The sequence below is a fragment of the Atractosteus spatula genome, chromosome 2, assembly GCF_055471065.1.
Source record: "Atractosteus spatula isolate fAtrSpa1 chromosome 2, fAtrSpa1.hap1, whole genome shotgun sequence".
NCBI classification, from domain to species: Eukaryota; Metazoa; Chordata; class Actinopteri; order Semionotiformes; family Lepisosteidae; genus Atractosteus; species Atractosteus spatula.
The window spans coordinates 56,044,518-56,188,696 of record NC_142707.1 but is presented as its reverse complement, the minus strand read 5'-3'; the positions used below and the strand labels follow the sequence as shown (position 1 = coordinate 56,188,696).

The following is a 144,179-nucleotide window of genomic DNA, read 5'->3' as shown; positions in this document are numbered from 1 at the left end:
TTGATGTGCTCTTGGGTTCACCTCATCCTTATTGGTCTCCACCTCCCTTTTCACTTTTGTGTGACAGGGGAGGGAATGGCTTCATAACACCTGCTGATCAGGTAACACAGAAAACCTGTAGGGCAGGACTACTATAGATGAGGGGAAAGGCCTTTAATTCAGTCTAACAAATCTTTGCATTACTTTTAAATATGAACAAGTAGAGGTTAATTCCACACTGAAGGGCCAAAAGGGCCAAAAACACAATAATTTTTGGCTGTTAGGCCTACTTTGAGTATAAGTGCAAGAGAGAGGATTCTGGGATATGAAGCAAGACAAACAAAAAAAAAAGAGTAGGTAAAAATGGACATGGCAACTAAACAAAAAAGAGTCCAAATGAATGGAAATCTACAGCAATCTACAGAGTTCCGGGAGTAGAATGAAAAGCAGAAATCTGAGTGAAAACATTTTAAAAGAAATTAGCCTGCTGTTGAGAACTGGTGGAAGGTACAGTATGACCCATCATAAGGATAGTATTGTCATGCCTGTGTTTGACTGACTATGAGCAATCACAATAGACTCACTGCTAACAATGCCAATCCTCTCAATCAATCAGTAACCATGACACTATGGAAGGCAATCGTTGCCACCTGTCAGATTCTAATATCCTCCATTATTTAAGACCCATCTTTGCATCCTCCACTGCTTAGTTTTAGTTCCTGGTTACTAGTCTTAGTATTTCTCTTACCTTTTGTGTCTTGCTTGTGTTTGTTTTCAAAGAGATTTCCTGGATAACCCCTGAACTGTGCCTTGTGATTATTTCTGATTTTGACCCTGGTTTGCTGTTTCCGACTGCTTCTGTGTTTTCCTGTGGTATTACACTCTGAGTATTCTGGTTACTGACCACAGCCTGGGTATGATTTTTGGATTGGGTTTTTGCCTGTAGCTTGTTTACTGAACCTGCACCTGAATCCAGACTCCCACCTCAGACCATTTTCACTGTTACTGTGGGTACAGTGCTATCACAAATAATACTACTTCTTATGTATTTGTGGAACAAAAAACCTGGAAACCCTGCAAAAGGACAGATACAGGAATTTCAGAAATCACCAGGAGGTAAAAGGGGGTTTGAGGAGATCTTTGATCCTTATTACTCTAATGCTATCCCAGAAATGGCTAGTTTTTTAATGCAATCATTTACACTTACATAAAATGTACTAGTTAATTGGAGCTTTCAAACCTGAGCTGGAGAATGTGAAGTGTTTGAAGGCACTGTGGTCATTGAGACCCCTTAGGATAGCACTTGTTCTCCTCTAAAATGAAAAACACCTTCTACAAGTCTCTGTTTATGAGTTTTATTAAAGATAGACATAACATAACAGCAGGTCAGATTTAAATATCAGATTTGAAATATAAATTGCTCCCAGCACACAGAGATGATCCATGTTTATTAGAAATATGGAGGCTGATACTGTGCATCCAATAGAAGTCATCTTTTCCCAATTAGCTTGTTGTGGAGGCAATAATTAGCATTCTAGGAAAAATAAATTATTATTTTTTCACTTTGCTCTTCTAAAAAAAACCAAACATAAAATCCACAGTACAGAAGATCAAACCAAAGGTATGTTGTTTTTCAAATACTGAATTTATTTTATTTATTTTTCCTATCACTTTACTGACAGGATTTCTCGTTATCACCAGAAACAAAAGGTTTAGGTTTCTAATCATTACAGATGTTTTCAGATGAAATATGTTATATATACCTCGGTTAAAAAGTTTCTCTTTGTGGATGGGGACCCATTTGGCAGTCCCTGAGAAGGCATGGATAAAAATCCCTTCTCTAACAAGATTCTCCTCTACAATGAAAATCAAATCTGTCCTGCACTCTGGCCACCCTCTGACCACCCCACTTTCTGCACCTCGAAAAGTGCCCCCTGAGGTTTGTACAGTATTAATGACGGTCCTGACATATTAAAACAAGAACCTTGCAAAACTGTGGCATTGTCCAGTAATCCCACAAAACTCCAAAGGCAGCTGCATAAAGATTAGCCTAGATGCACAAAAACAAGTAACCAAATATTTTGTGTTCATGCCTTGTCTGTTTTGTGCTTATATATATGCACACATATTACTGTACAAAACTATATTATTACAGTATCAAAGCTTTTGATATAGCAGGGTTTTCATTCATCTAAGATATCCTGGATTTATGTAGAGCAAAAATGCAAAACTGAGTCTACCTTCAATCTGAGAATTGTCAGTGCAGCTAAGGTTTTTTGCACTGGCATCTCTACTGTCAATAAAGCTTAGTGTACCAGTACGAGAAGGTGCTGATACTATGATGAATGATTCAGTCTTACCTGGAAACTGAAACCCACAATTGTGTAGATAGATGTATCAGTATTAATGGGGTAAAACTGTTTTAGTTCAGTAATGTTGGAAGCAAGCATGACAAATGACAGTATAAATGTGAAAGCCTTATACATGCTTAATTACAGTATAGAGGGCAAACAAATCTCAGGCGATGTCATGAAACACAGCAGTAACTCCTTTCAACTTTGAACATTACCCTTAATGACTAATTCTTTTTTAGAAACAATCTCATACCGTCAGAATGAGAACAATAATATATCAGTATGTCTTTTGACTTCCTGGTTATGTTAGATTGCCTTCTATGACTGATAATGTTAATGTCTACATTTTTATACTTCATCTACCTTAGTAATAGGATTGGACATTACATTAGTCAGTGTAGCATTCACAGCTGTGTTTCCAAACAAATTGTCTTTCATCATGTACATCGAGTTCAAAGCAGAATCCATCAATGAATAAACCACTCTATCATGTTCTTTCTTGCCATCTGAGACGGTAGCATGGCAGCTGCAAGAATGTTGTCTGAGTGGAAACCATGGCTTCTTATCCTCTCAATTGTATCCACTGAGTGGCCTTCTGGAGTTGATCATGATGCTACAGTATATGGGTGCACGGGGCAGATCCTCTGCAGTGCACAGTCGCTAGAGGGAAGGGAGAATGAAGTGGCCGACCAAGGGACAAAGGAAAATTTTGTGAACTTGTGATTTTGAATGTTTTGCAAAGTGTCTCAGGGAGATTTGAGGTGTAACCTCTCAGAGTAAAACTTACTCTTACAGATTGTTTTGAAGCAGGCAACATATTAGCAGAAAGACTTTAGGAAGAAGTCTAGTCTATGTTAAAAGATCTCGTTAGGACACACCCAGTGGGCTATCACAGATTGTAGGTCCTTTCTTGAAACGCTTAGTTACAGTATGTGTAGTTATACTACAGTATGTGTGTACAGTATACTGTATTTCACGAGGAATGACAACGCCCCAAAATCAAAGCGTGGCGAACTATTGTGGAGTGAATATTTGGCTTAACCCGCTTGGCTGAGGGCCGACCTCCTGGCCATAGGACGAGGAGGCCAGGACCCCCTGCAAGGCAACCAAGGGGCAGCTGCAGAGGTGGAGTTGGGGTGGAGGTGGGATGCAAAAGTCGCACGCGAGGGAGAGGCAGATAACGCATTTGGTATTTATAGTGTTCGGTGGAGGAAGGACGAAGGAAGTGATTGCTAATCGCTGACAGCTGGGGATGATTGAGTGTGGTTGTTGTCATCCCTCCCGAACTTTAGTTAAATAAACTCCATATAAAAGGTAAAAGATGCTTTATATATCACTGTTTTACTTGTAAGTGATTTGGACCCAAACCTGGTACATACTGCAACATCATGTCCTTGAAACCTTTGAATCCTCTGGTGGCAGGAAGTAGATTTTCACTGTCTGTGCTGAGATGCTGCATGATGTGCCAGACACAAACACAAACTTTGAACATAAAATATGTTGATCCTTTAGGAGGTAGGGAAGTGAATATAAAACAACAGAAGACACTTTTTTTATACACAAAGGGTTGTGCAAGTCTGAAACGAGCTGACCAGTCATATTGTCAACGCTTCTTTCAAGACACAGGTGGATGAGATCCTCAACTCCCTCAGCAGCTATCAGCCAAATGAGCTAGATGGGCTGAATGTCTTCCTCTCATTTGCAACATTTCATATGATCTTATAAAAAGAGGCAGGGTGGCAATGCTTTTAATGGCCACACATAAATAAAATATGAGGACTGCCCACTGAAAGTGATGGTGCACACTGGCTGGACAAACAGGAAGTCTGCCTCTATAAAATGTAGAGTTCAGCTTGGTATAAACTTCTGCACAAACTAAGAGCTCTTAAACATAATCAGGAGGGTTTTAGAAATCGCAGGAAGCCAGCAGAGATCAGACCAAATAGGAATATTAGGCCTTAGTGTTTCTGTTAAAAGAGATGGAATGAATTGAAGCTCACCTGTGGTGGCTTGTCTTTTCTGGGACTCCAGCCAGCAGTATATTGCAATAATCCAGTCTGGGCATAGGAAACGTGTTCTGCATAAAGTTCTATTGAGATACAAGTGACTCCCGGCTAAGTTCCAAAAAATGATCTTCCTAAATACTGGAATAGATCTAACAAAGAGGTGAAACTGAATCTATGAGGTTGTTCAATAAATAAGGTCAAACAAGCACAGCAATATATTCTTTATAGATTAATTGCCATGGCAGTATATTAATTTGGACAAATGCTGCAAATATAACCTCTATAACACTATTAAGGCCATGGTATTCATCACTTTCCCGTCTCTAAGTTTGTTCAGGCTTGTGTCTGCTGTGATACTAATGCTACAAATCCAGCTAGTAAAAATCTGTGTCTAGGTCATAGAGTCAAGGCTTTATTACCTGCTGAGCTTCATTTTTTGACTGATAATTATCCGTGGACAGGAGCTTCTTTAAGGCACTAGAAAAATGGAAATCACTGGGAGCCAAGTCAGGGCTGTGAGGTAGATTTCCATTCTGTAACACCATAAGCACTCATTTGTGAAACTGGCAGAATGAGACCTGGTGCAATCAAAGAGCAAAATAACATTTACAAGACAATATGGCAACATCTTTCAATCAAGTCAGAAAGTCTGACTAATAGCAAAGCTTCAACTCTGTCCGATCACTCCCGACTGCATCACACATGCCCTCATTGAAAACAACAAATACTGGTTCCTGCTCCTGGAAGAGCCTTCTTTCGCCTTGCAAAAACTTAAGTGATAAAAAAAATACATTATCTGAAGAACATTAGTTATGACAGACATTAGTTATGACTTATCACCATCAGAATTCAAGCTAACAAAGGACATACAGAAAAATGGGGAGACCCCAGGCCTGGATAGCATACACACTTAACAGCTTTCTTCTGCTGGCCCACTACTCATCAACTCACTCAGAAGTTTCATGTCATACTGCTTAGACACAGCAAGATGCCCCACCTTTGGAAACAAGCCAGTGTTGTCGCAATTCTCAAACCTCGCAAACCTGATTAATCTTCCCAAGTGTTACCACCAGTACATCTGCCTATTCTCATTATGTTTTAAAATGTCTCAGTAACTCACACTGCACATAACTGAGCCACTGCTGGAGCTACAGTACTGTAGCTCTTGCTGTTAAACGAGCAGGCTTTAGGAAGCACTGCACATTGGTGGTGGTGGAGGGGAGTCCCTATTTGTATTTTAAAGCATAGATTTACAGTATGCACAGATACAAGAAAGGAACATCGTGTAGGCAGGAGAGAAACCGTTATTCTCACCATGGATTACAACGAGAGTTTGTGCAAATTGTGACGAGAAAGCTGCCTTTCCTGCTCGCTAGTCGCTGTAAGCAACTGAGAAACATGGTCTCCTTAACAATTTTAATTAATATGAGTTTATTTTAGTTGGTTGGCAGGTTGCTCTTTTTTTGCGAGCATCTAAAATATGCCACCTTGTGTGTTTAGGTTTCATGAAAATATATACTATTAATATAGTAGCAAAATTTGCTTGGTCTAAAGCATGCTTACAATGTAATATTGCTTCTTTCACGTTATCAGAGGTTCTGTTTCCTCATTCTGAGTCACAGACATTGTGCACACATGCATTAAAACTTTGTCTCTTGGGTCTCCTGTTGTGATCCCAGGAGGCCGTTGTGTCTGCAGAATCTCATTCTGACTTGGCTCTTAACAACCATCAGCTCATTAGTGGCTTAATTGGACAGCTTCACAGGTGCTGGAGCTTTGAGGATGCTTAGGAAACCTGCAGACAGACTGCCACCTCAGGACCAAGATTTGACAGCCCTGCTTAAGAAGGTATGAGTTTTTTTCCATGATGGTTTTAATCATACTTACAAAGACTTAATGAATTGTATAATCAAGGCAAGCAATTATGACTTCGATGAATGTAAAATAACTTTCTGTCTCATGTAGATAAAGTGCTTATTTATTCTTAAAGAACTTAATTCATTTAAGGTTAATCTATCTTTTATTTCTTAGGAACCAATGACTGAATTAATGAGAAATGTTAGAAATTAATGATAACATGGCATTTTATTGAGATATAAATTATTTCCCTTCTACTTAATTAAGACCCTTGCTCCTTTTCTTTAGAGCCAATCAAAAAACCAACAAAGCACTTGCAGAAATATATAAAAAACAGTAACTCTAGAGTGTCAGTTCATCTTGACTACTGAGGATCGTCTCTAATAGACTTAGCAGTGCATTATGTCAAATTCCTCATGCTTCAGTAAACTGAGGTGTTTATCTTTTATCCCAACCCCCAGTATTTCTGACCAATCACAAGCATGCATGGCTGAATTCAGCTTATACTTGTCTCATGACTGGAAGACCCCAGAAAAACTGATAGGCACCCCAAAAGTTAATCTCCCCTGAATACAGCTGCTGTGATGCATCAGCTGACATTTTCAGACCAGTGAAATCTAAGATGAAATTCTACTGATTTTTTTGTGGAAATTTAATGCTGTTCCACAACAATTAAATTAAATGCTCAAAATAAGGATGTGCATGTAACCTTTTCTTCAATCCCACACAGAAGTATTTTTCTAAAGCTGTTCTATTTTTGACCACAGGAGCTGAAAACAATTTATATGGCATTAAAATAAAAAGAAATTAATAAAGGCAGAAATTTGACACAGATGTTTTTCTTCGAAAACATCAATTATATTTCTGTTGCCAGGGATCTTTTTACTGTGTCATGTACTGAACTGAAAGCTTAATTCGTTTTCTATTAAGAATCTTGTAGGGAATGGTTTCTTAATACACATTCAATCTAACATATTAAAATATATTGAAAAAAGAAAAATGCTCTTAATCTTTAAAATGTATATATTTTCCTGTATTTAACCACTGATTTCGTTTTCAAATCATATCGCTGGTGGAAGTAATTGAACACTTGTGTAAAACTGAAAGCTCTGCTCCCCATACTTTTGTTGATAATTAAATCTGCTTAGCAATAATCTTTATTCCAAATTGCAGGGGCTTATATTGTTTAACTGGAGATATGTCAGAGAAGAAAGACGTTTCTTACCCTTGTATTTATTGTGAATTCTTTGAGTACTCTACTCCAGGCTAATGTATCATAATTTAAATGAAAGGCATAATAAAGATCAAAACTTTAAATTAAAATGATTAAAATGTTTGTTCTTCTTATCCTGTTTTGAAACTGTATTAAACTTCCAGCTACTGTGCAAAGAACAGGTGTGTGCAAGATTTTCATTGTTATTTTAACATTTTAATTGTTTCCATTTCCGGCCTTTAAATGATTCTTAATTAAATTAAAAGACAGTAGAAGCAGAAGTAGTAGCTACTCAATCCATACAATCCATAAAATCTTCTCTCTCTCTGCACATACATTAGCACTTCAGGCTCTTTTGTGTTGAACCAATAAAGAATATTCTTTAAAGAAGCTAGAGTATAAACTTCAGCAACACACCTTAAAGTGTTGGGTAACTTATTAACTCACCATCCATAGTGCAAAAAATGCCTCCTGTTCTCAGTTCCTAGATTCAATAACTGTACTGTCCAGACTTTCTGGTTTCTCAAAATGCCTGCGAGTGACACTCTAACAGAACTAGTCACTCATGGAAACAGCTGTGGATCGCTTACCATAGAGAGAGATTATCTCAAATTCCATCAAATTTTATTGGTCACTGAAAGGTAGGCTTGTAGGCACATGTTCTTCATTATTTTGCATAAATACACATTTACTGTAGAACTATATGATAAGTTAGTCTTGTAGATAATCTGCACGTGCTGTAGACTGCACTAGTTAGATGTGGCATGTAAGGCGACCCATCAACAACTACTAAAACAAAAATAAAATCATCTGCAATTGTTGTTGTAGTGTATTACTACTAACTACCAAGGTGCAAGTAACTTAGAGATTAGCATCTGAGTTCATTTGGATTGAAGATTAACGGACTTTGTGCCTGATTATTGGAAAAAAAATCCCCATTATGATTGCTTTAGATTTTCTTAAAAGATTTATAAAATATTCTTTTTATATGATATAATATAATAGGATTATACATAATTTCAGAGGACGTTTTTCAGAGGAAATATATTTTTCTTGTGATTAGTTTGATGTGTATCTCCTACTGCTTTCACCAGCATGCAGAATTTGTGTGTTCATCTCTTCAAGAGTTCCCTGGGGGAGCGTGCCCCTGCATCGCTATAGGGGTTGAGAGGTGTGTTCTCACAGTCATTTCTTTCCATTTCCACTTCCGCATACAGATATCTTCCAGTTTGATTCTAATTACTGTTCCCTTAGCCTTAGACAAAGACGTCTCTTACTATGTCTATGATGGGTTGAGTTTTGTTTTCACCTTTTAGTGAATTTCTTTTCTTCCTTTGTAAGCAGCCTGGTGAAATATTAATTTAATTTCCACTTTCCATCATCTAGGAGTTTCTCATTATTACCCAAACACATTTCACTTCATCCTTTAATGTTCCTTTGTTGTTGTAACACTGGAAAATATTTTAGCCCCCACTGCAATATTCCTCTCAATCTATCTCTTAGCCATGTTATTATCCTTTTTTTTTTTACCTGTGCTTCTGATTCATTTTGTTTCTTTAACTGGATCCTGCGATTTTTTAAACATTTCACACAGAGCTTTTTGGTTATTTATTAAACCATTTGGGCCACTGCTTTCCAGCCTTTGATTTACTTAGCCTTGGGATAAGTCTGTTCTGTTCTTCAAGCTGAACCTCTTCAGACTGTCGCCATCCATTCTCTTCTGATTCCACATCGCTCCGGTCCCTTTCCACGTCTCTTTAAAACGGAGTGAAAGCACAGCCACACAAAACCCTGTTAATGGTAGGACACTGCCTACTGCATGGCGTGGCCCTGCAAGAGTTCAGTTCTGCTGCTTCTCAACTCAAAATTTGCCAACTGATTTCATAGGCTTTTGATGCTGCATTCCGGCTCTATGAGCATCATACATAGTGGGAGCGGATTAGTTAAGCAGCAATCGTTTGATGAATCCCTTGCTGAGTATTTGATTTCTAGCTGTTCGTTTCCTGACCTCTCAGAACCGGCAGAGTGCACCTGTGGTAACCTAATGCGGACTCAGCAGCCTCCAGCAGCATCAATCAAAGGGATTCTGGGGGGTCTGGGATGGGGAGCTTTGTATGAGGGGAATAGGAACTGATAGGCAATTTCAATGCATAGAGCTACTTAGAATGACCTTAGAATGACCTGTGAGGAAAGTGCAAGATGGCAAAATGTGTCTCAGAGCAGGGCTTAAAAAACCTCTGAAATTAGATCACCGAAGACAGTCTGACATTTAACGGGCTGTGGCTGAAGTAGGGAAGCAACATAACTGGATTTGACAGCGGTGGATACGTTATGGAGATAGCTGTGTCTTTCACTGCAAAGCAATCACGAAACCATAATTAGAAAACGGACAATAATTTGTTTTTAACTGAGTAGCAATTAATGAAAAGCAAAGTCTTTCTTTCTTGCCTGGCCATGTTCTGTTATTGTTACGATTACAATTGTCTCCCAGCAGATACACAGTCATATGTCGGAAAGAGTGGGAAAGAGACAAACCTTAAATATCTAAAATGTAGGTAAGAGGATACGTAGAATTTAAAGTGAACCATTTTAGAATTAAAATCATTACTGATCATTACATAGTACATACATATTACTATCCACTGAAAATGAAGGAGTGAGATCCAGACAGATAGCCTAAGAAATACAGCTTTAGTAGGATTTCAGGTAAACAAGAAAATTGTACCTATTTTGTAGTATTCTGTAGCTATTGTACTGTGGTTTTGTAAAATAGTACTTGCTCTAATTGAAGCTTGCTTGGGGATTGAAAGTTAATTAAACTGCCTCTACAATACCTGCAGTAAATAAAGCTGAAGGTTTTCCATATTCTCGTGTTTGACATTTATCTTTCCATTATGAAACAATAAAGACATATTGTTAAATTATAAATTAATTTTGATTAATTTTTAAATCCAATTTTTCCACTTTCACTTGTAATTTAAAGATATCTTATTTCCAGCTTCTTTCATTCCTTTGTGTTGCTTATTAGATTTTTTCAATTAGAACTAAATGAAAAATCATCTTCTCTTAATGTATCATCAGTTTATAGTCGGTTTCCTCACAGATTAACAGTATCCTTGTCACTGTCTGAAACATGAGCATCTCTGGTGCCTGAATTCAGCCATCACAGAGACACTTGCTTGAACCTGAAAGATAAAACGTCTACAGCAGAATAGCACAGTCTCAAATAATAGCTCTTCTGAGACCAACTGAAATCAACAAGCACTTAGTCTGACAAAATAATGTCTGCTTATAGTTGCTGTGCAGCAATATATCAGCTGCTGAAAATAATACATTCTAGAAGGTAAATCTTGTAGGGAAATTTCAACACTGCCTAAATATTAAAGTATCTGCGATTCTAATAAATGAAAAATAAAAATAGAATTGAGACTTATTTGTGTTATAAACCCACAAAATTTGGAATCACCAATTGTGTGTTGTTTACTTCTTGACTTGCAGCTACCCCTCAACTGTACACAGAGGAAAATGAGGAAGTGCTGGCAGACTCCCCCAACTCGCCTACCTTTGAGACACTGTTCATATAACCTGTGGCTGGCAAAACAATCCTGTACTGGAGGTTCAGCACTGGTTGAGGTGCATCCTTCAGCAACACCACCGCAAACCTACAGGTTTACAGTTGGCTACACCGTGTATGAGAGATCCTAAGGCAACTAACCCCACCCCAGCCTCTGCTGAAATATGCCAACAACAGTACATTATGCTTTAGAAATGTATTTTCATCCATTCGTTTTCTAAACGGTTTATCCAATATAGGGTCACAGAGCTGATCCCGGCAAAAATTGAGTAACAAGGATACATCCTCGACAGGATGCCAGTCCATTGGAGGGTACACACAGACATAAACGCGCATATACTTAGAACAGGGACAGTTTTTTTCAGCAGCCAATTAACCTAACGGTATTTCTTAGGACTCAGGGAGGAAATACTGTAGGAATTTCCAGAGAAAACGCACATTCTACTCAGTTATCTGATTGGTGAAGAAAGATTTTGGGTAACACATATTTTCATGAAGGAAAACAGACTTACCTAGGGCATGGGTTGTATTTGCACAGATGTAACAGCCTTTATGACTGGGGAGGATTTGTCAATAAGGAGAAAGGTCAAAATTCTGACATTCAGATCAACCTTTGCATCCTCCACTTTAAAGCTCTTGTCACCAAAACAATTGCACCAGAGCTAGCACCTGTATATGAACAAGATGTTAAAATCACAAATCAGGTAAAGTCACAGCATTGAAAATGCATTTGTTCCAAATGATCATTGCAGGGGAAGATTCTCTTCCATTTTCATGAGCTGCAGAAAGAACTGACCGCATTTTCAACAATGCATAAACTGCACAGCATTAAGATCTGATAATTAATGGTGTGCCAAGCTTGCATAGCTTGCAGATTTTTCAGCCTCCTTAATGAGCAGAATAGTAAATTGCCAGGGAAGAACAAGACAATTCTGACCTCAAGATTTCATGTCCAAATTGGGTCTTTGCCAAGAGACAATGGCAGAGGGCTCATTTGAGATGTTTCCAAATTTTAGCCTTACTGTATATCAAAAAGTTGGAATACTACTTACCCACTGCTATGGAAGGTGGAAGACTAAGGAAAGTAATGGAAGGCTAAAACTACTTGATCAACGTAGTTCACTTTCTTTTGATTTATCACAAAAGTCGATATTAAAATAAAAAGAGCCATATGCACAGTTACAGATGAATCACTTCATGAAGCAGACCTTTTGGTGAGGTGTCTTTGGACATGCTTTGGCTGAGCTCAATACAGTACTTGATTAGCTGTAGATCCCTGACCAGTCTTTTGCTGTAATCTTGCCATTTCTGAAAACACCTCTGCGAGCTGACATTTTCAACACTGGTAAATGTAAAAAACAACAGGAGGGAATGCTTGTCAGTAAAGTGGAATTTAAAGGTGGTCATCTCCTCAATTCCTCCCTGGACCAAAGATTTCTGTTCACAACAGGATACCCAGGATTGAGTTGCTATTTACTCTGCATTCTGTTTTGCTCTGATCCATTGAATTTCAGTGATGTACAGGTTCATTTATTAGAAAAGGCTGAGTTTTCTGGGTTTGGCAACTGTGTCTGTGCTTGCTGCTGAAGGCTATGTTTTCTGTGGTGCATTTGAAATATTAATGGATTTGATACCAGTTGAACTTATTGTATGCCCTATATAATCTCTAGTAAGACCATAACCATGGAAAGTGTGATGTTTAAAGGGGGGCTGCAGTCCCCATTTCTTAGACCAGTTATTCAATCTTGGTAATTCATTGACAGTATAGAAACATTTACATTTACAAGGTGATGTAACGTGTCACTTTCTGCTCACTAGTCACAGTAATGACTAATAATAATTCCTTACATTTATATATTTCTAGATACTCCACTGAAAGAGCTTTACACTCTATAATGGAGACTGCCCTCCACCACCAATGTGTAGCCCCCACCTGGATGATGTGAAGACAGCCAAGGTGTGCCAGTATGCTCATCACACACCAGCTATCAGTGGGGAGGAGATCAGAGTGATGAAGCCAGTTTAGAGATGGGGGTTATTATGAGTGCATGACTGGTTAAAGTCAGGAAGGAAATTTGGCCAGGACACCAGGGTAAAACCCCTACACTTTTGAGATACACCCTGGGATTTTTAATGACCACAGAGAGTAATAACCTTGATTTTATGTCTCATTCAAAGGATATCAACTTTTTGGGTATAGTGATGGGTACAGTGTGCCCATCACTATACTTGGGCATTAGGACCCACACAGATCGCTGGGTGAGCACCCCCTATTGGCCCCACTAACACCACTTTCATCAGCAACCTTAGCTTTCCCAGGAGGTCTCCCAACCAGGTACTGGCCAGGCTCACACCTGTTGAGCTTCAGTGGGTTGTCAGCTGTGAATAGCAGGGTGACATGGCTGCTAGCTGACTAATGTAAAGTGATGTATGAACAAATTAAGTACAGATTGTGCAGAAGACATTTCACTGTAGAAAGTTTCTGAAGTGATCTGCACGCAGAGTTAACAAGTAAGTAGTATTTGTCGGCAAAACCAAGTCGAGAGCAATATTATAGTGGATTATATTGTTTTCACAAGCCTGCTTGTTTACAATGTAATAGGGCCGCTTTGCCTCACCGGAAGTTTTGTTGCCTTGTTCTGAATTAAAAATTTAGTGTATTTTGAGATGTAAATTGGAGGTTTTAAAGTTACTGTGTACAATTTAATTTTATTGTGGTTTGAAATGCACTCATCAATGTTGATTCTTTCTACACCCAAAATTATTAAAATAGCACTGCAGTTCCCCTTTAAAAGCAATCCATTCAGTCGAGAAAAGAGGAAGTGTTATTCAAGTGTCTCATCGATGTGTGCCATATTACTGAAAAGGCTGAGAATACTGTCTGCATTACCAAGAAGGATGACATCACTTACATGCTCTGTGCCACAAAGCCCTGTGACAGTATGCGGTGTGTTACAAACTAAAAAGGACAGGGTGAGTCCTCGGACTACAAGAAAACCCAGCATGGTAGTTCTCTTATTTTTTCTATTCATAGAAAAATAGGAACAAATAGAGAGAAAGCCAAACTCTTCAATGTGGTTCATTCAGCTTTTCTTGTACTTTCCTTTGTCTTTCTTGCCGGCGGTCACTCTGCGCAGCCATCAACGAATTTGCTGTTTTTTAAAGCTGGTTTCTCTGGCTAGTCTCGCTCACAGAGCCTTGGTGTGCAGCTCCACTCCGGGCTCTTCCACTGTCCCACACCTACTAAACGAGACCTCCAGTTTATAGAGAGCCACAGCTGCTGTCTATCATAGTATTAATGAATAGCAGCTGTGGTCTCTCAGACAAACGTTTAGCTGAGGGCCTGTCACGTAGTGGCTGTAGGTTTCACATTTTGAAAAAAATGATAACAATTACTTAGTGTGTTTGTGCATTTTGACACACACTTTTGAAGGATGGCAAGTAAGTGTGCTGTTCTAACATTTGGTTTACGTCGATTTGAAAGACAGTCAGAGGGACTGTTATCTGAGGAAGGACTATAGGAGTGCTAAGGCAGTGCCAGTGTTGTATCACAGCACAGAATACAAGGGGTGTGCAGGAGAAGTGGCAGACAGACATCAGGCATGTATAAAAAATGATTTACAAACACCTCTTATGTACATCCGTGTTTGATAATGATAAATTTGCAACCCAATTTGTGTATACATGACCAAAAGACTATACAAGTCGAATATACAATGTTTCAGTTAAAATATCAGAATAATTCCGTATAAATCTGAACCTGTGTCGAAACAATATAGAAAAGAAAAAAAAACATGCAGCTGGCTCAGACACTTCATTGTTTACGAATTACACACAGAAACAAGCTTAGCTCAATGTTGTTTTAACAGGGATAGTGCAATTGTTCTACAGAAACTGTTTCAACTTAACATATCCCAGTATCTCCATGATTGGCGCATTTTATATTAACTTGGACAGAGGCAGTACAATCATCTGCCTTTGTAGAATCTGTAGGCACAAGCCACTCTTCAAGGCCAGGAGCAAAGAGTGAACCAGGGGCTCAGTACTGTACGGCCTGTATTGATGCTATCCGACATCACAAAAATACCAGATTCATGAATCAGAGGCTTGAAAATCTAACAGGTGGTTTTAAAGGAAAAGAAGAATAAAGGGTCATATTTCATTCTGAGATAATAAATAGTCTGTTCATATTTTATTTATATTCCGACATGTGGAATTATAACAAATACTGTACAATAGAAAATCATGAGGAAAGATAGGTCCTAATCTCACACACTTCTGCTCGTTTGTGTATAGAAGTCTTGCACCCTGGACTTCCTGTAGCACGTCTCTCTTGTATGGTGCAGATCTCGATTTGTGTAAGACGTGATTCACACTCAGTGCTGCCAAGTCCTGACCTTCATCACTTTCTTCCATGTCCTGAGTCACTCTGTGAGACCATGTATCTTTGTGAGACTGAATTATGCTGTGTAGTCAGTTTCTAAGACAAATAGTATTCATTTGAAAATTGTCTTTTTGTAAAAATGAAGTCTATTTTTTCAGAGATACACATAACATGGAACTGTGAACATACTGAACATGAAGAGAAACCTCACTATAAACCTCATTATGAAATCATTTATAACAGCAACAAATTCACAAGGTTATTGTCATGAATTCTCACAATGAAATCGTGTTAGTAATAGGTGCACTGACGTGTTTTAGAACAAGCATGACAGAGGTGCATTCGTATCTTGAAAAACATTTGCCATCAACAGGTTTAAACCTAATTTTTATTTACTAATACACAGTGCAAAATGTAATCAAATTTCTGAAATAAGGCTCTCCTATTTTCCCCATAAGTACTGTCCCCTCTCCCTGACACCTCCAAAAACATTTCCACTAATATGTCTCGCTAAAAAACCTTGAATAAAACAAACTAAATCAACAAGCAGACAATGCTGGTTAGTTTAATTAATAACAACAGGGGTCTACCATGACAGTCACAAACTAGAAGCATGTGAGACCTATGTGGGAAGCAATACAAGCTGTGCTATACATCTGTGATGCAAGCTTTGCACCAGGTTGTTGTCTTGCGAAATTCTGTCCTATTCCTCTTGTCTTGAACAGGAGAGCAAATGCATGTTCGTTCCTCTCTTAGCCCCAGATATCAAAAGTCATTCTGATTCATTCAACATATGTTCAAGAGGGTCAAGTGTGGTGACTAGGGCATTCTCTTCTGGCAAGGAAGGCACCATTGCATGAGCAGTACGAGGATGTGTGTTGTCCTGCTGTAAATGCTGTCACATCAGAACGAAACACAGGAAGGGAAACAAGTTAGGCTGCAGGTTTTGATACCTATGTACACTGTACACTGTATTTGATATCAATACAGTGATAAGATAAGATCACTTTATTAGCCATATACAATTTCTTGCATTAGGAATTTGTCTTTTCACATACCCCAACTTGCTCTCCATGAGACACACCGACAGGAAAGCTTGGGGTCAGAGTGCAGGGTGAGCCATTGTACAGCACCCCTGAAGCAGTTGGGGTTAAGGGCCTTTCTCAGGGCCCCAACAGAGTAGGATTCCTCTGCGAACCACGGGATTTGAACTGGCAACCTTCCAGCCACAGGCACCAATCCTTAGCCACTGAGCCACCGCTCCGCCCTCTGATGTGCAGTCATGTTGTCATCAATCACTGCAGGCAAGCTCTGTAGTGAATACACACTCCTGTCCAGACACATTTGCACATCCCCATCGATTAGCCTGTTGTACACAAGAATTAGCATATTGTTCATCTATTAGAGTGGTCTACACAAAACATTCACCGCTAAGAGGACTTGACTCCACCCAGGTGACAAACTTCTGTCTAAAACATTCTGATATCAAAAATGCAATTTTCTGTTGATGAGTGGGATTTTGACCAGGCTTGACATTTAACCAGTTAAATCACTTCATCACCTGTGCCCAATCAATTCTGTCACTAATGAGCTGCGTATGCACCAGTACAGTCTTGAACGATCTATTAATCAAAATAAAGTCAAAAACATTTAATCTCCACCCAAAATGTTTTTTTTTTCTTAAATCAAAAAAGGAATAAAATAAAGCGATAATATTATTTTGATGCTTATTTTAACATTCATGTTTCCACCTTTCTTGGGGATGACAAAAAGACATTGCATGTTCATGTTATGTTATTCTCTGCTCAAAAAAAATAATAATAAAGGCGTGTTTTCAAAATACAGAAAAGGAATACAGGGCCTACAAATTCCTAAGGCATCTAATGTCCCAGCAATGTTTATTTCTAATTCAGGTTCTTATAGTTGGAATCTTCATACAATGTAGATGAGAAAAACTACTGGATCTGAAATGAACACTAAACACAACATTATAGATCTCACATTTTATAGAAAAAATATATTGCGTGAATCTCAGCTCCTCATATTCCTAGTCACCCCGCCTCCAAAAACATATGACAAATTGCCATAACCTAAGACTGTGCAAATTACTCAACTCTTGCCTTAGTTGATATACGTGGTAGATATATTTATTGATTGAATCCTGTATTTGCTGCTCCAGTCACAAACATTTACATCCAATTGTTCAGGCTCAGGCTCTTGCACTTCTTCGTATACGATCTTGATCAGCAGAAGGCTGTGAAGATTATAATGATTCCCAGAAATTCATAGTGCACGGCCTTATCTGCATACAAATATCAAGGTCAAGTCATTCTGAGACCTACAGCTTTCATTTCCATCTCTCTTGCATGCTTCCAGGAAGCACTGTGAATGGCAAACAATAATGAGGAGTGGTTTCTGTTACCTTGATGAATTGACTGAAGCTTGAACGTCATCCAAAGGTTTCTAATCTTTCTTCTTATGAACTTTAAAAGGAGAGTGAATACAATTCAATTTTTTGTTATTTTGTGATTGACACAGATATTGTTTCTCCCCCTGTGCTGATATGCACCAGAGAGATTAGATAGAGGATTGTCCTCTGACACTTCAGCACATTTAATCTGCTCAGGTGTGTGACTCATTCTACAAATTCTATTTGTGCCTCAAATTTGACAAAATCCAATTTCCTATTAAGCTAGCAGACCATCTATACAGCACACTGATTGTTATCTGCTGTGAAATTTGGAAGCAGAGTTCATACATTCTCTTACTCTCTAAGTTTTTATACATGTCCATCTTGAATTATTGTAAAAATGATCCCTTTAGAACAGTAAATATAGCTCTACAAAAATGCCATCTAGTAAACAAAATACTCTAAATCACACAAAGAGACCTTAATAGAATATTTTGCTGAATTCACTCTACCTGGTAGTCAAAATTCTACCAGTACAATGATGTACTGTAAGAACGGTCATTTAGACAAAAGTATTTGTTGTATTCCCACACCTCTGGTGTGGTTAATCTCCAGTCCAATTAGCCTAGGGTGCCCTTATTTTCTTAAGGGCATCGTTAAAGTGGAAGAACAGGTCTAAATCCAGAACGTGAAGGGTATGTTTTTCTGTCCTCATCCTCATTTGTTTAGGAGTATTGAGGTGTGCACCTTGGAAGGCAGTTCTACCACAGAGAAAAGTGCTGCATGTGGAAGTTAGCTTTCCTAACCATGAGGCAGGAGACAGAGCTGTCATGGAAGATGCATTATCCTGCTGTACATCATCTAGCTCCTCAGCATCTAGAGTGCCCTGCATGAATATTGGTAGCACATTCATAAAATGAAGACATACAGTACACCCACACTTGCCTGAGGTAAAATGTTGGCAGGCAAGTTATGAAGACAATGTGGCATAATGAAGGCTGTTACAGGCACATTTTACACCTTCTAAGTGAGCAGCTACAATGCCATTAAACCTTAGGATTGTGTATAGACTCATGTAAGCTCTCCTGTTGCTCAAATTAATGTACAGGAAGGTGATCATCGTGTTGTGTGTGTTTTTCTTTTCATTTTCTCAAACGAAACAGTACAATTTAGTGAAGCTGTACCTCTAAATACAAAATGAATCATTAGTCTAAACAGACCTCGCTCTTCTGGTTACTAATGTATCCCAATCATTTTCTCAAGAGGACACTAGATGGCATTGTGGAATGTCAAAGGTCTATAATTCCCCTGTAAGTAATCCCATCAATGTACATTAACAACGGACGAATTTCTGAGATACTCCTATGGGAAATGTTCTGTGTCGACAGCAAGACTACTCCATTAGCCATTTCTGCTTATGTTATTACAACGAGTGACTGTTTCTTAAGGGAGCACAACAGATCGTTAAAACATACTGGCAACATAAATTACACAGTTCAACTGCATTAGTGAATATGAAAAAAAGCTGCATTAATACATCATAAAACCACCATGTATTTATGAATACATCATAAAACCAAGTCAAAAGTGCATCTTGAAATAATATTCTTTGTCATTTCTGTTCAACCTGCTAAGGATAAAGGTTAGTTTCCAGCCATATCTTTTGACACGCTCCATATAGCAGCTCAAAGGCTCACCAGATACATTTGAAACACAGCTGCTCTTTATTTGGTTTTTGATGATAACCCTTGGAATCTAATTCATTAGTAGTTTATTTGACTACACCACCTCTGCAAGTGAATTTTTTTCATGTTTTTACAGTGTGATAAGGTTTCAAGTTTCCATGATCTTTTTGCATATCAACTTAATGTTTTTTTTTACAGAATATTTACATGGAAATCGCAACAGGCATGAAAAAAAGAAAAAAAGAATATTGCAACTTGCACTGTAAGGGGTCTGGAGTCAAGTTAAAGAAAAAAATAGTACAGCATAATTTATAATTTATAGGTAAAACACTGAAATGGGTGCATGGATCACTACAGTGGCTATCAAAAATATTCACCCGCTTGGACCTTTTCAGATTTTATTATCTTAATCTTAATCTTATAAGATCTTAATCTTATATTTATTTTTATATGTTACAGTATGCAATCATAATGTATTTAATCGGGATATTTTTTTGCCATTTATCGACACAAAACACTCTATAATGTAAAAGAGAAAACAAAATTCTACAGAAACTCCTAAATTAATTAAAAATGTAAAACATAAAATAACTAGTAAAGTAGGTAGTTGCATCAGCATGCGTAGGCTGTGAAGGAACAAGTAAAGGTTTATTCCCTGCTGAAAAGAGAAGAAAAGAAACAACTCTTCACCCGAAGAAGGCTCCACAGCCAAAACGTTGTTTCTTTTCTTCTCTTTTCAGCATGAAATAAACCTTTACTTCTTCCTTTACATAAAATAACTAGTTGCATAAGTCTTTACTCCCTTTGCTATAAGCTAAACAGGCTCTAGTGCAGGCAGTTGTTGTTAGAAGTCACGTTATTATTCGACTGGAGTCCACCTTTGTGCAGTTAAGATGTTTTATATGAGTTTAAGTCAAATACACCTACTGTACCTCTGTGTGTTGGTACTGTAAGTACAGCTCCAAACAAAAACTACATCATGAAGACTAAGGAACATCAAAGAAAATCCAGGAAGGGGTTATTGAAAAGCATCAGTCAGAGGAAGGGTATAAGAAAATTTCCAAGGCAATGATTATCTTCCAAAGCACAGTAAAGTCCATTATAAAGAAATGGAAAAAAGTGGCACAACTGTGAATCTGTGGTGAACAGGGTGTCCTCAAAAACTGGGTATCCAGGTGAGATGAGCCCACCAAGAGCCTGTGACAACTCTAAAAGACTTACAGTCTTCCACTGCTGAGATGAGAGAAACTGTTGCGAATGTCAACAACTGCCCTGGTGCTTCACAAATCTGGGCTTCATGGGTGAGTGGACCAACGAAAGACATTGTTGAAAAATGTCACATCAAATTTCGACCACAGTTTGACAGAAGGCATATGGCAGACTCTAAGACCAAGCGGAAGAGGACTATATGGTCTGATGAGATCAAAATGGAATTTTTGGGCTTTAGCACTAAGCTCTAGCTATCTTTGTTGCAAATGTAACACTGTACATCATCCTAAAAACACTACCCCCACAGTGAAGCAGGGTGTGGCAGCAAAGGACAGAGAAAGGAAAACTTGCTTCAGACTACAAGCGACATGGGACTTGGGAAAAGATTAATCTTCCAACGGGACAATAACATAAAACATACAGCCAAAGCCACACTGTAGAGGTTAAAAAAATCAATGTTCTGGAGTGGCCCCTACGAAGCCCAGACCTCAGTCCAATCTGTGATCTGTGGCAAAAGCTGAATATTGTTTACCAACAGTCCCCATCCAACTTGAGGGAGCTTGCGGAATTTTGCAAGAACATTTGGCAAAAATTGCACTGTCCAGATGTGCAAAACTGGATAAGAGACTTATCCAAGAAGACTCATGGCTGTAATTTCTGCCAAAGGTTGACTCAAGAGGGGTGAATACTTATGCAATCGATTATTTTCTGTTTTATATTCATAATTTAGGAGGATGTATTAAATAACTACACTTTTCTTTGCAAATGCAAAGAAAATTAGACATACCATTTGGGGGAAGATAATTATTTGAACAGGAAAAAACTCAATATATTCCTATATTATCTGAGGTGTTTTAAATACCTAAAAACTAAATGTCACACACAAAGGAAGTGAAATTTTCTGTTAATAAGCCTTCAATTCACTAATTGTAGCTGAAAGGATATGGTTCATATTAATATTACATTTTTTTACTGACAATGGTTTCACAAGTTATGGAGTTAATTGAAGTTGACTGTAAATCCCATTAAGATAACTGCTTAATTGATTAAAGACTGCATTAATGCTCTGTAAGACTAGTGAACTGCAGAGCCATTATGGAAGAGGAAGTGCTCCAGTAACTGTCCATGTTAAGGGATTCTTCATTTTTTCTATCACTTATCATTGCTTATTCAAGAGCAAGGCATTATTTATAAATAAAAATAATATTGTGTCTCTTCTGATAATACAAAGAAATGGAGGACTTCTTTTTAACCTACTCGTTTCATTAACCAGAGTAATTGCATCAAGAAATGAAAGGCTTGGTCCCTCATTTATTTAGTCTAGACTGGTAATGCATGGTCAGAAATTTGAAAATTAAAATCTGTGGATGTCAGGATCTATTGTTTTTCCTTTGCTTTGAACATACTATTTCTACCTATATGTAGTGTCCACAGTGTGTGTTTTTAATGTTTTACCAACTTGCAGTAACTCAAAAACCAAATCAAACAGTAGCTGCCTTTACTCAAGCAGAATCCAAGATTATCTAAGCTTATTTCAAATGCGAAATGTGTTTCATGTATATTCTTATGGGACTAAATCCTTAGTATTTACTTCCTATCCTAATGCAAAGCCATTAAAATAAAACCATTGCTTACTCAAATGGGTTCAGTGGGGTTCAAACTACGTATTCCAGGCACCACCCGAGTTAGCACACTTCCGATATCAAATTTTGAGTTGCCATGAAAATGCATCTAGGTCATAAAGAAACGCAAAGAAAAGGAATAACATTTCAGAGAATAGAAGTATACAGTATGTATATATTTTTGATGATAAAAGCTATATATTGGCAATTACAAAAAGGCATTTTGGGATTAAATGTTTCCCCTATTTATAAACTAAGTAGGAGTTCTACGTTCAAGATATTCATTATTACACATGTGTGCTTAATTCTTGATAAGAAGCAACAAGGATTTAAATACCTTTGGATATAAGACTGTAAGACTTTACGGCATCCATGATTCACGTTTTATTTGTCGACAGTATATACATTGTACAGATTGATGTATTGATAGCAGAAACACTGTCAATTCTGAATGGTTTAACACAGCCTTTACCAAAAATGCTCTGGTAAGCCACCTCCACAAAGTAAACCAGCTTGCACAAAGCCACAGCCGCTGTAGCTCCACATTTCAGGATGTAATTTTTTCTATGGAAGGACCCCTTCGGTTTTAGAACAAGGCATCAGATGCAGCAATAAGGAATTTCGGGAGGAATTTCAGTTTTTGCAGCACAAAGAACTGAACACTAAATGGAAAAGTGGTAAGGATTTACATTTTGAAAATCCAGTTTGAAGTCTTCCCCTGATGCCCAGCAAGCTGTTTAACTAAAACAACTAACTGGCGTCTCTGATACAGAAATATCCCCAAACCAAGACACACCTTATCCTTCCTGCAGTGGCCGTTCTTTCTTCAGCCCCTGGGACTTCACAAGAGACAGATCCGAGATGATCGTGCTTTTGATTTCCCTTAGAAGACTCAGATCCGTGTGCTGTTCCTTGCAGATAAGATGGGCAATCAGCCAAAAAGCCGGAGTACACGAATGGTGCTGAACAGCAGCTGGAACATGTGCAAGCTTTTTCCAAAGGCTTTTCCATTAAGACATTTGCATTAGGAATATCTGTAATTCAGCGAGGCTGGACAGGAAAGTAGAGAGACTGTCCTGACAAGAAATGGGTAGACTTTATTTTAATTACAATTCTTGGCAGTAAATGGATGAAAATAATATCAAGTAACACTGGAATGCACAAGGATTATTAGAAACATATAAGCACTAAAATGTAAGCCCCCGTAAAAGGATATGACAAGTTCTGTCGATCGTCCAGTAATTACTTGCACTCTGCTTAACTTAAAAGGTCTCATCTGACTAACAGCTTATACAAGAAACCAGAATGGTCCTAGATCAATAAAAATTATAATGACAATAATAATAATAAAAATGGATTTAATTTTCAAATTTCCTTTCATCATGATTTACATTCAATACTTAAAATGAGTAAAAAATACATACAGAAAGCTATCACTGGCAGCCATGCATATTTGCTAGTGATTAAACATCACAAAAGGAATATAAATTATCAAACTGCACTTGGTATTAGTTGTGAAAATGGAATACACATTTTGTCAATTGACTCTTTTACAAGAACAACTGCATTCAATACGAATGGTGACCACAGCTATTAAGTTTACTTCACTACATATGCACAGAAATGATGACTTTTACATTAAGGAGTGCAACAGCAAGCAGATCCACTGCAGAAAGTAACATCAAACCAACTCAATTCATCTGAAACGTCTACTACATTCAGCTGTGATTCAACAAGTCCTGAAATCCTGTTCTGTGATCGTCTTTTGTTTTGTTAAAGAGCAACTGGCAATGGACTAAGCAAAGCTGCAAATACATCAGCTCACGTTAGCCATGTATATGAGATGTAAGCCATTAGTAACTGAATGTAAAAAAAAAACAGTCAAGGTCGAAGTGTACATAGAACAATGTCAATATACGTGCAAATTTAATTAAAAAAAGTATTCTTAAAATTCTTGCGGAAATCAAGCAGCATGCTGCCTCCAAAACAAACATGATAAAATCAAAACAAAAACAGCAGAACCTGGAGATGGGAAATGGTCCACCAATGACCTAGGAATGATCAAAAAGGCATCCGTTTGCGAGCAAAGCTTCAACGACAAGCCGGAGGTTCATTCGAGAAGTTCTGGGTGATGCTGAAGCTGTCCATTCAGAATTGACTTGCACTGCTGGGGTCACACTGTAACAACCGCACAATAGAGGGGTCACTCTTGGCTCCTTTAATAAACTCCTCAAGCGAAAGTTTACCTGCAACAGAGAAGCAACAACAAACTTTTTCACTTAAACGCAGGAAACTGAAAAGCTTTCAAATTAGAATTAAGAAATAAAACTGTTTCCTTAACTAAATGACCCCACAGTCTACAGTCAACAAATAAGTTCTTGATCTGGCTTGCCCTGGGTCAGATGACTTTGATCAATTTACCCACTATTGTTTCAGCATTGCTTATTAATTTTTCGCAATACCAGAAGCACTCAGGTTCATTGCAGGCACAACTTTTTGAACACTGTTAATAGACAGAATACATCCAGATGAGCCTGAGCACATTTACATTTTAAGATGCTTAAAGTACCATCTGGAGAGAGGCTAATCTGCATATTTATAAATATTTCACAATTATCCTTTACAATGCAAAACAGTGCCCAAACAAAAAGTATGCAAACAAATGAAGGAATTAAAATGTCAGAAAAGATATTGATTTGATGTTTTTGGTGACCTTTCATAATCAATTCTGTATTTGCATTAACCACCTCAAAAAGTTTTCTAAGTTAGTGTTGCATTAAGCTAAACTGATGGCTTCCAATTCACCACGCTAAGGTTAATCATTACTTCACCCTTTTATGCACTTGATAAATTACACACTGCATTCTGAAAGCTCTCCTTTTGTGAACAATATCTGGTTTCACTGCCTTCTGATTAACGGCCAGAGTGGAATAAAAGGCATTTGGACACAGAAGTCGGGAAGAGCTGATTGCCAAGAGGAGCTCAGAGGCTTTCGCGTCTGGACAGCCTCTGTGATAATCTTGCTGTGCATTCCTGGACAACAAGATACTATTTCACATCTTAACAGCACACCTCTTAAAGATGGAAAAGGAAAGGAAGTAGTCTTTTCACTTCCTGAAGAAAAATCTGAATATGAGATATACAGTATATGAGATCGATTTAATTATGAATTTAAAGATGGTGTCTAGCTAACAATTGCAGAAGATAATTGTTTTGGTTCATATTTTTGTCTATTTGCCTAATGAAAACTAAATGTAGATGTCAAATGAAAAAAATAATATATGATAATGATAATTTAGTTTATAAAACAATAAAAAATATATTTCTTTTTGGTTTCCTAAACACAACAAAATAGTTTATATAATAGAAATATTAACTGTTATTGATGGACCGGGTCAAAATCATTATTATTAACATTTTTAATTCTATAATCCATATTTCCCACTTCTTAACTAAGAGGTTAATTGTTCATTACAGTCTAAATGGGTTTCCTTTCTTTAAGGTACACAAGAAGATCATGGTCATTAATTATTTTCCCATAAACCTTTGCAAGAGGCTTAGGCTCATTAAAACAAAAAAAATTAAAAGCTGAATACTGTTACTCTCACTGTAAACATCAACTTGAAGCAGGCTTTCACGTCATGAAAATCAAATATATAAATAAGATGTCACTTTAATGGCTGAGGCTAATACATTTAAAGGAAATTAATTTATGAAAGAATCCAATTTGTGGTGCCCTTTGGTCAGTATAGTCAGGTGGAGGGATTTACTTACCATCGTTGTTTGTATCCATTTGTCGGAATATCTTGTCTGTGCGCTTCTCTGGGGTAGATTCATCTTCAGGCATCTTCATTACTGATGACACCATCTTGTAAATGGCCTAGAAGAGGAAAAAGAGAAGTGCTTTCCATTAGAAACACAAAAGATAGAGACATTTATTTTACCAAAAGCCGTATGGCAGGGATAACAAAGATGAGAAAACATATAGACAGGGTTGGAGTCAGATTTAGACAATAAAACCACAAACAGGAAGTTTTATTCAGGGACAGGGTGTTTAATGTGGCATTAAAGAGAGACTACATATAGGTTGCTATGAAAACAATACTAGTGTTTTCAGGTGATGCCCAAAATAAACCTCAATGAGAAAATTGTCTCTTTTAGAAGAAGTGGAAATGTTCTTTAAAGGCAAAGTAATTTGAAAGAAGTGATGGAGGAGTTATTAACAAATAATAATAAATATAATTCAGGAAAAGCTTAAATAATCATTACATTCTGAAATGTATCACTACTGTTAACTAAACAATTCACAATCCTGCCATATTAAACCAAGCATTTGCAAAATGTAAGTGTCACTGTGCTGTTTGTCTCACAACACTTCCATCCTATTGCAAAAAAAATAAAATAAAGTAACATTTGTGTCATACCCAACAAGCTGCACACAACCAAGTCTCCAGTTAACATGTGCAGAGTGGCACCAAGCAGCAATCAGATCAACACAAACAAAATACCATCTTCATGTCAAAGCTGCTCAATTTAATAAAGCAGGGGTAGGGGGTGTTAGGACCAACATTATTACCAATAATAGCACCCTCCAGTAACAGAAACACGTGCATTTGTACAAACTCTCATCTGCAAAGTAAGTTCGGACCTATGCACCATTCCAATTTTACAGTTCAGTAGAATAGTGGCTCTGACACCCGTAGATACTTAATAGGGCTAGGGGCTTTGGGTTTGTGAAAACATGACGCCAGCTAGTGAGGTCTTCGTTCTGTAAGCAGCAGAACATCCCTCTGCATCCCCTGCAGGGGGCCCTGGCCAGTCTGAGACTGCTGACGTGGATCTCACTCGGCCTTTGGCTCTCAATGTGTGGGAGATGCTGCAGACCCAGGGCCCCCTGGTATCTCCCGAGAGTCGTGGGGAGTAATTTATGCTGACAAATAACAGAACAGTCAAGAACAGGAAGAGGCCCTTGGAGGGTGACAGCTCCTTCGTGTCCTATAGGACAGCCGATTCCAACACAAGACCCAGCTGGTGTAGGAAGATTAAAGACGGGTCATGATACAAGTGTTGCAGGTATGAACAAGACATACCTTCCAGTGCCCACTCCACTTTATTTCACAGAGCTTCTGGTCATGCACTTGAATTTGGCCTGGATAAAACAGGCTTTAGAAATATTCCAGTCTTGTCTAATCAATCTTATCTCTGCTGTTTAACATTTTGAAGACCCCAGTCCAGTTTCCACTTAGCAGTCAGCTACAGGGAACTTGTTGTTCTGTTTTTTAAAGTTCACCATAAACCATGGTCAGGAGCCCCAGAGTTGCTTTCCTCTGAATCTTCATTCTGATGGCAGCCACTAAACAGAGTACTCTGGATCCGAGAATTGAATACAGTTCATAAACTACCACTGAAGTATGAAACACATCACTTACTGTCTGCTCTCAAATCAATTATCACGGTGTCTCTGTATTAGGAAAATATCTACAAGAGCAACCTTTTGTACCTGAAAGTTTTTTGAAGTGAAATGAACCTTTGTTCACTTGCAATAAAAAATGAATTGTGACAATGAAAAAAATTAGAATGACAGAAAATTTTGATGTAAAAAGAGGGGAATGAAAAAAATGGCATTAAGCTGTCTCAGGCCTTAGTTCTGATTGACAGAAACCAGAGCTATTTCTGCTTATGGCGTTAATTAAAACACACTGCAAACAGTCTTTATTAAATATGTATAAATACTGCTCACAATAGTTTATTGTACTGCTGCTTAGTCTCTCAACCTAAACCCCAGAAACATTTTTATTCCTGTAACACAGAATGTAAAGATGGCTAGGAACTGAGAGTTATAGTTTGACATACAGTAAAATGTCACGTTCAAAAATTGTCACTGAACATCTGTGCTATAAACATCTGTGAAGTAATTAAAAGGCAAATGCCATTTTTGACTCTAGTGTGTGACTTTAATATAACCAAGCTACTGCTTCTGATAATTAAAAAAAGGGTTTAATTAATTGGGGACCTCTCTTAATTTCCCTTTACAGTAACATCTCATAAGGGGTTCTGGGGTTTATATCTTCAGTTACATGGCAATTAAGAACTAATCTCCAAAATGACTAGCTTAAGTCTTAGATTGTCTCTTTGACACTGTAGTGAACATTTCTCAGACTAAGGTAACTTCCTTACATTTACTGTTTACAACATCAACATCTAACAAGGATTGCTTTATTTTACTACATTGTCTATTACAACTCAACTTGAAAGCAATGCAATTTTAAAAAACCTGACACAATTTTTGTAGAAAAGGTATAAAGAGCCACAGAACCCAAATATGTTTGTGCATTCACACACAGCCACAGATATTATCTATTTAAAACCAGAAGTAGACCTGCACTAAGCAGCTATTTTAAACAGTATATGGTTAGAAATAAGTCTATATAGTGAGGTTTCAATTGCATTTGTTTTATTGGTTTCAATATGAATTTTTCAGATTTTAATTCCTATCAGTATAGAAATGTATGAAATAAACCTTTTAAACACAGTTATTCATTTAAGAAATTTAGTTTCATTGACAAACTCTGTAAATGTTTTTTTTTCTGCAATGTATTAAACCAAAATTTTGAATGGCTGATTATCATATTACATAATTTTGATACCTTAAATATTAGCTCAGCACCAATATTGCATGTTGTGCTTAAGGCTTAAAAAACAGGCAGATCTTGGCTTTAAAAGTGCTAGAACTTGCAAATTATCTCTTAGATGAAATTATTTGTGGTTACATAACATGAGTCTATAATTCTGCCAGTGTATACCATAAGATAGAGATCTATATTGGTTGCTTGACAATTGCAAATATTTCTACCTTTTTCTCACCAGTACAAACTTCTTTTAACTTTTAAAATGGCAAAATGGCAAAATCATTCGGTACTGAGCAGAGCACGTTTTTCCTAGTGTGATTATATTTAAAACATGCTCAATGTTCACACTGCGCACTGCACATTACATTATTAAAATTTTACTTTCACCTCCACACACAACCTTAAGATCATCCTCCCTCCATTAAGTATAATATGAACAATTTAATCAGCTTTCTGTAATAATACCTATAAGTGGCATAAAAGTAATAAGGATTTATAATTTTAGATATACTTAACCAAAAAAATGGATCTGCATGCTTTGAAAAATTGTAATAGGGTCATCCACGAATGTAGAAAAGGAGTGTGGAGGACAGGGAAAAACTGCTATTCCTACTGAGTGTGGACAGAGGTGGTAGCATTATAGTAGAGAACTGAATAAAATCTAATAACTGTGATTTATAACTCTATGGGTGCTGTCAAGAACAGTAATTATATATTTTGAAAATGGGAAAAGGCATTACACCAAGTAAAAAGGCTGATTTAAGCAAACATATCTGATGCTCAACTGCACAGATTCAAGGTTTGGAATTCAGCTTGATTTAGGGGTAGATTAAATCAAAGCTTCAATCATGCTACATATCACAACTTTCTTTGTTCCTGCTTCCCAGAAGCATGTACGCAATGAAAAGCTGCTATCAATTATGGGAATGAGAATTGGCAATTGGCAGGTAAATTCATGACTTAATCATGGCCTTCATCTGTCTCTACACAAAATGGACAATGACTTGATTTTCACATGTGAGGTGGACAATTGAATTGAATTTCTAAACTTCTAACTATATATCCTAACATTCTTGTTGTTTTTCATTGCTTCCCAATGCTGTGTAGGAGACGAAAATGGTGTGTTAACAATCACCAAAGTCATTTTTAGAGCTTCCTCAAGCTCAGTGTTTCCAATTTTACATTTATGCTTTTTCTTTTGCAATATTCTTACATACTTACATACAACGAGTTTGCTAACTACACCACAATTTAGATTAGTGATTTACAGTAAATTAGGAAGAGCTGTGGTCCTCGCACAGATCCACTCTGTTCCACTACTTACATCACCACACTCAGAGCATTCACCATCTCCTGTATTGTTTTCTACTCATTAGCCAGTTCCTAATCTAAATCTACACATATCTCCTTGAATGTCTACCACCTGTAATAAGATAATTTTTTATGGGGTACTTTATCAAAATCCTTCTAAAAATATAAATATAGCAGATTTTACTTTCTGTTTGCATTCATTACTGTGGTTGCTAGTTCAGAGGAACTCTAACACCTCTAACACCTCTACTAAAACCATGCTGACTATCCACCAATTACGATAATTACATGGCAAAGTTTTGTCACCCTTTAAGTGGTTGGATATTTTCAATTTTCCAGTCAATAGGTTTTACCCCCTTGCAAATGACTGTTAAAAGAGTTTTGCTAACAACCAATGAATAACATCTCATTTTAAATATAATTGGTAGAATTTAGAGACCCAGGAGGTTTATCTTAAGTGTTTCTAGTACCTATAACATTATGCTAATACCATTTAATATAGAACTTTCTTCCACAGTAAGAGGCATAATGATGATTTCTTCCTTTGTGAACATCTGAAATATTCATTTAAGAAATCAGCCTTCCTTTCTAAAATTTTCCCATTTTATGTCCAAGACTCTTCATTTAATCTTTTACTGCTCTTTTGCTCTTTCAGTACTGAGAAAAAAAATCTGACTATTTTAGCCTTTATTGCAAAATCTTTTTCTCACTCTCTCAGGTTAATATCTTTTTTTAATATCACTTTCTTATCTGTTTGCAATTCATTCTACTCCTTTCCTTTAATTATATTTTGTCCTTTTTAAGTAACTTCAGAAAGTTATTTTTTCTGTATGCTTTTCTTTAGTGATTAAACCATTTCAGGTACTACTTTCAGGCCTTTGATAATTTGAACTCAAACTTTGGGTGTTGGACACAAGAGCAAAAGATGGGACACAAGCCGTCTGGATAACTGTGCCATCTTAGATGTTCTGAGAACATGCTTTTAAAGGTGTTATGTAAAATAAAATGTATTATTATTAAACAATAGCAAAAATATTATCCAAATCCATTTTTAATTTTTAATTTCCTCTATTTGTGGAAATAAAACAGAACTAAACATCTAAACATGATTGTGAGTATGGATAAATCATTCAGATTGTTTAAATCACACTCATATAGATATATGCTAATGAGTGCTTGTTTATCTTTAGGAAATTTCAGGTACTACTTTCAGGCCTTTGATAATTTGAACTCAAACTTTGGGTGTTGGACACAAGAGCAAAAGATGGGACACAAGCCGTCTGGATAACTGTGCCATCTTAGATGTTCTGAGAACATGCTTTTAAAGGTGTTATGTAAAATAAAATGTATTATTATTAAACAATAGCAAAAATATTATCCAAATCCATTTTTAATTTCCTCTATTTGTGGAAATAAAACAGAACTAAACATCTAAACATGATTGTGAGTATGGATAAATCATTCAGATTGTTTAAATCACACTCATATAGATATATGCTAATGAGTGCTTGTTTATCTTTAGGAAATATATGGTATATTTTCAAAGAGTGAAACATTGCCTGTTCAGGGGATGCAAAGACTTTCAAAAAGTCAGATGGAGATTTATGCATTTTCACTCCCCAATATTATTTTGACCATATTGAGAAAGCTTTGTCATTGACAACGCCTAACTCTCTCGGCTTTCTTCTGATAATATGAAGTCACCTAAAGAAGAACTTTCACAGAAAAAAAACGCAAAGAGGTCTGACTTGCCTGCACTATCTCGAGCATTTCCGCCCGGCTGATGTACCCATTGCCATCAAGGTCGTACATGCTGAACGCCCACTTCAGCTTCTGTTCCAGTTTGCCCCGCGACGTGACGCTGAGTGCGATAATGAACTCCCGGAAGTCTATAGTCCCATCCCCGTTCGTGTCAAACGTGCGGAATACGTGCTCAGCGAACTTGGAGGCGTCTCCGTAAGGAAAGAAGTTTGCGTAGATTTTCTTGAACTCGTCGACAGTTAGGTGTCCAGTAGGGCAGTCTTTGAGGAAGCCTTTGTACCATTCCTGCAGCTCGTGGTCGGTGAATTCGGTGTTCTCTCTCAGATCGTTCAGCACCTCTGGACGCAGTTTGCTGTTCTGCTTCCCCATCCTTGGACGCGGCGTCTAGTCCTTCAAAAGAGAAGAAAGAAAATTCCATCAATAAGACAGATTGGATCAGTGTGGGCCAAAACAGAAAGGAGAAAGAGTTTTGTTTCAACTCAGATCTTTTCACAAAGCTTTCATAGAACATTAATTCACTGTCTATCAAAAAGTTTTGTCAATAGTCTAATCAAAAGCAAATGAATTTAAAAACCTAAGAAATACTGTATCATTTAAGTAGGCCAGGATGTGATTATTGCATCTATACTCTTATATTAATGTAGATTATTTTCCTTTTCTGCAAATTTATAGACCCGGTGGTACTTTGCTCATTTCCTTGGGTGTCTGGAGCACAGGACTCAGGGAGTCAGCGCCCATCAGCAGGGAGAGAAAATTCATTCTGGTAAGTTACCTTTCATAAGGGAGCTTTTTCATCTTATCTGAGTCACATAGAATTTTTGAGTATGAGCATTTGAAGTGAATAGCGAAAAAAAAAACTATTTAAACATCAGGATATTCCACGACTCATTAAAAGGCATGAAATTAAACAGCTCAGAACTAAAAAAGCAAGAGTCACCTCTTCCTTAGCTGTATACAGGGCTCCAGACTGCCACATAATTACTTGTGGATGAAAAACATCTGGATTAAAAAAAAAAATTATACTACTGCAAAGCCTGATCTTTAAAGGTTACACCACTCTTTCAAAATTTAAAATTAATTTATGGTCCAAGGCTACAGTAACACAGCAGAGTACATACAAATAATTCTGTTTCAGAACAACCGAACTCTTGATTACAGATTCTGAGGTATGTAAGAGGCAACTGTCAGCAGTCACGAAAACAGGCAAGTAAATAAAATCTGCACATATGGAAAACCCACCTTCAATTGCAAGGAAACAAAAATGAGACATGAAAATTAAATGACAAAGGGTGGGTGGGAGGCGAAAACAATCCTTTCCTTGATCACTGACTTTTCTGCTTAAAAGTATAGGGTGAAAGTGTATTAGTAATAAAATCTGCACCTCTCTTGATTGCTATACTGAAGTACAAGCACAATGTGTTGATCTAATGAATGCCATTAAATGTTTTAAACACGGATATCCAAACACAAATACTGAAGAAAAATGTTCTCAGTATGAAATGTAACATGCTCTCAAGGTGAAAGCTTGGCTTGCAGGAAAGAAGAAAACTACTGGCTCAAGTGTTCTCTCAATGGATTGTTGAGCTGTAACGTGGCACTCAGTCAGCATAAAAGGTGTTCCTGTGTTAAATGAACTTCCTCCGCATGCCATCATACTTCCACCATATTTCCAGTATTGGACAATGCAACAGTCCACATACTGTAACTCCCACCCTGACTGACAACTCCACAAGCATCGTTCTTCCATCAGGTCTGCCAGGGGAACTGCAACACTATTTTTACATTGCATCTACACCGATGAGTGCATTTCAAACCACAGTAAAAGTACAAAGTCCATGGTAACCTCCAATTTACACCACAACATAGGCAAAAGTTTCAGGCATGTGCAGCGCCATATTGCCATCATTGTCCGCAATGAACGAGGCAACAAATCTCGCTGTGATGTGAAGCAGCCCTATTACTGTACATTGTAGACAACTTTTGAATACATCTCTTTTAATCCAGCAGAAATATTGCTCTTAGTCATAAAACCATATTTAATTAATATCTTAACTTAGGTCTTCAACATAACTATGATAAAAAGTATCACTTAAATCATGAAGATAGATAGATATCAAGCACTGATATCACCCTTTTTGCATTCTCTTTTTGTTGTTTGCTTTTTATGAGCAAAAATGGTAGAAATGGCATATGGTTTGAGCACAAGTTTTTGTATTTCTGTTGCAATAAAGCACATGCTTTAGACTCAGCGAATTTTGCCACTTGATTGATTTATATATAATGTTATGAAACTGGCACGTACAAGGCAACGTTTTATAGATACCTTATCTAGACTGCCAATTTTAATTTTAATGAGTGTGAATTGAATTCGACATTCTGGACTTTGAGATACTATTACCGACAAATGCTACTGGTTAACTCACAATGTAGATCACATGGGAACATCTCTGCTTTGAAATGTCTCCTGCACAACCTGTACTTATTCGCTCATGAATCGAGCTGAACCTTGTCAAGAAACTTGTCGATGGGACCAGCATCGGTGCCCACATTACCCAACTCTTGGCTAGTTGAATATCCCTTGGAATAGGAAACAGTTTGACTTACAGTACTACTGATCCAATCCTGTTTTGTATGCGATCACTATGTTCTGAACAACCAAATGCTTAACAGCTCAACAGTGAGGCACTGTTTAAAATATGTACATGAGTTGAGAAAACCAGAAAAGAATTAACATTGTTTGGAGACCAGGTTTCCCCTTTTGCTTACAAGTTGCTAGACCCTAGTGAGGAGGAAGGACTGCTTTATGTTACAATTCGCGTGAGACCAGCAGTTTGCCACAACATGGGGACCATACAATACTTTCACAAAGCTGTCAATGAATTTTCTAATTGAGGTATCATACCTGGACTGGGAACCTGGGACTGCAGTTTCCCTTTAAGGGGTATTAAAATACCCCACTACTCTCTGCCAGCATCTTAAATTGTTATCTGGCATTTTCATGTTGCCCAAATGGGATTCTGGCAGGCGGATCGTCTTCATGCAGACAGCAGTTCACTGTTATTCTGCTGATGTGCATGGTATTCCTCTGGGCTTTCTGATGGAGAAGTCACTGCAGCTTTGATCCATTATGGAGATGGATCAAACATATGTAATGGTCAGGGCTGGCTAGGAACATGACCTGTTCCTCACAGAGTCAGGTTTTCTGAACTGCACTGATTGTTGATCTCATTCTCCACATATCTCCATTCAGACACAGAACACTAACTAGCTGCAGTTAAGCCAGCAGCAACCAGGCATCCTCATTATATAAGACGTTCATGTCTTTCACTGCTCTTGCTTTAATTAAAATAATGTGTTTGCTCCTTTTTGGCAATGTTAACTCAATTAAAAGACTGAACGCTGAGCACCTGTCAGTTTCATGAAATCATATGACTTGATCAGCATTTTGTTATCCCAGGGAACAGTACTGCTCAAACAATCAACAAACCTATTTCATCCCTATTTAAAATGTAAATAACAGTATGTGTGTCCCCAGTGAGCTGCTGGTACAGAACAGACTGTTGCATTTTCATTATGCATCAGGACATCTTGAAAGTTTCTACAACTCTTTTTTTAAATATTGCATACATCACTTATTTTTTGTGGTTTAACGTATTGTTCTTAGTTTTTTTATACAAAAATGTAATTTACTAATAATGTAATGATGTACAAAAGAAAGTTTTGTCACCCATTAACCCATGGATTTTCAATCTTCTCTCTGTGGGGGACCCCTTTTCAAAATATTCCTTTTTGTAAGAATCCCCAGTTTAAAGTGCAAGCTGCCATCTGTTACTGTGTTAAATGCTGTAAATTATCACAAAATCTAAAAGGAGCAGAACTGCTTGTCAACTGCAGATTGTTTCACGGTGTTGACTATAGACGCTGCTTGAGCGGAGACTCCCCTCCCCTCAGTCCCCAAGCACTATCGGGGGTCCCGTAGATGAAGACCGAGAGGCAACCTCTAATTCAGCTCCACCCACTCCCTGAGCACGCGGTTACTTGCTTGAGGGATACGAAAACAAAGATACAAATCAATCGAGAAGCAGAAGGCATTTTTGCCACGCCCATCAAAAAAACATTTTAGCCAGCTCTTTTTCAGATTTCCACAATGATTGACACGATATCTGAAGCTTCCTTTCTGTAATCAGGCAGCCCTGCTTTTGGGGCGACGCAGCCAATTCTCTCTAAGCTGCGCAAGTTGAAAAATACCCTTTTTTTGTATACATTATGAAGAGTGAATTCAAAAGCACATTCATTTCCCAAATGTAATAATCAATCATTGTAATATTGATCATGCTTCTAGTATTTTAATAATGTCTCTATTATAATGGCAACAGATCAAAACTGTCTTTCTGACAAATTGCTCACGCTGTTACATCACCAGCTACCTTGTACAATACCATTACCATGCAACGCTAAATAAAGCAGTTTTTGCTTGAAATACTGTACACTGAAGACTGGCACAGTGACAAAGTGCAATGCATTTTTCTCTTTCCAGTCAACTCAAAGAGCGAGTGACCCATCATTCCATGATCAAAAAACTATTTATTCCTTCTGAGGTTGTAGCACAGCAGTGCCTGTTCTTAAGCAAAAAATGGTAAAATTATGCAGTACTATAAAACATAACTAAAGACATCAGCTACGCTACCAGGGAAGTCATTTGTGGACCACCTATTACGCAATTCATCACAGAAACTACTGCCGAAGCTTGTACTTTCATGCATCCCAGCCCTGACAATGAGACAGGAAGATCTCGCGGCATCTTTCCATTTACATATACAAAAACAATTTTCATAAGCTCTTGGCTTGTTATGACCCCATTGGCCAATGTATGATTTATTAAGCGAGGAGGCACAAATTACTGCTCCTGCGGCTGGCGTTCCATTCTCATTTCAAATTTTTAAATGAGCTGTTTCAGTCGAACAAAGACCTCTGTCACTTTCCTCAATTACCATTTTGACTTTTTTTTATAAATCAATTGACTGTCGATGTCTCATTTAATACCAGGCTTGTTCATTGGAATTTTTAGCTCAAGACTGCTCATTACAAAGTGTTTGCTTACAGACTCATTAGCATGTAAAACAGAGATATCTCCAGCTGTATTACATGCATATACCTATACCCCTAATCAGAGTTCCAAGAGCTGTAATTAACTACGGAGTAAACAGCATCGCGCCAGTTAAAAATAAAAATATTGAACTGCTGACAGTAAAATTGCAAGAGCTACATTTGGCGCGGTTCATAAAACTTCCTTTGTGTGCTTTGTTAATAGTGGAAACCTTTCCTTCCTGTTTTAATTGAATGAAGAGTGTTTTCTATTATTCATTGGCTTCACAAGCATATAATTATTCATATGAGTCACCACTGCCTTTTTCTATATAGAATTATCATCAGCCCATTTCTATTTCTTGCCAAATCCAAGCAAACCAATTTATGGAAATTGCTCATCTAAATCTTATTATGTTTCAAATGAAATGGGGATTCTATCTGCCTCAGTCATAACATTGCTATAGGGGTGAGATATGTGTGTCTGAACACAGAGTTTGCTACATGGTATGATTTTGTAACCCTCTGAAATGCACTTATTAGCCTAGAACAACATACATTTGTATTGCTGGAAAGCAATATTTAGTATAGATGAACTGGCAATTTATAATAAACTTACACTGAAGTGCAAGCAGAACAGCCCCTATAATGTAAAAATTAGTTAATTTAGGAGGTCAAAATGCCCTACTGACAACTGTTTTTGACCTCCTTCAGTGTCTTTCATGTTTTTTTATTATAATGAGTGATTTTATCTGATTCTTCTAAGGTGTCCAAAATGCACTTAACTTATACCAGTAACAAATATAATATATTTAGTGAGGTTTGATTTAGTAGCACTATGTGAGCATGTGAAAAAATAATAACAGTAATCAACGCTATTTGACAAAAATATGTAATGAACCACATATTAAGAACTTACTAAGGTGTAGGAAGAACTTACACCTTTGAAGAAAGTTCACCCATGTAGTACATCATGATGCAAAAACAAATTCAGGATAAGAAGTGGCGACACTTATAAAAATCAGATGGAGGCAGAGCTAGCTGAAAAAATCTTTTCCATAATGTTACAAGGCAGTAGAAACAGATGTGAGGATGAATCAAGGAATAGTCCAGATTAATGGAAAGACTGAGTTTCCTACCTAACAGGAAAAAGCAGATGACATAGAGTAGCATAACTGATCTAAACATTTGTGTTAGCATATTATGGAATGGAAAAACATTAGGAAGATTCAAGTAAGTGCTTTTCAGTTACTCTGATACAGATGTCTAGACAATGCGTTAGGTGACCACAAGTTTCTCCCTTTCCCTGGCTGAGTGACAGGCTCTCTCATTAAGAATAGTGCTTTAGCCTACTGACTTCTCTTGGAGAGAAATGGCTAAAAGATTCTGCTGGTGAGGTATCGAAGGAAGACTTTTCCCTGCTTCGGCCTTCAGTGGAGCCAAGCCTTAGGCCTTGATGACTCACTCCATCCCCAGACATGGACTTTATCAGTGCCCACTGAATGCACTGCTCTGGTGATATCCAAGCTAATTGATCCCGTGGCTCGAAGAGATATTCTCAAATAACAATGTCCACTGTTAAAACTGTGATCCTCCCTATCTGAGGTGGGTACTGTGTTCCCATAGGCTCAGGATTACTTCAGCCGTGCTTTTGCTGCATGAAAGTAGAGTGGCATTCATCTTGAGGAGTAATTAAAACAATGGAGAAAAGCAACATGTTGCCCACATTTTACACAGAATACTGCAAGCATTCTTATATATGTACAGTAAACGAGGGTCTTTAATTAATCTTAGTTAAGGAAAAACAGCTGAGATCTAACTTCTAATCTCAAACATAATTTCCATCTGACTGAACAGTTCCTTCTTGCAGGGAAATAGCTGAGATCTTTAATTATGCAAAACACAAATGCCATGAAATGTGATTATTTCTGTTTTTTTTATTTATAACAATGCCTACAGGATTTGTAAAAGGAAATTTAAACACTTGTATGCACAGACAAACTGCAGTTTTTGTTATATATTAAGATGCCAATGACATGACCAAGATCAAACTATTTTGCACTGCAAGCCCAACTCTGCCCTGGCAACACCTATAAACAGTTTATAAACAGAGGGTTCTAAAGAATTGTGCAATCTGAAATTCTTAAATAATGTAAAATGATTATTTTATGTCCTGAAATATGATTATCTGGAACTCTTTGTTGGTGATGTTTTTGTTGTTTTGTTGTGCTGGACTCTGGACTCTGCTTTCCTCTGAGGGATAATAAAGCTTCAGTTGAATGTACTGTTTTTTAATACTCTTCGCTGCCTTAATGCTTAATACTTCCTCTGTTCTTCAGTTCTGTAAACAATATATTTTTACTAACATGTTAAAGCAAAAATAACATTTCTCAAGCCATCCACAAATTAAATTTTCTTTCTTATAATATCAGAGCATTTGAAGAGAGCAAACACATTCTTATCTATGTTATGGTATTGGCAAATTGATTCTCACGTTTTATTCAAATTTAAGAAGGTACTAATATTTGACTAGTGAACAATACTTACAGTTCTGCATTTAAAAAACACAACACAAGAAATGAATATATTAATGATCGAATCGATTGATTGATTGACTTGATAATTGATCTGATTAATTTAAGAATCAAGGACTGATTAATGCAGACAACATTAATTTTCAGTAAAAAGGTAAAGCGAGTAAAACTATTTTTGCAAGTACATTTGTAATAAAACTTTAAATTCTGTAATCATCATAATTTTAAGATTTAATAATCTTAAATCTTATAAGATTAATAAATAAGATTAATTTAAGAATCCTGTATTTTTCAGTGCTTGCTAGTATCTTGAGTTTCAAAAGACAGTCAACTCGCAATTGAGGCTGGGGTTAGGGAATTTGAGTAGCACGTACTGTAAAGCCAAATTCACATAGTCACATTTTACCCTATAATCAATATAAAAAACCCTACTACCCTCTTACGGTAATACAAAATATTAAATATAAGTATAAAAACAGTAAAAGTAAATAAGAGCCTTTTATATGTTCACTATCCAGCCCTTGTAAGAGTACTTGACAAATTATTCAGAGAATGAAGCATATTTTCAATATTTATTATTTTCGGGAGCCGACCACGTAAAGCTGCGCCGCTTAAATTGAGAGCACATAAATTGCGAGTGTACTGTATTATTTGATTCTGATAAACACTGTATGATAAACAGAAAAAAAAACCTAGTGTATGATAAATCAAATTTGCAGAACTGGTAAAAGTTTTCATTCAGTACAGTATAAAAAAGGTAATTCAAATGTACTTTTAACAAAACGTGAAAAAGACAAAGACCGGATTGTAATTTTTGAATGTGCGGTAATACGAGCAAAATTACTGAACTCAGATATAAAAAATACTGTATATTTGCAGATCTAAGTTAAAGTGTGAGTCAGCAAGCTTATCATATCATATGCAGACGTCTATTTTTTTTTATTCTTTTCTTTATAACCTTTTGAAAAAACAAGCTTGCATTACAAAGGTGAGGATGCAGTAATTTTAATCTCACAGAAAAAATTCAGAGATTGCCATCTGATGTCCGGAATTGTGCTGGAGTCTAATGTAACGATCTGGTTTATGTAAAGCTATCATTTTAAAGGTGGACAGCTTTGGAAAAATGACATACCACTCTACTTTTTGTGTCACATTTAAAATGGAGATTTCTTTAGTTAGGAAACAGGAGGACAGAAACTGGTTATGCAAAACGAAGGCATCTCTAAATTTACAAGTCTCCCAAGGCACTCCCCATAGAGGCAGATATGAAGTCAAGAAAAGAGATAGATACATACACATACAGTACATGTAACTGGTGCATCTAATCTGAAGTTGGAAACACAAAATTACTTGTAACTCTAAACACATTAAACATACATACACATGGGTCATGCTAAAATAATTCCTAGAAAGCATTTATTTAGCTTAAAGCTAAATGAGAGGCAATCTATACTATGTGAAATTACTTGTAATTTTTCACTTGCATGAAGAGGGTAAGATGAAGCTATATATATAACTATGTCCTATACATGTCCAGCTAACATAATTGTAAAAAATCTTCATCACAGATCAAATTTCAGATTTAATTTACTCTTTGCTTTGATTGTTCTTCCTTTTCGTACTCAGCGTTTGTCCTTCATTTACTGACAATTTTTTTTAAAGTATTTTTGTGAACGAGAAAATTGCTGTAAAAAAGCTAAATCGATTTGTTTTCAAGTTTATTAATTTTGAAGTACTTGCTCAACAATGAAACCAGTCAAGAAAGGCCTGTCAGTACAGTAAAAAACAAACAAACTCCCTTCTCCAAAAAATAAAAAATGAATGTATATCTCATTCTCCCCTCCAGAGAGGACTCCTGCGACTTTGTCAATATTTTTTTCTTCTACAAAATTCAAGATGGAATGCTGCAGGCTGTGTTAGTACTGTACATTCACCTAGCCACTCCATGGCAACATAAATAACAGCCCCCATCTTCAAGCAACAAAAATACCATTCTGCATTATTCGGGAAAATCTAAATTATGATCAAATCTAATGAAATGCCAGTTTAAAGACTTCAGTGGACGTATTTTGTTAAAGTGTCAGATATTGGTAAGCGACAGAGTTAGATGTTCAGTTTAAACTCCTAAGTCTGTTTAAAATCCATCGATACAGAACTATATCTACAGATAGCACCAAATCATAAAAGACATAAAGAGAAAAGGAAGTAATAAAGATTCGTGGTTAGACAGAAAAGAGTAAAGGGATGCACTTGACTAACCTTTTTTTTCAGTCAGACAGATCTCTTATTTTATTAACTAGGCTTAAGAGACTCACATAGCAAGACAGGATATTGACTGTCAAGACTCACCATGGAACAGACAGCAGTTTTAGGGCAGGGCAGTGACGTGGTGGTTAGTAGTGCTGCCTCACAACTCTTGGGTGTGGGGTTCATATCCTGGACTGTGGCACATTCTGTGTGGATTTTGCATGTTCTGCAAAAGCCCATATAGGTTTTTGCCAGTTATATTACAAAAACCCTTCTCCCATCTTCAAAAAGACATGTTGGCTATGTTAAATGGCATTACTAAATTGTCCCTGTGTGCACATGTGCCTGTACTCTGCATTTGGACTGGTGTCCTGTTCAAGGTGTAGTCCTGCTTTGTGCCCTGTGCTTCTGGGATAGGGTCGTGCTTGCTCCTGATTCACGAGGAAGCAGGTTTCTGTTTAGCTATTATATTATTATAATTCTGGAGTTCAAGGATAGGTCATTCTGGTGTTGTGTAAACAGAATAAAACCAGTAGGGCAATCTAGAGGCCAGCATGCCTTTGAGAGGTGAGAGGAAACCAGAGCACCAGAAAATTACCCCAGGAACAGGAAGTGAACTCTGCTTAGAAAACACTCCAGTGCAGAATCAAACCTGTCCTGTCCTGTACGTACTGTACCAGTATAGCAAGAATCTTTGTGAACACAACAAATCTACAGTGGTTTGGTCTCTCTTCTGGATTTTGAAGGGCATATACTGTAAATACTTCCACAGGCAGCCTGTGTCAGACCAACATAACCAATAAATAATATTTGTGATTTTTCCTCCTTTTATCTATTTTGATTTTCAGCCGTCTTCAATTGTTACTGCAGACAGAGGAGCTCCAAAACAGGTGTCTTGAGACAGCACTAAATAACATGTTATAGATGTTTTTTTGATTCACTAACAGCAAGCCGTATCAAGAACACCTCAGCTACCTCCGTCTCTCTCTGACAAGGAAAAAAAAACAATTTGTCAAGCAACTGAACTTTTTTACTGTCTCAAAAAAGGAGAGGAGCTTCTTAGTCTTCCTTTCCAAACAATAAAAAGAAATTGTTTTATTTACCTCTACAGTTCAAAAGAATATTTAAAATGTTACTATTAAAGCAATGTGTTAATAGCTGACTAAATATTAACACATTTGGATGGTTATGAAAAGCAAATATAGGAAGCTGTTGTCAGCTTAGAAAATTACCAGCTACAAAACCTAGGACCTGTGATTCCTGTTATAATTCTCTGTGATCTCAGCTATCAACAGCTGAAAGGCTGTTAAAAAACAACAGAAATGCTTAAATGCAAATTTGCTCTAATTGTGGTACCTTGCATTGTGTGTAATTTGTACTCTTAAATTTGTGGTATACTATTCTACTATATTAGTTTTTGTGCAAAGCATTTTTCCAGTTTTATAAATGCACTTCGGATAAAGCAACAGCTTTATACTGTTCTTAAAAATGAACAATGAATGTGTTACCATACCATTTTGACAGGAATACAAAATTAATCTTAAAGAATTGATTAACCGTGGTTCAAATAAAGAAAGACAAAGTACTTGAAATAAAACCTGTACATAAAAAACATTTATCACTGTACAGTTTTCATCCTTTATTTAGCTATGTAGTCAGTTTTCAGAGGATCGTAGAGAGCAAAATGTATTTTGTTAGATCTTCATTGCCTGCAAATTAAATATAGAACCCTTTATTTCGGTTTGCAATGAGTGCTAATAAAACTGAGTGTGTGATAAGTACAGAAGCTTAACAAAAATGTCACGATTATAGTCCCTCCTCCTTAAGGGTGCTCCGGCCCTTTCACTTTGTATTTAATTCTGTGCACCTGACCCCTGTTCCCAGTCCACCTTAAAAGCCAGGCGCTGACATTCATCCGGGCTCTGCATCTGATTTCTGTATCGTGCGAGTCCGGGACCTGGAAGTGCCTGTTCCCGTTCCCTGTCCGCCGGTTCCGACCCGGTTCATGTTTTTAATTCCTTGTTGGATGGATCTCCTGGCTTTGGACTTATTCTTGTGTTTTTGGACTCCCCTTCTGGATTACTTTTGGATTGTTTGCCTCGACCACACCTCCCCCGTGCACCAGCACACTTCGGACACGCCCCCCCGTTTTCATCCCCGTATTCCTGCATGATCTTTTTCCTAGTGTTTCCTCATGATTCCGGATTGTGTCGTCCGCATAGGGTCCGGAAAGAACTGTTCGTTACAAAAAATATCTGAACTGACCAACAGATAGTGCCCCTATTATACAGATCCCATTTTATTTACACTAATGTCAGTGTATACTGTATGCCACTGATACTGCCTTTTGCTTTACACCTCTGACACAGAATGTGGAATCATCCTGGTGGGAGTGAATGTCATTTGGCTCTGCTGCTTTCTGTTTGTCACAGGAAGGAAGGGATGTGAGCGAGGGACTAGACTGGATGAGCCCACAGCCCTCCTTCTCTGTGGGTATTGATTTTGTAGAAGCAGAACCAAGGCGTAAATGACAAGGCTTTTCAGAAGGAAGCTTGTTCGGCAGACCATAACTCAAAGTTCAGCCTTTTCATTTGTTCCTTAATATTTTTAGCATCAGTCAACCAGCACATTTAGTGGAGGATGGCTAAGTTCTCAAACAGAGTGGGCTCACTCTTTGACAGCAGTTTCACATTAAGGTTGTAAAGAAACTTGAAAGGAGGCTGTCATGTTAAAAAAAAAGAGAGAGAGGTGAAATGGGATTCGGTCTGGTTTTTGAAACACCCACAATGCCAAAAAGGAAGGCAAAGAAAATTGCAAATGTCGTGCTTAGAAACCTTCAAAACAAGACTATTTTGGTTTCATCAGACCATACGTACTGTGCAATCACAGAAACATTTTCTTTGTTTCAAATGGAGAAACTTGTCTTTGGTACCAGAAGATAGAAAAAAGACTAGGAAACCTGTGTGATCCCTGCTTCAAAGCACAGCATGTTAATGCACACATCATGTTAATGCACACATCATGGTGCATAGATTCTGGACGCCTTGATCAATTAATCTTTTTAATAACTACTAATAATATTGCATTTATGCATCACATTATGTAAAAAGAATCTCAAAAGCATTGACTTAAAGGGGACCCACTCCATCCACCACAGAAGGACAGTGCACTCCTGAAAGACACTCGACAGCCATCCTTTGCCTGTCGAACAACAAATTCAGTTGAATTATGAAGGAACTTCATAATAAACACAGACATCAAACTGGGGTTAGCTCTATTCTTATGGAAAGTCCCATCAAATCTTAAATGACCAAGTAGTCAGGACCACAGTTTAACATCTCATCTAAAGAGCAATGCCTCTTACAGACAAGTCACCACACAAAGGCAGTGTGTTCATGGAAAATCCTTCCAGGAGAGAGAAGCGCCAACTACAGGTCAACTACTTGCAGCAGCCGCCTGGTTTTTCTTTGGGATTCCATCTCAGGACTGACTAGGCCTTGCTTAACTTCTGAGATCTGACAAGATCAGGCTAGTATAATGAACAGTGGTAAGTCCTGTAAACTACTGGGAAGTTTTAGGAAGCTGAACAAGTGCACAATTCTTTGAACATGACAAAATGAACAATAATTCAACACAGCCTTTGTGTGAAAAAGGTAATGATGTTCTACAGAAGACACAAGTCTATTTCTTAAAATGGAAAGGGATGCCTGTGTTTATTTTGAGGAATAATTTCTCCCAATGAGTCAGAACCACAATGTACATAATCAAAGAGAAAGTAAACGCACTCCATCTGACAGTAACCTGGACATGTACCATCTGCCCATTGCTTCTCTCACAACCTAAATAAAAGATTCAAAGAAGTACTGAACAGTGGACCTCAAGAGAATTTGTACTTCAATATTTTATTAAACTCAGATTCTTGCAGAGAACCCATGTCTCCAGTGGTACCATCCTTAAACATGCTTCCTCAGAGTCATCATCGTCACTTTGTAGTGTTCCAATAACAGACAGACTAATTAGCTTGTTGTGTGATATTTGGAATTGACTGGTTACATCACTGGTTACACTCTTTCACAATTGCATCACTAAGGGGTATGTACAAATATCCAACCCATTTTTACTTTTCAGAATGTCCAAGCATTTGTTTTTCACTTTGAAGTTGTGTATTACAATGTGTAAATAAAGGTAAAATACATTTTGATTTAATGAGTCTTGATTTCAAGCTGTTAGGCCACAATAAGTGTTACCTTGGAAAGCAGACATTCTATAGGGACCGTATAAGCAGATCTAACAAAGCTTAAGAGTAGTGAAAAGTGAATATGTAGACCTATGGTTTTTAATACAATAGCACAGGGTCTCCAACCCTGCTCCTGGAGAGCGCCAGTCCAGCAGGTTTCATAGATGTGATGGATGAAGTCTCCTATCATCTACAAAGTCCTTTTTATACTGTTTTGGATGAAAAGTGCTCTCTAAATGCTTGCAAGATTTCATCACGGCATCCTTTCCATAGAGAAAAATATTGTGCAAACTAAAAGAGCAGCCAGGCTCCATTTTGAGACTTTTAAGTTCTTTCAACAAAGAAACAGGAGCAGTCAGTACAGCCAACGCACAGAACAGAGAATGCAAAGAGCCTAGCAGTAGGGATGAATAATAGAGATGACTGAGCTGGAGTTCACCACAGTTCCACCAGCCTGCTTTATGGCTCATCAGCATCACAACAGACACAATTTTCCAACAGCGTGCTGCCAACAGGAGACCTGCCAAGAACCTTATTTGTGCATAAAAAGCAACCTCAGCTTTTATTTAGCCACAAAGAAAAGACAAGATTCACTGAAAGAAAAGTGTAGGATTTGGATATTTAACAAAACACATTAAGCGGTTTATTTTACTTTCTTCTTTTTAAAGAATGGGGACGTGCAGAAAAATATTGCTGCACTATGTGTAATGAAATTGCTGGTTCGATTATATGCAGGCCACGATTTAATTCGGGTAAATTACAATTCTGTGCTTTTAGCTGTAGTTCAAATTCCCTTCATTAATTTAATCCCTGAGGTAGGGTGGAGGGTGGGCAAAAAAAAGCTATGTTTCAATTTTGATTTTAGTTTTCCAGTTGTTTTACTGTGACACCAGCCTCGTTTCTTGGTACCAGTGTGCTAACTTCAGAGAAGAAATATACAGTATGTCCATGTTACATGACCATGTTAGATGTCAATCCCTACTTTTCTGGACCACAAGCCTTAACTAAAATGTCTTACTGCATTAGTAGCTGCACTTTCTTTCAGCCATTTGAAAACATCAAAAGAGAAAGACATGACACAACCTGAAGGGACAGCACTTTTTAGATTACTGACTTGTTGTTGGGCAGTATTCAGGTACTTCAGCCCTTGTCTGTTTGATTCTCTTTAAAGTCTAATTCTCTGACCTTCTCTAGTGTGACATTTAATCCTTCTGTTCACTCGTGGTTTCTGCTTATCTTGTAGAAATGTGAAAACTGTAGCACTCACACATTGTTTTCCCAGGCGTTTCAGCATGGGACTTCAGAACTCCAGAGGTCCCCACTGGTGCAGTTCCTGCCAAACAGGCTAATTTTAGAGTGTGCTTATCAGTGTGCAGGCTCTCTCTAAGCGCCCTTGTGTTTAACCTTCTGTGGGAAGAATTAAACCTACATAATCTGTACCTTGCTATGAACATGTGGTCCAGCTATTATCTGCCATGATAATGTCTACATTTATGTAAAGAACAAATTCTTACAAAGGAAACACTAGAGCAATTGTACTTCTTAAATGATATACGGAGTAAGAGGTTTCCAGTGAACCAGTACAATTTATGCATGGGACAGCTATGCATCATACAGGAAATACTATGATTTCCCACTGTGGTATACACATGGTGTGCAGTCAATCATCAAGTACTCTGTGAGCTACTGATCCCCTATACAAAAGATGTACTTTCCAGGGTAATGCAGGGTCATCCAAGAAGAATAAATGTAAACAACCACTGGTTAGGACAATACTTCTGCTATCACTCAAAGACAAAGTGGAAGCTAATAATCTAAATATAGCTTGTGCCCCTCATCTGACTGAATGAAAAATCAAGTGCTGGAGGGAATGAGATCCTGAATACCACAGAAAGCACTATTCTGTGAAGAACGGCCTTTATTAAAGTTCCCTAGTCCTTATACTTCTCTTACAGATCTCAGGTCCAGCATAAATTACTTTGTGCAATGTTTGTAGGATGCATTAACTTAAGAGAAGCAATGTGCCACTCCTTTACCACACCAAAATTGAATATCACAAGCTATACACCATTGGTACCATACACCTAACCAAAAAGAATATATTTAATCACAAAAACAAGTTGAGAAGTGCATTATGCCCTTTTGATATGGCTAATTTATTAAATGAGGCATCCATTAAATATGAATAAAAACATATGTAGATTTTTCACAGTAAAAAATCCAGTTCAGTTTACTAGTTTAGACTTGACAGTGCCATTACTTCTGGAAGGCACTGTAAATGTTTTTGGCTTCACAGATTATGGCTGTGGAAAGATGTAATTGCAGTCTAAAACCATTAAGAGCGATCAATAAAGATGTTTCAAACACGTATTTCAAATTTAGATCATTTAGTTTGCTCAAACTCACTGGCACCTAAACTGCTGTGTCCTGGGATCAGCTGGAGCAAGAGACTTGGTTTTACCATTTCTTGTTTTGACATTCCTGGAGCCACCCTTCCTATACCCCTCTGTTCTCCCACCTCGAGAGCCCATGGTTCAACACCCTTACTCCTCAGAGGCAGAATGAAGCCCCCACAGTCCCTGGAGTACATTACAACTCCTGATCTGTTTATACATCGGTGACCTCTCAGCTCTCATCTACATCCATCAGTAGCTCTTGTACTGCATTGTACTACTGGTTTTGATTCTCGAACTTTTAATACCACTTCCTCACTGTAAACAAGGTTTGGACATGTAGAGGGTGTTTAGTGCCCTGCATCTACACTATCTGTATACAGTTCTGATTCTTACTAATTCATTTATTTGGCATTTGCATTGCTCATCCAGCCTCACTGCCATTTTATTCAATCTGTCCACCCTTTTTCTAACTGCTTTGTCCAGCACAGGGTCAGAGGGGACCCAGAGCCTATCCCTGCAAAGCAGTATACACCCTAGACAGGACACTGCAATGTTTTTTTGGGGGTAATTTGATCACATTATTCTACCTTATTGCAACATATAATAAGTTTTGATGATGATGTAAAACACAGAAATGTGGGGTTTCTTATGTGTCTTTTCTCAAATGCCAACAATCCCTTTCAAATAACACATTTTACTCTTCTGCCTCACCCAGTTCTTAAACTGCTTCTTTAGTTGGGGTACCTATCTGTTGCTGACAAATGGGTTTTGATTTTTAAATCTAGTACTAGTTATTTCAAGTTCTTTCACCCGATTACTATAGTTTTATGTAATGTAACTATATTTAACTACAGTTTTTATGTAGAGCTCTAATATGATATAAGAAAATCCTGGACACCTTCTCAAAGCTTTAATTGTGACTCTTCCTCACATTCCTCAAACCAGCCACGATTGACTTCCTGAAAAAAATACTCACTACAGGGATGAACAATGCATTATTAAATTCAATCTGCATGGCGTCTTAAAAACATTGAAGGTACTGTGCTGCAAATCAATAGGGAAATGTCAATCAGATATTCTCTCAAAACTTTAATTCTGCCACATCTGATATAAAACCTAACATATCAGTATTGACTAGGCGTAAAAAATAAATTAGGCCTACCCACAGGACATAGGAAATTAAAATGTGGAAATTTTGAAAGGCTCACAGTATGCTAGTCAGGGAATACAACAGAGATTCTGAGATACAAATACACATTATAACAGTGAGGAAGAACAATAATAAGCAGATATATTAGTGACCCAAACTTATTTAAAAATTCTGACACTTTTTTCTCTCTTGCCATTTTGACCTCTCTTCTCTGAAGTGTCCTAATTAAGAGGGTAATTTATTATTGATCTAAACATCGTAGACATTCACATCCCTGTTACAAATGATGTTAGTAGCAAGCAAAAAGAAATGGGAGAGTACATCTTCAAAAGTTGGTATCCCACCCCATATAATGAGCTCATATTGTGCAAATAAAAAAAAACAAATATAGAGATCACTATCAAATAATATGATATGAGTTTTGGATGTTTAAGAATAATGTAATGTCAGTTTAGTGAATCTTATTTTAATCATTAAAATAATTTAACCATATTTAGACAGAGAACTTTTTATGTGTATATGATGATTATATAAGAACCAGAAATGGATACTCATTTGTCTTTCCTATGAAGCACGTTTTTTATAGTGTCTTGTATGGCAATAAGCTAATTGAAGTCAGTAGCTCTGCAATATAAATACATCCTTTACAACTTTATTACACCCATTTACTGTTCTAACAATAACACTTATTAGCTCACCAGACATGCTTATTTTTGTGAATGTGAATTTTAGAAAAGGAAGTTACTATGCTATGCATGAAATAAGCTGTGAAAAGATCATCTAAATTCAATATTCCTCCACTTATGTATAGGTTATACACTCCCTTGTCCATTCAATTTGCTGTACAAACAAAAGACGTTCTGAACTTTTATCTGTCTTACAGGATGCATCCTTCATTTTATCAGCATGTTTAACAAACAAATGGATATGCACATCCATGTTTTCTATTAATATAAATACAAAGAAACATCAGCGCTTTAAAAATGAAAAAAAGTCTACAACTTCATATGGCGGCAAGCTTAAAGAGCAGGCTCTGAATTTAACTGCTGTGTTCTGTACATAATGTGCATCTTCAGGTTTCAGTGTGCTGAACTGAGTCTAATACACCTGAGGTGCTGCTGAGGTATATAATTCTATTCACCATTAGGATCTCTTTAAGCAATGTTTATTCATCTCATGTATGCATCTTGTGATGCAGTGTACCTTTCTATACAAAGTGTACCTTTCTCATACAAATACCACTGTTTCATAAATATACTGTAGGACTATTCTATTCTTTAACCCTGACTAGTAAAATGTTATCATATAAGAGTTTAAATAACAAATCAGACAACACTGAATAATTACCAGAATTGTCTCATGTTCCTCTAACCAAGCAAGATTGACTTTCAGTAAAAATTACACACTACAGGGGTTGAACAATGCATTGTTAAATTCAACCTGCACGGTGTCTTAAAAATATTGATGGTACCATGCTGCAAACCCAACAGGGAAATGTCAATCAGAAAGTCTCACAAAATTTTATTCAGTAATTTCTGACATGAAATAAAATACTGAAACAACCGAGAGCAAAAGCTTCAAAGGCATGAATTTTATAGCTGTGTTCTGTACATAACGTACGTCTTCAGGTTACAGTGTGCTGATGTATTCAGGCAAAATAATACAGAACTGCATTCCTTGTAATCCTAGAAATTTTACTTAGTATTGCTATTGATTTAAAGGAAATGTAATTCAAGTTTTATTATGACCGACTCACTTAGAATTCTTACCAAAAGAAAAAGTGTAAACACTTTTCTGTGATATTGTTGCCTAACATACAGTATATTGTAGGTTAGAAGTAATACATTTTACTATCCATTAAGCTAAAAGGTTTAGAGAGAGAAAAAACGTACAGGATGTCAAAGGCAAACACTAAAAATATCCTTCACATTCTGTAACAATCGCCAATTCCTGTCTCAGACACACACGACAGCAAGCCATGTAGACAAAGGGAGAATGTTGTTTGAACTGTGACCACAATAGCTCAAACAGGATGTGCATTCTCAACTCACACACAGTTCACTACAAAGTTTCCCTAATGGACTGCCACTACCCGTTCATAACATAACAAGTAGAAAAAGTGCTGTACAATATAAATGAAAAAAAAATGCTTCTGAGACTCAGTGCTACACTATGAAGTCACAGTATGAACATTTCACTTTTTTGTAACACTTATTATGACCAGGTATAAAATTTGCAAAAGAATATCCCCAATAACAGAAATGTAATTATTTGTTTGAGAAAGTATTGACTACCAACACAGTGGTTATAATTCAGTTTCTGTTTTTTGTGTATGCCACCCAGTGAGCTCAAAATTCTTGCACGCTGTGCCCCTGCTTCATGTCTCAGATCGAGTGGCCTGGCTTTCTTCAAGATGAATGTGCCAATCTATACCAAGCTCCTCTCCTCTGCTGTTTATGCACTGCAAAATGTCATTACATGGAAACGGTCTCCTTGCTAAATTAACAGTAGAGCTCCAGAAAATCAGCAGTCTTCAAGAATGCTGTATAGAAACGTGTCACATCTTGTGAATAACATCTAGTATAGGTACGGTTATCAACTCATAATCTATTTCATGTGCCAGATCTTTTAAATCCAGTTTTTCAATGCTTATAAACATGGTGACAAAAATCAGTAATCAAAATCATTTCTGACATTCAACCAACATTCTTTCAAAACCTCTGAATTTTTCATTTTTACAATGTCAATAGTTTAAATCTCCTGAAGTTTTAGTGTTCTGCCCACCATTGGTTGAGGAAAATAGATATGGAAAATCCTAAAGCAAACACAAACAAAAGAACAACTATTCTGTAAAATTAACCGATGGAAAAAAGGGCCTGAGTAGAATAAGAACTAAGCATTTGCACGGAGTTATAGTACGTACTGTATTACACCTTGTTACAGATTTGATTCTTTTACTCTCTATATTGCTAAATGAACTCACAATGCAAAGTGCAGATCAATTAAACAGCATGTTCAACATTCCAGCTGTTCAAAAAGACAAGGAATCAGCACACACAATGTGTTATGAAGTTCTTACAATTAAATACCATAATAAGAAAGATAATCAGAAAAATGCAGATACCTGGAACTTTATAATTCCTGTCCTCCAAACAAGGAAAAAAAACTGTTTAACCTTTTGCCATGCCCTTTACACATTTTTCATTGCAAGAATGTTAATTTGACATAATGAATTGCGGATAAATACCTAGTGTGTCTGCTTATTCACTTTCAGTCTTAAGGACATATTGGGGATCTTAGGGAGCTGGTGCTCTTGTCACCAGAAGAAGAAAATCTTTTCAATTTGAAAGGTGCATTCAGAAACAGGTATGGTCTGAGATACTGCTAGTCATGTGCAGGAGAGGCTCTGCAATGGAATTGCTCACAGCTGCAGAGCAACTGCAACAGCTGCTTTGTAAAATGTTTTGCATATATCTGTTTGCTTTGCATTTTCCAGGAATTGCACTGTGCCCTAAAACAATTAACCGTTAATTGTCTACATTATAAAGAAGGGGATTATTAAAACAGCACACACTTCATACCAACAATGTGCTACTTGAAATTAAAGCTCACACAGTTCAGTTCTCCACAAAGTAATTTAATCACTCTTGTCTTACACAGATCCTGTTGCACATCAGTAGAAGGTACAAGTTCTTAGTGGATAGGAGTTTGGCTTTTTCCCCACACACAAAAGCAAAGCAATGACTGCTTTGTTGAAAGCAACCAAAATGATTTGGTTATAGTGCTATTTTAAAGTTTCCCCATTAACTGTTGCTGATTAGGTGGCAAATGATATATCACCTACTGATAGTGGATGACTTAAAAAGTATTTTCCCTGCATCACTGAATGCTATATTTTAGGCTTGTAATATTTTTTTCTTTCCAAACTTTAAGACTGATCCTGATTAAACAGCATGCAAAACCCCTAACTTGGCAAGTGAAATGACTTGCACTCAGACTAGCATGCTCGAAAAACAGTTTTAAAATGTACTTCTTGGGTGTTGATTCATCAATTAAAGTGAAGCTTAGCAGCTACACTGACACCCAGACATGCATCAGAGTGCTCATCACAGGTGTCTGCTATCATTTTCAAGTTCGCATCACACCATAAAATATTGGCAATGCATTGCCTACACTAAAAACTACTCTTGTTCAAAAAGTGGATGCAACTTCTAGGTATTGTTCTAGTAACAAAATATGGCAAATGGGTTTCCTGCATAAACCATAAATACAATTGTCTGCAATTTTGTTTTCCAAGTGTTCTGAAAAGCAGTTTAGATATACAGTATACAACTTTAAATTTGGTCCTGTGTATCAAAATGACAGGATCAAAATTAAGCACATTACAATAAAATCTCTCAACTGCTAACTTCAAAGGGTGTTCAGCCAATTAAGTCCAAATACGGATGGCATAGTCCTTAGTACAATACAATGTCTATATGTAGAAATAGTTAAAGTAGGTACAGTAGCTTCGTCAGCATGTGCAGGTTGTAAAGGAACGAGTAAAGGTTTGTTCCATGCTTCTTACCCCTGAAGAAGGCTCCACAGTGTTTTTCTTCTCTTTTCAGCATGGAATAAACCTTTACTCGTTCCATTATATGTAGAGATGGTGTATAATAATCCTTTGTGTCGACTTTCTATTGAGTATAACACTCATGGCCATATTGCTGATATAAAGGGTGATATTGATTACTATAAGCACAACTATTTTCATAATTACCTTGATGTCATCTGGTGCTGGTTAAATGAAAAAAGCAGGCTTTAAATATGGCATTTCTTTATAAACACTTCTGAAATAATTCTCCTTAAGCATCTCTTTGTTCATATCCATACAGATAATCAAATGCATTTTGATTCATATTTTATGTTATATTTTTGTTGTTTTTTACATTGTAGAAATTTAGAAACATCAGTTTTTGTTAATTCTACACATTTTCATTAAAACCCTAATTCAACTGCTTACTAAGTCACAGAATTTTAAAAAATCACTGAAAACTTTTTGTTGTATGAAACCTGCAGTGTCATACAACCATGTACATTTCTCTGTATTCTGTAGGCCTCTATCCTGAAGATCAATCACACTTAGTCATCAAAGGAAATCTGAATCATTGCTTCTCCGTGGCACTGACGGGTTTGGGAATAAAAACCTGGACCCCAGCCACAGAGTGGTTCTGAAGCTCAAAGAGGTCCATGTTATCTGTTTTGATGCAGTTGTTTGACATGTGGTAGGAGTTCCCTTTTAAATCTCTTTAAAGGGGAACTGCAGTCCCAATTTCTCAGACTGGTTATTAAATAGCGGTAACAAAATATATTTAATGACGGCATTGCGAAATTTTACAAATTTCGTATCAAGTGTAAAATCGTGAACTTTGTGAAAGTACTCTATGTTCTCCATGTCTTTGCAGGCAGAAAAGAAACTGCTGATCTCACAATGGGTGAGATGGGTGAGAGCAAGAGTTAGCGCAAATTGTGATGTGAAAGCAGCCATTCCTGCTAACTAGTTGCTGTAAGCAGATGAGAACTATACACTCCTAACAAAGTTATTTTTTTTCTTTTTGAACTCACATAGTATATATTTTAAACAATGCCTCACTGTCACACATTTGGCTGTTCAGAACATAGTGGTTCAAACAGAGGACTGGATCACCAGAAAGTTAAAAGGACGGTTTTCTTTTCCAAGAGATACTCAATTAGCTATTTGTTATCTGTTGTTATCCATCAACAAGTTTCGTGACGAGATTCAGCATGATGTACATTCGAATAAGTATGGTTGTGCAGCAGACATTTCACCACAGAAATGTTCAAACGTGTTCGTTGGCAAAATCACCTTGAAGTTGATTTGACTAATTCAATTCCGTTGCACTCATTCAAATCAGCCGTTCAGATGATGGCACAGGCTATGGTGCAGCACGTCCTCCAAAAATATATGTCCTGCCAGAATTTTCTCTTTTGATTTACCATAAAATAATCGCCAATGTTAATGGCACAGCACTTTTGCAAAACTTGAGTGTATTTCAGTTAGTTGGCAGGTTGCACTTCTTTTGCAATACTTAAGTCTAAGACTAAAAAATGTGTTGCCTTATATGTGTCAGTTTCATGAAAATATTTACTATTGATATAGTAGCAAAATTCTGAAGCTTCACAGAGCTCCTACAAACAGCACAAATGATGAAACCCACTATATTCATTAATGCTGTGTTTTTTAGCCAGTATATGCTGTTGAAAGTAGTGTTTGTGCTGGCTTTGTTTCCACGATACAGTGTCTTTTTTCAGAGTCGCTGAACAAGATTACGTGATCACCTGAAAAAGAAAAGGGCTACAGTATATCTCGGAAAGAACAAATGAAGCACTAACGAATCACACTGGTTTGGTTTTCCTGCGTCGTTGTAGGGGGGCTGAGTGACATCACAATCCTGAAAATACAAGATGCTACAGTATAAGGCACAATGCAGCACTAATGAATGGGGTAGGTTTCATCGTTTGTGCTTTTTATATTGGGGCCAACTTCACGAAGCTTGTAAAAGGGATGCTTTCTGCTCACTGGAAGTTTTATTGCCTTATTCCGAATCACAGACAATGACGGCAATATGGTGCTACTCATACACTGACACTTCGTGATTTCTTTCTTCGTGATTCGTCATTTTGTGATGTAAGTTGGATGTTGTGCACATTACCATGTACTTTGTAGTTTAATTGTGGTTTGAAATGCATTCATCATTGCCAATTCATTATAAACCTGAAATGTAAAAATAACATAGCAGTTCTTTAACAGGGTTGTTTTTTGTTTTGTTCTTACAAAAACACTCCTTTAGTAGGTTCAGTTATTTTTATATTCATCTAATAAAAAAAACAAGACAGGACTGAAGAGTATGTTCATGCATCTGTTTGGTGAGCTGGAGACTCCTGATCTGACTGCTAGTGTACTGGAAGCAGGCCATGGAAAAGCAAATAAATGAACCAAACAATGGTCTGAGCTAAGAGAAGCTTTTCAGGATTTATAAGCTTGTGACCTGACAAAGGTGGAACAAATGTCTGCCTACACAGTGTGATAACTATACATTTTAACCGAGTTGACATGAAAATGTCATTGTTTCTTTAATGAAAAAACTTAATTGCTCCATCCATTTTCAACTCTTTTATGTCCAAGCACATATTTCAGAAGATATATAAGAGTCACCTAAAAAGATTAGTAGGATTCGTAAAAACATAAACAACAGAATAAAATTAAAGTATCCTTCTGAGTACATGGTGTTTCCTACTCACAGGAACACTACAAGCTTCCTGCAATGCAGGATATCATTTTGGAAAATGAAAACAAGCCTTAAATTCCTTAACTTTCATTTATTTATGGACTATACAAAGCCATTTTATATAAAAGGGAACTAAACAGCAATTCTAACAGCATCATTGAGAAGAATGATTTTTCACTAGACTACTGACCCATAATTAGTATTTTTTACTATAAAAAATACTTTATATTTATACTTCAAAATCCAATCCAAATTTCTTCCTTTGCAATACACTACTGCATTACCCTTGTAGTATTGGCTTGATTGTATTGAACACACTACCTAAAAAAAGACTAAATTAAACTGTTTATAAGGCATTTTTTCCCACATTGTAATTGTTAATACACTTACACCTGTTGAAAACACGAAGAGATTCAGAGGCTCCTAACAACAAAACGAAGTCAAAATTTTCCACACATTTTTTTTCAAGAATGTTAATTTTAAGTGACCTAACTATAAAAGTGACATTGCTATGTAAAATTTGTAGCACAGTATATAGTTTGACCCCATTAAGATTTTTAAAAGCTTTGATTTTTAAATGAACTAGACCATTGTCTAGTAGTAGTTTTGTGTTTAAAAAGATTTACAGTAGATAGCAGGGTGGAGTGTTATTGTAAAAAGGAAGACATTGTTGCTATATATTTTTCAGGTGTATAGATCTTTGCATTTATTATTTTTTACTTATTTATTTTCTTAGCAGACACCCTTATTTAGGCCGTTTGCGTTAAATTTATATCACTTTGAAATACCAAAACTCTGCTGGGATGTCTTTAAAGTTATACAGCTCTATAACTAGTCTGACGACTTTGATGACTCAGTAACAGAAAAAGGACCAGCAAAAGGATGCAGCAGAAACCAAAGTAAAGTTTGTAGCCCTTCTTATGTAGTTCACACATTAAGATCAAAATATATATCAGTTGGTTAAATGGTTAAGTGGTGTATACTACTGTATAACTGGATACTTTTAAACTGTCAATAAGTCAAATAACATAGCGCCTAGTCATATCCATTGCAAATGCAACATAGGCCCTTATCCAGGGTAATTTACAGTGTATCTACATGAAGAGTAAACACAAAGAAAGCACAGAAAATATACAATTACAATACAAAATAATTGAACAAAATGACAATTAAGCTACCATAAAGCAAAATTGCAATTCAAGTGCTGTGCAGTAAAAATTGAGACCAAAAACTATCAAGCAAGCACAGACAGTGTGGGTACAATGCAGGAATGTAAACACCTTACTGGTATGTTTAAAGTGCAATTCACAAATGACAGCATACCAGGGATTACTGTAAGAAGCATCAGTGCAATGTAATGTAAAAAGTTGCTGGAGGATGTAGCCGAGTGCTGATATGTTAAACAGTAGGTGTTGTCTAACAAATGAGTCTTGAGCAGGTGCTGAAAGATTTTAAGGGACTGAGCAGCTCTGATATCTGTGGGAAGTTCATCCCACCCCTGAAAAGTGAGGGTGGAGAAGAAAGAAGCTCTGGAAGAGGAAGAGCACAGAGGGGGTACAGGAAGTCTGGTAGAAGAGGAGGAGCAGAGAGGATGTGAGGGGACTTAGGGAGAGATAAGAAACTGAAACAGAGATAGGTGACAACTAGAGTTTTTACTAAAAACTAGTATTTCACTTAGTGTCGACATTAATGTGCAATTCAATAGGAAACCAGTGAAGAAACTTCAGGAATCAAGTAGCATGTGAAAAGCAGGGAAGAAAATATACGAGGCAATCAGCAGTATCCTGGCTGGAGTGGGAAGAGAGCATAGGCAGAAAGGCCAGCCGAGAGGGAGTTAGAATAGACTGGGCGGAAGAGTACCAGAGCTTTAGCAGGGACTTGCTTAACAGTGGAACAGTGGGTATGGAAAGGGCAGATTATACAATTGGCGATCAAGAAAAAGTTTCAGGAGCACGAAAGAGCAAAAGTGGGTCGGGATTAGGAGAGAGAGTCAAGAGAAGGTTACGTGAAGAATCTAATCTACTACAGGTCATGAAGACTGGAAGGCTAAAACTACAAGATGTATTTTAAACTGAGTTCAGGAGATGCTTTTCACACAAAGAATTGTGGGAGTTGGGGAACAAGTTATCTAGCCACAATTATGAAACTGACACTCAAATTATTTTAAAGAGTTTAAAGATGTGGCTGGCTGAGGTACCCCAATCTATTAGCTTCTAGCTAACGAAGAGAGCTAAATGGCCTCTTTTACCATTTTACTGCCTAATGTTGATTTAATGTTGATGAAAAATACTACTATAAATCTTGTGTAAAACTGCTATTAACTGTTCCTGCTCTCTCGGGCACTTTGAAGCTGTTTAAATACAAATTACTACTGGTTGTTTGAAAAGTGGAAATGAAGGATATTCACATCTGGATAAAATCTGATTCTGGATTTAGTTGTGTTGAGATAGGATGTAACCAGACTACTTTCTTATAGTATTCCCATTCATGGGTGGGTTTAAAAATACTTTACCAAAATTCATTAAAACCAGCAGGCTCTCATAATTGCAGCATGTCACACTGGCTTACAAGATTAAAAAAAAACCAAGCATATTTTCATTTTCACAAGTGGGTGTCACGAAAAATGAATTTTTGACTTAATGATTGACGTGGACTCCTTTATGAAAGTAACAGGAAGAGAAAAAGTGTTCTCTGCATAAATAAACAACAGTAAGGGTCATAGTAGTTCAGGTGGGTATCTGCGTCAGCATGCGTAGGCTGCAAAGGAACAAGTAATAGGTTTATTCCATGCTGAAAAAAAGAAGAAAGAGAACACAACGTTTCGGCCGTGGAGCCTTCTTCAGGTGTGTGGTGATATTCAGGTGTCACACCTGAAGAAGGCTCCACGGTCGAAACGTTGTTGTCTCTTTCTTCTTTTTTTCAGCATGGAATAAACCTATTACTTGTTCCAGTAAGGGTCATATACACTGATGATTAAGCAAATTGTTTATTATGACACAGATGTGATTCACTAGTAAAGATTAAAAAGGCAAAAATGATATTATGATGAGATAACGTCTGTGTTCTCTTCCATCCATAGCCAATGTAAGACTTCAAGGGAAATGTTTTATAGCAGGATTTAGCATAGCTGGATGTGAGAGGTTCCAGTCTCTTGATAGAAAGCCATGTCATCTTGGAAGACTATCTGAAGGTGTTGTTTTTTATTCCAAACAGAAAAGGGAAATCTGTTGTTTTTGTCAGAATGAAGGTGGTTTAAGCTTTTTTCTTGCTAGAGATACATGAAAGAGCAGACTTGAATACTGCAAAATAGACATGGTTAGAAGTCTCTGAAAGAAAGAAAACAGACTTTGGGTCTTTGAAAAAGCCCTATGAGCAAAACATTAATCCTGCTTTAGTACAGTGAAGCTACGTAAAACTCAAAACAACTTTTTCATGAATGAATTATTACTGACTATGATGAGATTTATGTTTTGCACTCATAAGAAACTCTTTTATTTTAAAAACACAAATAAAGCTAGGAGACAAATTCCCATTCTATGAAGTTTAAAAGTATTGTATCTGAATTAGCTTTTTGTCACAGTATACAGTATATTATAAATATTGTATTATAAATCACAGAAGAAAACAGCCAACTGCAGACCAGCATGTGCCAGGATTCCAATGCAAGTTTGACTGTTATATTGGACACGGGACTCCCTGTGTTAAAACACAGCTCACCTTAGGTGTAGGCTATCCATCATCACTTTATCGGTGAATTACTAGGCTTCAGACTATGAGAAGACTAAAGACAATTACCGGATGTAAATGAACCAGTGTGAGAAAGTGAAATAAGGAATACAGTAGTGCCATCATAATGACTTCTGCAGAGTTCTTAGTTTTGGCAAGTCTGTGACAAAATAAATATTACAATAACATTCATACTAAACAGTCTGACCTAGAAAAAATACCATTTTTATTTGAAAAAATTGTATTTTTATTTGTAGAATTCTTATTTTTTGTGATTTGGAATGGGTTTGCATGTTGTGTGAAGTGCGTCTCTTCTACTACAGAAAAAGTTATTTTGCAGTTTTTGGAGCCAGAACTATTTAGCTCTGCTTCATAGCCTTTGCACTCAAACTCAAACAAAATGACAAAATGACTCTTATTCTATTACAACACACTCGCCATATAAGCTTAACCTTCTATTCATCCCAAGATTTCAGTTATTATATAATATGCAAAAAGTAGGTGGTTACATTAAAATGTCATAAACTCCAATTAATAAAGTGGATTATGGATGATATGACCTCCTGTAATCATAACCAGTGTGGGCTTTTTGCCAGCAAAATTACATGATCATTTTATACTGGGCACTTCTGGCACCAGTGTAAAACCCAAATGTCTAACTCATCTCCAGTTTTGGCATGAGCTTGATCTATAACCATTCTTTTTATGTGCCAATAACATCTTTTAATGTGAAAGCTTTACTTGAAAAAAAATATTTTTACCAAAGGAGAGTGGGTATAGAAACACTGTAATACCGACACTTCAAGCGAATGAGACTATGACATTTCTTTAGAACATTCCCCTTTTTCTTTACTCTGTAAAAAAAATGGATCCTGACACATTTGAAAGAGAGTTTTGAAAGGGAAGGAACTGAAAGATGAAGGCATTTTTTCCGTGTGGAGAGCTGGAGAGTGGGCGGGAGTACTGAGCTGGTTCCTGTCTCAAACTGTGCAGAACACGAACACAAGAAAGGCAGCCTTCGAGAGGAGGCAGTTCACTACATCTGGATTGTCTAGTCGTGAGCAGCTTATTCATCTGAAGCTGTTACTTGGAAGATGCAAGTGTTACAGCATCTGCAACAGAGCTGTTCGGTCTCTCCCCTCACCTTCCATGACAGATGTGCCAACAGCAGGAGTACTTAAGATCACTATTAGGAACTGGACAAGAACTGATTGGCCAAAAAGGCTAAGATGCATGTGTAGATGAAAAGGTTTATATAGTCTCCTTTTTATATATCAAAAACATATTTTCAGGCGATTGCTATACAGATTTTCAGCTGCGATTCTCCTACTCTGTTTTTACTTCTCAGAGCTGACTGAGAGGAGATGTGAAGTGGAACTTGATCAGGGTCATTCAGAAAGCATGACTTCATCTTCGAGAGGTATTTTTTAGCCAAAATGGGAACCTTATCTGTGGAGCTTGCATGTGCTCTTCCTGTTCCTCTGTGTTTCTTTCTGGGTGCTACGGCTTTCTCCTGCCTTCCAAAACATGCTAGCTATTTCACTTGGTGTCGTTGTTTGCCAAGTGATGCCAAGCTATCGTTAAGTAGGATTTGCTGGTCTTCAGAGATCTGCATGGAGTACTGGCACACAGAAGGACATGACAGAAGACTTAATACTCCACATTTAGTACTTTTTTTTAAATTGTATAATGTGAGGATGCCCAGAGGGGTTGGGCAGCCAGTTGACCTTGGACCCCTGGAGGTTTTTTTTTTCTCCTTACAGAGGAGTTTTGGTTCCTCTCCTCCGTTGTCTTCTGGCTTTTTCTCTTTCTGTATTGTAATGCCATATAATATAGTCACACAGATTTGTTAAGTGCCTTAGGGCAACTTTGTTGTGAAAGACGCTAGATAAAAATAAATTGAATTAAATTGAAGTGATGGACTGGCATCCTGTTGCTGCGCTTTTTGCTTTTATAAGACCATAACAAATCTTACAAACAAGAGGGGGACATTTGGCCCTTCTAGCCCATTTGATAGTATTTAACCCTTTGGGTAAGGAAGTACCTCCTGTTCTCGGATTTCAATACACAAAATGGGTTGGGGATGGGCTCTGGTTTGCCTTATCCCATTAAAGTAATTAAGCCGACATAACTTGCCAAGCATTTTCACAGTCTTTATTACAGTGGATTGGTGTAATAAAACTCTAATTTTGTTGGAAATCAAAACAGCAGATGTATTTAAATAAATTTCACGGTACTGTGGTTCAGTAGGAAAATTTTCCACTGTATTTATAAACATCATCCTTCACTGTGACTGGAGGGTTTTCCCATGGTCCCCACAGGAAACTGAACAGTCTGTTTTTCCTTAAACATCAGCTTCTGTGAAAATAACCACAAAATACATTTGGAGTGAGATAAAATGGCTTATACTCATGGTACACCCTCGATAATCCCTCATGTATAAGCCTGCTGTATTAAACCTCCAAACCCTTACACAATGATGCCACTTCAGCCTCATTTTCTCTTCTAAATTCCCTACTAAAGGACTAAGAAATTCTGAAAATTGAGAGCAGGCCGTTTCGGCTACTAGCTCGTTTGGTTTGTGACAATTTACCAGAAGATCTCATCCAGCAATTTCTTGAAAGAAGCCAGGATATTGGATTTACCAACATGGATAGGCAGGTCATTACAGACCCCCGCAGCCCTTTGTACAAAGAAGTGCCTCATGTTCTCCGTCTGAAATGCCTTTCCTCTTAGTTTCTGCTTGTGTCCTCTAATTCCAATTCCACTGCTGATGCTGAAAAAGTCCAACGGGTTGATTGTTTCAATACCTTTTGGGATTCTGACCTGAATCAGATCCCCTCACATTTTGTTAGAGACAAAAACAAATTATCTCTTTTAGCTTGTCAGTGTAGGACATTCCTTTGAGTCCAGGAATGTATCTGTTTGCTCTTCTCTGGATTAATTCCAAAGCTGCAATAACATTTTAGTATTGCAGTGACCAATACTAGACACAATATTCTGATTAAGATGTCCCTAGTGCACTGCACAATTTTAACTTAACATCATGTGATTTAAACTCTATGCTTTTAACTACAGTATATACCTTTACATTGTTTTTAATCCTCACTAAAAATGTCTTCGGAATAATCCCCATAAATAACAAAGCATACAGAAAAGCCTGTTGATTCATCATAGATTAGGAGCAAGAAAGTAGGGAAACAAGCTACTTAAATGATGTGTATACTTAAATCTGCTGTGTAGTAGGGCTGCCAGCACTGCATGGATGTCACATGCCAGCCAGTTGGTGCTGCACACCAGTATTGGATGACGTGGCTCCTGTATGTGAAGAGCTGTGGGATCCTTTGTGATAAAAAGTGCTGCATGAAAGCAAAGAATTTGGCTATCATTACTGTCTATACTACTTTGCAACTGACAATTTGAACCCTAAACCGATATACTGTACAGTACAAGCTCATGTACTGGAGAGATAAGTCTTCCCATTATTCATGCCTTTTTATGGTTAGTGAGCTCAGAAACCCTTGGCAATTTCACTCGTTTAGCTGTCTGTTTTGGCGGACACAACTCCTCAACTCGAGAGGAAGCTTTTACTGCCGTCTGGAGGAGTGGACAGAAGGGAGCTCCCCACTAGAGACGCAAGGAAAGAAGGCCTGTTCTTCCCAAGGGTGCCCACTAAGTTGGCTGCTGCAGTTTAAACACTGTTCAAAAGCAACACCAAGACGTGCGCCAACCCATAATTCTGTTTCAACATGCCCAATATTTTACTTCTATTTAATTAAACAGAGCTCGTGCAACATCACAGCAGGTTTTTGTCAATGGAACAAGTATTACTGTACGTACAGTCTCGGAAATCTTAGGAAGAGGGCACGAAAATAGTTTTTGCAGTTGGTGTTAATGCAACAGCTAATCAAAGCTTTACCAAGGAGGTCCACAGACCCAAGCAGTCGAGCACTGGAAATAAAATAAATGACCCCTGTGCCCTGAACAGAGAGTTCTCAGGGAATTAGCAACTAACTTCATAGACTCATGATTCTGTCAAGGGGTCACACTCACACACTATATGAAGAAAATGTAAGGGGAATACTGTACTTGATGATTGGATGTTTAGAGGCAGAAATTAAATTATCCCAAATACTGGCCCAGAAAACAGTTTCTTCTACAACAATCAACTCCCTTTTCCAAGCAGTAACCCCTGCTAAGGGTTTCCACGAAGCCTGCAATACAAACGACAAACAGATGGTGAAAGTGTTCCGAAATTTCTGTTTAGGAAACGGCGCTCGAATACTGTGACTGAATGGAAATTATTTTACAACCACCATTTCCTCAAACCTCTCTTGGAAACCAAAAATATAACGTTTCCATTAATTGTATGTAAACAATAAAGAGTGGTCCAGCTTAAACAATGTTGTCGGAAACAATGGATTTATTTTCTCTTCGCTCAATTTGAATACGGGTGAGCTGAGGGACAATCGAGAACAAGCCTCCAACACCAAGGGAGGAAAAAAAGTAGTCCAGCTACGCCTCTGCTCCAGACTAATTGATACATCGTACTATCCTAACACTTGGGCAGTTTGTCACATTACTGCCGCTCTGCACTGCCCAGCCCCACCTACAGACAAGCTGTCAGGCTTTCAGCTCAGTTTAAAAGTACCAGACAGCCTGGTTTCAGATATTGCAGAGCTTCCAGCAGGAATAAGACGATGACTGGAGGCCGCAGGGTCCTCAGATGATGTAGGGGATGTAGGGAGTTTGCACTGGAGTGCACCTTAATTGCGACAAACATCAGTAAGAATCTACCAAATCTGCTGGCCATAGAAACAGATTCATTTTTGCTTACAGGTGCTACAGGATTCAGTGGCACTGAGGATGAGTGCCTGGTACAGAAGTGTCATGAAACATAGTTTGTGCTGAATTCTGCTCTGGTGGACTGGAGTTTGCCGCTGTCCAGCGACAAGCGCTGTGAGCGATATAAGCCCACAGGCGACCGTGACTGAATCTCTGCAGGGGCAGAGCGAAGCAAAGTGCCACACAGGTGTAAAGAGAGGTGGGGGGTGCCGATGGGAGACAAGCAATATGTCGTTTCATTTTAAACTACTCCCGAATAAATGCAGTGGAGTCCCAGCAGAAAGAAATAGTGATTAATACCTACTGAACACATCTTACGTGCTTACTCCTAGCAAATCCGACTACCCCACATTGGCCCCTTGCTAATGTCCTAACCTGTGCATGACAGGAAGAAAGAATGGGACAGAAAACAAAATGTCTGAGCTGAGATCTAGTACGCCCCAGCAGGATCATACAGGCTTCAACTGATCTAGAGTGATGTAGTAGAAAATAAGAGACAAATGAATACAAGACTTGCCATCAAAGAGCAAACTCAGTGAAAAAAAATCACTATGTTGATGAACAATATATAGCAGGAAAACACATTAATTACAGAAACAAATTGTCTGATATGTTTTTTTTCTATCTGAATGCACAATCCAGTGCAGTGTCCATGTAGACAGGCCTCTTGTATTCCTGATTAATCTGTATGTTTCTTGATTCTGTCCATCCACAAAAGAACAATCCTTCCATTGATGTCTGCAAGAAGCCAAAGTACTTTGACTCAGGTGGCTACATTACTTCAGAGTATCATATCACCCCACTGCAAGTGTAGTGTACAGTAACTTCAAGTACAAAAAGGTCACTGCACGCTATAGAACAACAGTGCACATCATGCATGCGGTATGCGAGAGAGATCAAAACCGTATTACACTACTGAACTTTGTCACGAAGCACGTCCAAATTATATAGAACAAGAGGCACAACAAATACTAGTGGTTCCAATTTTTGCCCACTGCTCTGATACAAGGCCTCTCAGTATACATTAAAACTGATTGAGACTGGAAACTACTGAAAAGATGTTCCTCCTGTTGAAACAGTGGAATTTATTTAAGCACCCTCAATTTAAATTTAGATAGCAAAATGTAGATACTTCAAACAAAACAAGGCCAGTCCATTCTGAAATATACAAGCTGTGACAACTTATGATGATAGATAAACCCTTCCAAAACAGAAATGATAGTCTTTAGCAAACACCTTAATTATTATAGGTAGAAGAATGCATGTAAAACAATTATCCTGACTGATACAGCCTACATTAACAGGATTCATTTTTTGGGAACCCAGACATGCTGCGTAGTCAACACAGTAGCTCATGCACAAAATTCACTGGTGCATTTTTGGATTTTGTTTTAATAACTGCAAAAAAAATAATAAAAAATGGTATGCAATTTTGAAAAAATGAATTCATGATTTAAAATAACAGGGCAGCACAGTAGTGTAGAGGTTAGCATTGCTGCCTCGCAATGCTGAGGTCCTGATTTCAATTCCTGTCTGCGTGGAGTTTGTGTGCTCTTCCCATGTCCATGTGGGTTTCCCCCCACAGTCCAAAGACATACTGGTAGTTGAATTGACTTCTGGCAGGACAGGCCCTGGTTCGAGTGTGAGTGTGTCTGTGCTTGTGTCTGCGTGTGCCCTGCAATGAACTAGCGTCCAGTACTGGGTGTCTCCTGCCTCGTACCAGCTGTTTGATGGGCTGGACTCTGGCACCCCCTGTTACCCTACACTGGATAAAGAGGTTTATTTTTCCTGCCCACAAGTACGATCTCTGTTGTCCAAGTCATCGAACTCTCAAAGCCACCTGTTGATGTGTGTGTAATTTAAAAACTAGAACGGGTCACCGTAGGACATTAGATACGACTCAAGCAGAGAATCCACTTAAATAGACCAAAACAGAAAATCCCTTTAAATGTTGGCTTTACAGTCAAAATACACATGGGTGTGACAGCGCTTTACTAAGTACGAAATAACCTTTCAAGAAACGTATGATCGGAACACAATTGCTACAGTGGTACTGGATTTATGTTCCCTATATTAAGAAACCATTAGTACAACCCCTGAACTTATCCACTATCTAAGCATAATTTTACTTTTAAATAAAGCGACACCCAAAGAGGCATTCTTGTACTTAACCAAAAGATTATCAGTATACTGTACCTCTGAATGAATTCTTGCACTTATTTTTTTCCCCGCTTATCACCATCCGTAAAGTAGAGGGAGTAGGCAGCAGTGTGGAGCAGTGTCGTGTACTGGAAAGACCTCAGGTGAGACACTGCTATTGTACCCATAAAACAAGGTACTTTTACCCCAATTGCTTTAATAAAATACCTAAAAGTACAAGAGGGTTATAGTGTAAGCTGCTTTGCATAAAAATACCAGTCAAATAAATTAGTAATAAGTAAAAACACTGGTGTTGATACAGATCATCATAAAACAAACTCATTAGCATAAAGACAACCATGAGGTTGCTTTTGTCTAAAACGACACAGATTAACAATACAAAAATGCTGTTTTGATAACTTTAGTAAAGTGATGCATTATAAAAGCTCAGAACAAATGCAACGACAACAAAGACATTTCTATAAAGGGCACACACCTACACAATACAATTTCCAGTATGTGCTGCTATTGCAAGTTGGACATGATAACAAGAATTTGACTGCAGATGTCTCTTAAAAAGATCTTCAGTAAAGTTTGTAATTTAACACCACACAATGGCAAAGTGCAGGATATGAATGCAGATCCACTTCAAAAGCAATCCCACGCCAGCAAATTATGCCATGGTCACAGTCAAACAATATACTTAATGTGCAATAATCAGATTCTGATTATTTAAATAAATGATTACAGAAATCTTTCTGACTAATAAACTCTCAGCAAGGAAAATGTACTGTATATTCACTGTAAAGGATGATGGCAGACCCTTATAAATATTCTAAAAGTTAAGAACAGGGCTAATATAGGGTAAGGAATTCAACTCAATTCAAATGTGGGGTTTACCCTGACCTAGAACATAAAAAAGTCAGCCGCTTTTACTGTGAGGAACTGACTAAGGATACCTGCATTCTGAAAGCTTTCACTGTGCTTAGTCTAAAGAGAGTTGTAAAAGCTGGATTTGAAGTTCTGCTGGTAGGCCTATGAAAGAGCCAGTCAATTAATGCATTCCTCTGGAAGAATTATTTTCCATCTTGTGATAGACATTTCCCTCTTCTGTGCCCCCACACCATTCCTGAGGTTCTAACCAAGGTTTATAAAAAGAAAGGATCATATTTTCCAGAAATGCAGTATAAGGCAGCATACAGTATGTGGCTCCAGATATTTATTCTTTAATGGGCAATTACATTTCATTTATTTTAGAAAGCCAGATCTAAGATCACATTCTGCCCGGATAACATTTTCTTTATTCCTTTGTAATTTGCAAGAAAACAAATAAGTTCAATGTCTCACTTGTGATTAATAAACGTACACCTGTCAAGACACTGCAAAGCATGTACCTGTACTTTTCTGCTTTGTTTTTGTAACATGTTATTTCAAACACGAATGCAAGACCAAATGTTAATAGCAGCACGTTCACTGCCAATGCTCAAATACCATGGGCTCTACACAATCTGCTTTAACCGTCATCTTTTGCAAAGAGAAATCCAAGATGAAATGCAAAATCCCTAACCGTAAACAAAGCCTCAGTATTTATTTTAGGACTTAAAAAAAGCTTTTTTACTTTGAAAGGAAGGTCAGAGGCAAAATCTACACTCTAAATCGGAAGTAAAACTCTGAAAGACAGTTAAGAGTTTGATGCATTCAGTAGCTTCCTGGCTTTATTTCAATGAGGAACGGCTTACCACGAGAAGATGATTAATGCATTTTCTCCTCGGAAACTGAAGTGATCTTGGTCTGTAACTTCATTCTATTGCATTCAGCACTAATGAGGCCAAGATTCGGATGACAGAGGTCATACAGTACAGTGTATACATTTCCTTGTTCTCAAGGGTTTCTATATTACATGATCCCACACTTTCTTCCTAACGGCTCAGATTTACACTTCACCGGTCTTCCCTCTCTCTCTGCAGCTAAGACAGCATTACAATAATTGTATCACCAGGGGCAGGGCGCTGTTCTCTGTCGATGTAGCTGAGCTGGGATTCCCTGGTTTCTGGTCTTAAGCTCTGGGCTGTTACCGCCTTGTCAGCAGAGACAGCGTTCTGTAAATCTGCTGCTGTACCTGCTGTGTACCCTAGGGACACGGTCAAGAGCAAATCAATTATGTAAGATTACACTGCTTCTTCTCATGACACTGCTTTAAACAGGCTGCGCTACTCCAGGGTAGCACAGACACCAAGGAATGTTTGTGCACACATAAGTGTACTGCCAAGAAGCGAAAGGCCATAAAGACAGGGAGCAACATAGATAATTGCAAAAATACAGTTAGGTGGGAAAGTAATATGAGCTAAACACAAATTACTAGAAGGCTCTGAAGAGTTTCAAGCAAATTTATTTTCATGAAGGAGCTACCAATTTACTTTTTGGGAAAAATGAAACACATCAGAGGCGTAAACAGTACAAATAAAATAGAACAAGTAAACAACCTAAAATAAAGTTAAACATGTATGAATATGGGATCAGGGATAGATTTAGCTGAATTACTGAATGTCTCTGAAAAACAGTTCTTATTCACATCACATCTAAGGAAATTATTTTACGATTGACATAAAAGTAACAGGGGCAGCACAGTGGTGCACTGGTGAATATTGCTACTTTGCAGCACTGGGTCCCTGGGTTCGATTTCTTAGGTGCCATCTGCGTAGAGTTTGCATGTTTTCTCCGTGTGTATGTTAATGCCAGGTGCACCAGTTTTCTCCCACAGTACAAATACATATTAGTAGGCTAACTGGTTTCTGGCAAAACTGGCCCAGTGTGAGTGTTTGTGTCTGTGTGTGCCCTACGATGGACTGGCATCCTGTCCAGGATGTATCCTGCCTTGTGCCTGTTGCTTTCCAGGATAGGCTCTGGCTCTCCAGCTGCCCTAAATTTGATGAAGCAGTTAGAAAAATAAATAAGGTCCATTACTTTCTAGCAAGGTATCAATTTGATCCAATTATTCTCTTAACTGTGATTTCAGGAGGAAGAGAGTCCAACCTACTCCTGTCTACATCCACGGGAGTGGTGTGGAGATAGTGGACTCGTACAAGTACCTGGGATGCACATCGATGATAGACTGGAATGGTCTAAGAACACCGAGGCCATCTACAAGAAGAGTCAGAGCCGACTTTAATTCTTGAGGAGGCTCAGGTCCTTCAACGTCTGTGGTAAGATGCTACTGTACATATGTTCTATCAGTCGGTTGTGCCGAGCACCATGTTCTATGCAGTTGTGTGCTGGGGCTCTGGGATTAGAGCAGGGGATGCTAACAGGCTGATCAAGCTCATCAAAAGAGCAAGCTTTGTCATTGGGTCTGACCTGGACCCCTGCAGGCAGTGGCTGAGAGGAGAATGGTGTCCAAATGAATGGCCATCATGGACAACGTCTCCCATCCCCTCTATGACATGCTTGTGAGAATGAAGAGCACGTTCAGCAATAAGCTGATCCAACCATGGTGTGACAGGGAGCACTACAGAAGATCATTCTTGCCTTCTGCCATAAGACTGTACAACTCATCCACTATGTGTCTGGGCAGGGGCAACATCGATATTGATCTGTTTTTGGACTAAACTTTAAACTCTCTGCTTACGTCTGGTTTTTCCTGTTTACAACTGTTTTTTGTGCAATATATGGTAGGCACTTGTGCAATATATTTTAATATTTCTAATGTGCAATACAACTTTTTGTGTACTGTTCTGTTTTTTGTATATTCTGTACTGTGAGCAACGTCTTTTAGTGCACTTCCCAATGACTGTAATGACTGTACTGTACGTATTGTATTGTTGTATTATTTCGTTACACTGTGCTGTGTTGACTGTGCTAAGCTGCTGCTGCACTACAATTTCCCTCACGGGATCAATAAAGTATCTATCTATAAGCTGCCATTGGAAGTTGTAAAATGACATCATAATATATAAATCAAGCAGTGGGTATTAATGACTACATGCAGGAGCTGCTCAATAAGGGGAGTTAAAGGAACAGTTTACATTCACTTTAATGCATACAAACTAGCAGCTTACTAACTCCTTCTGTAATTAAACAAACATGGCTAACTGACACAATTTCAAAACTATTTTGCTCCTGCTCTCAGTGTTCAGCATTACATTAGTTATTCTGATACATCACTGTACATCTGCTTCCAAATGAAATTGTTCTCATCTAATCTGCAATTCACATTTTCGTCCATAGCTTTTTGCATAAAAAGTGTTATATCAACTTGTCAGTGAAGCAGTAAAGCATACTGAACAAAACCTTGCATCCAACTGTATTCTTATCCAATGAAAGTATTTGCAGTTTTATGCAATATACCATTTACAACACTCATTCTGTCTTCCATGAATTCATTTAAAAGGTCCAAATTTTACTTAGATACTGATTTCTCCACATCTGCACCAATATTGTTGAACGAACAGATGCCATTTAAATAAGCCAAATAAAAAATCACTATGGATTTCAGATATCAATTACTCTTTCATGCAAATTAACAAATGCCAGATGATAATTCAGATTTTTGCTTAAAATGACTGTTTAGAAGACATGCTCTGGCTGTCTCTCCTTGGCATGCTGTATTCAGAGCCAGAAGAGTCCTCTGTACAAGATACAGTATTTTGTTTTTCAAATCAAGAGTTGTAGAAGCAAGCTATACAGTCATACTGTTTAAGTAAATTACATTGTTCTTAGAAATAACTGGATGAAATCTGTTGATTAGCAAACAAGGAAGTGGTTTTCTTACACCAACCTTAAGTCTAAATGTAAAATGTTATAAATGTACTCTGTATACCTCAACTGTAATCAGTTTCTTATAATTTCCAAACCATACATATCACAATGGAATTAAGTTTTACCCATAGGGATGCTTGCAGACAGATTTATATCAAGACCAGAAATGTAAACATCCACATCAATAAAAGCAATGCAGGAGCAACGCTTATTTGTAGCAGAAGCAAGTATTTACTTAGTCCCCTGTAACTCAAAATCAACTGGGAAGTACCAGAAATAGGACAAGGCAATCTGGAGAGAGAACGCTGAACCCATCAAGCTGTCAGTTCAATTGGTCTACACTAGCAAACAAGGACTCAAAATGCTACGGGAACAGCTTTCTAGTGTCAGAATTGGCAGACAAATCTTAATTTCATTACAAAATACAAGCACTGAATTTAGCAGTTAGGAGTGTAAGTGCCACTCCATATATCTTACAGAGAATGTACTATATACTCTATTAGCTTCAGGTCAGCATTTTATACCAACACGAACTCATTCATAGCAAAAGGCATATCCTATGTCACGAACACTTCATAAAGCAGCTTTCCCATGTGACGGCTTCAAACTACCCCAGCTAATTAATTACCGTACTTGCAGTTTACCATAGTGTAAAAGTACTGGCTTAATGTGCTATGGCTCATGGGAAACTGCTGTTAACGCGGGTCCTCTCTCGTTTGTGATCTCAGCTTGCCTAGTAAACGCAGAAAGCAAATTCCTGTCAGGGAAATAATGGACTGATTGATTTTCTGGACAGATGGAGCCTAGCAGCACAGCCAAAGAAACAAGAGTAACTGCATTATCTGTGGCGAGAACAAGCTGCATGCATCTATTGAACAGCCATTTCTTTACTTAAAAAAGTATTTATATTGTATACCAGCAGTGCCATTCACAGGTCTTAACTTTTGAGGTGCCGGCAGGTCATGTTTTAAGAACTATTCAGATCAATGACATTTATGGCATTACACATCATGTACTGTACCTGTACCACCACATGCCAAAAATACTGTGAAGAGCAGCCTATACTGGTGGTTCTCAACCCTTGACCTGGTCCAGGACCTCTTTGCAATAATCGTTTAATTTGTGGCTAATGGATAGGGGTGCTTTTAAAAAAATAACATTTTCTTCTGAATTTAGAACACAGAGGTCTACATTCATTGACTCTTCGGCACACTTATCACGCTGTTTCTGTTGTCGAAACAGCTCTCAATTCAGGCCATGAAGACAACTGTCAAGAGGGTCTTATGCTAACGTCAGTCCCACCAATATAAAGTTTCTTTTTGTTTTGCAGAGGTCCAGTTACGTCAAACACACCTAAAGAAGGGTATGTGTGAAACTCAGAATTTAATTCAGGGCTCATTCTTGTGCGAAATGCTGTAATCAGCCACTTTACCCAGAAGTAATGTCATGCCTTATCAAGTAGGTAAACGGATATCTATGCCATTCTCTACAAGGGACAATTCTGAAATATGTTTCCAACCAAAACTAACAGCGACAGCACAGCGGCACAGTGTTTAGCATTGATGACTCACAGAGTTGGGGCCCTGGGTTCAATTTTAGACCTGGGGTGCTATCTGGAGTTTGTATTTTTACCCCTAGTTTGCATGGGTGTCCTCCAGGCACTCTGGTTTCCTCCCACAGTCCAAAAAAATACCAGAAGGTTAACTGGCTTGTGGGAAAATTGGCCATGGTGTGAGCACGTGTCCCGTCTAGGGTGTATCCTGCCTTGTGCCCGTGGCTTGCTGGGATAGGCTTCAGCTCCCCTGTAAACCTGTGTTAGATAAAAGTGGCTAGAAAATGGATGGATGGACAGAAGTAACAGTATTTGTGTTATCTAAAATGGCTCTGGACCATGGGGCTTTATTTTAACACCAGCCATCTTGCATACAGATAGATAAGACGTTATTGATCCCGAAGGGAAATTGATGAAATATCAGAAATACAGAACAACCCACGAGAACTAAACAGCAGAACCTAGAACTACGTGCTTTTGAAATTCTCAGTAACAGATGCAGGCAGCTGTGCTACACATTAATACACACTTATTGCAGTGACTCAGAAAAGTTAGTGTTCCAGTAACATTGTGTTGACCATTTTTGAACATATTTTTTCTTACAGAAGAAATATTTCAGGAGAAATTGGTCATTGTATTTCCAGCACGAAATCATGTCATAGGCAACAATTCAAAAGTGCTACAATGGAAACTTTAAGAATGTATTCAGCAGTACTGTGTGTGTATGCTAAGTTGTGCCAAAATGCATTAAAGTTTCTAGAAATATATAATAATATTTCAGTACGTTTGTCCTCCACTGGAGACTTAAATGTCTCTTAAATGTACTTAAACTTAAACATGTACTTTGCTATAACTACTTGTTACAAATCATAAAAAAGCCAGGACTCTTAATGCGTGTCTTACTTATCTTGGATATAGTCAGATCATCCAAGAGCAACTAAGGAGAAATTATTCACATTTACACAACTGCACACTGATTTGACAACCCTTATGTTGTTTTTAATTAGTGTAGACCACCTGGATGGTGAAGCAACACTAATTCTACAGCTAATTAATTTTAAAAAGCCATCATTGGAAGCTTTCCATTCAGAGCCTGTAACTAAGAAAATCAGTCCAAGGGGTGTTATAACTAAGTGATGGCCTGTATTTTCGGGGGTGGATAACTACCTAACTAGCTATTAGTTTGCTTTCCAGGTCCTTAATGAAAACAACAAAACAGCAGAAGGCAAATTTTAAAAAATGAAAATGGCACAAGACATGATCAATCTAAAAATAATTATCACGCACCATGTTGGCACAATGATTAGCACAGCTGGTTCAGCAGTTCTTGGGTCCTGTCTGAAGTGCCTTCTGTGTGAAGTTTGAATGTTATCCCTGTGTTCACTTGGGAATTCTCCACATGCCTCTGGCATCCTCACACTTTTACAAAGACCTGCCAGATAGGTTAATTGGGTCCCTACATCGTCCCTGTGTGCCTGTATGTACATGCCCCTAAATGGACTGCTGTCCCATTTGGGGATTAATCCCATATTGAGCTAAAGGGATAGGTTTTGGGTTGCTGAGATCTCAGTTGATGACAACACGTTGCTCAGCAAACACTAGAGTTATAAAAAGAAGACAAATCATCACAGGATTGTGAGGAACGCACAGAACTACGAATCACAAATTTTGCCTTTTCTTTTCATTAAACTCTGGAAAATGTAGAATGAGAAATTAATCTCAGAAATATTTTCTTATCTGATTAAGATTCTTATTTGGTCTTTTAATCAGTATAGCACAAATAACTTAATCAATGGGTGGATATAAAGAGGAGAGGAATGACTTGCTATATCTACCTCAGAGAACAGAGTTTTTCCCTGTACTATAATAAATTTGCAGCCTCACTAAAATTCCTCACACTCACCTCTTAAATGCCTTCTCATATAACTGATGAAATCTTTGACATGATCCTGAGGGCTACCAGAAGAGTAAACATGGAAAGCTGGCTTTGATCCTATTTTTAAGACTACATACTGTATGGTATAGAAATTGAACCTAAGATCACACTTTCTTATGTTATGAGCCAACACTTTAAAATATTTCCTGAGAATGCCTGTTGTATAACACACAGTTCTTAAAATATGAATTTAAGTTTAAAAAAAGCAACATCTAAGGTCATGTTAAAGCATTATCAGATACATTTATGTGTGGGGAGCCTTGCTATTCTGAAGTGACCCATTTCGGATTTTCAGAAAATGTACATTTTTACAGTTCTTTTCTAAAATTTGTATGATACATGTAATTAATGACAATGAATAAGAAGTATAATTAGTAATTTGATATGATATATGATGTTCTTAAAGTAAACGTTTATTTAGGTCAAAACACAACTAGTTCTAAACTTTTACAATCAATCTTACAATTTCAAAATCACAGTGTTATTCAACTCTGAATGATAGAAACTATAATGTTGGGATACCAACACAGCTCTAGTTTTTCTTTGAGGCAGGCTGTTACATTTTCTTGAAAAAACTTAACACATCCAGCTGTATAAATAACATTGATAGTTTAATATTTATCTTAGATCAGACTCTTTGCAATTAAGAAATGAAGTAGCGGAAGACACCACATGGCTTGGAAAAGACCACCACAACATGTTAAATTATTTTTCATGCTTTTATTAAGAGGTGTGATTATGGATTGTGTCTCTCAACCCCTCCACTGTGAGTTCACACTTCTTCAGCCTGGGAGACTCCTCTGTGTCACCAAGTGTAATACTAATAGACACAGGAAATCTTTCACCCCCACTGCAATATCTGTTTCGAACAATGTATCGTAACTATCCTCTCCCTTACCTTGCTGTAACACTGTTGCATTGACTTCTTGGTTGGTAAAATTCTGTCATTGGGTTGTAATGTTGGGAGTGTGCGATAAAACAAATTTCCCCTAAAGGGACAATAAAGCTTGAATTGAAAGCATTCAAGAAAAATTACTCCTGAAACAGAGAAGTAGACATTCACATTTAAAGGCAAAAATCTTTCTGTTTAGTCTTACTTGCACAGAAATACCAATAATGAGAGGTACTGAAGAATATGTCAGCATGCAGGTCTTCCTGGCTGTCGCTGTAAGTCCCAGAGGGTGAAATCAATTGCTGTAAGGCAGAAAATAAATACAGTACTATTCTGGAAAAGAAAATTTAAGAGAGCCGTATATTAACTTGTGTCCTCAGAGTCATGCATGTCCACTACATAAAGGTGCTAGAGAGGCAGAAATGTTCACTGCCTTCACAATGAATGGAATAATTTTCTAAAAATAAAAGGTTTTCGAAATCTAATGTGAGAAAATTAGGAAAACAGGGTCCATTTTACTTCTACAAAAGCCAACACGAGCGATTAGGAGGCAAGTATCCAATATGACATTCATGTTACACAAAGGCAAAACTATTCTGCTGTTCAGATATTCTTTGTCCTCTGCAATATAAGGCCTATCAGAAGATTTACCAAAAGCAGTTATTATTTTAATGAACTTACTTGTGTCAATGGTGTAGAACAATTGAATACGCGTTGTACGCCTTATTATCAGCCTACGCCTGTCACTGCCTCTTCCTTTAGGTTTAGTGTTTAAAGGTCTTACAAACACATTCTAGAATGGTCTGTAAACACAGGCAATGCACCACAGGATCAGATGACTGCATTACCAACAAACACTTTTTTCATTTTTTTTTCAGATTCATCAAGGCATTTGATTTTACAGTCATTTTATCCACAGTTCCATATCATCTTACTCCTGAAATTATGAAGAAAAGCAAATTGAATATAATTCAATGGGCTCTGGACACAGAATGAGACATGTGAATGAAAGATGTCGTTTTTTCATTTTTACTGTTCTCACCACCATTTTTCCAGTCGCAATGAACACAATAATCCCATCTCAGAAAAGGCATTTCTTAAACCGCTGGTCGATGTCGAGGTGACTCAATAAAACAACTATTTTTAGTTCAGGTCAGGACAATACATCTCTATCGAAACGGCACCAGGACATACTTATTGAAAAACATAAAACGGAAAACGGTAGGGCATCTTAGCCAGTATGATTCTAAAACCAGAAAAGGATTTAAAAATATATAACACGTTAACTAATACATACAAAAGGAAAAGGAAGCTTCAAATGAGATCCTATGTCTCTCAGTAGCACTACTGAATCTACAAATAACATGATCAAGGGTAACTTTTAATTTGTGCTTTCATTTTCTAAGGTACACAAAAATTGAAAATACTCTCAGAAACAGCTGAAATTGGCAAGCCCGCTTCAATGTCTCTGCTAAAATCAAGACTTGGTCCTATTTTGGTCATAGCACCGCATGTTTGCAGGCTATTATGGATTGGCCTTCATTACTTGATTTTTTAACTTACTACAGAAGACCCCATATGAAATGGTAAATGTATTCTGAGGGAAGATCAGAAGCTTTGAAAAAGCTGGCAAAGGTATTGCTGTTATGTAAGTATTTCCTACACAGCTCTACTGACAGATCAATCGAACAGAGCTCTGGGCATCTACATTAACTGGAGCAGGATAAACAGCCTGTTGTCACACTACAGTGGACAAATCTGAAAATCATATTCTCTGCACCACAGCAAGGAAGAGGCAGGGTGAAGGCTTGGAGGGTGGGGGGGCATCCGTCTTGACGTGCCTTCCCCAAAGAGTTCAAGCAGAACTTCCCAGCAGACAGTATTGGTGAGCCCGCAGATGAAATGCAAATCAGGATTATTTTGTTCCAGGCCAGATTTCAAAGCAGACCATTTCCAAATATACTATTATTTTGATATGAACAGGTCTGGTCAAAACTCAGCTTAAAATGAGGAGTGAGCGTCTCTCGGCAATAAACTAAATCAGTTTATTCATTGAGCATGGTTCTGAAACACTGTCTGAAGGGACAGACTGAAAGAAAATTTGAGAGGCAAAAAAGAAAAAATATGTGCACAGTTCATTTCCTTCCAACACTAACTCCTTTTCTTCACTTTATTCATTTTAACAAGGTATTCACCCCAACTCTCCCACAGGCAAAGGTTGGCTTAAATTGTTGTGGTGGAGCAGTTTCCACATTCTACTCCACCCAAAAATACAGCAAACACTGAGACATGTCTCACGTCTTCCACAGACGCAGCAAATGACAAATTGCTTAGTAACTGCAAGGAAAATGTCGCCTAAACCACTCCCTGCCTTCGTCAATAGGTCAGCCAGTCAAAACCTGTTAAAACGCTCGGGCACTGGAGGATCACTAACAAGACAAGAATCTTTTCCGAGCAGCAAAGGAAGGAAAGAAAATTACAAGGAAAACAGGAAATCAAACAGCTTCTTTAAAAAGAACTCAAAATAAAGCAGATAACAACAAGAATCAGTGTCAGTGACAAACATAATGGTCTGCTGATTGCCCCAAAAAGTCAATCAGTAGTACATTAAAATGAAATACCAACAAGCCTCAAGTAAAAAGCTTTTCACTGCTACTTGTATTGTTTGTAGTTTGAGCACTTATATAGGACATCAAGAAGAAAATTATGGTGTTACTTAAGTACTGTACATATTGTGGTTGCTACAGCATTAATTTAATCCTTGACATCTTTGAAAAGTCCACAGTTATTGCCCCTAATTTTAAGAAAATCACTTAAATACATCTTACAAATTGCAGTTTGGAATTACTCCATTTCTTGTCAAAATAATCTTAAATGAATGCAAATAGCACTTTTCATTGATTTGCATTAAAATTTGATTAGATTCCAAGCAACGTGATACACAATTTCCTTTAGAGATTAGAAGATGAAATCTCAAAACCATTAAAATGTATTGAAATGAACCTGATTATCCGGTGAATCGTCAACAAGTAGTTTGTATATACAACAGTACTGCTGTTTTTTTGTTGTGAAAAGTAGAAATATTTGGAAAGGTTTAACACATCTCTGCAGCAATCTTGTCATATTATCAGCTGTTCATAAATTCGTCCAACGGGCATAATTCCAATCACACTGCCAATGGGACGTAATAAATCTTGGTACAATCAAGTCACGTAGTCCAATTTTAACATTAAAAAAATATTTTGACATTTCAACTTGGCTGCATCACTTTAGCATTTTCCTTGGCAGGTTAGTACTGCTCTAATCCCAAAGCTCTTCTCCATCTTGAGACAACAACATAATATATTATGACAATGTACTAAATATACCAGAAGAATATACCTAGTCCTTTTAGGAAAAGTCTGGAACAATGGACATACTGTATAGACATGCAGCATGTTTGCATTTACAAATTACCCTGTAGAATGTTCTTTTTGGTTAAAAAAAGAAATGCATTAAATTTAATTAAATTTGGGAATCGTGTCAAGTAAGAAACTGTATTTGCTATTACTGTTTAAGGATAGGTTACAGAAATACTATAAACAGGATACGGGTAGACATTTACAAAGGTTGTAACCCTAATTCTCAAGATAAAGTAATTCTGTATGCCCACACATACAGTAACAGAATACATCCTCACCTGCACTATAGCATTTGTCTTAGGTTCCCCTTAAAGGGCAACTGCAGTCCCAATTTCTCACACAGGTTATTAAATCTTGGTAACAAAATAAATTCATTGACGTTATAGAAAAAAATGCAGATTTCGAATTAAGCACAAAATGGTGAACTTTGCGAATGTACTGTAAGTCGCCATGCTGTCACAAAACTTGCATTCGAGTTCCCATTAATTGAAACGTGATGCGGCCCTTCCTGCTCACTAGTCACTGTAATAACTAATATACTGCGATGGACGAGTGAGTGAGGACAGGTTGTGCAGCAGGCACTGCACGGCACAAGTGTTCCAGTGTGATCTGCATGCAGAGTTAACAAGTAAGTAGTATTTGTTGGCAAAACTGTCTCGAAATCAAAAGCAATATTTCTGGATTAAAAGAGATGTATTCACAAGCCTGCTTGTTTACAATGTAATACGGCAGCAACATGTCACCAGAGGTTTTGTCTGAATCGCACAATATAGCACTGCGCATGCCTGGAAATTTTGTCTATTTTGTGGTGCAAATTGGAGGATTTTGCAAGTTATTGTGTATATTTTACTTTTATTGTGGTTTGAAATGCACTCATCAATGCTGATTCTTTCTAACCCCGAAATATAAAAATACCATTGCATTTCCCCTTTAATCATATGAATCGAGAGCAATTGATTTAAAGCACAGAAAACTCAAAATCATTTATGCATTTTTTGAAAAGCAAAATACAGTGTAAAACAATACATGTAAAAGAAAAAGATACATCTTTGTGAACTAGATTAAATGTAAATAATAATTATGTGCATCAAGGTGCTGAGGTCTATCCATTAGGTTCCCTCAAGAAGATTTAATATTGAACAAATTGTATCCAAAGCAGTATTTACCATCAATATGATTAGAATTCAGCTGGGAGCAACATAAAGACTCCTAAGTAATAATTAACATTAAAACAAAATGATCAAGGCCCACTACTCCATTACAAGTCCAACAAAAAGACTTAAACATAAAAAATCCAGCAATGAAAAAAGATTACTTGGTAAATTACATCTCTCAGTTGACACAGACTAAATTACCAGGAATACATGAATGCATAAAACATTTGGTATTTAAATTGAGAACACCTTGTTGCAAATGCTAATTTGAACACTCCACACCCATTTCACCTAAGCCTGTGAAAATACATAACCATACTGAGTGGAAAATAACATTTATGATCTTTACATCACCCTGATCTTTACATATTTAAAGTTATTTCCTGTGAATTACTGATTTCGCAAATCTTCATAAAACACCAGGCTTATGTCTCCCCTGAGCAATAAAGTCAAGAAGAAAACACTTTTCTTATAAGTTTGCACAGGTAGTCATTGAAAACTAACATTTCATCTTCTATGTGATACATCTTTTGTAACAAACTTCAAGCACACCACAAAATTAACGCAGTTTCAACATCTTTGTGCTCAGAAGAGTGACTGAACATAAAGCAGATGTAAGGGTCCTCATCCCAACCCCTGAGTCATCCCAGCCCTAAGTGAGGGAGCCAAAACACTGCAGGAACAGGTTTTTGCACATTTTTTCTTGTTCCACTTAAAAACAGGATAATTGTTTTGTCCTTTCCACTGTCTAAAATAGGATGCATCTCTTGGTAATGCCTAATAATTGGATTGGAAAGCTAATGAAGTGCAATTTAGTAGACCGGATGCTTCTCAATGAAAAGGATTTGAAAATGCAAAACGAGGGGTGAGGCAGACACAGTGGATGTTTCAGAACAAAAACAAGTCTTTCAGTGTTTAATGTATGTAAAAAGTCTGAAATTAATATTTGGCATTTCACTACGAAGGCTAATTTTGTGTTTCATATACATGATTCATATACTTTACAGCGACTGCTCCACCTCACACAGTGGCTGTGTAAAGCCCTTGCACTGGCAATGTGCCTCTGTGGGTGGGTTTCTTCTGCTACGACAAGACACATCACGTGTTCTATGAATAAGGGTTTGTTACCGAAACATCCGTGCAACAGTAGCAGCTGCAAAATTTCCAAATATATTGGAATATAAGGGGAAAACTGCACATCAATTCATCCTTTAAAGTAATTCTTCTACAGCACTGTTTTTATCATTGCATTGGTAACCAAAGGCAGGGGCAAAAAGAGAGATTTTATTGAATGGCATCCAAATAATAAAAGATAGCAGGGTTACAGAGCACATGTACTGTACAAGCCAGTGGAAGAAAACTGACCCGCTAGTGTCCACTAGTGTGTACAATGAAAGTTGACTTCTTTTCAGAAATGTAAATCCGTTGGGAGACTCCCCAAATCACAGCTCTCACACGATGATGGATAACACTACTGCCATCAGCCCCACCTGAACAAAAATCACTTATAATGTGAGGATCAATTATTCTATTGTATCTTGGGCCACTTCTATTCATCGAGTTTCCAATTCGTAAAAAAGATAAGTCTGATCCTGATTTTTGCACTGATTCATGTCACTTACTGTGATCATCAACTTTAAGGTATTCTGTAAGATCTCAATGCACTGTTCTGAGTTATTACATGGTGACTGCGGTTATAAAAGACATATATCCTAGTTTAACACATCAGACAGCCACTTAAAAAGACACTTTCAGTTTTGGACTACATAGCACCAGCTACAATGAAAGGGAACTGGCTGATGTCCTAAAATGAATATTTTATTGAGGTGCTCACTAAGGAAAAAGGACAAAGTTCTGTATAAAATGGTATTAACGCAGAAGAGACAGAAGTGTTTTCAGGCAGTGGATTAGATTAAATGTAAATAATAATTAGGTGCATGACAGCTGCTGAGGTCTACGCATTAAGTTCCCTCAAGAAGATTTAATACTGAACAAACTGTATCCAAAGTAGTATCCACAGTCAATATTATTAGGATTAGCTGAATACATCTTAATGGTTCATTCAAAGCTGAAAAGTAAAAAAAAAGTAAAAAACAACATGGAATCACCTCTTCGTCTTCCTTTGCAGCTGCTCTAACATACTGAAATTGCAGTGAAACCAATGGTTTTAACAATCTGTTCTCCAATTATTTTGTTACTGTGTACTCGCCCAATTGGGAATTGCCAATTTAGTCTCTCTTGCCCTGGATCACAACCATAGTTGTGACCACAAGCACCACTTGCAGCAACCACACATGGAGGAGAGTGAGGAAATACAGACCCAATCCTTCAGCCTCCCCACCTTTGAGCCACTCATCAGCCTGTGCAGATACAGTACATACACGAGGATCAGTGCCAAATGGTAGAGAGGCACATCCTTCACCTACAGCACTGCAGGTCTGCAGGCATCCAGGAAATCACAGAGGCCCCAGAAATAGAGAGAGTCAGTCCAACACTCCAGCCTATAAGCTGACTGCTGCTATCGGCTGAACACTGCCACTTGCAGAATCCCAGTTACAGTGGGCTAGTGACTTGACTCAGGCTCCAACCACAAATTCTCAATCAAGTCAATACAAGTCAACAGACCCAGCGAGTGTCATTACTTGTTGCACAAACTGGGTGAGTGTGCCCACTATTTCATCCATTACTGTGAATTTGGAGCTTGACTCCATCCCTGGCGACTTCTTCTCTTCTCATTTGCTTGTGGCATCAAAAATGAGAGAAACCATTCATGAGGAGTACTGAGAAAGCATAGCAGATACAACCAATCATGAAGGGAGGTGCCACAAGGATAAAAAAAATCTAAAACATGAACAAGTGGGGCAGCACTTGACTATGTTAAATCACCCCGTGAAGATTGAGCAATGAACTAAAAAAAGAAGATAAACATTCACAGTCTCAGAGAGTGATATTTCTAGGTAGCATATAATATTTCAGAAGAAAAAACAATTTAACCAAACAGTTAAGGCATAAACTCAGCTTCCCTCTACAAAGTTAAATACAAAGCCGAGAGAACACTGAGAGGCACAGTACAGGCTTTCCTAGAAATTTGTAACAAGGCAAAAATATCATAAAAGCCAGTATCACAGTGGTAGAAAATGTTCCTTGAAGATGGCCAATTAAAAATCAAACAGAGCTGCCGAATGACCCACGGGAATCATTTCTAACAGCCTTTTCTTTATGAAGCAATGGATTATTAAATTAAATTTCTAAGCAGAAGAAATAAAATCAGCTGCCGTCGGAGACCAACCAAATTAGTATAGCAAAAAGAGTATAGGACAGACAAAGTTGTAAGAAAATTCTGTTCTCTGTGCCCTGGGTGTCAGAGTTTGGATGAAACAAATGCAAGGAGCTTATTAAGCATAGACTGCAATTAAGGAATAATGACACATTACAGCAATTAACACTGTAAAAGGCCTTCATATCATTTGATATATTCATATATCCCTTGTTTAGTTCAATCCATTACATTTTGTTTAAAGGGTTTGGAACCCCTGCAGCTGTGTCCTTGTAAGAAAAGTGGGTGAGGTGAGATATTTCATCCTGGTTGAACACTCAGATCTGGCAGTGCAGCATCATGGGCTGAGGAGGGCTGAGCAAGCAGCACAGCAGTCTGCAAACTGCTTTTTTGTTTGATGGTTCAACAAGTTCCAAACCTCAGTGGGAAAGGTTGTACTTTTCTGGTGAAATGTTTCTTATTCACCCTCTTCTTAAGCTCTAACACGGCACTTTTCCCTCACACAACTGGAACGCTAACAGGCGATGGTTGGCAATTAAAAAAAAGATGGTTTTATGAAAAGGCATCATCATCCTTTTGATTTAACTTAACGGAGCATGTGCTCAGTTGTAAGTAAAACTGTCAAAAAACATAAGTCTTCTTCAAAGGCAGATCTACAAAGATAAATGGAGTGAGTTACAAAGTTTTAACATGTCCATGCCACTTGAGGAAGTGTTATGTACCAAAGAAAGTAGGCAGTAGTTCAAGCAGACAGGATCCCTGGCAAATACAGCATTTCCAATTTTTACATGGAACAAGTATCCTGAAAGTATTTCCATTGGTTTGCTGTGTATGCAGAGTCTTAGGAGATGAAATTATTAGTGTGATTTTAGTCACACACACATTTTGCACCACAAAACCACATTAAAGCAAAAACAAAAGAAAGTCTGGATGACTGCAGCAGACTCTTTCACTAGTCATTAAGCCAAGAACATGGGTTGAATGCTGGCACTTCACACACATACAGCTACAGCTGAAATTATTAAACCTATGTCATTTGTACTTGCAATTTACTGTATATTTGATCCTACAGTACCATTACAACTACTAATTTAATGGCCTGAACGATTGACATATCTACAGCATACCATTCATCTTCACATAAGCAAGTTTACACTGCAGCATATTGGGAAAACGCAGTGTTAAGTCGTGACTGAAAAAAAGTGTTAAGACTAATGAGACATTGAATGCCATTTGGACCGTGGCGGCGGTGCAGAATCCAATTTAGGTCTCGGGATTTATAAGGCGAAGCTTGTGGGTTTAAATCCCGGTTAGGCACTGCTCTTGTATACTTTAACGAGGCACTTTACTCAGATTATTCCGGTAAAATGCACCGGTGCCTAAATGGGTACACATGGATGTCGCTTTAGAATAGACCAATTTGCTGATACGTCATCATTGTAACTATATATGTAAATTACTAATAGTGATCAATTTCCTGGCAGCTGGCTGTGTAAGTGGACGACATCCATTTGCTATGTTTTTAAAAAGGCGTCAGCTACGCCTTTGAATGACTTATGTCTGACTCTAACAACAGAAACATCAGTCTGCAATACCAGAATTACTTATATCCACCATTCACATGACAACGTTGTCACCGGCAGCCGTGACCGCTTCTTTCCAGTGCACTCGCTAGATCTAGCTTAGTGCCGTGGCGCTGCCACCGGTACAATCTTGCCATTCAACTTTCGCAGTACAAGCGCGATTCCACTTCGCCTATACTTTACTTTCAGAGGGGCTGCGAACGGTCCCCGGACACAAGTGAAAGGCGCTGTAATGATCTCAAGATGTTCCGAATGGAATCCACAAAGCACAGTCAGTAGCTAGAACGGCGCAGATCACATTCGCTTTATCTACCGTCGTCATTCAAAAAGTTGACCAGACAAAACAGGTTGTATGGACTGATCTGCATATTGCGCGCCGGCCCCAAGCTTAATTGGTGTTAATTTGATCCCGCTCAGCTGTCAAAACAATGGGTTATACACTACTATACAGGCAAAGAGCTGACGGTGGTACTGCTGTGTGTTGAACAACCAACTTAGCAAGAACGAAGCAAGCAAAAGTTATCCTTTAGACCACGGAAGCAAAATAATGTAAAGAAAAAAAATACACAAGTCACATGCATCATCAAAAGCAAATAACTTAAAAATGATATATATATTATTATTTATTTTTAAATCCAACTCACAAATTTCTTCGATACCAACTTGTCGTCTGTTGATAGCGTTGTTGACAAGTTAGCGGATCCGATGCACAAGATAAGTGTCACAATATGACCTCTTCGCTCACTTTCTTCTTAGCTCACGAGTTCATTTCTTGCATTCGGCTTATTAAAACAAAACAAAAAGAGGAAACGTAGGATCTACAATCCTTCTGAAGAAACGAGCGATAATGATAAAGTACAAATGTGCAATGATATGTTGATGCTTTCTATTTCTTGTTTACTGCTCTGCTTCTTTTAAATGGGTAAAAGTTGCGATAGAGGGGGAAAAGTCCTTAAGGTATTTTTTTCGTTTTTCAAAGAGGTTCAGCAAACATCATTTGTTAAACAGACAGTTCGATCTACTCTAGAAGCCAATTCCATTTCGAGAAGGAGCTGCAGCACAGATCGCCTCAATACAATGCAACTTGTTAATGGCGGCTTCCAAAACACAGATAGGGTGCGACGGTATCCACCCAAATTGGACTTCCTTTAAGTTTTCGATCGCAAAAGCTTATTCCGTGGCACCAGACTCAAATGATTTTACTAGACGAAATGATCTCCAATTTATGAAATGAAAGCAAACATTTAAAGAGGTTATCGTAATTGTATGAAATAGAACTCCCCTGTCGTGTTCACGTAGGAAATTCCACTCCCCCCCCTCCAGCTCCTCCGCCCTCACCCTTGCGCACCATCAACAAGCCCAGGCTGTCAGGAAGTAAGTGGTCTGTATTTACTGCCGACTAGGAAAAAAAAACATCTTTGCATCTATAGCAAATTCTGAACGACTTCTTGTGCAGGCCTGAATTTTAAAACATCTAATTCAGTGCTTTTTAAAGTTATAATAAGCACTATTTTGTACTCATTGCCACGTTCCTCCAAGTTCCCGGTCCTGACAAAATGTGAAGAAGACAGATGTTTTCGAGTTACTAAATTTGAACTCACCGGTTTATGACCGATGTGTCAAGGGCAAGAATAATCTATGTAGAATTGTGTGAAGTCCAAAAAATGATTCTTGAATTACTGATTACGAATGCATTATTCTATTAAACAATCCTATATACATATATATTCCAGTATTTAGTTTCGCAGAAAATAGTTCATTGCTCTGATAGTATCATTGAGACACATCATGGTCCATTAACACAGTGGAGTGTTCTGAGTACTGAGGCAATATATCTGATAGTGATTTTTTTTTTATTTTAAACAACTTTTAGTCAGTTGAAGCTAATATTATTCTGAGTTGTCGCGTCCGTCAATCACCTTGCCACAGTCTTCCCAAGCTTTGTATTTGTGGTTTAAGATTCATTATTTACCAGACTAATAAAATATATGTCCGTTTAAGTTAAACTGGATTGCTCATCTCCGATGTTTTTTTTTCTTCTCACCTGTCCACGTTGAATGTCTGGGGCTTTTTTTTACGTTTTGCAAATTGGCCCTTTTTTCTCTGTGATTTTTTTCCTCTAGGTGGCAGGAATTGGTCATGGTGTGCAGACGCGAATCGTTGTTTACTTTGTCCATTGAAGAAGTGTTTTGTTGCCTTTTCAGCCTCAAGAAAATAATAAACACTACATTATAGCTCTTCCTGTATGAGAAAAAAGATGTGGGCTACAATAAGTGCTCATCATTTAAGGCACTTAAATTATAAATATATAATATTACAAAATGCTAAATGTGTAACAGCCATGTGCACAGCTGCCATTTACTGACTTATGTTGCACTACAAGACTGTAAAATCATCAGTTTTACCCCGTTTGACGTTTTCTTCATCCATGCTGCAGTGGGTACCACTGTAATGTGCTGTGCTTGGCTGGGACCGTAAATTTGGAAACTCAACTTTGCCACTGCGGGCTGCTCAGCTCCTCCTCCATCACGGTCGGTCCACACAGCACCCTCCTTCCATCTACAGTGAATTCTGCTACACCCACCAGCAGCACCATTCTCAGCCATGGAGTGGCATCGGCATCAGCACACGCACACCAAGTCAGATTAAGACAAAACAAGAGATGAGTACATAAAGACTACCACGAAGAGAAGGCAGTGTGGCAGAGTCCTTTTACACATGGGCGTGGGGACAATGATTGCAATAAAGGTAACCCCATCCTTTCCTTTCCCACAGTAATACGAGGGTTGTGGCAACTTGTCAGATCCAATGATCCAGTGGGAACTCATGTAAAGGCCCTCTTCTTATTTGTCACACCTTCCACAATAGATTGCTGCGGGGGGGCTATGACCCATTGATATTTGAGGCTTTCCCTTCCTTTAAACGACCATTGTATATTCAAACAGGATGACTAGACAGAAGAGAGCACCCCCCTTCACCCGCAAAAAACACCCTAGCTACAGTACTTGAGCCCCTCTTGACTGGTTGCTTGTGGCAAATTGCTAACAGCTTCAGCTCCCTGGTTGGATAGTTTGTTCACAGCTCTTTGTGTAAATAAGAGCCTCCTATTCTGAGTAAAACACACACACCCTTGATTTCCATCTGTGACCTCAGGTCCTCATATCATTGTAGCGTTTGAAGAAGCCGCTTGGATTAACTATGTCATTACCTTTCAGGAATGTGAAAACTTGAACCAAATCCCTTTGCTATCTGCTCAGTTCAGAAATAGAAGTGTTTGAGTTTTTTCAGAGTTTCAGTTTTTTTTATCTGCGTGTGACATTCCTTTGAAAACTGTGATTGTGATAGAGACAATTAAAAGAATATAAGAAAAGTCTCAAATGAGAGGAAAGTTCTAAAGTGAAAAGAAGAGCATAAACAATAGGCCACAATGTAATTTGCAAAATTGTTATTAATGCTTCCTTGTTCCTGGATGCAATTTTATATAGACAGGAAACAACCCCCAATGTATTGCACTGAATGATATGAATATTGTTTATTTTCTTCAAGAAATGGATGAGTCCTACTCCTCTACTTTTTTAAAGAAAGCAATTTGCTTTTCAAGCCCTAAGGAAATGGCATTGTCATGAGGAATCCCTGTCAGTTCACCACTGGAAGAGAGGTACAGAAGAAAGAATAAATAAGTGCCAACAGAATCAGAATGCACTCAGTCAATGCATCGTTATGAGAATTGTTCTGAATCATTTCTGTGAACTGAACCAATTTCATCCGTTTCCTTGTAAGCTGCAGTGCCCCCGAGACTAGTAATGTAAAGTGCAACTCATTTTCCCATTTTTAAAATAGGACATTTAAAACTCAGAGATATGTTATGGTATTTATGCATGATTGAACTAATGCCAAACATTTCTCTTTTACAGTATAGCAGCATTTAGTTTTAATCATACAAACAGTAAAAATAGTAAGTCCCAAGTTAGGTTAACAAATGAGAGGAGGCCTTGAGGCTTGTCTAAGGTATGGTATTTGTTTTCCAGGAGCTAACTGATCCATGCATCTCATCCAATTTATGTTGACTTATTTTTTATTTATTTTTCTTGATTGAGTCCCCTTGCAGTTTTCTGTGTTCAAGACTAAAAAGATTCTGTTCTTTCATCCTGTCAGTGTAGGAAGCCCAGGACTATATCCTGTTGACCTTCTCTGGAGTGATTGCTGAGCACTAACGATCAAAAAGGCTAGAGGAGCTGAATTGGCCTGTTATTCGTATCCCTCTTTACGAATAGAACATAATATTAGAACATATTATGTTCTAATATGGATTTTATTTGTATGTGATGAGAAATTTAAACGGCAGCAATTCAAAGGCTGCATAACTGAGATTATTCATGGAGCTTAATCTATAAATTTAAATGAACTCTTTACCTTTGCTCACCAAGGATGAATTGACATATTGCTGTCAACTCACTTTTAGTATTTATGGGCAGACAAATCAGACATGGAAGAAGGAGATGTTCATAAATCAGGTGAATAAAATGAAATGAAATGGGAAATGGCTGATCTTCTCTTGAAGCTAACTTGAGAGTTGTGTAGGTTACTATGAAATTGTCAAGGGATCTTAGTATGGTTTTAAATTTAGATTCTGAAATGAAATTAGGCCATACAAACCCATTGGCCATGAAGAAATGAAAAAAAGCTACAGAACCTAAGGAAAAAGAATGAATTATGTCGCTTCATTGTTCATTATTGTCTCAACTAACTACAGTCAAGTGTCAGGAGTTGCCAATTACAACTACAGTATGCAGTCTGTTATTCTGTACATTATCACTTCCCTATCATTCTGTACAAAATAAGGGATCAAAAGTATTATGTTCCTCTCCACATATCTATAAAAAAAACTAAAAGAGCAAATAAACAACATAATTAAATGCATGGTTCATGAGTAGCCATAACAAGATAGCAATTTGACCACACATGGTCATACTGTCCTGACCAGCAATTGTTATAAGTAACTCAGCTACATCACACTTAGAACAGAGCCAAGTACCATCAAAAACTAGATTAATAGACACAGGCTATGTGAAATAAAACCAAAATCAGATTGAAAATAAAAAGCCCATCGTTTGTGCTGTGTACAGCCATGCTGTTTCTTAGCAACAATCAGAGAAGCTTTCTCTCCGGATAAAAGTTTTTTTTGTCGCTTTCCCTAAAATTTTATTTTGGGGAAAAAAAAAAGAAAAAATAATAAAATACAAAATGTTGCTTGCCTGATTATTGAAATATTTTTGATGTGCCATGCCGCTCACCCCAAAGCAAGGGCGTCCCAATCCAGGGGAGTGGCCTGCGCGCACCAGAATGGACAATAAGGGACAGAACAGGGCTGGTCAGTCTAAACCTAGAGCCAGGCAGGACAGGGCGCATTGTCATCCGGGAGGTCTGCCAGGGGGTGCACCAGTAACCGGGCAGACCGGGACATGCATTCTTCTGGTGGTCTCCTCCAAGGACTTGACCTAGCATGCTGTCGGAGAGATCTGCAGGAGGCACGCTAGGGCCAAACTAAGCATGCTTTCAGGGTAGTCTTCTCTGGAGATGGGACTGAACTGGACATGAACTATTGGGGGCTGTCTGTAGTAGACGTGCCAGAGACCAGGCTGAGCAATTCATGCCCTGTCAGGGTGGCCAACGCCTGTGGCTGAGCCGAGCCTAGGATGGACCTGCACAGGACATGGGATCTAATCGTGCCCACTGAGATCCCGATCCAGTGCAGAGTCCCAGGGGCAGGTCAAGACACAGGGCAGGCAGAGAGGCTGGCAGGGCGGAGGACAGGACAGAGTCCAAAGGGCGGAGAGCAGGATGGCTGGAAACAGGGCTGGAATGCAGGCGGGTGAGGACAGGGAGGACCAACACGGCCAGTAGCTGTGCTGAACTCCAGACCTCACCGCCAGCACACACACCAAGGGGATAAGAAATGTCACCATGCCCACTGTGGGGAACAGAAGCGACTCACACCCACACTGTGGGACAAATCCGGTGTGACTTGAGCGCCAGGGGAACAGAAGTGTGCACGCTGGCACTAAGCCCACTGCCACCAGCCAGAGAGCTGACTGCACTCAGCAGGCTGGAGCGGTGGAAGCAAGCACAGCAAAGGACAGGTTCCCCGAGCGGAATCCGGGAGGGTCAGATTGCAGGAGGGAAACTGAATCAGATGGGAAACAGGAGGAATTCGGGCTGTCAGGGAATGGGAAGAAAGCATGAAGGACTCTGCTGGGAAATGCTGGCTGGTGCTCCAAAAGTGATGCAATGCCAGTTAGCTGAGGAGAAACTGAGCAGGTCTTAAATTACCCCTAACACCTGATGCCATGTGACTTCTCACTACAGCCAGGTGCTACAAGTTTCTTGTCTCCTTGCGAATTAGGGCTGGAGGGAGGAGGTATGGCCTGCGGCCACTCCAACTGCACATACCCCATTGCTTCGCCAAAGACCGTCATGGCAATTTTGAGTTGCACTTAAGAAATATGTCTTCCTTCAGTTTCTTAACTATAATGCACAAACCTTAATGGTTTCATGGGTGCCTAAATATATGGCAATTCCAGTACATAATATCAGTTTCTGTGGCCTGTTTTCATTTGTTATTGTTTTTACATCCCTTGTCATTTTTTCATGAAATGGAAATTCACCCACTGAAGCAATGGGTTTTACTTTGTGCCTGAAATCAGAGATCAGTTTCTTCCTTGTTCAGCAAAGAAAGCACATGAAGATGAATGAAGAACCTCAGCTGAACTAATTATATTTATGGTGGTGCATGTGAGTTTACTTCATTGTGTGTAACCCACCAAAGACATGAGCACATTCCAGTATGACACACAGGAATGGCAGAGAAGAGAGGGGAGGACGAGACAAGCACATACAGTACTGTACATGGCACAACAAGTAGCAGAACATTTGGACAAATGTCAGCTGTTTTCCACAGTCCTTGTCAGTCCCGCTGTCCTTTTCAAACAGTGTATTGACACAGTGTTTAGACATTTCAGCATGCAATTGACCTCTACGTGTTCATAAGTCAGTTTTATCTTGGTCTGTTGTTAACTTCACTATTGAATTAAGTACTCTTACATCTCACCTTGAGGCAGCATATGTTCAAATTAATTTGTTTTTTTAACCAAAGCAACTTACATTTACACCCATTTAAATATCTGGGGATTTTACTGGAACCATTTGGGTGCAATACTTTGCTCAAGGCCACAACAGTATCAGGAGTTTGAACTCATCACCTTCTTGTTCCAAGTTCAGAGCCCTAACCTCTGCTCCATACTGCTGCTGTGCAATAGTATGAATCACAACATTTTGATATATAGTTTGAAAATTCTTCCCATGAAAGTAATGAATGCAATTTTTTGCATGCCTAAATTGATGCTGTTTAGACGTGAATTATTCTGTTACCAGTGCTCTTCAGAATATCACTAATGTATGATGTTGAAATAGCTACTTTGTGCATGGAATTTTGCAATCAGGTGTGCATGTGGGATTTTATTAATATAGATTTGCAACTTCTACTCAATCTGCAACTGTTAGACACGAAGGGATTACTTGTAGAAAATAAACAAGGTGTTGTGCCAATATTGTATTGATGATAAAAAGAAAACAATTTGTCTCTGGGAGTTTGAAGGAAGAATCTCTTAATCTTCGTATTTTCTTGGCATTGACGTCATGAGAATCCATTGAGACAATTGCGTTCGTTTCCCTTAATTTTTAATGTATTTTATGTATTTTAATGTATTTATTTAAATACTACTTTAGAACTTCATAATTAATACATTTGAACATTCAATACATTATGGATCTTGGTGTATTTCTTAGCACTGGCAACAGGACCACAAACATCTGTAAAATCAAAGCTCATACAAATATTCAGATCATCTACTATATTATACAGTATATTCCCTACTTTTAAGAATAGGAGAAAAATTGTAAACAAGAAGAGACCATTTAGCCCGTCTTACTCATTTGTTTGTTTAGAAAATCTAATATTTTATCCAGCTATTTCTAGAAAGAGTACAGAGTTTGGGCCAAAGCCACCTGGCTAGTTCCAGATACCCACAACTCCTCAAGTAGAAAAGTATATTTTCTGTCTATTTCTTAGATTTTTGATGTGTTGTCTGCTACTGAAGAAGAATGCAGTCTATTCAGTGCCGGACTGTTGCTCTGACTTGTCTTCATCCTAAGAAATTAAAGCTGCCAGGATACAGGGTGACTAGTTTTGTCAATCCGCAGTTATGTTGTATTCTATAGTTCAGGGGATCCCAACCCTGGTCCTGGGGACTTAAACTTACATACTTGTCTTCGTTCTATCTGAGCACTCAGTTACATACTGGAACTGAGCCCTGAACTGAATTCTATAATAGGATTAATTTGAACTCTCAGTTTTGTCATACACTAGGCATTTTGGAGGTTGCCTAAACTATTGTGTTTGATTAGTAACTTACAGTAAGTTCTGCAATTTTTCAGGAGGAAAAAAAAACAATCAAGAAACTTGTTTGTTGAATTAAGGATTCAATTAAGTAGAGGAACAAATACTGTTCGTTATTAGTCTCAAGGATATAGACAGGAAACCCCTGCTCTAATTAGTGTTTTGTTTATCTGGAAATCTGACGTTAAAGACGTACTCATTGTCACATATACTTTACAGCCAATATGTGAGAGAGGGTTTGTCACACCAGAGAAGACTTTTTGCATTCTTAGGTTTTAGAAGAATCACCTTGTCTTATCCATCTCACATGATCTGTCTTTCATTTTATCTCTGTCAGAGGCAAATTAATTTTCTTCTAATTAATGCTCCTGTACATTTCAACTCTGTCATGATGCTTTAGAAGTGTCCCTAATTACATCTCCCTCATTCAACTTGTGAAGAGATTTATTTTGTTGTTACTTCCCTCCTCCCTAACAAACGCTTCTGCATAAGAGCTTGTTTATATTAACCCTGTCACTTCTAGATTGAACTGTGCTTCTGTTGACCTCTCTGTGCTGACAAAAATGCTGACAGTGAGAGTGTTGTGAAAATTAGAGGGCACCAATTAAGCTTTTATCATATCAAAGCTTCAAGTACCCTTTCATGCATACTCTGTACTACACAATTACAATTTCTAATTGAAAGAAAAAAACATGTCTATGAAAAGTTTTCCTTTAGGTACTTCACTTATTTAATTACCTCATATGACAGCAGTGTGATTTTACTTTATTTATTTAGAAGAGTATTTTAGAAGAATATTTATTTAAATATTTAATAAATAAAATAAAAATAAAAATTTTAATATTTAAAATACTGTGGAATCCTGAATGGAAAAATCTGTCACTAAACACAAATTTCAGAGCCAGCGGAGGCTATCAACGTCATCCCATTTCCTCATACAACTTAAAAGACAGGTGATATGTTTTTTATTTTCACTCATAACATTCATTATATAATGTACTGTAAATATAACGTGTGTTTTATTGCTTTGGCAATGGGCTTACCTATCTAATGCAAATTTCTGGCTCTACTAAGTTTCATTCATCAAGAACTTTACCTTTTTGCTTAATAATATTTTATTTAGAGTAGTTCAGGTGGGTAGCTGCGTCAGCATGCGTAGGCTGCAAAGGAACACATAATAGGTTTATTCCATTCTGAAAAGAAAAGAAAGAAAACAATGTTTCAGCTGTGGACCCTTCTTCGGGTGATTCTGATATGTTATGGGAACCATAACATGTTTTATTGGATATACTGTATGTGCAACAAAAATGAGTGTAGAAATTTCATTAATGATTTCAGTACTGTAAATTTTTTATGCAAACTCCAAAATTCAATAAAACTGATTTCTGAATGGTACCTTTCTCCCATTAAATTTTCTTTTTCCTTTCAGATGTCTCATAATCCTCTTGGTAACAACCTCCCTTTCACAGATTCTCGTGAGTATCTTTGCTGTGATTTTCTAACATGTGGCTTCTTTTCTCTTACAACTTCTTGGTATCAAAACAGATCCCAGTGCCTTGCCACATCCTCATTCTTCCAAGCATGCCTGTCTTCTTGCTACACTGTATGTCTGGAAACATGCCGACACAGTAAGCTTTAAAAATGTCAATGGAACGCCATGCAACACATTTTCTATGATATAAAAACTAGGTGATAGCAGCAGTTTCAGTTGCAAATAGCTAAACAATTTGGGGATCTCATCAATTTGTTTATTGAAAGACTGCCTGAGTAACTTGTTCCAGCACTATAACCCATGGTGTGAAAAATTGTCCCTTGTTTTAAATACCATTCCATGCTGGTTTACATTGTGTTTTTTAGTTTGTTTCTCAATGTTGATTCTGAAGAGCCCAATGGAATTGACAAAATGTGTTTGAGGATTTTGAATATTTAAATTACGTGCCCTCATACAGTACTTTTCTCTGAGCCTTTAAGCCAGACAAATTAGAATGGGCTAAAAGGGCCCATTTGTAACCTTGTTTGTAACCTTTCTTATGTTCTAACGTGTTAGTAGTTTTCTAAATTCATGTTTACATCCTCTAGAATCCTGTTTCTATACTGATTAATGCCTAGTTTAAGTTTCCTTAGTCTTATATTTAATAGATACAGATTTATTAATTGTGTGTTTGTTTTGTATCCTTCTTATGTATGGACACTATTGTGATTGTGTCGGATCTGATAGGGTGCTGCCTGAGTACCGGCAGAGCGCTTGTTATTTCTTTGCGGTGTGCCGGTGTGTAGTCGTCTGCGGAGGTTTCTGTTCTCCGGTATAGGAGATAATCCTTTCTGAACAAGGAGAATAGATCGTCCTTTAGATCAGCTCAAGTTTTGTGTAGCCGGCTTGGGAACACATTCAGTTCTAAGCTGACCACCGTCTGCGGGCGCAGCCCTGATTAGCGTGTGGTGTGGTAGCTGCGCATTCCCACGCGCCGCGGAGTAGGAGGTGTGTTCCACTGTCACACAATATTAACAATTTTCCACTCAGTGGGTAATACCCCTGTCTTAAGACACTGCTGGAAGAGTTTTGTAATGGACCGAGAATAACATCTTTTGTTTTCTTAAGAGAGGTTGGTAGAATACTTGGTAGAATTGATAGAATTCTGTGTTAATATTATTTAATAGTGATCTTTCCTCAGACTGAGGCCGGTTGTCTATTTCTTCCTTGGGTGAATATTTGAGTGAAGTATGCATTTCATGCATCAGCTATTTTCGCTATGGATGGAACACCAGTTCATCGCAGGGCACACACAGAGACAAATACGCATACACTCGCACCAGGGCTAATTTTTCCACAAAATAGTAAACCTACCATGTATGTCATTGGATTGCGAGCCAGAGAAGTCCTTTACAGACACTTGCTCACCAGGAATCATTGTCCCCGGGAGACGTGCTTCTTTGAGGAAATGCAAGAGCACGTGTGCTGGAGCTGCCCCTTTGCCAAAGCAGTGTGGGGCAGAATGGACAAAACTATGCAACTCCTGGGAGCGGGAACAGTGTTCAGTTACCAGTACATCCTGCTGGGGCTGGTACCGACTGGACTGGAGAAGGGGACACAGTACCTGCTTTGGCTACTGGTGTCCCTAACAAAACAAGGACTGTGGAGCGCGAGGAACACTCTCATCTGGCACAACACAGAGTGGGGAGTGAGGGAGCTGGAGGAGAGAATCTTTGCGAACCTCTGAGGAAGAATGAAGTGCGACGTTGCCAAATGGGGCTTCTCAATGGTGGAGGTGCGCTGGAAGGGACTTTGGGTCCTGTACATGGGCTAAAGTGGAAATCCCTGTTCCCTGAGCTCTTGCTCTACAGTTTCAGAGTCGGGACAGGGAAATGGCATGGACAAAAGCAAGTGGTAGGGCTTGGAGGGACTTTTTCCCTGTGCAAATCCGGCCCCATCACCCACTTGCACTGATTGATAATGGACAATCACCTCATTTAGAAAGTTTTTATTTGATGTTAGATCGATAATTTGTTAGAATGTGTACGTATTGTGAAATGTGTTTTGTGAAATTTTGTGAAGTTTATTTTGATAGAAAAAAAAAGTATGTTGGTGGGTTGTGGAAGATAAGCGGTCCTCCTGGGGGAAACCCATAAGAACGTGGGGAGAACTACGAACTCCACACATATACAGTATCACCCCCGGTCTGGAATCAAACCCAGGGCCAAAGCACTACAGGGCAGCAACGCTAACCACTGCACCACCATGCTGCCCCCATTTCCCTGTATAATCCTAAATACATTTTAGTTTATCCTTTACTGTTCTTCTGCTGCTGTAATACTGAAAAATATTTTAGTATTAATTTTAACCTCTACTGGAATATTCTGTTCTATCGCTCTCAGCCTTTCTAATATCCTTAATTTTACCTACTTGTAATTCCTAACATTCCTTTTGTCTAATTGGATCCTTTTCTCTTTTAATCTTTTTATATACTGCATTCTTCCTCTTTGTATTTCTTAATTGCTTTAACCATTTGGACCACTGCTTTCTAAATTCACTTACTCTTGGGATTGATCTGTTCTCTGCTTCAAGCAGAACGTCTACACACTGCTACCATCCGTTTTGTCCTCTTTTGCTTCTCTTATGCCCTGTCTCATTTCTCCATAGTCTGTTTTCTAGTGACAAAAGTGACATCACCCCCCCCCCGGGAACGGTCTTTTGGTGTGGCAGAGTTATCTGCTATCTAGGGAGGTGAGCTGTGCATGTTCAGAGCCTAAACTAACTGAGATCAAATTAAAATGTATATGTCCCAAGTGTGTCTCTCAACTATGTATTCTTTATTCTGTATGGATTGTCTGAGAAGACTAGACTAACACAGATATTCTGGGATGAGTTTCCCAAAAGCATCATAGCGCTAAGAACATCGTAAACTCCATCTTAAGATCAATTGTTAATTTACGAGCGTTTCCCAAAACCCATTGTAACTAAAGTAGCAAGTTAAATCCTTCATAATCTACGTGCTCCCCAACCCACTTGTTAATCGCTAAGTGCATCTTAAACTGTCTACCTCTTGCGCCAACCTTAGTGATAGACAGAGCTCATTAAATTCACATCATGAAAATTCTCTGGAAATTTAGAATAATAAGATTTATACTTGACTAGATGATATCAGAATTTTCATGATGAAATGCAGTAATGCATTATTTAGGTTTTAATCACTGGGTTGCAGCAGTGGCTTGTATCATTATCCTATAAAGGCTACAGTAACAGAGGGTTCTCTGCATTGAATGTACAGGTGATTTGAAATCACCAAGGACTTTTTACGGACATTGTGGCAAAGTGGCCTGGGAGTTCCCACAATGCCTTCACCTGGGCCAATTCGGCAGTGTGTCAGAAGGCAAGAAACGGCAAGTTTGGTGGTGGATGGCTACTGGGTGATAGCAGGTATCCCCTTTGTGCATACCTGTTGACACCTGTAACTATCCCCCAGACGGTGGCCGAAGAACAATAAAACAGCAGCACATCAGCGAACCCGCAGCATGGTGGAACGCAATATAGGTCTATGGAAAATGCGCTTTCGCTGTCTTCACAAGTCATCGGGTGGCATCAGATTTTCACCTCAGCAGTGCTGTGCTGTGCTGTGCTGTGCTATTTGTGTGTGCAATGCTGCACAACATTGCTGTTAGGGCAGGCGTACCCCTGGGGATGGAGGGATGGAGTTTGGAAATGTCCAAATTCCTGATCTTACAGCAGAGGGTGTATACCAGGCTGGTGTGGAGGCTAGGCAGGCCATCATCACTACCATTTTCACATTATTATTTTGTTTTGTTCATCAGTTGAAAGACTTGAGTTATTCCCTGTATATTTGAGAAATAAACACACTGTGCACAGTCCGAAAGAGTGTGGAAATTTTTAATGCATAATTGAATTTACTTACTGATCTTCATTTAAGAACTGTGGAAAAATAACAGATAATATAAATTAAATATAGACACAATTTACAAATTGCCTCCAGGCTGTCTGAAAAGAAAGTAAAGTAAAGAATATATACATTAGGTTGCAAATAGAAAACTACAATAGAAGAGTATAGTCCAGACATGTTCACCGTAACTCACCTTGTTCAGAAGCCAGTATTATTGGCACCGATATAGAGTGCCAGGCATACTGTGCCTTGGCCACAGCTAACTGTTTTACCATGACATCAGGTTTTAACTTTAATTCCATGAGTTGTGTGTGCTGCCCTTCTCACTGCTCCAGAAGCTTGTGTTTTAGTTGGAGCTTTTCTCTCTTTATTTGTAGCCTCTCCCTTTCAAGAGCTATTAGCTCTTGACTATAGGCACAGGCAGGCTTCAGGAGGTGGCCTTCGACTGGGGCCTGTCTGAGACGGCCCAGGGGTTGAATCTTCACTGGAACAGGGCAATGGATGCTGGGGCGAGGAAATGTGGGGTGGTGTTGTTGGAAACCCTTTCCCACAGACATCTATCCCTCCAGATATTCCCTCTGTAACAACAGGCCCAAGAATTGCCAGACTTCTTTCCTCCTCTGGGGAAAGGGGCAATGTTGTTATCTGCCCACCTCCAGTCTTGGCCCTCTCTCTCCTTAATTCTGCCGCCTTTCTTCTTTTCAAGTCTTGCCATTTTTTTTCGCACATCAGTGCCTGACCTTGGTTGTGATGTGCAGGCACTTATCCTCTTCGCTATCTCATCCCACTTTTGTTTCTTCATGCTGTTGGAAAGGCTGCCGTGTGCCTTAGTAAACAACCACACTCTGTTGTCAATCTCATCTAAAAGAAGAACAAGCTCTTTTTGAGAATAGTTTGGTTTTCTTTTACGGTGTGTGTCCGTCATTTCTTTTGCGTTCGTCTTAGAAACAATAGGTGTCCGGTTTCGTTCCTATTTATACGCTTTTGCTTTATTGGTAATTAAATTATGATACAAAGGAACAGGTAACGGGTTTATTCCATGCTGAAAAGGATAGAATTAAACACAACGTTGCGGCCGTGGAGCCTTATTCAGGTGTGAGTAAGACAAGGTAGACGGCAAAGATTAAATAGCACAGGAGAACAAAAGATGGAAAAGTGGAGGAGAGGGGAGAGGCAGAGAGGCCACCCAGGAAGTGCAAAGTGGAAAGGGGTGGAGAAAGGTGTGAAGTCAAAACCTGCATGAGAATAGAGAAGATTACACAAAAATAAGTCTATCATTGAGGGAAGGGGGTTTCAGGATGAGTTTTGTTTCTGTTGTCTTTATGCTGTGGGAGTTGAGAAACCCTTCTTTGAGAACAGAGACAGAGAGATCAGTGTGATCATGGCCATGTGAGGTGAAATAAGAAACTATGGCCTTGAAGAAATCTTTAATATTCACAGCCCTAACATGTTCTCTGAAGAGGTCTCCTAGTCTCCATCTATTTTCCCCAACGTAGATAGCTGGGCATTTGTTGCAGGAGATACAGTAAATGAGGTTGGTGGAGGTACAGGATGTCATCTGGGTGATCCGGAATTGACCAGAGGGGCCCTGAATGAGTGTGGTGCTAGATATGTATTTGCGGGTGATGCAGCGAGTTCTGTTGCAGGGCAAGGTGCCTGGTGGGGATGATTGCCAAGTGCAGTCAAGGGAGCAGTGAACAAGACATTTCCATTGATTGGGTGGTCGACGATAAGAGATGATTTGGCGTTCTGAAAAAAGGGTACCCATGGAGGGATTGTCCTGTAAAATGGAGTAGTTGTTAATGATGGTCCTGGGGATAGAAAGTGTGTTAGGGTGGTAGGGAAGCACCAAGGGAATATGGTTGTGAGAGTGGGAGTTCCTGATCAAGTTGATGATCCGAGTGCTGTTTTTGGCCTGGGTGAGGGCCCTATTGATAACCTGGGTGGGGTATCTTCTGTTGATGAAAAAAGAATGCATTTGAATGTAGGCATTATTCCAAATCTGCTGATGATATTCTATGTAATGAAAATTAAAATATCCCATAAAAATATTTCTTCCTTCATACATGTGTTCCTAATTTCATTTTATAAGCTTGAACTAAACATTTTTTTCTGAATTGGATGGTCTGTGGCATACTCCTGACACTATATCTTTTTGAAGGTTTTTACACACCCAAAGAAGGCTCCACAGCCTAAATGTTATATTTGTCTGCTTTCTTTTTTACTTTTCAGCACGGAATTGACCTCTGCATATTCTTCTGCAGCTCACTTGCAGACACAGCTCCACACTCTACGCTCTTTTTAAAAGTCTGACCTATATAGTTTCTAGGTTACATTTCTATGCCTGAATGCTGCTTTTGATGTACTGTATATTGCTACGCCTTCCCCTGTTCCATCTTTAGCATGCTGTACATCCATTAATGTTACAGTATATTCTTCACCATTGCTCTTCACTCACCACTTTTCTATGATTCCAATTAAATCCCATTTGCCAGCTTATGTCTTACCCTGACTTATGTCTTTCACTGCCATCTCTTGCACTTTTTCTTAAGACTCCTAGCAGTAAGAAATTACCTGGCCTTTGTGTTTTGTTTTTCCATTTGGGTTCCTGCCTGTAACCCTTGTGATTTCCTCTCACAGTTTTGGAATTTCTCTGTTCCTGTGTCAAGCCAACTGGTGCCATCTTGTTTTACAGCTTTCACTATTGAAAGGTTTCCAGTGGCTGAGAGGGCTGAAACCCTCTTTAACCCCTTACATTCTCAGCCATGTGCTTTCTTGATGGATTAAATTTTGTAGTTGTTCACCTTTGTTCGATTAAGGTGGTATTCTTGAAAAGATGACTGATTTGGTGCTTCTTGTACAGCATGCTGAAAATGAGCACTTTTCCAATTGTTAAAGAATACATAATACTGTGCTCCTCTAGCCACTCCTGCTGCAGGCCCTGGTGTGCAAAACCAGGCCTCCAGGTGCACATATGTTTGTGTCTGTGCTGTTTCACACTTGCAGCTGCATTATACGCAGCTGTTATATCTAGATTGCTCATTTTAAGATGACAGCCATTCTGTTTCTGCAAAATGAACTCCGGGGCTGAAACTCCCCCAGATGTCAGCTTATGTTTCTTAAGGGTACTTAAAGATCCAAATTAGGTTTCATTATAATGTTATTCCTTAATAATAACAACAGCAATAGACATATCAGCCAATTTATAATACTTTGCATTTGCAATTATCACATTATGTTTTTCATCATAATTTGTTGTGGTATTAAATGATTAAATGAACAATATTTTTAAGGATAGAAATATTGTTGGTTTGTTGCTCTATATTTTCTTCTCCTTTCTGTGGTCCATCTTTTGAATAAAACTGTGAAAAGAAAGATGTTCCTCTCCAGAAGTAGCAGTACTTCAGTATAAAGATTGTTCCCTTCAGCATGAGCTTTGTAGTGAAGCAAAATGAAATCTTGCCTTGTCACAAATAGTCCTCTGTGCATTGCTGTGGATTAGTATGAAAATATTGCACGTAAAAAATATTTTGTAGAGTGCCAAGTGTAACAATGCATTGTGTAGTCTTCCTTCATGCTGAAGCGCCCTCCCGGACTCAGGCCTGTTTAAATCTATCCCACAATCCCATTGTTATGACGCAGCAAGGAGCGGCAGACAGCAGATAGCAGACAAGGATGCAGAGATCAGGGCTGTAATACAGCAGAGTGGTGAAGGCGGCTATGGTGCTTTTTTTGCCACATCCCAAGTGTGTGAGCTCATGGGTCTTCGGATTGTTTTCGGGAATCGAAGGGGAGGCTCAACTGCACCTCGCTGGAGGCAGCCAAAGGTACAGCAGAGGGAACGGAGGGATGAGATATAAATACATCTAATTTGGCTTCTAAAGCCAGAGATTCACAAACCCATGGAGTGGCTGGAAGCAGTGTGAGGTGCTGAACTGAGGGGAAAGTCAGGATCGCAGTCTGTGGTCAGATGGACATGCAAACAGCTGAAGCTTAAACAGGGCCCGATGTCGGAGAGCTTCCAGAGTGGTGGTTAGAGAATTTACTGTGACCTGGAAAGAGATGATTGGGTACCTGCCTGGAATGACACAGTTTCTCAGAGCATCTGAGGACTGTGAGCCAACTCCCACCTAGGCATAACACCCTCATGTCACCTCTGAACTGTCTGATAATTGTACAGCTACTCACACACTGTGTCGGTCAATCTTTGTTGATTGGCACCCGATCCACGGTTTGTTGTAAGAAGACCTTTGAATGGGGGAAGCTCAAAGAACAAAAAAGCAAGACGACACAACAAACTCTGACAACAACACTGACCACTTTAAGCAACCTTAAAATCAATATACTCTCCAAGATACTGCCCTACTCCCACATTTTGTCATTCCGTGACATTTGGACCAGCAATAATGAAGGCTGTGTCTCAGAAGTTTCATGTGCTAAAGTCCTCAGCAGCTAACCTGAAGTGGGTATCTTCTACACGAGACTGAAAAAGGACCTTGGACTCATGCCATAATGTGAAGTGAAACAATTGTAAACACGTGTGTCATAGTTTGTGGAAGAACAGCACAGTTCATAATGCAGCACGAACCATTTACCTACCTCAGACTTACACACTTTGTTAGTGATATATTACAATGTCATTTTAATAGCATAAAGCAACTCAGATTGGAGGGCATTACATAACCTCCCGAATATATTTTAATTAGACACAAACACATTCACTGATGTTTTGTATAGAAATTGTCTCTATGTAAAGGTTTTTAAAAACATGATTGTACCTGTATTTTAAAAACATTTAATTACATTTAATCTTTTTTACATTTCTTGCAGATGTTTATATTACTGCAGCTTGGTGTAGCTTTGGTAGGTATAGAGTATGTATTGGATTTCTAGCTTGACTGTTCTATTCTGTAAGTTCAATACAATGAATATTGTCCTGTCGTGTTTGTGGAGCTGTATATAAACCTTGAAGATAAATAAATAAGTAAAGAAGGCTAAATACAGATGGGTGATTCTAACAGTTAACTAAAGCTAATCTAATTCACTGTTAGTTCACTAAGTCTGACATATTAGAACATTAATATTCAGCAGTATCCAGATCATTCTACTGTAAGTGAGGTTATGTCAGCCTCATAGGACAGAGAAGTCATAGAACTGAGCTTTCCTCAGGCAGGATAAATACAGCAAGACAATAAGTGCACAAGAGTGGAACAACAAAACGAAACAACAGTCCAGAAGCATAATCACCATCATTGCAAGAGTACTACTTTCAGTTTGCTTCCTTCAAACCAGTCTAGAAGACGAATTCTGTCCAGGTAATCTGAGCACTGAAGAGTGACAGACTTTGAGCCTTATTACAAAGGAGCCTGCTATCTTATTTATTTGCTGATTTTTTTAGATTGTGAAATCTCTCTCCTTGCTTAATGATGCATTCCTAAAATAGGGAAATTCTATTCCCTTTCATTTGTAAGCATTCTTTTAGAGAGGGGAGGGCACTTTTCAATTTTAGGTTTTCAGTGTCCATAGGAAACAGGGCTCCAAAACTCACAAAATTGTAACTAGCTCTATATAGTTGTAAACTTTACATGTTAAAGGTGTGTGTGACCTATTATAATAAATATTTTATTGACTTAACTTGATGCCCGATTATTGCTCTATTATCAAACTATGCCAGAGAAGAAAGAACACACGTGCTCTGTAACCCTCACTATTTTTTAACTTTGGGTGGAGAAATTATTAATATTTTTAATTTGTATGCATAGTAGGCTGGTGTCAGGATTTTTACATTGAATTGGTAACCCCTTCTTCCTTACATTATAACTTTATCATCCCTCTTTTTCTAACAACACACATATAACTGTATTCATTTTCAGAGAATGACCATACTGTGTTGTAGTTCATGTTGGAGAGGGATCGTTCACAGTGCAGCCAGTACTGGCTGAGACTGTGGGGAAATGGAACCAAATGAGAACAATAGGCTAAATGGCCTCCTCTCACAAAAAAGGAGTATTATGGCACATGCTGTCACGCCCAGTACTGCTAGAGGGCGCTCTATTTTCCTCCTGTTCCTAGTTCCCTGTGATTATTCATGTCTTTCTGGTGTGTCTTGTTGTGTAGCCTATTTATTTCCTGCTTCTGCCCTGCTACTTGCTCAGCATTGATGTTCAGTTGCCTTGAGACCCGCCTAGCACCAGGTCACTCCTGTCCTTGGCCTGAGGGCATCGGTTTATATACGGCTACTCCTGAACAGCCGAGCCCAGGCTAACCCTCGTCTCGCCACTACGCATAGGGTCTTTATCACTCTCCTGCCATTCCACGGTTCGTCCTTTCGGACATACGTGACACAATGCACAGTATATAAACAGTATGTTGTAAGAGGGTAGAAACACATTCCCTGGAAGGCAATGGGGGAATAACATGCCGTCCTTGGTCACTTGAGTGTTTTTAGGGATGAGAGGAGAGCCTGTGTTAGTGAGAAGGGAGCAAGGAAGATGCAGAGAGACAAGCCTGTGGAATGTCGTGAGTTTTTTAAGTTACATAGAAGGACTTGATTTTGTAGCCATTAAGCATCTTACATGTCCCACTGAGTTTATAGGATTTAGAGAGAAGAAAAAGAAGTGCTCAGAGCTCTTAATAATAAGAAGTTAGAGCTCAGATAGGGCTACCTTTTTATTGTTTGTTTTTTAATTTTGTTGTGCTGTAAATGAAAAGCATTATGTCAACGTTGTATCTGTGTGTTCTGTCTTCCGTAAGGCTGGTCTATTCAAACATCCTACACAGTGCCTTGAAAGAGTTTTCTGACCCTTGCACAGTTGTGCACTAGCTGTCATAAGATTTTAAAGTAGAAATATAATTAACAGGAGACAAAAATGGAAAGGTCATGATTGCATAATAATCTAAACCTTTTGCTGTAGAAAAACCTAAATTAATTTAGGTCCACAAAATTACCCTAACGAGCCACAGAATTAGCTGAGTGGCCTCTGGCTGTGTAAATTAATGGTGATTTGCATAATTTTAGAATAAATACACCTGTCACAGTGAGATCTCTCAGTCAGGTAGTGGTTTCCAAAGTAAAGATTCAACAATGAAGACCAAGAAGTTCTCAGAACAACCCAGGGCTGTATAAAGGTACAGAGAAGGGGATAAAACATTTCAAAGATCTTTAATATCTCTTTAAGCATAGTAAAGTCAATCATTAAGAAGTGGAAGGCACCCAGACACCTAAATTCTCACTTACTGCATCAGCATGCCTAGACTGCAAAGGAACAAATAAGAGTTTATTCCATGCCGAAAAGAGAAGAAAAGAAACACAACACTTTGGCTGTGGAGCCTTCTTCAGGGAACCATACCAGAAGGCCCCACAGCTGAAACGTTGTTTTTCTTTTCTTCTGTTTTCAGCATGGAATAAAACTTTACTTGTTCCTTTTTAATTCTCACTTGTAAAGGCAAGTGCCCCACCTGGGCAGAGAAGGCTATCCCTCCAAACTGAACATCCAGGGAAGGAGAAAAACTTAGGGAATCCTCTTTGATTTGCAAAGTGCTGAAAAAAAATAGGATGTCATAGTCGTGTGGGTGTCATTTTGGAAATACAGCACCCATGCTAATGCTCAGAGAGCAATTGGAGTGTCTCATGAGACAAACTTGAGAGAAACTTGAGACTTACGTCACCAATCTGCTCTCACTCATGCATCACTGATACTCACAGTTACCCGAAGAGGCACAAGAAAAATTAATGCACCATTTTATATGCAGCCTCACTCCATACTGCCTGCATCATCAGGTGAGCTTAGCAACCCCAGAGACCCTGGAAACGGCGCTAAGGAGGGAGACTGAAGTGGAGGAGGTCCTCATGGAAAGAACGCCTGCTGCGCCCCTGCGGCACACAATCACAAGTCTGTCATGCAGCTGCTGAGCAAGAGGAAGAGGTCCAACAGGCTTAAGAGAGGAGGCAGGTGCGTAACTGCAAGATAACGAGAGGGGACAACAAAAGGCGGGACACCACTGGCTCTCCAGGCTGTCCCATCATCAAGACAAGCCAGGCCCAGGGTGCATAACTTGCACCTCGTGCCAACAAAGCCTTTCATCAACCTACAGCTCGATTACCACCTCAAAGTCTGTGTAGAGGGAGTACCAGCGACAGAGGTCTTCACAATATACAGAATATTATTCCAAAGCAGAAACTACAGACTTTAAAAATGAGGCAGTTCGTACTGTGACCTGGCAGGGCTACTACTGACTACAGGACTGTTGTTCTGTGTGACTTTGAGACAACCGTGAATATCAGGACAACACTAACAATTACACAAAAGCTAATACTCTCACAAATGATTTAATTGCTGATTATGTATGATCACAATTATAAAGACAATAACAGTAGTCTTATTTAGATCACTAGCAGCATTAGGACACAAGGCTTTTCTTGTTTCCTTTGGACTAAATTTTAGGGCATAGCAGTTTATCATGATATTTAAAATATAATTGACAGTGTATTTACATTTAAAGTCGTATTTGAGAGAAATATTTAATATTTGCAAAAACTTTCGGTTTTATTAGAGAGCATTTAAATAACTTTTGCATGCTTGAAAAAATTTCAAATACATATTAAACATTGTACATTTTCAAATGCTCACATATTTGTTCCAGATTTGGGATAAAACAGTTGTCTCTTGGTCTATTTGTATTCTGTAACTGAAAATTGAAACAAAACTGCAAGTATACTGTACATTCAGTATTGTTTGTACAAATAAATTAAAACATAAAAAATATGATGACTGTCTTCTGACCAAAATAATTGCCTAATTATGTAAGTACACAATGTTCAAATGCATTCACATCCTGTAAATTTGTCAAAAATGAATGCAGTTAATACTATACTGCTGTGTAATAATTTTCTTAGTTTCTTAAAGATTTCTGGAAGATTTTAGAAGCTTCTATAAGTCCATTTGAGTAACAAAAATATTGTGAACAATAAAAAACTATCAGTTTACATGTACAGTAAAGTAACCCATACATTAAAAGTGGATATATTAGAAACAGATGGCAAGTATGTTAAAAAAAAACTGCTGTGGTTAATGTGGTTCAGTTTGTAATTGTGTCTAGTTATGCACTTGTACATTTTTGTTGTTAACAAAATGTAACATAATTTAACATGGAATAACCTGAAATTTAGATGTTAAATAGACAGCTTTTTTATAGTATTTCATACAGCCCTTGAGGAACATTCATCACATTTTGCTACTATATACAGTATCTAAAGATTCTGATGGACGTTTGTCGCTTTACTGTAGTTTCTTGAATAAGAAAATTAGAATGCAATAAATCAGAGGTCAGTTCTTTTCACAAGTTTCGTTCCTTTCACAATTCAGTACAGGCAATGTATTGTTTTTAATGATAATTTTTTTACTTGCATAAAATACTTTGCACTTATTTAAATTATATTCCATTTGCCATGAATGTACTTAAGTCTGGATGTATTTTTTATTTCCCATGCTTTGGTCGTAATGTTAACTACTCCCCACAAATTTTGTATGATCTCAAAGTCTGATAATTGTGACAATTATGCCACTGTCTGAGTCATAGATGTAAATCAAGAAAAGGAACAATAAAGATACAGATCACTGAATTTTATCTCTAATAAGCTCACCCTAAGTACCCTCTCCTTACACACCTTTTTATTAATTCTTATTCCATGTCCTAATGGTGCTTTGGACTGCAGTAATTAGGAGACTTAAATTAAAAAAATACACTACATGAATTCATAGACTACTTTTTTCCTCAATAGTTTTTGCTTCTACAAAGACAGTTAATATATAACAGTTAATCTAATATTTTCTTTATTAAACCATATCTGATTGTCCCTTCAGACACACACTGTTCTAGGTGGTTAAAAATGTTACCAATTAAGGTATGCTACATAGGAATATGAGAAATGTTGCAAACAATACAGGGCCTTTGGGTCCATCTACAGGTAACTGCCAAAATAAAAGAAACACTTGAGTAAATGAGGAATATAAAGTATATTGTAAGCAGGTGCTACCACACAGGTGTCCTGAGTTCAATAAGCAAATAATATCCCATCATTCTTAGGGTCATTTATAAAAATGGCAGGCCTGGTTACCCACTCTTTTGGCAACCACGGCTAGAAGAAGAGATCTCACTGACTTTGAGAGAAGGATGATTGTTGGGGGTATGCTTGGCAGCAGCTTTAGTGACTAAAACGTCTCTACTAGCTGATGTTTCACAAGGAACAGAGGCTAAGGTGATGCTGGCATGGAAGTCTGAGGGGAAATACATCAACTACGGGCAACTGTGGATGAAAGAGTGTGCTCCTACTTGCTAGCAGTCCAAAGATTCTCTAATATGGAAGACATCGTCAAAACCTGCAATGTGCAAATCAGAGCTACAAAATGTTACGTTCTATACAAAAAACAGAACCATTAATCTTCGGTTAGTATTTACTACTAAATAGTAAAGGTGGTGGTGGGGGGATCAATTCAGTTCATCCTCCTGTTGGTATTAAATTAATTAAAGCAGCAAGAACATTAGGTGCAAAATGCCAGCAAAAACCAATCAGGTCAAAAGCATTTTTTTCAATTTACTGAGGACATGTTGCCAGAGGCTTTCCTTGCTATTAAAAACCAGACAGAAATCTCAAAGAAAGTGAGTTAAAGGGCATAGGAATGAAGGTCTGTTTTACATTTTCCTATCCAGAATGAAGTTTTATGTTTGTGATTTGTTGCAAATCCAGCACAAATTGGGGGTTTCCTGGAGTTAATTTCCTGCCATGTTTTCATACTTTTTTATTGACCTGAGAGTTATCAAAATGATGTCTAATTCCTGATCTTTATAAAATATGCTGTTGTATTAAGGTATGGATGTAAGGCCAAGAGGCCAATGAACATTTGGTAGTTTAGATGCTAAATGAGTCTAGCACTTCAATTTCCTGAAAAGTCTGGGTGTCAAGCAGCTAGCTAGGAGGCCTGTTCTAAATATCTGACCCTCTTACAGTCCCTAACCTCAGCTAGGATAGTTCCATGGATCTGCACATACAAATTCCACGATGACAGTCTAAGGACAGGGGAGTTCAAGCCATAAACTCGAAAACCCCTTTTGAACTGCAGAAACATGTACAGTACATAAACAGGATTTGTGTTCTTGTTCACCTAAAGCATACTGCCTGTTGAAATCCAGTATCTTCAATGGTGTGTCCCATAGCTTCATTCAGTTTGCTTACTAATTAGAACACATTTTCCCACTTTATCCTGGTATCATGTACTCAGCAGTCTATATCAGACTAAAATCATTACCTAGCAACCCAGAGGCAGACCCCTTGAAATTGCACCACTCTGACATCTGTTCTTACTAAGGACACTTTTATCTTTTCTATGGATTATTAAATTTGAATGTAGCATTCGTCATTACTGACCTGTGCTTGCTTCTTGTTGCATCAGCTTCACGATTTGTATGAATGTATGAATCTGGATTATAATTTCTCATCTTTATTACAGCTGGCATATTGTTAAAAAAAACCAAAATATGCTCAGACTGTGTGATATGACATTCAATATACATCAACAATGGTCATCATGGTGGATATTGCCAGCCATTAATAAATACCTTGGATATAATTAATTAACGGACTGAGATAAAGCCACTAGCCTCTGTGGAGATAATTAGTGTCTTGTTTTGGCTACCATTAAAAGAGTTATCATGATTATAATGTAGCTCAGTGGGAAGATAAAAGCATGAGATATTTTGCTTTATGTGGCAAAGTAATTCAATTTTAATTTGGAGATTGCAGCTATTGTTCAACTGGCGTTATCTGCTTAATGAGAAAGCATACATTTGTATCAATTTAAAGGAGACAGAAATGACATTTATTTAATATGTTTAAAATGTTTTCTGCTTCTCGTATTATCCAAATACAGAGGAAACATTTTAAGGGATAATAAAATGATATTCATAAAAAATGAAAGGACTTCTTATTTATATTGCTTCTTTTGTATGTCATTTCCCATCTCAAAGGATCTCTTATCTGACTGTATATACATGAGGAGACCCAGCTGTAAGTGCATACATTTTCCTTTTTCTTTGAAAGTGTCATTAAAAGCATAACAAAAAGAGCTTCCTGAGTCCCAAGAAAAAACATATTTAAAACGTTTAATGTTATCACATGTTTAGATTAGAACATGGCACTAATTTCTAAATTTAGAGAAACAGATAGCTTAGTTTAAGATCAGTAAAGGTGAATTTTGGAACTACAGTATATGTTGACAAACATTTTTTTTTAATATGAAAGTGAAAAAAAATGTACAGGGTATGTGGGAGTGGTGAGGAGGTGTAAACTTTAAAAATATTTTTTGGATTATGGATGATCTTTTTCAAATATGCCATGGTCCTGTATTTTTCTCTATATCTTTAAATCATTTTCGAACATGGTTTAATTGTCCAGTGGGGACTAATGGATTGGATTTTGTGGAATATGTATTTTAAATGTGCAAATATTCAGCACAAAGTCTACAGTTCTCTCCAGATTTCATGATACCTCCAAATAAATCATGCATAGAAGCAGAATGAGTTATGGATTGGGTGATGTGTTCTGCTTAAAGGTTAGTAATAATATTGCATTGAGAAAAGTCATATTTCTAAATGTTTCTTCCATTCCATCCATCTGCCTATCTATAAAATTTGTTATTACACATTAAATAAAATTAAATCTTTTATTATTGGAGCAAGGATCTTTTCAAATTTTCTTTGTCAAAATATAAATATTTTTACAACATTTTCTACCGCAAGCTAGTGAACATTGCATTTTTAATTGAGCTGGAATGACTCATGAATCTCAGTTTTTATTATTATGTCTTCTTGGAAACTTCACTTTGCTCATGGCAGTCTTTAAGAAAAAAATCTGCCACCTTTTAACTCTCTCCTGTAAAAGCTTTGCTTTGCTGTGATTTTCTCACTGAATGTCCCATTCCTTAAAGTTTAATATGTAAAGTTTTTCACTCATGTTAGTGTTGTCTATTTACTACAGTATCTTGTTAAAGCCATCGTACCGCTTTACCGCATCTACCAATGGTGCAAATCGTCTAAGACTTCCATCAGGCTCAGTAGTTCCACAGACTAAGAGATGTGGATATAGGGAAGTGGTTTCAGGGGTTAAATTGACTTTAAGTATGCATATGATGACCAGTGTTTTTGTCAGGTTTGGTGTTTTTTGTCAGATTGTGTATCTGTACTATAATTCAGCCAGGGGAGCTCAAAGAGGAGGATTCAGACACAAGACAGAACAGGACACTGGAGAGGACTCAGAGATGAGGAGGGACTTTACAAAAAGCAGTAGAGGAAGGCCTAGGCATAGTCTTCTTCTCTCTTCCCTGTATTTGTTGTGGAGAGACAGGGTATGGGAAATATAGTAGGAAACTTAATGGCACTGTTGGGACTGAAGAGAATACTTGGGACAGTCAAAGCAGTGCAGTAGATTTTTGGAGGGGGATTTTCGTGTATTTGATACTAGGCACTACAGATTGCAGTAGTTCAGGTGGGTAGCTGCGTCAGCATGCGTAGGCTGCAAAGGAACAAGTAATAGGTTTATTCCATGCTGAAAAAAAGAAGAAAGGCTCACACCTGAAGAAGGCTCCACGGCCGAAACGTTGTGTTCTCTTTCTTCTTTTTTTCAGCATGGAATAAACCTATTACTTGTTCCACTACAGAGTGCAGTTGTGTTGTGTGTGTTCCTTTGTTTGTCTTGTATATTTTATTAGACTGGGCAGTGACATATTGTAATTGTTAGAGGAATTAAACTACAAATATGTAATCTAACTGTCTTGTCCTGATCTGCAGGTGCTTTGTTGGTTCTTAGGGATACAAAGAACCTGTTCCCGGGAGAAGGGTACAAGCACCTTTAAAATTGCTATGTTGTACAGTTGCTTACAGTTCCTACGTGGTGAACGCTAGTGTGATATGAGCACCTACAGTAGTTAAATGAAGAAGGACATCATTCTATGCAGTTCTGTATGCTTTTTGTTGTGGCCTGTCTAAGGACTGTCATGAGGAGGCGGATGAACATTACTGTAGCAGTCCTTCCTTCTTCACTTATGCTGTGTTGGAGGGTGCAGAAGGACAACGGAGTTGCAAGTTGCAACAGCTAGTCATTAAGAGCGGTAGAGAAAGAGGAAGATACTCTTTTTGTGCAGAAGAAAATGAGCAAGTTAATAAAACACAAAATTATGTATTTCTATTCCAAGCAGGTTAGACACCTTCACCCAGACAGTAAAAGTCCTTGCTCCAGGTGCAGGTTGAGCTCTGCGATCTAGGCATTGAGCGTTTGAGCCCATCACAACACTAGCTGGGGAGCAATTATCTGGGGAACCCTTGGGGTTGGCCAGAGCTGTCTTAGCTACCAGGCAAACTGCAGCTCTTGCAATTTACCAGGTAACTGTAGGCTAACTGTGTTTCCCCAGTTTTCAATCTCTCCTTCAACTGGCACCAAAGCTTCCTCATGTCCCTGCAGAGCACGTAGTGTGGCAAAAGAGAAAAAACTCATTGAGTGGGCGAGTCAGAGGAGTCTGTCCGTTCTTCTCCCTGCTTAGGAACCTGTGTAGGATGTAAAACTGGCAGTAAGTAAAGGAAAACATTTTCTATCCTCTCATTTTAAGAAATAAAACCACTATGTGCAGTATTTATTTTGGAAAATGGCCCTTGTGTTTTGAAAAAATTCTGACACAATATTGTGCAAGTGGCAAGATTCCTTTACTAAAGTAATGGGGAACTTCCATGTTGTTCTATCTGTTATGAAGGGGAACATTATTGCTAAGTACAAAAACAACAAGGTGAGGATATTTACAGTTTTAATCTTCTATCAAGCATTTTTATAATAACTTTGGAGTGTATGTTATGCCTTTTGGTTCTGTTACTTTTCTCACTTGTTCCCTTTTATCCAGATAATATGTGTAAGCAGGTATACCATACCTCTGCTTCAATCACATTTTCATTAAACATTCATGTTAAGCTCCAAGCATTCACTTCATTGGGTGGTGTTAGGCACTAATCCTCACTCTTTTGTACTATTAATAGAAATGGGAGCTTCTGATTAAAAAAAAAAACTGTCTGTGAATGAAAGAAGATATGCACTAATACTCATTTTCCAAACTGGTGATCTTAAATTTATTCATGTATACAGTATATTAAATAATGTGGTGTCATCAGTGACATTGACATTTTTTGCCCCTGTTTATGGTCTTTTGACATATTTTTGACACATTTTTTATAATTATACTTCCATTAACTAGGCTTCCCATTTAATATTGTAATCAGGAATTTGCATTTGTACTGTATTTGTTATGAACCACAGCTCAAAATCACCTTTCAAGAAAAGAAAATTGATTAATTTTTCTAAAACAACAGCAATAGTACTGTATAGCATGCACATTGAATTGTATAGTGTACTGGAATGTTTACTCTATATTTTGTACAATATTTACAACATACTGTATAATTTCTATTTGTGTATCACATACAATATGAAGTTTGAATAATCTCCATTTGAATATTTATATTGATCCTACTACCTTGTCAACCTCTTTCCAATTGAAGTCAGCATTTCAAGGATCAAAATTGGCTGTTCTTTTTTCTGATTTAAGACTGGAGTCTGGCTGTGTGTTTACAGGCCATCAGGATGAAAAAAAACAACCCTTGACCCAGAAGCCAGCTTTCTGAATGGGTTTGAAGAAATGAATGATAGTTTCCTTAGAGATGGACCCGCTGCTTTTATTTCTTCTGCATTTGAGCACTAGCAAAAGCACATAATTTACCACCTGCCTTGCTGTACATTCGATGCTACGAAAGCTTTTGACAATCTCTCACCTGGCATTCCTCTTGGAGCTGAAAGTGCTTGGTATTTCTTGATTTTCCTCTACCAAAAAAAGGTTTCACATCTCACCTCATCATACCAGATTCTAGAAGACATGTGTTTATGATTTGCTTAAAACCAGTATGAGGTGTACATTAGGATTAGGGAAAATATTACCCTTTTCAAATGTCTTTCCCATTTTTTTCCCTTCTGCCTCTGTAAAGCAATTTAAGTTCTTAACTGAAATCTGAGAGGGAAGACGACATCCAAACCACTTTCTCCTTAGCTGTTCTAAATCATCATCATTCATGATGTAATTTCTTGAAGCTACTGTATATACTGTACATCATACCAAATCACTGTCTTTTCACACTTGCCTCACGTATCCTTCCTCCACCCCATCTCCACTTTTGCAGATAGTCTTGGTTATCTCTCCACTGTTGTAGAGACAGGGCCTATAATTTCATTTAAGTGATATCAGGTATTTCTCACAGTCTTTGTTTACTGGACCAAACAGCCTGCTGCCTGTCACAGGAATTTAGCCAAGCAGAGGGACATAGGCACATCTGGAAATAATCCTAAAAGTCACAGGGCATGGTCAATCATCCAACAAGATGACCAACCAATCAGGGACCTGCAGGGTGTAGGAAGCCACTCCACCTGGTGATGTCTTGACCTGTCACCAACTGTATTTTCCCCAGTTAAAAAGCAGGGCATCACCTCTAACTGTGACCCCCCCACCACCCCAACTCCGCTAAACCAACTTGGCTGACTGACAACAGACCCATGTGCCTGCCACACAGGGTGAGCCCTTACGTAAAAACAGAATTCTGCCCGAGGTCTAGCCTGCAGCAGGACCTCGCAGCCAGCTAGCTACCACTGTGTGCTGCTTGGTCACCCGAGCAATACGATTGACATGCCTAAATAGAGCATTATTCAGCAGTAGCCACTATGCCAGGAGCAAACCGAGTTTCTCTCCTTTTTGTGACTCGCCCCAACTATACAGTCACCATCCTGTGCACAGATTTTGCCCCAATTCAGCTCAATGCTAACCAAACTACCATTTGAGGGAACCGACTGTCAGCCCAAGGCTACAGCAGCATCTCTTTTTTTCTCCCTGATACTTCCAGCTGCCTAAGGACTGAAGTGGCACCGAGCCAGCAGAGAAATGATTCTACAATGCTGGGACCCAGTCCCCCTTCCTTCTGCATGGGGAGTTATGAATCCACAGATGTGGATTAGTATAATTCAATATTCACCCTCTTGGGAATAAATGTATTATATTAAGAAATATAAATATCAATTTAATTAATTAAAGTAGCAGTATTTACTTATGAGTTCCTGAATGTTGACTATGTTAATTAAACTTTTTAGGAAGTTACTGTAACCAATGGTATATTAAATGTATTGCCCTTGAGATAATTTGTATTTATCTCTTCTGTATACTCACTATACTTTGATAATCCTCATGTGTTGAGCTGTCATCTGTATGCAGGCAGACTCTCATATTTTTATTTTGAATGCTTTTATGTAAAAATTGCTTTATGTATCAATTAATGTATTCTGTGTGTTGTGAATCCTTGTGGCGACTCCGTGATGTTTCGCCGCCAGATTTTTAAAAGACAAAGTTAGCTCCTGCAATATACTGTTATAACTAATCATTGTATTAAATTAACAAAATCCCTACACTATGTATGGAGGTTTCCAGCCTCCTTACCACAGGGACTGGCCCTCAGTCATGTGGGTTAAGATCCCACTTTACCTAAAGACTCAATAAACACCCTCAAAAGCATCTAATTATTGGGTGCAATTTGTCCTTATGAATTGAGTCCGATGTGCCCTCCGTGATGTGAAACTATGGATTATGTATACAGTACATGCAGTTGGCACTTTGGGTTAAGACAGAAGTTTTAGTTTTAGGTATATTTAACATTATTTAACCTTTGGTTTTATTATTTTTCATATATGTACTGATTTTCATTGATTTTCATTTCATTGATGTACTGATTGACTGTTCTGAGTCAGGTTTGTTGCTATTTGCTAAGACCATGTTTCCATATTAGTCTGTAGATGATTTCTTATGCAAACACAATGCCTGATCAGTCAACAAGAACAATATGACATGCATGGCTGCCTTGGCCTTTATTCATATCTTGGCGTCTGCATTGTATTATTAATAATTAAATTTACATTTTGAGGTGGTGTTTCTCTCTCTGGGAGATATAAAAATGTAAATTCTAGATGTTGACAGGTGTGGCAACTACACTATAGTATGGCAAAACCAGTGACTTATTTTACCTCCCTTGTGAATGGTAATTACAGATACATGACTGTAATTAATGATTTTATTTAAAGCTCTGTGTTTGTTACACACAGTTTCTGGTATCTATTCATGCACATGAGCTTGCTGGAGTAATTAAGGTAAAGGGCCTTGTTCAGTGGTATCAGCATTGTCTCCTTCTGGGATTTGAACCCATAGCCTTTGGGGTAGGAGTACAAAATCTTTATCACAATTCTAAATGTCAACTTACATTATTTCTTTTGCACTCATTAAAGTATGCCAGCTCACATGTTTTATCCTATGTGGTTAACACTGCTGCCTTGCAGTGCCAGAGCTCTGGGTTCATTTGGGACCTGGGGCACTATACTTTATGAGTGCTATACCGTGTTCTGTGTTCAAGTTTCTCACACAGTCCAAATGCATACTGGTAGATTAATTGGTTTCTGAAAATTGGTTGGAAAATTGGCCCTGGTGTGTCTCAACATCTGTATCTGTGTTTGTCCTGTGATGGAGTAGCGTCCCGTCCAGGATGTATCCTGCCCTGTGCCTGTTACTTGCTAGGATAAGCTCTGGCTCCCCCACTACCCTGTATTGGTTGGAAGATGGATGTGTGGGTGATCCTATGCATATATCTGAACATATTACAACAGAAATATACCTTATGTTCAGACCAGTAAGTTGAAGTGACCATAATCATCAACAAAAAATTGGAACATATAAAGTATAATATAATGAAATGCATGAATAGACTTACCCATCAATAAAATGTCCATTATATTGATGTTGACTATAAAGCAAAATAATCTATCTATCCTTTGCATCCAAAAGTTTTTACTTTTCTCTCCTGTCCTAAACAGGTCTAAAAGCTCTCTTCAGCCTTTTAATTCAGAGGGAAAGTAATAATTACACTAAAAAGTAATTATTTTTTTCTCATATTTAAACTTCCACCCATAGTCCAAAGACCTACTGGTAGATAAATCAGCTTCTGAGAGAATTGGCATGTGTGTTCGTGTCTGTGTATGCCCTGTAATGAACCAGTATCCCATCCAGGGTGTATCCTGCCTTGCGCCCATTGCTTGACAGGATAGGCTCCAGTTCCACTGCGACCCTGTAAGGCATGTAGTGGTTAGAAAATGGATGGATGGTATAAACTATGATTTACACACCTTGTGTTTGTTTTTAAGTATTAAACATCCAATGTGCTCCTGCTTCTATTGACATTTAGTAGTTCGATCTCTAATCCTTCCAGCTTTTGTGTTCCTTTTTCCTGCTTCAAACTTATGTGCACCGGAAGATTTTAATTGCTTGATCTTTAATCTGGGATCTACCCCCAGGCTTCTGGTAAATTAAAACTGTCAAGAACCTTGCTAAGTCCTCCTGCCAATCACAAGTCTAATAAGCGATGCAGGGCTACAGGCTTTGAAGTAAGCTGAATCTTGATTTGAATAATTAGCTTAAGCTTTGCAGAGCAAGACAGAATGGGTTGCAGATGAAATCATATAGATATAAGATAAATTATTAATTAAAAACATTTAAAATACATATCACAGAATAGTTTCTAAGCAGGTTTGGAATTTTGTTGCTCTGTGCAATCTTTGACAAAACTCTTTTCTACCTTTTATTTAGATTTTAATTGAACTGATGCTGTTCAAAATGAATATAAAACAAATACATAGCACTTTAAAAAATATATACAGTATAACATAAATAAATACTATACTGGTTGCTGTGTGCTTTCAAATGTAGAGGACATTTTTAAAAGTAAATTTCTTGTATTTATTTTGCTACTCTTAGAAACTTTCAGCCAGAGCATGTTTTAATTCCATAAAAAATATACTGATATTAGTGATATTAGTGATATCAACATTGCCAGACACTATGGAATAAGCCACTCCACTGTGTCCTGACTGCAGAGAAGGTTTCGGCAGACCAGCAGATGACCGTCCAAGATCTGGCCGCCCTCGAGTGACACACCAGAACAGGTGTTGAAACTGCCGGCAGACACAATGCCCACATCAGTGACAGGACAGTGAGGCTCCATGCTGCTGGCCTTAGAACAAGGCGACCTGTCAGAGGTCCTCTGCTCACGCCTCCTAGACGTCACACCTGACTGGTTTGGGCCAGACAGAGCCTGCGATGGACTCGTCAGCAGTGGCATCAGGTCCTCTTCATGGATGAGTCACTTTTAGCGTGTTCCACGCAGACGGGAGAGTGTGGAGGAGGAGGTGTTGTGTTTCGTTTTTCCATCAGTATACACGGTATATAGCAATGTCTACTAGTAAATATAAGGTTTGTTGCAGTAAATATTATATTTAAAAACTTAATGTATTTTAAATGTACATTTATTTTGTATTTTTATGTGAGAAAATTGATTTTATTTAATATTCAGAAGAAAAGGTGATGTCCGCACCAGAAACACCGTGGCTCATTGGACCAGAGCTTATTCTGGTTTCTGTAAACTTAACCAGATGAGAAAGCATGCGATTCCCATCATCCCTGCCCCCCACCTCAGACGAGACACTAGTCCTTTGTAGGACTCCCTTGCAATGCTGTTCCACACTTATACAGCTGGGCGGGTTGAAGCAGCTGGTAAAGTACCTTAGTACCTCACTCAAGGGTATAATAGCAGAGTCAGCACCAGGGACGTGAATGCACAATGTGCCAGTCATAAGGCTAAAAGCCTACCCTCTATACTGATACATATCCCAATATCTGTAAATGTACCTGAATCAAATCCAATTTTAAAAGCATAAAAATAAAACCTATCCCTAAATTTTGTAATTACTTTTTCCAGTACAGTAAAAAGGGGGAGCCGAAGCTATGATACACCCTGGACAGGACACCAGAAGATTTACAGAATAAAAATAAAAATAAAAAAATATATATTCTGAAAAAAATTGAAAGTCTATTTAAATTACAATATGTCATTTTTTTTTTCAATGTTAAAATGTTCGTTATTTCTTTGTATTTTAAAAATATATTTCTGAAAATGAGCTGTTGGAGATGTAAATGATCAAGACCCAAGAATGCTTTCTTTATTTTCTTTTTTTAAAGTACAATATATTGTTTCATGTTCTAATAAGGTTAAGCATCGGCAGTTCTTTGTCCAGATGATCATACAAATGGCATTACAAGCAGTTTTACACGGCAGTAAAAAAGAATGAGTTATTTAATTACTTTGCCTTTTCTATTACACAAGTAAGAAATGTGTTCTTTTGAAAGATACCTGTTTTATTTACAGTATTTATAATTATATATACAACCAACAGGCTAAATAAAAAAACAACAACTTACTATTATATATTTCTCACAGCACCTTATTTCTGACCTTATTGTTCTTTCTATCAAATTGTATATAGGTTTAATAATTTTAGCAAACACCTACGGAAGGTTAAGGCCAAACTGCTACAAGTTTTTTTTTATTCGATTTTGTGGGCTTATAACTTAGATGCCCAAAGGTAAAAGAATTTTAAAAAACTGTGAAGAGATCTTTCTTTACAGCTCATACCTCTAAAAAATTACATATTATTCCTAACTGACCATATAGTTGAATAACACATCGTACCCTTATTTACATGTGCTAGTTGGTGGTAAAATTGTAATCCTCAAGAGATTTCCCATAACCTTGAGCTGTCTGGTCCCAGTCTTGCATTTCCATTACTACACAGGGAAAAATGAAGCCCACGGTCTTAATCTATATTTTTGCAGTTGAGTCATGGTCTGGTAATACTCTACCTACAAAACAGAGCAGGGCTTTGACAATTGGAGGTCTAAAACTGCAGCTGAAAGGTCAGCCTCTTGTTCGGTTGCCGATAAGGCATCCTGCTGCTCTACGCTGCTATCTCTCGTATCCAGCTATTGGTTTCAGCCTGTTAATTTGATCTCATCATGCTGAAATAATACTGAATGTTCAATCCGTTGGAAGAAAAAAAAACAGCTCTACCGATTATGAGCAGGGAAGGTTAAATTTCCAGAACAAAAGTGTCGATGAAGGTAATAAAGGGTGATGCAGGCATAGATTATGTTGAGGAGGTCAAATTTCAGTTTGCCTTGTCAAAGAAGTGAGGTGGGGAGTCCGGAGCAGCTCCAAAAAGGACTTTTACAATCTCATGTTAAAAGTAAAAGATAAAAATGTTCTGTCCATTTGCATATGGGGGTTTAAAGCTGAGATGTTGAGGTGTAGTATCTGATTGATCCAATCAGTAATGCAAGCTCAACGCCATCCAAATGACCTTCAGATATTCAAATGTTTTTCCACTTAAAAGTCTGTGAATACCAGTCAGCACTAGCTCTGTGTATACCCTTTTCTTTTAGCAACACACAGACAAGGTTTTTCTGTCGATAGTTGTAATGAAAAACTATCATGATAGCGGTGTAATTTTTTATTAAAACAAGGAAACGTACAGGGACATTTTTATTTTAAATGGTTGTTTATAATGTTACCATTGCTTAAATTTACCTTTGCTTCATATGTTAATGGCTAATGATCCATATTTATTACAATTATGTATTTTATGTTTTTTTTATGTAGAACGAAAGATAATATAAAGCCAAAAGCATGTCCTATGTCGTGCAGCACAGTTTGGACAGGAAAACCTCTCTCTTAATTCCATTTGTTTTCACTTTGATATTATGAGAGTTTGAGCAGACTGTCACATAGTTTTAGCGATAATTCATTGAAGTAAATGAAGGATAAACAGCCCTTCTGATTGAGACTAAGGCCATTAGGCAGAGAATGAGGTATAGACCTTGGAGAAAGAGGAAGGATGGAAAGCACTCAGTATGGACACAGAAGAAGGATACAAAGATCAGGGTGGCACAAGACAGATAATTATAAAACCTACCAATTTCTAAAGAACAATTTCAATTAATTGTCACCATTAAAGGTTCAAGAAGGGAACCTGAACTTAAGTCCTTCATATTATTCCCCAGGACTGTGTTGTGAAGGGACCGCATGGCTGAACAGCGCCATCTATATGGGCTACAATACATTTACTTTCTATCATTTTGTAAAAGTCAACAGGCATCCTTTATAATAATAATAATAATTATTATTATTATTAATAATAATTGCTTACACTTATATAGCGCTTTTTCTGGACATTCCACTCAAAGTGCTTTACAGGTAATGGGGACTCCCCTCCACCACCACCAATGTGCAGCCCCACCTGGATGATGCGACGGCAGCCATAGTGCGTCAGAACGCTCACCAAACATCAGCTATCAGTGGGGAGGAGACCAGTGTAATGAAACCAATTCATAGATGGGGATTATTAGGAGGCCATGATTGGTAAGGGCCAAAGCGAAATTTGGCCAGGATGCCAGGGTTACACCCCTACTCTTTTTGAGAAACGCCCTGGGACTTTTAATGACCACAGAGAGTCAGGACCTCAGTTTTACAACTCATCTGAAGGATGGTGCCTGTTTACAATATAGTGTCCCCGTCACTATACTGGGGCATTAGGACCCACATGTCCCACAGGGAGAGCGCCCCCTGCAGGCCCCACTAACACCTTTTCCAACAGCAACCTTAGTTTTTCCCCGGAGGTCTCTCATCCAGGTACTGACCAGGCTCACACCTGCATAGCTTCAGTGGGTTGCCAGTTGTGAGTTGCAGAGTTTATCTTCTTGAAACACCAATTCACTGGAACATAGACTCTGGCTGTGGAAAGAACCGCATTTCAGCAGAGAACCAGGGCAGACAAAGACAAACACAAACATGCAGATACTATCAATAGGGCTAACATCCAGAATCCAACCCAAGGCTTCAGTGCTACAAGTTAGCAATGCTGACCACTGTGCCACTTTTCACACATTTCATCAATTTCCCTACGGGATTAATAAAGTATTATCTATCTCTATCTATCTATCCCACCATGTAGCTCTCCTGTTGGAAAAGTCATTCTTTGCTTGGTTGTGAGTATATTTACCATGAAAACGGTTCTTTCTTGCTCCTAAGATAGTGCTGGATCTCAGACAATCTCCTATCTTAAACAGGAAGCAGGAATCTTAATGAACAGTGTAAATTAATGTCATGCATCTTCTAAACACAGATTATCTCATGCCCCTATACTGTACCTATACATACTGTAGATTCCCAACTTCCTGTACTTTACATCTCATTACTAATAAAACATTCAGCCCATTTATCTGTCAATGGATCTTAAGAAACAATATAAACTACCTACTACGAGATAGCTTTTTATTCTTGGAGGGGGTCAAATTTTGTAACTAAATGCTAAACTGTTCAAAAGGTGTTTTACACAACTCACAATTTCACTTTGTGTATCATTGTTTATCTCCTATGGTGAGTTTTAATTGTGAACAGCAAACATTTTCCTCATGCATGTGGTGGATTTGATTTGCTCAAACTTGCTGTTACATTACATTTGCATAAATATAATTTATTAATGAAATCTTTAATTATATTTATGCTAGAAATGTATGTTGTATGTTACATTTAGTAAGAATATGCAGTGAATGGAGATCACTAGTGTTTAGTATTCAAAAAATAGTGTGGGTCAATAAAGAAATCTTCTAGCTGGTAGAGGATTCAGCAGTCTATTGAGCTGTATTTTTTAGACATAGTGGAAGAAAAACAAACAAATCTATAAGATCACTTCATTGGCTATGTGCAATTTCTTGGAATTAGGAATTTGTCTTTTCGCATACCCCAGCTTGCTCTCCATGAGACACACAGACAGGGAGAGAAGCTTGGGGTCAGAGCACAGGGTGAGCCATTCATACAGCAGCCCTGAAGCAGTGGGGATTAAGGGCCTTGCTCAGGGGGCCAAACAGAGTAGGGTCCTCTGCCAGCTGCCAGATTTGAACCAGCAACACGTGCAGAGCCTTAGCCACAGTGCCACCACTCTCTAATAATACTACAGAGATCTTATACACAAACTTCTCCTTTAACCATTAATATGCCTGTAAGGCATTTGAGTCACCTGAGTTTTGTAGATAAGTGCATTTTGATTATTTTGAGAATGCAGGTGTGAATTTATGATGAAGTCATTGCGCTGACGCTGTCCTCGCATTTATTGAGCTCCCCAAGCATGAGAAACAATATCCTGCAGTTTACAAGTCATATATTGTTTCTTTTGTAGATTATTCTTATATGCAGTCTGCTTGTTCTTTACCATTCGGCTTCATTAAATGTGCAGTTAAGGTTCTTCATTCTTTTAGGAAGGAAAAAGAAGGCTAGACGGTAGAATAACTGCATCATTTGTCTTTTTTCAATACTCCGGCTGCACACAAAACAATCTGTATCATAAATACTTTAACGCCCGACAAATGTTTATATCCAGAACCACAAAGATTAAAGTGTTTACAGGCATACAGTAACAACAGAAAAATGTTACATAATTTTTTTTCCAAGTTCTCCCAGAGCTGCCTGAATTCACAGCAGGAGAACAAGTCTTAAACTGTGATCACACAACAAAACATTTTTTGTGAATGACTGGTTATAGTTTATTTTTTAGGCTTGTTTCATGCTTCAGGTGAACGGTTTTAAGTTCCATTTGTCATTAGGTCATTTTCTTTTCTTAAAATGAACAGAATGATTCAATTTCAATTATAGATTGTCTTCTCTCTTTTGTCCTTCAGCAGGCCTTGTTAAAAAAGAAAGGAAACTGCTGGCTTAATGCTGTGTTGGGCAACATACTCTATTTGAGAAGATCAGTATAATGAGCACAAAAGATCTGTCATTTACCTAGGGTGTCTGCCTTTTTTAAATGTGCTGCTGCTCACTTCACTGAGCAAATACAGATGCGTTCACAAGATAAGAATTTATGTAAATCTTTTTCCTGGTTAGTCTAACCACATGGGTGGTATAAGCGATTTAATCCTACTACCAGTATATACTGTATCATTGAAGGGATCTTTGGAAAGGACCAATTAAATGAATATTAAATAATTAAATGCATGAGAGGAAATGCTCATCCCTGATCTAAAGGTTTTATATTTTACCATATCTTTACAATATCTATGAATATAAAGTTAGACTTAAAAATAGAATTATATTACCTGAGTTGTTTTTCTTTTTAAAAATGGTCTATGGTTCTAAGCATGAAACAATAGAACTGTTTTAAAACTGTTTAAAAAATGTTTAAATATATTCCTTTGTACCCCTCCTTTACTTAATAATACCGAATTGAAATATGTTACACACTAAGCCTAAGCATATCAATATCAAGGTCTTAAAAATCAATTGGATATATATTTTGAGTTTGTTTCAATACTATTTTGCCTTAATGATAACATATCATTATTATTTAGACCACTTTAGCTTATAAAGTTAGGAAAATGTCTGACATTTTGTCCTAGATTGTAATGTTAGTTTAATTAATTTATAACCTATTAAAAGTACAAGTAATCAGAAAGGTCACAGATGAGATTAGGTAATTAATTTTCCTTCTAAAATGTAGGTTGCTTTCCTTCAATGAAACATGGTGTTTAAATATACACACAGACACATAAATTTCACTGGCTGACGTTTAAGATCTGTGTTTAATTTACAGTAAGTAGGCAGGACATAATTTATATTCTTAATTAATGTTATTTAAAGGTCCAATAAAAAAAATCAGTGAAAGGTTAGGTTAAAGAACTGTGAATATGTTGCTGGAGCACTATTTAATAAAGCTTTCACTTCAAAGCCACATGAATAATACAATTCTCATTCAATATTAAGGTCACATTCTGTACTATACATATTCAGATATGTATTGTACAGTGACTTTTTCATTAAACAGCTGTGGTAACTGCAGATGAAACTTTGTACATGTGATGGAAAAAAGGCACATTCAACTTATTTTCACTTTTCTTTGTAATGGATTTTATGGTAAAACATTCTTATGAAAGTCATGATAAAATTTATATTTTGTATTATAGATATTACTAATTTATTTATCTGACACCTTTTCCAAGGAGATTTGTCTTATATTAATTATTATTGGCCTATTAATTATAATTTGCCTAGTAATTATAAGTGATTACGAAAAGGCACTTGAAAATTGTCAGAGGTGGTAGAATCCTGATGTGTCTTGCTACTGTATCTGGTTTTATCACAGGGGTGTTTGCTAGTTGGGAGAGCAAAGGCAAAGAGCAACTAAGCACCCAAGTAGAGATAGAGAGCACAAGAGAGAGTTGTAGGGATAGGATAGGATAGAAAGAGCAGTGTGATGAAGACTGTGGTAAACAAGGATAAGAAACTTAAATCAAATATTTAATGCACATCTTAACTTAGATCTTAAACATAATTCTGATCAAAAAGATCACTTAAATTATTCTAGTTTAGCCAACAGCCATATCACCCTGCAGCTCACAGCAACTGGAATCAATTTCCTGTCGTTAAACTCTGTTTATTTTTAAGTTTTTTTTTTGCACATTGGTGGTGGTGGAGGGGAGTCCCCATTACCTGTAAAGTGCTTTGAGTGGGGCGTCCAAAAAAGCGCTATAGAAGTCTAAGCAAATATTTTTTCTATCAAGAAATGATATCACCCTCTCACTGCATTTTCTTTTAATTTTGATTTTTATGGGCAAAAAGTGTAGTAATAGCACCAGATATGAGCACAGGTTTTTGCAATTAACATATATTATATATTAAGCACTTTCAGGCTTCATAATCAGGTATATGCCAAAGCATTAAATTGCTATACACATGTCCTATCCCAAATGGACAATATTTGAAAACAAATCTATTTCTGTTGCAATTAAGAACATGCTTTAGACAAAGATAATTTTGCTACTGTACTTATATATAACGTTATGAAACCGACACATACAAGGCAATATTTTCTAGATACTTTATTCAACATACTGTATCAACTTTGAGATGGTTTTACTGAAAAATACTACTTACTTGTTAACTCTGCAGGTTGGAACATTTCTGTGGTGAAATGTCTCCTGCACAATCTGTACTGTACTTATTTGCCTGTACTGTATGTTGCACTGAATCTTGTCGATGGGACCAACATCAGTGCCCATGTTAATTACCCATCTCTTGGCTAGTTGTACTGTACTATGCCTTGGAAAAGAAGTGTCCTGCACAGCCAAATGTTCGACAGAGACACATTGTTTAAAAGATGTCCATGAGCTGAGAAATAAAAAAAAAGATAAACGATATTTGGAGATCAGGTTTCCCTTTTTGCTTACAGGAACTAGTGAGCAGAAAGAGGAGCTTTCATCACAATTTGAGCAAACTCTTGCTTTTTCCCATGGTTTGCAATGGTTTGTAATGACATGCCGACCACACAGTACTTTCACAAAGTTAATGATTTTGTGCTTAATTCAAAATTTGTAAAATGTTGCAATACTGTAAAATTAATAAATTAATTTATTTTGTTACAGAAACTTCATACTCAGACTAAGAAATTGGGACTGCAGTTCCCCCTTAAGAATGTAAAGCAAAGGAGTTGAATGGAGAAAATGAAAGCAGAGGGACAGAGACACAGGATTTTCAATGAGGCAAAGAGTAGTCAGTTGTTATTGAGAACCAAATCTTGAATCAGAAGATCAGTACTGCCTAATTTGCACCTTTATTCACCAAAGGTACAGGGCTGTATCATGCAGAACAGCAGCATTAGTGACAACAATAAAAATATTAATAATGTTGTTTTAGGTTTATCCTGTGCTTCAGAGTGCTCGAGAATCTACACAATTGTAATCATGCCATATCAATAGATGTTCAGTGGGTAAAAAAATCTCAGACTTTGAGGGATGCAGCTCTGTAAAAGCATATATTTCTGTCACCTAACATTCTTGTAAGCTGGATCAGTAACCATGCAGTCACTTTTGTGCTTTCTTGTAGAACTGTCATAGAGAGCATAATTTATTTTTTCCCTAACTTTACCTTCTAAGGTTTAACAAGCTTTCCAAGGTAATTGCACAGAAACCTGAAGGACAAGTCACATGTTTTAATTGAAGAGAAGAGCCTCCCTGGGAAAGTCTTTGCCAGGATGCTGAAAAGGAGACTCCACCCAATAGCCGAGCCTTGGATACAGGAAGAACAATGCGGATTGTTGACCAATACTCTGTCCTCACATGGATATGTGGGCTTGGAGAAGTCTGATGAGCGAGTACCCTGAGGTATCTGTGCTGCAGGAGTACAGCGTGCACATTCTGCTGCTGGGTGTCATCCTGCCCCTGTATTTATGGTGTGTGTATTTAAGTTGAGCCTGTTCAAGGCAGATGTAAGACTCCGCCAAGTATGCATCTTGTCTCCAAGGTGTGGCTGAAGGTTGGAGTGTATCCAATTTGGGGACCTGAGATGAGGGACAGCACCTCCAGATCTGAGGTCATGGTTCTCTCCTGAAAAAGAGTGGCTTGCTCTCTCCACATGAGGGGGGAACAGCTGCCCAAAGCAGTGGAGTTTAAGTACCTTGGGGTCTCGTTCAGGTTTCGGGGAAAAGAGAAGTCTGGTCTACTCTGCTCAGCCCGTTACCACTGTGACCATCACCAGTAGTAAATGAACCGTAAGTGGGAAAATCAACATAAAATTACTGAATCTTTATTGAATGAGACCATTGATTTGTCCATGTAGGTGATCAAGTTCATAGAGAACTAGTAAGAAGTCCTATCCTGTATGTTTCTCAAACCCATAGCACATTTTTTCCATAAACAAACTTTATTTTTTAAACAAATATTCTAAGGTTTCTGATCAAACAAATTATGATTTAAAAAAAGTACTAATTGACTCTGTTGTCAACATTTGATCTTGAGTACATTCATCTTCAAAAACACCTAATGAATAGACATACAAAAGAACACTGAACATAAAAGTTCATGTGAAATATAAATAGTTTTTTTCATTGTAATTGTTATATTACAAAGGGATTTTAGTAGCTATTTTATCATTGCAAGTCTCAAATATTTCTACGTGTGACAGGGGTAGCATGTTTATTTCTTTTTTTTGTTCTTTATTTATTTTGGTGATTGTTTAGCTCTATGTTGGTTTTTTTAAACTAAAATCATAAGGCAGCCTACCAGTTACATTTTCTTATTCTAGTATTTTTTTGTTAAATAGGTCTCTGAAGTGGTTAAGGAACAAAAAGATAAATATCCTTTAGTATTTTAGTCCAATCCCTGACCTTAATCCAATTCTTATAGCACTTTTCTGGACTCTTCACTCAAAAGCACTTTGCAGGCAACTGGGACTCGCCTCCACCAATGTGTAGCACCACCTGGATGATGCAACGGCACCCAGAGTGCGCCAGTACGCTCATCACATCAGCTATCAGTGGGGAGGAGAACAGAGTGATGAAGCCAATTCGTGACTTGAATATTGCTGCCCATAAATTCTTCCCAATAACCTGGACTGTGCTGGAATGGTTTTGTAAAGAATAATGGTCAAATACACTGTATTGCCAAATCTACATGAGCAAAGTCAGTAGAGATCTATTCCAACAGACTCACAGCGGTAATTGCTGTCACCAACTATTAAATTTGAAACCTATCCAATTAGAATATTTCAGTTTGGTATTTTAATTTATACAGTTTTTGCAACAAAACATTTTCCCCCTTAAATGTATGGAGTATGGTGTATAAGAGTATAAGAGGTAAAAAAAATCTTCATTTAAATGCATGAAACTCTGAGGCACTGACACAACAAAATGTGAAACAAGGGGGTGTAGACTTTCCATAGGCACAGTATTTATATATGTATCGTTGCACACCAGGAGAGTTGAGCAGACCAGTAAATGGGTTTTAGGCACTTTATAAATCATGTCTGTGCAAAGACTTTCTAGCTCTCAGCCTCTCAACTCAGAAGCTAATAGGCAACAAAAGCAGCAACAGACATGTTCAAGGACATGTTCATGTAGGAAAACCTAGTATTAACAGACTCTAGGCTTCTGTTCTCCCAGAATACCAGTCACTATCACAAAGGGACACAATCAGCAGACAGGGAAGCACAGAAAATACAGAAATTCAGCAGCTGAACAGGATAACAGGCAAAGATGCAAATTCATCCAATCTCATTCTTTCATCTTCTAAGGTACTATTCTTCTATAAATAAATCTACAATTTCTCATTAGTATAACAATCTCAGAGTCATATGCTGTATATATATATACTGTGCATTTTACCCTTAATAGTTGGGTCCACAACAAATGCAACACTAAGACGCATTGATTCAACTGGTGTTCAGAGACGGCCGTGGGATATGTTACCCCTCAGTGATTTTGTTTACAAGGCACAAAATCTGCCCTGCATCACTTTGAGCTAGTAAATAACTTGTGCCTCCTTTTGCTGTTTTATCTGTCATCAGTTTCCATCAAGCACTGTCGGAACGGACACATCAACTAGATCCACTGTTGCCTTCCGTAATGCAACAAAATAAACTGTGGCAGCCTTCATTCCTGCACCACAGCTCCTGAAGAACAGGCCCGTGGTCTGACAGTATTTTACAGTCCTCGGGAATCACAGGGAGCATCAGGTGCTAAGCCATTCCCACCCTACTTTGAATAGGATGTAATGTTTTTCTATGTGCATTTAATACATTTAATACAATTACACAGATGTTTGCAGGACAGTACTAACAGTTTAATAATGCAGTGCTAGTATGATGTGCATTCAATCTGTTCACAGACACAACATTTAAGATCTTAATCTAATGCTAGCTCAATGTATACCTCCCAGCATTCACTTCAGCAGTAGTAATCCTCTATTTATCCAGAGTTAGCTGATAACAAATTCCCATTTATAATGAAAGCCTGGCCAAGAGGCTTTTACTCCATTGTTACACAGATAACAAAGCAATGAGAAAAAGAGTAGAATAATGTCTAAATGTATTTAATGTAACAGAATGTGGCAGTGTTAAAAAGTGCCAGTTTCAGGCAGAAAAGATTTTAAGCATGCAACTGAAAACAGACTGAAATACAAAGGTTTTGCAGATTGTTCCAGTCATCGGCAGTGGCAAATTTAAATGACTTGTGTCCAAATAGTCCTGGGAAATGCTCTTGGGAGGTTCACTGTAATAAAGAAAATGCTACTGTACATCTTTAATTGAACTGTACAGTTACATAACTGTAATGAATTATTACGATAAGAAGGAGTTTTCTGAATTAAAGATGTAAGAAAATTAATTGAATCCAGTGAAGCACTTGCCTAGCATGCAGAGAGAGAGAGGACCAATCTATCTAAGAATGAAGAACACATTGATAAATGAGAGAGGAGATGCCAGTTGTAAATCTTACGGAGAAATAGTGTAAGACATCAGGCTTCTCAAGAATAGCTTTAGGGTTAATTTTGTAAACAACATCACTGTAGTCCTAGATGCAGAATATGGACATTTAAACAGATGTTCCCCTAGAGTGATAAGGAATATAACATTTATTGCATATAAAGGAAAATAAAGGAAACCAAGTCTAGGCTTCACTTTTATTAATTGACTGCATCAATATGAGTTTTAAAGTTAGATTATTTGACTTCAGGGCTTGTCATTTAAAAACTGTCACTTGTTCCAACTTTATATTAAAGTAAAAAAGAAATGAAATCATTATTAAGGGAGCAGTCTGAATTCAATTTATTTTGATACAGTACCGTATAAAATATCACAAAGCTGTCACGGGAGTCGGTTCTAATTCCCATGAAACGCGTAGTTAAAGACCCTATGTGAGACGGTATAATCTGGAAGTGACTGGAGTAGGACATCAGGGAAGACACAGCAGGATCAGGTCAGGTAGAAACACAGGGTGGTGATGACGGCCGTGATCTGGTACATGGGGGGAGCGCAGGTGAATGAGTCCTAAAGGAAGTCCAATAGGGGAAATCAGGGCGCAGTTCAAGATCCAGGTGCTGGGAGATCCATCTGAGACGAACACAGGTACCAGGGAACTAGGAATTCCCAGGGAACTAGGACTGTATTGTAAATATCTGTACATAATAGAAATAGACATTCTTTTGTGTTTGTAAATTATTTTGCTGGGGGTAAACATATTTCATTGTGAACTTTTAGAATGTTTTGCTGTCAAGACTAATTTTTAATTAACCATAATTTTGAACTCCCCAGTGTCTAAAAGGCCATCCTGTTCTACCACTTCTCTATCGATCAGATCTTCCAGTTTCCTTTCCTCAGGAGAGGATCCATCCACCAGCTAGCCCTTCTGGAGCACTACAACACACCCCCTTGTCCTTATCTGGATCTTTTGCTCAACGTTCAATTTTTTTTTCCAGAAGTGCACAGCATCCATTCCCAGGAGTGGGCCATTTTGGGTGATAGACCCTTCTTAAGGTAGGGACAGTAGACCCAGAACTTTTATCAAGGGCAAAGTCCCAACTCCTTAAGAACAGGTCATAGCTCTTCTTATATCTTATTCTTTCTGCTTTGTGGTGCACCCGGTATGAAAAGATAATCCCTCTCTGGCTATTACTGTAGCTACTCCAAGAAATCTGAGAGATCCCAATCTGAATCTGATTATATTCCAACCCGGTGGTCCAATTCATGTGTCCAGTTGGTGCACAGCTGACAGTTCACTGCCAAACCTAAGCTCTGATTGCATGCACACTGGCCACTCATATTCTACCATTGAACAAACGGGAGACCATTTGGCCCATCTAGCCCTTTTGGTAATTAGAAGTTAAATACATGTAATTTATTTCATTAACTCACTAATTGATCATGAAGACCCTATCGAGCCATCTCTTGAATGAACACAGGAAATCAACTTCGACCACGTGGCTGTGAAGCTTCTTCCATACTCCCACAATACTTTGGGAAGCCTTTTGAATAACTCAACATGGCTCCGTTAAACTAATCTTTTTTTTCTAAATCCATGTTGACTGAAATCCAATTTAATTATGTTTTTTGGTGTCGTTACCCTTCAAATGGATCAATGCAGATTTCCAGCCCCGCAGCAGTGATGCAGCTGCACACATCGAGCAGATCTATCAAGGTCTTCTGTAAAGTAAGTGCATCACCAGATCATTCAAGAGCACTGAAGCAAGCTGTCAGTAGCACAGAACTTAATGGTCTGTCCATTAAGTGTTCAAACATAGCAGGAGCATCACACAAGCTGAATAGTATAAAGCAGAACTAGCACAGCCCTCTGCTTAATGAAAAGTGTATCGTAGGACTGATCGTGAGTGTGAGTTCTAGCTAGCTAGTATTAATTTCTCAGATGTTCTCAGGATCAGTGCTTCTCGAGGGAATTGAAGCACTGGGAGTCAGCAATGTGGTCCAGGGCTTTATAGATCCTGGTGAGCAGATTCAAATCTTTTCATGTTACCAAGTAGAAGGGAACACTAACCTAGGTGTCAGCAATCTTTCAGAAGCATTGTACCAAATATTCATTGCTTTGCAAGCTAGTATTACATTTTAGCAGTTATGAGGTCTATCATATATTCCTTGTAATTAAACAACTATAGTGAGTAAACTAAACCAAGTTATTAAAACACTTTAAAAAGCTTCCTATAAAATAAAAACATATGGTTTATCTTAAGCAGTGCAAGATACAGAATAAAGAACTGCACCTTCTCATTCCTGAGGAAGCATGTCTCTGCTGGGCTGTCACTGGACTGTAATTCTGATAAATGCTCCATTTCGATGTCATCTGTTTCTTCCCTTAACTTTCCCATCTAATTTTCCTCATCATCATTTGTCTTTTGTTGTTTTTTTAGATCCTGGCATTTCACTGACCTCTATGTTTGTGTCCTTTAAGTGGGAATCGATGGCTCCTGTACAGGAAAGACACAGAGGCTAAAGTCATCATTGAAATGTTCACACATTTCCCCCACACTCAGTATTCACTTAATCTCTATCTAATTTTGTTTATCTCACAGATTGCTTCTATTCACACATCCCCTTGGATTTCACTTACTGTTCCTTTGTATTAAACTCAGACCATTCTCACCTTTTGTTTTGTCCCCTATCCTCTCTCCCTCTGATTTCTCTCTTTATTACACTGTTAGCTCAGCCCATAAAACTTGAATTTTATTTTTCTTTACGTTGCAGTGTGGAATTAAGCTCTATTTGTTCTTCTGCAGCCTGTGAACTCACAGTTTTGAACTCTTCTGTATATACGTAATTGTATGTGTACTGTAAGTATGTGTGTCATTCATTATCAATGTTCATAAACAATAATCCACTGAAAGCATGATGACATGAAATATTAAGCAGTATGAATAGATCATAAAATAAAAGTACAGGGATCACCTAGTACAGGTTGTCTTGAGATCAATTAAAAAAAATATTCACTTTATATGTTTCTTACATACTGTATGTAACGGATCAGAACACGCTTTTTGACAGGAGTGGATTTTTGAATAATAATCAGATGCTATTGTACAAAGTCAATTACATCTGAGTTTTATTGATAATTACTCTTGTTTCTTTTGCTTTGGAATAAAAGAGAGGTGAGAATGAGCCAGAGATCTATTTACAATGGCTTTCTTTTTATTAATGGATATTTTCATATAACTGTTCACAAAGGTGTACAACATTTTGCCAAATAGAAAATGTACTGTATGAGCCTCATTTCGGCTCACTGCTTCAGTTTCTTTTAGAAATTTGGTATTCCTTTTCACGTGTGTTAAACATTGAAACATTGGAGTAGGGTTAGATAGATAGATTGATAGATACTTAATTGTTCCTGTGAGGGAAATTGCAGTGCAACAGCAGCTTAACACAGACTACACAGCAACAGTGTAACGAATGATACAATAATAATAATAATACAATACATACAATACAATCAGTATAGTGAGGGGTGAACTAAAAGAGTTACTCACAGTCCAGGACACACAAAGAACAAACTAGAACTGAATAGTACGCAGAAAAATCGTATTGCACAATATGACTATAAATATAAATGTATTGCACAGGTCCCTGGCATATATTGCACAAAAACGGTTTTAAATGGGAAAAGAAAAAGAACATATGTATCAGTTTACTGTTCAGTCCAGAAACAGGTCACTGTCAGTGTTGCCTCTGCCCAGACGCAAGGTGGATGGATTAGAGGCTTCCTTCATACAGACAGTATGGAAGCCAATCAAGATACAACCCAGATTTATATTTCATTCCCGAATCACAGTAAACTGTTCTCACATTCATCACATGCTTTTTACATAAATTCATAATGAAGAGATATGAATACATATGTGACTTTTTTGTTTATGTTTAAGAAAAACTAAATAAGGGTCTTTAATTTTTTAGCCATCTGGAAGACATGCTTAATTCCAATTAGTTTTTTAAATACTTAAGCATTAAATTACTAATTATTTTATTTGTCTTTGCCAATTGCCAAATTGGTAATACAATATCAATTGCTTGGTATTGTTAGGCTAGGGTTTGACTTTTTCTGTGACACAATGTTTTTATTTGTTTTACATAGATAAACTGATAGTAGCTTGTTATACAGTGGTCTCCGTCTCTTGTTAAGAGCAAAATATAAATGTATTGTTACAAAATTACATTTACTTTTTTCAAGCACATGACTGTTAATGTGTTTACAAAAGATTTGTAAAATATATTTGATTAACAAAATACATTTTATTCTGCATTATAAATATATTTAGTCAAGATAGAACATTTTTTAAAATATATTTATAATACAAATACATTTTAGTTTCTAGAAATATTTCTGATTCCTTATATTTTGAACAGATTTTTTTTTTCTCTTGGGGGGGAATCTTGACTTTTTGGACCAGAAAAAACAGCTTTTTAACTATGATTTGTTCCACAGGTGTACTGTATGTCATTTGCATCTTCGATCGTTTCCATGGCAACAGGGCAGGCTGGGAAGTTTGCATTCTGTTGAAGTAAATCTCTCTGAACGGCTTTCACTTCTCTTGGGGGGCAGGGGGGTCTAGCCAAACCTTGGCTATTAAATTTGTTTTTCTGTTTATATTTAAAAACCCCTAACAAGCAATTATATCTCCCTTTCTTGTACTGTCTCAGAAACTCATACAAGCTTAAATTAAACTACTGAGAAGTAGCACAGCAGGAAATGAGGCAAAAACAGTTAACTAGCAGTTTACAAAAAACACTATAATATTAAAGATGACATTGAAAACTTCAATCTGACAGTACAGCGCATGGAAAAAAACATCTCAAAACATTTAGACACAAATACACAACAAAATCCAGAAAATTGTCCTTCTCCAGCAACAGAAAGGTCAAGAGAGAAATTGAAAGACATTTTGAATACAGCAGAATCCCAAATGGTTCAATAAATATATAAGGGAAAATAAAGCGCTTTATAAAATTATTACAAAAAACAAGATCAGGCTAAACAAAAAGTGTACCATCAATTGCAAGCACAAGTAAAAAGGATTTGAAATGCTAAAATAAAAATTCCTCCACTACACAACAGAAAAACAACTTTAAAGGATGAGGTAAAATATACAAAGCACAATAATGGGAAAGTTCAAGACAATGACAGGAAAATGGCTGACTAAGTGAGTACATCACTCAGGTATTCACTAAGGGAAGAGTCAACAGCATGCCTCAGGCAGCGGAAGAACAAAGTTCTCTATTAAATTGCATTAACATTAAAGAGCCAGAAGTGTCAAAGGTATTAGAAACACTCATGATTAATATATCACCAGTTCTCCCTAGTATTCTACCAAGTATACTAAAATAAAAAAGAGATGTTATTTATAAGCCATTCATCCAACTCTTCCAACAGCTCAAGACATGGACTGGAGAATCACTAATGTACTGCTCATCCATAGGAAACAGAGAAGTAATTATGTGCAAAATTATATAAACAATTGTTAGAACTGAGTTGGAAAGATGAGATGGAAATGCCCTAGGAGGTAGTCAAAATGGATTTTAAAAAGGTAATTTGTGCTGAACTAACTTGTTAGAGTTCTTTGAAGAAACAAGAGCACTAATGGATACACACAGAGGACCATATAATAGTGTAGCATAGTGTGTTTAGATTTTAAAAAGTTAAAGTTTAGGTACTATAGGCATTTGGAGAAATGAATGTCTTTGCATTGAGAATGCAAAAATTGAGTACATTTAAGCAATGAATTGGGGTGATGTAATTACTGGAGTACTACAGTGATCTATCCTAGGACCACTGTTCTTTTTAATTTCTATTAATGAGCTATATTTTGATATAGTTAGTAAAGTCAAGTTGGCTGAAAATACCAAAATAGGAGGATTAGCAAACATAAAAACAAAATACAGTATAAGCACAAAAACCTGAAGAGACTGTGAATAATCCTTAGGTGTTTATACTCACACATTAAAAACTAAACATGTTCTTCAATACACATATCAATTTTTGACCAACAAAAAATTCAAAAGACAATTCCATCAAACCTAGAAATCTGAAAGATTCAAGAAACAAGATTCGAAATTCTGAAATTTATTCTGGGCCATTAACCTTCGATGTACAATGGCAAAACAATTCTTGACAGTGACATGTCCCCTAAGCCATCACTGCTTTTGAAAGCATATTGAAAACATACCATTTTAGGGACCATGATTAACTAGATCTATTTACTAGTTTGGAAAGGTGGAAATATTTTTCAGAATGCAATTTTTGAGAACCGTAAGCATTAAAAATTAATGGCAGTGCGTATGCAACCAGTGTCCAAAAGATGCACTCTCAAACAAAAGCTAAAATAAGAGAAAATGATTTTTTTCAATCTGTATATGTGCACAGCACCCCTGTTAAATCGGGGCTTCATCTTTTGGCTTGGTTTGCCCCTTGTTTTTATTTCTGGACTGCAGTCCTCACTCCCTGCTAACTGGTCACACAGCACTGGGTGTCCAGTTCTTTTGTGTCAGTATTTGACTGGGAAGCAAACACTGGCATTTTAGAATGGGGTAGGACGAAGATATAATTTTGATGACACTCAGTCTCACAGCCAGCCAAGATGTAAGTCATTTGAAAGCAACATGCATTTCTTTTAATTCAGCTGTGCTTCCAAACACCGAAGAGCGAGAGGAAACACTGTTTACAGTCGTAGCTAAGTCCACCATAGAGATATAGTCTTTAAAAGCCAGAAGGCTCCCTGCGGTACAAATGGGCCTCCTGGTCATCATTTTAATTGTGATTGTTTTTCTCAGTTCATTTTCCTGGTGAAAAACTGATTTACTGACATGATATGGATTTAAATGTACTACTGTATCCTTATTATAATTATTATAATTCTTCTTCTAATTATTATTACAATATAATAATATAGTAATATCATATTAAATAATAATAATAAGCATCAATTTTCTACCTGCTTAATCCAATACAGGGTAGCGGGGAAGCTGGATCCTATCCTGACGAGCAACAGACGCAAAGCAAGAAAGGACAACAGTCAATCTCAGGGCACACAGAGACAAAAACATACACTCACACCAGGGCTGATTTTTTCCAGAAGCCAATTAACACCTGTGGACACAGGGAGAGCATACAAACTCCACACAGATAGCACTCCAAGAATTGAATTCAGGGCCCCAGCACTGCAAGGCAGCAATGCTAAGCACTGCACACTGTGCCACTGTACCTCCCTGTTGTTATTATATGGATTTGGTAAACGAAATGAGACACACAGCACTCTTGCTGCTAAAACACACTTCTGATCATATGGAGATCTCAGGAACAAATATTCTATTAACAAAGTACTTTGCAAAACCCAAAAAGGGAGTTCAAGGCTAAAAGATTTGGTTCACTTTATCATGCTTTGAGGGAATTTTTTTTTCCTGGTAAAATTGTATAATTATATACTGTAATTATGACTGAAAAAAATCAGTCATAATTACCTTTACCATGAACAGTTGTTAGTGTCCCTAGAGTTCTGTTTAAATCTGCTCAGATGTTTCCCAGGCCTGTCTGAACTGACATATTTTCACACATATGCACAAACAAGCCTTCAACAGATTGTCCTGTAAGTGGAAGCAGTGGAATATTACCCACACACTGCAGTAAAGAACGGATTGCCCAAAAGGCATTGTGGTAGTGAAGCGTGAGATAGAGGCATGTGGAACTGCTGTGATCATGCCAGTTTTTTTTATTTGCAAGTGGGCTTCAGTGCTATACTTCTACCCACCTGCGCCGTTCTGAGAGAACTTTCCAACTGTAGCAGCCAGTTGCCTGGAAACCCAAATACTTGAAATCTGGCCTTAAAGAAAAGTTAAAGTTTTTGCAAAAGGATTATTTAAAGAGACCAATACATGGAGTCACAGTAGATACACTGTACAAATTCACACGACTCGTAGTATCAAAAGCAAATCACTGCCTCATGTCTTTCAAAACATACACTAGAGATGTTTGCAGCTTGCCAAGAAATAGCCAATATTTCCTGCAAAGTAGGACAAAAATCACAAAATAAATATAACAAAGAAGAGGTTGCTATGTGGCCCATCTGGCTCATTTACTTATTAGCAGCTTAGAGATTTAACCTCTTCAAACCTCTTTATATTCTCTGTTTGGTTTCAAGAGTACATGTTCTACCCTGTGTGGAAAACCTAGTCTTTGCTAGATAAATTTATAAATGACTATTGACTATTTATTTAATGACTAAATAACACCTGTTTCTTCTGAAAAATAATCAAAGTCTGCATTTCTTCTCAAGCCATAGGACAGAGGAAATTAAAGGTCAGAAATATAATTTTCTTAGGAGACTCCCTCGATTATAGGCAGTAGTTACTTGTCATTATCACAGTTTAAGTCTGAATACAACCCTAGAAAATTAGCTGTTCTTATGCTTAATTGCATGCTATCTTGTAATCTGTAATTTCGCATTATTGCAAATACTGGATGCATGTGGAGCTTATTACAGGAACTGAGATTGACAGCTCTGGCTTTGGATGTCTTTTCCAGACAACAAGACTGCTAGCCAAACTTTCATTACTAGACCGGATGGAACCCTCATGTGGAATTTTCTACTTAAACAAACCAACCAACATACAAGGATTAAGCAACATAAGAATAGGTACAAACAAGAAGTTCTCAATAACATTTTCTCATAAGAAGTGTGGGTATTGGGTTCAAATAATAATAATAATAATAATAATTAATTGCTTACACTTATATAGCGCTTTTCTGGAAACTCACTCAAAGAGCTTTACAGGTAATAGGGACTCCCCTCCACCACCACCAATGTGCAGCACCACCTGGATGACGTACCGGCAGCCATAGTGCACCAGTACGCTCACCACACATCAGCTATTAATATGGAGGAGAGCAGAGTGATGAAGCCAGTTCATAGATGGGGATTATTAGGAGGCCATGATTAGTAAGGGACAATGGGAAATTTGGCCAGGACGCCGGGGTTACACCCCTACTTTTTTCGAGTCAGGACCTCGGTTTTACATCTCATCCGAAGGACGGATGTTCAAAAACATAGCTAGGTACAGTAGCTTGTTCCATACTCCCACAATCCTTTTCTCCAAATAATTGCCCTGTTGGATTTCCATGTAAAGTTTTTGATGAAAATATCTTTTCCTGTTGGAGAGCAGTTAAGAAAGTCTACAAATGTGAGAAGAGTCTCTAACCGTTGTAGTATGCGAGGGGCGTGTTCAGCGTGGAGGCGGAGCCCTGGACGAAGGACAACGCATTGCCTGACGAGTCACAGCCGGACCGCCTTAGCCTAATGAAGAACAGTTGTACAGGCAATATATAACCAGACTGGACACCGCCTCCTACAGGACAAGCTGGGAAGAGGAGGATCCGTACGCCGGCAGTCCCGGAAGGGATTGTACCCCGAGGGGGAGGCCGTTGTTCTTCTTTTTATTTTTCCTTTCCTTTTTGCCTATACTGTTCTTTGTCTATACTGGGTCAGGCTTACCTTTTTCCACAAGTTTAGTTTTTATTTGGGCCTTGTGCTCTCTGCGCACCCGGGCTGGACCCTGCCAGATAGGGAATAGTCCAGCCTGGGTGCTGCTCTACACAAAGGCGCAGCGCTGCTGTTCTTAACGGCGCATTTTTGTATTTTTCCTTTTTGTTTTGTTTTCTTTCAGTTCCCGCTAACCTCACGCTGGTGCCTCCACCCCCTCAGACGGGATGTCGACTCATACCGGTGCTCGCTGCGGCTCCTCCCACGGCCGCCTTGTTACACCGTACTTGTACATGTAACCTTACCGGGAGAAAGCCCACACAGCCAAAGGGGGTATATGCAAGCTCCACAGAAAGAGCGCAAGGACAGAATCAATCCCAGGACCCAAGGCTGGTGAGGCAACAGTGCTAACTGCCATACCACTGTGTGGTGCTGGTTAATTTCATAAATACATCAACCCTGCTTCTGCGTCAAAAGTGCGAGACAGGACAATTGCCGTCTAAACCCAGGTCTTGAGCAAAACATGATATGCACGCTTACATGTATTCATATTATTAAAACTATGATACCAATAAAATCCTGCTGTTAAAGTTTTCTGGACCACATTCTGAGAGATCTTTGGGAAACGAGATGCTGCTCTCAGTCACCTGACCGGTTGTGAGAAGACCAGGAACTTGGGAATGAAAATAGCTCAGGCATCACTTTCAACAGCACAAAAGGAGTACAGAAAAATGCAATCAGTTTCATTGCAGGGGGGACAACTTCATAGAACTCCTATACACCTCTTCAGAACACAAATGGCAAAACAGTCCTTCTGCCTCTTTTAACACATTATTAGTGGAACTTGATAATTATCTGAGATAGCTGCAAATTCGTCTTGTGTAACATATTTACTCCAAAAATAAATATGTTTCATTTGTAACGAAATGGAGCTGTGGTTTTTCCAATAGAAAAAGGGCTACAGTTAGCAATAGGCTCAATTTACTACCTCACCTGAGCTGCTTATGTCTGCTATTGTTAAGTGCACCCCCATCAGTCATTTTCATTCATCAGAGAACAAATGAAAAAGGATACACAGCCTGAGAACACAATGCTCTACTGTATGTCCACAAATATAACCATTTCATAGCAAGATTTCACTTTTAAACCATTTTAGTACCAGTTTAGTAACACAAACTGGGGAATTCAAATTATTGAAGATATACTGTAACTGTAAGTCATCACACAGTTATTTCTAATAACTCTAAACTCAATAGGTTGCAACATGAATTGTGGATAAACATAATGTCTGTGTATCCCACAAAAAAAGATATCCTCTGAAGACATCAAGAAAGCTACTGCAGCCTGCAAAACTAATCTGTGTTCACAAAATGTATAGCAGATACCCTCTTATAGGGCAACTTAAAAATATCCAAAAATGCATAAAGTAAATACAAAGAATTAAAATTACAAAGGCAGAGGCTAGTGCAAGCAATGTCCATCGAGCAGTAAACATGTAATTACAGATTCATTGATTACAGAAAAGGAGGAGTACCATTGAACACAGTTCAGTATCAGCTAATGGAAAAAGGTTGCAGAAGTGCAAATAAGATCATGGGTTTAAAAGGTTGCATGCAGATCACAGCTGTCTTCCATAAAAGTACGCAGGTGGTGAAAGGTCATGAGGTCTCCTGCCATCGCCGACTAGGATGGGACATAACCTTAGTTCTATATCTTTAGTCATCAGTGGTATTACTTTTACATACAATGTATGCAAAGCAAATCTGTGACAATCAATGAACTGCAAGACAAAAAATAATGAGGTAGAATAATATGAAATGATGAGTGGTATTCATCAAAATTCAGCATTTAATACAATATACCAACACAATACATAAAATAGTGCAGTGAATTATATAGGCTCTAAAAGTACAATCTGCAGAAAGGTGAACAAAAATATTACTGTAAGACTTGTGGAAATTACGGGAAGAGAGGGAACAAGCCAAATGTCACAATTTGCAGGAACTGTAGATGACTATACCACCTAGTGATAAAGTAGGCTCAGGGACCCCACTCCCTACTCAAAGCCTCTCACATAACCACTAGTGTAACTACAGACTAGCACGTCACCAATATATTGGGACCCTAATATGCAAGTCCGATAGCCGAATACAACACTTTGGAATTTTAAAGGTGACAGGGACCCATCTCCCCTCAACAGATTCTTTGTATCCCACAGAACTACCAGTGTACTGACAATCTGGAACAAGGAAAGGAAAAAGTAAGCGAAATCCAGCAGTAACTCTCT

The 144,179-nt window shown here is 37.9% G+C and overlaps 1 protein-coding gene across 2 annotated transcripts; it reads right to left on the bottom strand.

The window, feature by feature from the left end:
• Nucleotides 1–22,662: 22,662 nt before the first annotated feature.
• LOC148839901 (hippocalcin-like protein 1) lies at nucleotides 22,663–87,536 on the bottom strand. Of its 2 annotated transcripts, none has more exons than XM_088928509.1 (4): nucleotides 86,837–87,536; nucleotides 31,986–32,384; nucleotides 26,068–26,173; nucleotides 22,663–24,539 (listed from the first exon to the last, which is right to left on the bottom strand). In XM_088928509.1, the coding sequence occupies exons 2-4, from the start codon at nucleotides 32,361–32,363 to the stop codon at nucleotides 24,442–24,444; spliced, it is 582 nt and encodes a 193-aa protein (XP_088784635.1). In that variant the 5' UTR covers nucleotides 32,364–32,384; nucleotides 86,837–87,536; the 3' UTR covers nucleotides 22,663–24,441. The 2 variants fall into 2 exon arrangements, with proteins under 2 accessions (XP_088784635.1, XP_088784642.1); XM_088928516.1 differs by lacking the exon at nucleotides 86,837–87,536 and adding an exon at nucleotides 41,873–41,944.
• Between the last annotated feature and the right edge of the window lie 56,643 nt (nucleotides 87,537–144,179).

Coding starts and splice junctions, on each gene's coding strand:
- LOC148839901 (XM_088928509.1), bottom strand. CDS start 32,363: ATGGGGAAGCAGAACAGCAAACTGCGTCCAGAGGTGCTGAACGATCTG. Junction 26,174..31,985: donor AAATGCTCGAGATAGTGCAG/GCAAGTCAGACC, acceptor TTCCTCTTCTAG/GCCATTTACAAGATGGTGTC. Junction 24,540..26,067: donor AATGGATACAAACAACGATG/GTAAGTAAATCC, acceptor TCTCTGTTGCAG/GTAAACTTTCGCTTGAGGAG.